A 144,179-nucleotide genomic window follows, 5' to 3' on the forward strand; every position below is an offset into this window, starting at 1 on the left:
CCATACCATTACCAACTTCCAACACCGGTGCTGTTGACCTACAGGGTGCTGGTGGAAATTGGGCTTCTGTTGGTGGAAGAAGGAGAGGAGGAAGGTGTATTCGTAGGAAGAGAGAGAAGAGGAAACAGGGACTTTGAATGTTCAGACCAAGACAGGGAAGGCTAGAGAGTTGGTTGACATGATTTAGAGAAGGTAGATATACTGTTTGTCTAGGAGTCCAGGTGGAAAGGTAGCAAGGCTAGAAGCTTTAGGAGCAGGGTTTAAGTTCTTTTACCATGGTGTGAAGGGGAAGAGAAATGGAATAGGAGTTATCCTGGAAGAGGAGTTTGTAAGAAATGTTCTGGAGATTAAAAGAGTATCAGATAGCAGGATGAGTCTGGAGCTAGAAATTCAATGTTGTTCAATGTTCAGTTTATTAGTGGTTATGCCCTGCAGGTAGGATGTGAGTAAGAAGAGAAGAAGTTGAGATACTATCCCAATTCCAAAAAAGTTGGGAAGCTGTGAAACTTAAATAAAAATGGAATATAATGATTTGCAATCTCATACAATATTTATTCACAATAGAACATAAACAACATATCAGATTTTGAAACTGAGAAATCTTACAGTTTCATGGAAAATATTAGCTCATTTTGAATTTGATGGCAGAGGTGAGAGAGTGGTTATTGGTGCAGATATATAAGAGCAGAGATAAAAGTACTTAGGTGGACTAAATCTTCTGTCGACATTGTAATCTGAAAGAACTCAGTGACTGAAAAGTTTTGGTAGGGGAAAGTTTAACCAGACAACACAGGACGATGGTGTGTAAAATGACTGGTGGTGAGGAAGATGAAGAGGACTAAGGCAGAGCAGAGGACAAAGTGATGGAAGTTGAAAAAGAAAGAATGTTGTTTAGATTTCAGGGAGGAATTGAGACAGGCTGGACAACTACAGCTAATGTAATCAGGGAGGCAGGTAGGAGGGTACTCTGTGTGTCATCAGGAAAGAGGAAAGTGGACATGGAGAATTCAGTAGTGCACACAGAGAAAGAGGTTAGCTAAAAATAAGAGGGGCAGAGGACTGAAGAGAGTAGACAGAAGTACAGTAGTGTAAGGTTCAGGTAAAGAGCATAATAACGACTTGCATGCTAGGTTGGACAGTAAGAAGGAAAAGTTGGATTTGTACAAGTTTTCAAGGCAGAGAGATAGAGATGAGGAGGATGTGCAACAGCTTAGGGTGATTAAAAACAGGGAAGGAAATGTATTGACAGGTGCCAGGGATGTGATGGGAAGGAGAACTTTGATGAGTTGATGAATGAGGGAAATGAAAGAGAACAAAGAGTAGAAGAGGTGACTGGTGTGGAGCAGAAAGTAGCAAAGATTAGTAAGAGTGAAGTGAGGAGGGTGTTGAAGAGAATGACGAGTGGAAAGGCAGTTGGTCCTGATGACATACCTGTGGAGGTATGGAAGTGTCTAGGGAAGGTGGCAGTAGAGTTTCTGACTAGTTTATTTAACAAGATCTTGGAGAGTGTGAGGATGCTGGAGGAATGGAGGAGAGTGTTAAATAGTCTGCACTTATATAGTGCTTTTCCACCTATTGGGACTCAAAGCACTTTACACTGCTTTTTATTCATCCATTCACACATACACTGATGGGGGAGCTGCTATACAGCTTGCCAGCACTCACCAGGAACAACTAAGATGGGGTTCAGTGTCTTGCACAAGGACACTTTGACATGTGACCAGAGGAGCCAGGGAGTGAACCAAGAACTGCAGGATTGGTGGACAACCGCTCTATCTTCCTGCACCACAGTCATCCCAAGAGAAGTATATTGGTGCCGATTTGCTTTGAAGATGCTGATGGAGAAGTACAGTGAAGGTCATAGGTCAAAATGCGATGGCCTAGTCTTTGTGCTGTTGCTGCCCATGCTCAATGTTTTTTTCCTTCTATCATATAAGTTTTGTGTTTTAGCACAGAAGCAAGTAAAGCAATGACTAAAATGTATTTAGTTTATTAATAGTGTATAAAATGTTATATTGTATAATATATTTAGTAAATATTTAGTAAATATAAGAATCTCCATAAACAAGCTCTATATGTATGTACTAGGCTAAAATTATTTTGGGTTTACTAAATATGCTGGTCAAATGAATTTTTTTAAAATGTAAAATATTATATGACATTCAAAATTAGGTCAAGTGATATCTGGAGTTTTTATATTATTATTATTATTATTATTATATTATAAAATTATAATATAATTTGAATATAATAAAGGACAGCTCTGAGATAGACTGGCAACCTCTCCAGTGTGTACACTGCCTCTTGCTGAATGACAGCTGAGATAGGTTCCAGCGCTCCACGACCCTGCATAAATAAGATAAGAATATGATAAGCTATTAAGATAATGGATAGATGCATGGAAAATCAAGGAGACAGGTTAAATACATTAAACGCCTACACTGAATCCCCAATCAGGTTGCTTTAATATCAACATAGTACATTGGAGATGTGGGCTCTTTTACACAAAGTACCTGGAGCTCAAAAGTAATCAGACAGATATGCAAAACATCCAACAAAATCATTATGCAGTTATTACCTGAAGATGGCCTAAATCTTCTGTGCTGATCCTCTCTAAGACCTTCACTAGTAGCTTTTACTTGCTGTGGGGTCTGTTTTTGGTCCCCCAAAGATAATCCACCTCTTCACAGTGAGAAACTCTTTGGATGCTAAAATATTTTTTTTATTTGGATGTGAGCACATGCTTCTGTCTTCTTTTTATGCATACTATTGTCTTTGTCAGCAGTTAAATCTTCAATGAATTCCACCATTACAGCCCCACTGGCAGATACACACATTCAAGTCAAGACAGAACCACACAATGTTAGAGATGAGGTGGTTGTTTGGCTCATGAGCCCTTTGTGTTTTCCAGTTTTCTCTAATGCCTGGCCTTTCTGTTTTGGAGACTTGCAGAGGACTTCACTTCTTCATATTTTATCTTGAATCTGCCAACTATTAATTTTGGCCAATCATCTTCTACACTTGTGTGATCACAAGGGACAGTTTTTTTTCCAACCAATTGCTGTCAATGTATGTCAAACTGTATGTTGTTTAGCACTGAATGTATAGGGAATAAAATTATCCAAATATCTCGCATAAACTGCAATAATTTCTCAGTGTAACACAGGTGTAATGCTCACATAAGCACACTTCCAAAATAAATAAAACTCAAAAAGTTGCTGTACTACTTTATTAAGCAGATGATATTCTTTTTACCATAACATTCTTACAGTGGATGGATCTACAAACCGCTACTTTTCAAGTACTCCCATACTCATTCTTAGATCTGTAACTTACAGCTAGCATAATCAAGTAAAGTATATACATTGCAGCCTATAGTTTGTATAGTCTGCTAATTTCTGTACATTTCAAGTTCCACTGGCTAACTGCCTGTTGGTCAGCACAATATACAGTAGGGACCAATGGTAAGACATTGGAGTGTTAGTTTTCTCTGTACAAAATATGGAACACAGTTACATGCATCCACAGAGTGACATAATTTTGTGAATGTAAGCATTAGACATCTCTGGCTGGAAGAAAAGTTGTGCAGAGGGACTGACTGTGACATTTGCTTGTTCATAGAGCAGTGGAGGTGGTGTTTATTGAACACATCCTCTGTTTTATGACATTACCCGAGCCTATTCAGATGGTAGCTATTACTGCTTAGAATGTGTAGGATGATAGTCAGCTGTGCTTTTAGCTGAGCTATGTCTGCAGTGAAATACTTTGTTGATCACCATAAGCAACTGTTGCTGATGTCATACCAGACGATGTGGTCAGAAGAATCTCTGTACCAAGCCTTAAAATGGTTCAAAATTAAGTAAATCCATATAAAATAAACAATACATTCCACAAAATATAAATGAAGCAATCATTTGTGAAATAATTTGACATTAAACCTGTGTCTGTCTGTATTACTAAATGCCATTTCATCATTCAATATTTATTTTTTCATTTCACGATAAAAAGGTTTCATATCAAAAACAAGCCTGCACAAGTTACCAACTGTACTTGGCTAATTTATTACTCAGCAGATACAAGTAGACATATGTGTACTGTTACTGCTTTGTGAACCAGTTGCCAACTGGCTAAACTACACACTTAGTGCACTTAGAGCAGTGACATCCATTTTATAACAACTACAGTTTTAATAGGTTTGCCAATTATTTTAAAAATATTTGGTTCATTTTAATCAATGTGCTTTGTAGAATACGTATATGACTACTTGCATCGTTTTCTTCTTTATCTTGGAGGATTTGACTTTGAAAACCACTTAAAAGTCACCTCTGACTCAAAAACAAACCAATAAGTTTTTGACAAAAACCACACATTACTCTAAAATAACATTATCCAGCAGATCACTAATATAGTCAATAATCCCTTTTGAAAAAAAAAATGAATGAAAGAAAAAGTAATAAATAAAATAAAAAACAAATTAAAGCAGAGAACCTTAAAGTGCATTCAGTGTCCCTCAGACCTCAGCTCTTCTTGTGTTCAGTACATTATGTAAGGGAGACTTGGCACATAAGGCACTCACGGAAAGCCCATTAGTCTGAAAGGGTCGCCTCTGCTGGGACGTTTGTTAAACTTGATAATGTTGGTGAAATCTTTTTTAAAGACTCAACAGCATATAGAAAAACTCAAGAACACAACTTTAACATAAAGTCCTTAAGCAAGCTGCTCCTGTAGCCAATACAATTACATTTTCCCTGATGGCTCATATAAATCTAGAGGGAAAACAACTGAAAGTCTAGGAATTAAGGAGGTGTATCCCAAGAAGCTGTCGTTAGCTTTTGAGCTAAATGTTTTGTTAATTGATTTTGCGGTTCTAAATTACATTGAAAGAACTTCCTTTCAGATATGTGATCCAACTACAGAGAAATTGCTAAGTATGTGCTGTTCCTAATGACTATGTCAATAAAGATGTATCAGTAATAACTTCTGCTTACAGCATCAAAGGTAGCTAGCTTCATTTAGCATTTCTTTTGTTGCTGCTGGCCTTCGTTTTATGGTTACTCACTTTAAAGCCACATGAAATGAAACAATTCTACTGGATGAATGTAACTGCCTGAATGTAACAGATCTTTTTAAAGTAACTGACCCAAGAGGAGATTTGGGAAACTAAAGAAAATTTAATGTTGCTGTGATCCTCATCTGTGGCCACAGAGGTTGTTTTGAGCCAAAATTTTATAATCTAGCTTAAAGCTAGTTAGAGTAAAAACACCACCACCAGAGCCATTCTGACTAATGCAAAACTCAACCAACAGGAAGACCATCACTGCTTCCCATATTTATATGGACCATTAAAGTGCACAATGTCTGACAACTACTTTTCCCACTAGCTGCATTGTTAATGACACTACACAATAGTGTTGTACATAAAAAACAAAACAAAAAACAAAAACAATGTAATAATGTGCTATTGTCATATCCCTCCCAAAGGTAAGCTAAGAGTAACAGTAAGGAGCATAGGGGTAAGAGTTGGATAAAATGACAGGACAATGTGAAGTTCACACACATTGCCTGAGAGGAGCATTTGAATGTCCCTAATAAACAATGAAATCTTGAAATTTTTTAGTTTTTGTTTTAATAATTTGTTAGCCTGGACAATTGGTGCACTAAAATTTAAGGGTCTCCAAATTCTTCTACATGCAAAATAATGGATAGGAAGATAAATGAAGGGACTAAACTTCTGAATTCACAGTAATGTAATGTGTAATGTGTCTTAGCAAAGTCCTTCATGATAGACACAGCACCATCAGTGCTTAAAACACACATTTTACTTGTAAAACAGTAAACACCTCAATTAACCAATTTTAAACTTGCAGCTTGCTCAAACAAGTGAAAAGGCACTAAGCATTTCTATATCTCTTAAGTAAGGTTTAAAACAACAGCAAACATTGCCATAATTGATTTATAGCATTCCTCTTTCCACAATATCTTTATCAAGCTCCTTAAAAGTAGAGATGGGTACTAAAATCCATGGGGATAAAACTAGTATCAAGAGTATCAGGAAGCCTTGATGTTGGTTCTGCAATTGATGCTGCAGAAATAAGGAACATAGTTTTCCTTATATTAGTATTGCTACCTAAACAGTTGTCCTGCACATTTTATCTCAACAACGTTTATTCTAATTAAGACGTGTATTTATTTTTACAAAAGATATCTCTTTCTGAGCCTGTGTTCGAGGGGAGTTCTCTTTTTTTTTCTTATATATTTTCTTATAATACTACAATGCAGAACACACAGAATGTGCTTTTAGTGACAATGAAAGAGAGAATTTAAGGTTTAAAAGTAATCAATAGTCAGGTTATTGTTATGAGTGAATTCATAAATTGACTCTGAAAACAGAACTGTGGCTGAGAAGATCAGTTTCAGAGCACCCAGAGCAGGGACAGAGGCAGTAAATTGTGATCTTTTGTGATTCAATGAAACAGTTCTGAAATCATTTTGTTTTTTAAAAATAAAACTGTATTATCAGCACAGTGTACTTACATTTCTTCAACACCTGTTAAAAGGTGGAGTTTTTAATTTCTATATAATGGATTGTTTAAGTAATAGTGCATTGTTTTTTTGTATATTGAGTAAAATCTGCGACATGGTACAGAGCGCTTTGATCTGGGCTCAGATGGCCAGATTGAATTTATAAATGCACCCAAATAAAATTTTGCACCATTTATTTTTTTGCACACAACTATTACTACTTCTCATTGTTTGCTACTCAACCATGATAATTTCAACATAGTACACACAAGAGAATGAAGCTTGTCAGTTATGTTCTTTAAATCTAAAAAAAAAAAAAAGACAGAAGTACCAATAAGTACTTTAAAAAGTACCGGATTAATAAGCAGAATCAGTAAGACCGATAGTGCTGGTAAAATCTTAATACCCATCTCTACTTACTAGTTTCCGTTACTCTTTATTCACATCATCTCACATTTCTCATTTGGCCTCTTGATTTCTTCTGTTTGTCTCACTCCTCACTTAGACTGGACACCAAGGGCAATCTTGAGGTACTCATACACCACGTAGCTGATGCTAACAGATGGAATGACCTTCATGAAGTTGGGTGCCAGGCCTCGGTAAAGTCCCGCTGCCCCCTCGGTCCTAATGATGTGTCTGAAAAGGCCTGTCATGTTCATCTGAGGGCCTTCTTCCAGTGTAGCTGAGGAGGCAGAAGCTTGTAGTAAAAATATATTACATAGTATAAAATATATAAGAGATGCAAACGTTTGCATCTCCTTTGACAAATTTATAAAAATTTTAATAATCATTCATCATTTTTCATTTCCGAAAGGGAACGTTTGTGCTAATTTTGCATTAAATATTATGTTGATTAAATTTTTTTGCCATGGTTGTTGGAGCCTATCCCAGCTGTTATTGAGCAAAAGGCGGGGTAAACCCTGGATAGGTCACCAGTCCATCTCAGGACCAACACAGATAGACTTACAAAGACATACAACCAAGCAATTTAGAGTCACCAATTAACCTAAATGCATTACTTTGGACTGTGAGGGGAAACCCATGCAAGCACAGGCAGAACAAACGTTTCATATAAAGGCCACAGCCAGCCAGAGGTTAGAACCAGGGGGCCTTTTAGGTGTGAGGTGGCAGCGCTTGTAGGCTACCCTATTAAAAAAGAACAAAAGAAGTCAAATTACTCAGTTTCTAATGACTGCCTTAAGCCTAGTCTTACATTTTGCAACATTTTAGTAAAGTTGCAGATGGGGTCTGGTGGCTCAGTGGTAGAGCATTGGGTTGGAATGCAGAAGGCCGCAGGTTTGAATCCCACCCCACCAGGGTGGCACCGCCCTGCCACCAAGGGCTACCTTGGTGCCTGTCCAAGGGACCCCTGAAGGGACAAGCCGAAAGTTGTTGATCTTTTAGTAAAGTTGCAGGTTAAATTGGCAACTATTACTACTGCTCTTGCAGTTTACTACATTGAGCATATTGCATATGTTAATTTATATATAGTACATAGGAGAAAATCAATGTCAATTCTGTTCTTTAAATCTTTTTATATAAATAACAAAAAGTACTAATAACAGTACATGTCCAGTACGTTAAAGTGCATGATTTATAAGCAGTCTGCATTTTTCTTACAAAACTCTGGCTATGATGAAATCTCATGAATGCAGAGGTTCATATTAACAAGTTTCTGGGAATTCTGAATTTGATTTGGAATTCTCCTTAAAGAAGTCTCACAGAAAAAAGTAAAATATTTTAGATAAGATGCATGATAATAAACAGACTGACTAATGGGTAAAAAATACATAGTGGTGTTTCTGAAGCTCAATCATCTCTTCACATCCTCATGTAGCAGCAGCGGTACAGTACAAGTACTGCAGTAACTGACCTTGGGCCTGCATTCGAGTCCGTACAAGGGCGAGTGGGTAGCTGGCAAGCTGGCCACATGTGCTGGAAGTGGTGCCACAAGCCAGGAGCACAAACACTCCTGGGTCAGCACTGTCTGTGGCAAAGCGTTGTAGCCATGAATTCTTCAGAGTCTGACAGAGTAGAGCCAAAAGTCAGACTGAGTCCCAAAAATAATTAAAAGACAGGTTGGACCTGGGCAACACATACCTCATAGACAGCAAGGTCGATACCAGCGTAGGGAATGATGCCAAGCATGTTGGGGATGTAGCCCTTGTAAAATGCAGCAACACCCTCTTTCTGGAAGATCTGTTTAGCACAATCCAAGATGCCTGAGTATTGACCTGTCTTCCTCAGTGCCAACCTTGTTTTTAGGACCTGAGACAGTGACATAGTGTAAGGCCTTCTGACAGATCACAGATCACTTCTAGTCAAAGAGTTGAACAAACACAGATTGTCTATATGCTTTAAATTATTTTACATACTAAAAAAAGTTGTGTTTTGTGAATCTCATTTATGGAATGACTGAATGAGACGTCACAGTAAAGTTTCACATGATGGGTTCAAGGCTAAATATTAAAATGAGCAGTTTATCACAAGACATAATAATCTACTTGGATATTAAGGCATTTAAACACAGTGAGTAACTAACTAGTAATATGACTACTTAGTGATTTTTGTAAGCAAGCTCAAGGTTTCATTCCGTTTGTGTTTATGTCTCCCACCTCCATGGGGTAGATGCTGCTCTGAGCGATTGCTCCAGCCAGAGAGCCAGCCACCAGTCTCTCTGTGATACCCAGTGTCTCCTGGTTACTTCCAATTAATCGTTTAATCTAGCAGACAGGATATACTTTTTGTTAAGCAGCAACACAAACGCTTATTTATATAGCAATATAGGTGCATACCTGTTCATAGGCCATGAACTTAATAGCAGACTCAGGGGCAATTTTGATGACATTGATGCCATTGCCTCGCCACAGTGATCTTAAGCCACCTTCTCTGATCATCTGGCCAAAGCCACCAGCAATATGCATGCTGTTGTTTTTAGAGGCATGAACCTGGGCGGCACAAACAGTTAGCTTAAATTAGTAGTTCACCTCCCCTATTACTGTCAAACAAGTCAGCTGATCCAGATTCCCCTCCACATTAATAAACTGTAGGTGTTTTACCTGCATCATTACTTTCAGTCTGTCCAGCGGTGCGGTGCAGGTTCGAGACACTGCCCCAGCGCCCCCCCCAGCCACTAGGTGACGCCACCACATTCCACTTTTCTTCTCTTCTGCTGTAAACTCATCAGGGACAATCATACTCTCCCCAACATCCAAGATCTGGGGGGGGGAAAACAAGAGACTTTGAGCCTGTGTTTGATTTGTTACTATAAAACTTCCACGGAGATAGTTTTATAGATACACATACATTTTTACTAATTTCTTGATGTTTTCAGAACCTTTAAATGCTTTGCAAAGTACATTAAGTGTATCTCTTAATGCCATACTAAATTAAAAAAAGAACTTGAGTGCGTTTTGATTAAATGATTGTGATTGTTTATTGTTAATGGCAGATCTACCTCTCAGTACTGCACATTTGCCCTCACATGTCCACCCTACTCTAGGCAATATCTTGGTTACTTACTCAGTTATAAGTATGTATGCTTATCATGAAAATCAGAAAATGCTGCGTGTCATAATGTGAAAAATGATTGCCGAAACCAGAAGAGTATCATTACGAGGTTTGTCATAACAAGATATGTTTTAGGTTAAAACTGAATTAAATAGTGTTTTTTTTTCCAGGGTGGCAGCAATAAAACCACCATTGGCATTAAAAAACTTATTAAAATTGGTACAATTTAAAGTTTAAAAGTAATTTAATGACTTGTATACCTTTACTGCTGGTCATAGAAGAAAAATCTGACTTAGTGTTGTAGTGGATGAAACAGGAAGAATGTGTACCGTGGAGTGTTTCCAGTGGAGGATGATCTCAGGAATGTTGTCTGCTGGATGAAGGAGGTGGTAATCCCGCCACTCATTCCAGTCAATTGTCATGGTACCATTTTTATCCATGCTATGAATGAGAAAACAACACAACTGATACAGACTGTTATAAATGTGACAGTTTTACTCAGTAGATAGATCAAGTTCTCTGCTTACATATACTATCACTTTTTTATAATTTTGTCTCATGGGATCATATCATGAGTGTACTGTGTTTCAGCTGCATGCTTTACTCAAGCACACGGCTACAATTCAATCATCATATAATATCACATCATGCTTTGTTTTGCCAATTCGACATTTGCTGCAGAAAGAAAAAGCCAACTGGATTAGAGTATGCAGTGATGATGGAGCACTGGCTAAGAGGCTGATTACAGATACTACTACTTACTAAAAGATAGGGGCCCAGATTTGACCCCTCCTTACTCTGAGATCAGCCAGAAGAAAGAACACAAGACACAGACAGACAGGTGGTTAGAGAAACCAGACAAGTATCAAACTGAGCCATAACAACTGGGGGGGGATGAGCAGAAGGGGTGGTTTTTGACCCAAAACTATGACAACAATTTAAATGACAATATGACAGTAACAACTTTCAGCAAAATCTTTAATGCCACAAACCATATAGCAACAGTCTATAGAACCAATCAAAAATAAACATTCATCAAAAACAATAAACCTGGGTGTCAAATACTAGGTGACTAATGTCATGTTTTAATATCTTGTGCCACAAGATATTAAAACATGACATTATAAAATACTGTGTTGTTCTCATGAACCCACTATAATATAATTTCTTGTCTTTTGAGCTAGGTGTGTCATCACTCCCCCATGAAATACTAAACAAAAAAAACCCAATACACACACGCCTCAGTCTTAGTAACCGATCCTATCTGATGGGGAGAATAAGCGAGCATAACATACAGCGAAAGGTCCCCTAGTAGCACTCAAACCCAAGATGCTGCGATTACAGCAGTGCTGATTTATTATTAACTACACTGGCAACTGGCAGTTCATGTCTTGCCCAAGGTCACATGATAAAATGAATAAATGAGTGTTTCATTAACAGATGTACTGTTCGTTTAGTACAAAAATTATCTACCTAACTAACAGAAATGACAAAAAACTGCTGCCTGTAGTTTGTTTGCAGGGTATGTTTTAACCCATCCAGTAGGTCTTCTGAATTACTTCACAGTCATATGAATGTGACAGGTTATGAATTGAAAAAAATGTGAGACATCACAACACAGGGGCATCATAAAAACAGGGACTGAACACATTAGTGAAACCATTAAGTGCATTAGAGACAACTGATCACAGCATGATGCTCACCTTTTGAGAACCTTCTCTGCCTGTTCCTCTGAGATGTTTACTCCCAGGTCACGCAAAGACTGCACGATTTCTTGTGAGTCGATCCGGCCTACACCACAGAAATCCATTATTAATTTTGTTACTTTACACATGAACATTATCAGTTAAAATGGTAAATGGTCTGCACTTATATACATAGCGCTTTTCTACCTATTGGCACTCAAAGCGGTTTACACTGTTCTTATTTACCCATTCAAACTCACAATCACACGAACACTCATACACCGATGGGGGAGCTGCTGCTGCAGCTGGCCAACATTCACCAGGAGCAACTAAGTTGGGGTTAAGTGTCTTGCTCAAGGAGACTTCGACATGTGACCGGAGGAGCCGGGGATTGAACCAACAACTGTGAGATTGGTGGACAAACCGCTCTACCTTCCTGCACCACAGTTGCCCACTTATCATAGTCGTTTACTTAAAACATTAGTTGTAGAATGTATCTTATGCCTCTGACAATTTTTTGCAAAGTACCAATTTAAACTATAAGCATGCCTGTAGGCAATTACTAGGCAGTGAGAATGGTAAATGTTCTGCACCTTCCTGCGCCACAGTCGCCCTAATCTAATGCAAAGTTCCTTACCATCATTCTTCTTGTCCAAACTCTTGAAGACCAGTCGTAGTTTCTTCTCATGGTCTCTGAGATAATGAACAAACTCCTTAAAGTCCAGCTGTCCATCTAGGTCTTTGTCTCCCGCTTTCACTATTTTCTGTAAGAAAGAAAGAGAGAAGAAACATTTAGGGGATTTGCTGCTTACTGCAAAACACAAACTTTATGCAACTTTGTAGGTTTTTTTTGTATCCAAATGATTTCAAGTTTCAAGTCACAACTGTATATAAGGTCAAAATTATCTGCAAAGGATTAAACTTGAGCCAATTCACCACAGTTATTAAGGACAGAGTAATGTGACAACACCAGCAGCTTCCACCGTCGCTAACCATCTGTGTACTGTTGACTCATCACACAGTTGCAACCACTTTACAACAATCACAAATATCTGGTTATTATTAACCTGTTGGCCAAACAAACTGGAACGATTTCAGTGTTAGCTGGAACATGACACCTATATACACACATGAAATAGTTAGCTTGGGGAAGAACAGCTGGGTGTCCAGGGAAGAGAGGAATGGAATCTACATGTTTGTCAGTACCTAATACTTTGCTAATGAGAAGGAAAAACTGACTGAGCATCATCCATGTGTACCAATGGACTAAAAGCATGGAGGTGCATTAAGAAAATGAACCACCCCAAGAAATAAATCAAAATGTTGGATGCGCTTCCATTTACATCTGTTTTTAAAGTGACCAAACTAAACATGTGTTTTTCCTCCACTGGTGTTTCTCTTGCATTATTCAGTGCATAGAATGATGTATGATCAGAGTTAGGAGGCTTTTTTAAATCAATCTTTCACAAGATCCATTTTAGTAATGTTTCTATGAGCAAGATTTGTTTAATCACAATCAGTTAGGAAGGAAATATTCCAGAGAGACAGCTTACAAAAAAAATTTACTTACAAAAAAAAGAAAGAAAAAAAAAAAAACACTAAAAAGTGCAACAAATTTACTTCTCAAAGTGCTAACTCCTGATAGATGATAGAAGTTTAACATGGAAGCATGTACTGCACCTACACTTATAAAACTGTGTATAAAATATTTTAAATTACAACAGTTTGACTAACATTCTCATACAGCAATTCTGTCGAGGTTATCATTTCTCAGTTTTTGAGTTGAAACTATCCAAAAGGTTGATAGTGGTGTCATCCTGGAGTGCATTAAATTAAGAGGTGGTTCAACCGTTTTGGCCCCCCTCATTCTTTTGAATAGGATTCCCAAAATACTACAAGCACCTCTTAATAAAATGGACTCCAGTATGACTCTACTCCCCCTTTGATCTCAATATTAAACATTAGAATTATTACCTTTCTGACAGTTTTAGCATAAAAACTGAGAAAGTATCCCCTTGTGAAATTACAATTACAAGCATCAGTATATTCCTGGAAAAGAGCTTAGGCTAAGTGACCCAGGACTAGGTAAATAAAGATTAAAAAATACGATTTAACAGAATATTTAAAACAACAGAAGAAAATGGCTCGGATATATTTGTTAAAAAGAAATATATTGATTTTCAAACTGTTTCCTGTAATCAGCATCACATCTTCAACCAGCTACAAAGCCTACTAAGAGCCACTGTACGGTGTGAATCTCTCTATCACACATAATAGAAATTAACCCAAAATAAACTTCATAAGTACTTCAATCCCACAACTTAACACGGGTCGGGGAGTAGTGCAAACAATCCAGCAGCAAATGAATGTGGATTCATCTGGTTTGATCACTTGTTGAGATTTTAGCTGTAAATATTTATCATGCTTAAAATAAGAATTCATTAAAAGGTTAAGAAGAACGACTTGGCTGCATAAAAAAAGTCTAAAAAAAGACCTGCAGTTTTTACAGACCTGGATGATAAGATGTAAGTGGAACAATAGAATACAGCCACAAACTTTATCCTACCTGTTCAAAATCTCTACGTGTCGGCACCATAATTAATACTGCAGTCTTCTTTGGCGTACTGCTGATTTCTTTACTGACAGAGGACTGTGCAGTCTTGACACCTGTTTGTTGCTCCCTGCAGTTCCGAGTAGCCCCGGTTTCATTCTCCTCGGATAAATTCGAATTCAATTCAAAAGGCTTACACTGTGTGCAGGATGTCCAAAGGGGGTTACCTGTATCTAGTTGACTGCTCTCTACGCTACTAAAACACAATGGCACATAGCTGTGTGTTGGCTGAAGACAAAAAGTTAAAAAAAATCTGAGGAAGAAAAAAAATGGTTAGCTTTAGACTGCAGAAAGGGTTTCTTCACTTATCCACTTTTTTCTGCCTTAAAGCTCCAGCTAAGTGTCTCTTCTTCTGAACATTTTCACATCTTTGTGACAGATGTCTAGGCTCAGCACCGCAGGCACCCAATGCAGCAGGATAAAAGCTAAATACTTCTAGCTGACTCTTGTCATTTAACCTCTGAGGCAATAGTTATCCATATTTTAATAGAAATTCGTAGAATTTCAAAACTAAGTACCTAAACCTAGACTAATAATGGCAACAACAGAAGGCAGATAGAATTTGCTATTAGCCATCTCAGGTATCGACAGCCAAAGAAATTGCAGCAAAGGGGACCTCCAGAAAGTTGCATCCTCATTGCAGCCAAGCCCAACCAATCACTGCAGCCTATACTGGCAGGTCAGACTGTCGAGCCATGGAAAGAGAGTTTCAGCCAATGGAGAACTTGATAGGAGGATGAACATTAATTGTCTATAAGAGTAGAAGGAGGGGGAGGGGGATGCGCAGAGTTTCTACTCTAACACCTTAGCTGAAAATATGCTGAGTTAAGCCTCTCTCCTCCTTCCTCACTATTCTCCTGCACTCCCGCTGAATCATTCTGACCACACTGTTAGCATCCACAACAGACTGTCCACCCAATGACTGAACCCTATTGGTGTTTTCAACCTCCTGGGAAAATTAGAGCATGTACCAAAGTCCTCACATCCTGCTGCTTTGTGCAGCCTCCTTTTACTGACTGAACTGCTTGCAAAGGGTATGGATTCCAGTGCAATAAATTTTGACAGAAACAGCTCCCACATATGCAGCATTTCCACCAAACAATCTGAAAATGTATCACTATTCAAAAATAATTAATTCCTATTGTCAACAAATCCTAACGTGACATACACACAATGGCCACTTTAATAGATACGCCTGTAGAATTTAATGTAATCTAGTACAGCCGCTCGGTCATGAAGTCTACGTTATAATTGACAATTTTTGTAAGTTGAAACTGTAAGAAAGAAAATATTCTACTATGTCTGCTGTAACGCTATAGTATTATTATATTAATTATTATTAAATTGTACAGGTGTACCTAATGAAGTGACCAGTGAGTAAACACACAAGAAAAATTTTTTGGTACCTTTCGGTTAAAGAAAAGCCCAAAATGGTCACTGAAATAACTTAAAACTGAAAAAAGTAATAATAAATACAATTTTAATTTTTAATTTTGAATTGTGGTTCAACAGAAGCATTTTTAAAAACAAACTAATAAAATTGGCCTGGACATTACAAAAGATGTGGAAGGCTGAAAACACAAATGGTACCCATGGTAATAGGAATATAGGGAGCTGTGATGCCCAAACTGGAAGAGTGGCTCCAGGAGATTCCAGGAACACCACTTAAGATCTCTGTCCAAAATTGTGCAGTCCTAGGAACAGCTAAGACATTCCACAGGACCCTGAAACTCCCAGGCCTCTGGTAGAGGACCCTGAGCTTGAATGAAAGAATTAAGACCGTCCCAAAGTAAGAGCGATATTGTGATAAATTTTTTACATAGGCTAACATTTAAATTGATTTTTTCCTTGTAAAACTATTTTTAAAAGGTATTTCATAACTTCAGACCCGGCAATATAAATGAGAAATGCTAAATACCCATTTAACAAATTTAAGGAAAGACATGTTTTAATAATGCTCTATAATAATTACAGCAACTATGGGGCATTTGTGAACAATTACAACACTCTCAACAACCTAAACATTGATGATTTCTTCAAATGTTCAAACTTTTGTCCATCTCTAAGAGTTGCCATTTAAAAGCACATGTAGAGAAACCACTGTCAGTGCTGGGACAGCCTAATTCTGTAATAACACAAACACATTAATGAGCTAAGGTTAAAAACCTCTGACTATTCAAATATGAAACAACTGTCTCTTCAGACTGTCCTTCACATACATATTCTAATATCTAAACAAAAAATTTGCATCTTGGGTTGCATCATTTTCTTGAGCATAAAACTGTGCGCTGAGATCACTGAATCACTATTTACCAAGTTCTTACACATTAACTCCTGAATGTTTTCATGACAACTGTTAGTTGAGTTAGTTGAAAGTTCACACAGCAGTCTGTGCAGTTACAGTGTGTCTCATTTACTGGGTTGTTTTAATATTAATTTACATACATTTCCTTTCGTGTTATTTGTCCAGCAGCCCATTTGCTGATTATTTTCAAGCTTATATAAAACTAAGTTTTTGTATGTATTATACTGTCTGGCCAATTTAAACTAAACTCAGTAAAAAGTAACGAAGTGTTAACAAGTAACCCTATTAGGATAATGTTACCTGAGTAAGTTTATTAACTAATAGAAATTAAAAAAAAAAATTTAAAAAAAAAGGATCAACTTAGCGAATTTATATTATCAAATAACTTCTTAAAAAGTAACTTGGGAAAATAATTACCAGTTGTACATCAAGCAGCATAATAATATCTGATGAAAAAGACAGGAACCCCCTTCGGGAAATGTTTACTTAATTTTTACATTTAATTTCAAATTTGGATCATGTCCCATTCACTAACATGCAGTAGGCAGAATTTAAAACTTGTTCTTCTACTAACGTAAATTCCACCAGCTTCACTTTTGAAGAGGTGTCACGTCCTCCATCCCAATATGCAAAATATTTTAGAATCTATCAATTTTATTTCAGTTCAGTTTGATTCAATTTGATGAAATACCAGTAATGAAATAACCACATCTAAAATTCTAGGAATTTCATTCCTTTTTCAAGTTTTTGTATGTATTATACCGTCTGGCCAATTTAAACTAAACTCAGTAAAAAGTAACGAAGTTTTAACAAGTAACCCTATTAGGATAATGTTACCTGAGTAAGTTTATTAACTAATAGAAATTTAAAAAAATAAAAAGGATCAACTTAGCGAAAACACTGTAAAGACTATGCAGAGCATCTGTAAGGACAGCTGACAAAAGCAGCAAGTCTGTTTACTACATTTGTAACTAATGAAGTAAAAAGTAATTTAATTAATTCTTATGTGAGCTCTCATTACTCGGCTCTGCTCACTCTGCTGTGTTGTTGAAGCTGCTTTGATTGACAAGCTACAAGCTACAAGCTACAAGCCATCAATCAAAGCTGTCAATTACACAAAAACAATCCCGTTTTGTATTATCAAACAACTTCTTAAAAAGTAACTTGGGAAAATAATTACCAGTTGTACATCAAGCAGCATAATAATATCTGATGAAAAAGACAGGAACCCCCTTCGGGAAATGTTAACTTAATTTTTACATTTAATTTCAAATTTGGCTCATGTCCCATTCACTAACATGCGGTAGGCAGAATTTAAAACTTGTTCTTCTACTAACGTAAATTCCACCAGCTTCACTTTTGAAGAGCTTCAAGTCCTCTATCCCAATATGCAAAGTATTTCAGAATCTATTAATTTTATTTCAGTTCAGTTTGATTCAATTTGATGAAATACCAGTAATGAAATTATCACATCTAAAATTCTAGGAATTTCACTCCTTTTTCATCAAGTGAGCAACACTGTTGTTTTCTTCTAGAACGGAATTAGTTCATATAACAGACTAAAATGATTTTCTAGTTAAAATCCTGGGGAAAAGGGATTTATTAAAGCTTATACGTAGTTATAGTTATGCTGCTATAGGCTTAGACTGCTGGTGGACCCACCCCCCAATGCACTGAGCTCCTTTCTTCCTCTAGTCCCGCTCTCCTGTCACCCCACACTTGTCACTACTGTATGACATTAATTATGTGTGCTTTCTCCCATAGTTGTCTTTCTCCTTTTCTGTCTCCCTCTCTCTGTCCCTCTCTGCAGGTGTCCCCGGTCTTTGAAGCTGTGTGTTTTCCAGTGTGCAGCTACTGGTCCTACCAACCTGCCTGATATTTTGTTGTTGCTTTTGTTGCTCTCTCTTTTCTCTCTTCACTTTCCACTCACCCCAAACGGTCAAGGCAGATGGCCACCCACCCCGAGCCTGGTTCAGCTGGAGGTTTCTTCCCTTATAGAGAGTTTTTCCTCTCCACTGTTGCCTAGGGCTTGCTCAAGGGGGAACTGTTGGGTTCTCTCTATACATCTGTATAGTCTTGACTTTATTCTGTAAAGTGCCTTGATATGACTTTGTTGTGAATTGGCGCTATATAAATAAAGTTTAATTGAATATTATTGAAGCAATACACAGAGTATAATTACTATCTTTCCGACAGTTTCATAATCAAAGCAGAGAAATTATAACATTAGTTAACTTGTTTTATCGTAAGCCAAAGGACATTTTGAGATCTTGTGGAGAACTTTTAAAAAGTCAACGCTCTTCTGATTGTTACAGTAAACTTTATTATACTGTACTTGTTTTAACAGCAATTGCATTTCAGTAAGTTGTGAAGCGTGCTCTCACTTATTTAAAACATAGCTATGACAGACATCTAATTTACATATAATAAGCTATAGCTTCATCTTATTTTTAAGGGTTACATAGACACTAATGCGTAGCGAATTTTAAATGCTTTTGAGCCTTTGGACCTTCATCTAGTATGACATTTCAGGAAATTAGTTTACACTCTCAATTAAAACACATAGAAATGACCTGAAATGCGAACACTTACCATGAGCTCATGTTCAGTGCGATGTACCCCTAATTTCTTTAGCCCGATTGTCAGGTCGTTTACACAAATGCCTCCATCACCGTTTACATCCAGGACCTGGAACAGCACCTTTAGTCTGTGCTCCTGTTCGGACCCTCCACATATATCAAATGCGTGCGCTGACATCCCGGGGTCTGAGTGCCAGTCGGCGGCCACAGTTTGACGGTTTAATAGTTTAGACGGGGAATCTGACGAGGGGTCTTCAGCATGTCCATCTCCGCTACCCAGGTCGAGCCCTGGTTGGGTTTCGGCCGACCGGCACTGGCAGAATACATCACTAAGCAAAGGGGGCATCAAGGAGCCTTGCTGGTGCATCATAAGTGCCGAGCACTGTCCAACTCCCGAATAGCGTTAGCTCGACACTCTACTAGCTAAAGTTATGGTGAGAGCAAAACCACTGAGGAGCTCAGTCTGGCGCCCAGGCCAGAAACACACCTCGAGCCCCAATTACCACGTCACGTGTCCCTCCATTTCAGCCCGAAGCGGCCAGCTGCCGGTTAGCTTGGAAACTCAACTTTCACTATGAAACATCAAATTTAGTTGAAATGAATAGAATAAACTTTCACTTTTAACACCACATCATTTTTAGCTGGGCTAGACGTTTTTCACATAATCCAACTTAATGACTGATGGGTAAGCCGGCGAAACGAGACTGTGTGATGGATCTAATGTTAGGAAAATTCTGAGTTGCCAGCGTCTGTGAAAATACCTTCACATATTTTACACTTATATCGCGTATAACTAAAAAAAAGGTTCCCTTTAAAGATCGCTGTGGAAAAAAAATACTATTTCCGATATTTAATTCACGTTAACTTGCCGACCGTCGAAAAGAAAACGATATATGGCTTCATGAACGGAAAGGGGTGCGCTAAAAGCCTTTTACTATACCGCGAGATTACAGAGTGGCCGCAAGTTTAAATGGTGCGTTCCATAAACCTCGGAAGTTTGAATTCGCTCCTTAAATGACGTCAAATTTAAAGAGTAGCCATGGCTCATACAGTAGGTTCGGTCTGCAAGACCAGGCTAGAAGCAAAAGACGTATTGCTGCCCTCTTCAGTTTGGATGTTGTTACTGATATAACCCTCAGTAGCCCAATCTTTGTCTCATTAACTTCAACTGTAATATTGTTGTAATAAATATTAAAACCTGTTCTTCTCACCCTTATCGCATGCTTCTGGCCACCTTAGTGATATCCTTAGCCGCATGGGCCCATGGCATTGCCAAGGAAGCTCTGTTAAATGCTAATTTGCTAATGCTCAATTAATAACCCAAATGCTGTTTTATAATGATCGTGATATAATGACAAGTGAGGGAGACTCCTGTGAAGGAGTAATAAGCTTCTGTGGCTGATATGGGATAGACTGTTAAGACAACAACTGCAGCCCAGGTTTATTAAAAGCGTAATTTCAGTCTCATCAGACCATACAGCCTTCTTCCACTTAACTTCAGTCTCCCACATGCCTTCTGAAAACTCTAATGGTCACTCTATTAGAGTTGTTATATATACAGTATATATGAAACGAATGTGGGGTAAGGCAGTAACCAGTTGGTAAGGCAGTTTTTGTGTGTGTGTGTGTGTGTGTGTGTTAATAGTGTTGTTTTTAATAAAAATAGTTTTCAACAATTGTACCTTTAGATACACGTATTTAGTACATCCACTTGTACAAACACAGGACATTTCTCTCATGAAATTGACAAAACTACTTAATGCTTCTTCTTCTTTTTATATCTGGAGCAATCTGATTGTTGGACAAGACATTATCAGTAAAACACTGAAACAAGTGTTTTCCCCCATTTCAAGAAGAAAAACAATACATTCTTCCTTTGTTTAATTCCTTTTATAATTTGAACAAAGATATATCGTTAATTTATGTAAATCCCTGGTAATATAGTGATACCATGTTTTTTATTCACCCCCCCACACACACACACACAAAAGACAGCTTAGAAAATGCATATATTTTACAGAATACTATTAATTCTATCTCTCTGTAAGAATCTTTTACAAGTTATATTATATTTTAAGTTCATTTCCCTTTTTCCAACACAGCCTATGTGATGTGAAAAGTCCCATTAAGTGGTAGTTTTTATGTCGCCTTTGAGTAGACTAACATAGTTTGTTTGCCTCGTTATTGACTGGCGTGTGATTAATCCAATGGTACCACAGAATATAGGAGGTCGCAAAATGCTCCGCTAATGAGGTGTTAGTGGGCGGGGCCCATGACCAGCTAACGCAAGCGTTGTCAGTAGGAAGAAGAAGCCGATTCTGGAAGCCATTACGTTGCGCATATCGGTTAAGTAAATCCTACTATTTTTGCGTACAATACGCACAATTATCCCTCTAAAAGTGTGATTTCTGTATTCATGGCTTCGGTCGCGAAAAAGAGAAAAATGAATTTCTCGGAGAGAGAGGTAGAAATTATTGTGGAAGAAATAGAGAAACAAAAGCACACACTGGTTAACCACTTCAATGCTGGAGTCACCCACATGGCAAAGAATAACGCGTGGGTGGATATTCTGAAAAAGGTGAACGCTGTCACCACCTGTCCCAGAGAGTTACCGGAGGTAAAAAAGAAGTGGTCCGACATGAAGACGGAGGTCCGGCGGAAAGTGGCCCAGGCGCGGGCTGCTATAGAGGGGACCTCCGCTGACTGCACTCCAGTTCCCGTCATCCTTACTGCTATGCAGCAGAGAATCTGTAACCTTCTGGGGGAGGCCACCATCATCAGCTTGCCTGCAGGAGACTCGGATGCTGAGATAACTTTACCTGTTACAGTGAACACCGCTACCACCGTCACACTAGCAGAGAGTAAGTTCTCAGACCGAGCATGCACAGTAGGCTTACAGTTAAATTTCTCAAGTACATGTGTTTCCTTCGTATATTACTATCCAGAGCAAAGAGAATGGTGCTGCCCATAAAGTGAACTCCAAATCCAACAGAACAGATGGTGTTAGTGTCAGAAAACATGCAGCCTAACCCAGTGAAGGGGGCGGAAAAGAGAAGACAAGCTCTGGAACTCTAATTTTGCAGAACAGCCATTGACAGATGTATGTATTTAAACTCAAGCCAAGTACTATGTCAGATTTTTAAAAAAAGCTGCTTCAAAGCTACAGAAGACATCATTTCACTTGTGGAGTGCCCCATGGCGCAGGAAGGTAGAAGGTTGTCCATCAATCTCGCAGTTTGTTGCCTCAATCCCCGACTCCTCCGCCCCACATGTCGAAGTGTCCTTGAGCAAGACACTGAACCCCAACTTAGTTGCTCCCAGTGAGCGAGCCCCCATCGGTATATAAGTGTGTGTGTGATTATGAGTGTGAATGGGTGAATAAGAAGCAGTGTAAAGAGCTTTGAGTGCCAATAGGTAGAAAAGCGCTATATAATTTCCCCATTACCTGCTTCTAGTCAGTCTAGACGAGAGGCAACAGATGTTTTATCATATAAAACCTGCTCACCTTTTTTCAGTATCTCAACCAATAAACTAAACAAACATATTTGACAAATTAAGTTAATCATTCCTTCCAGTCAATTTTCTAAACATATATTATTCAATTTAATGTTTTTAAAACTGTTCATTTACATTGTTTAAATGTACATTCCCTATTTTCTAGCAATGTTGGGAGGTTATGTAAAATGTAAATTAAAAAAATGCAATGATTGCATTTGTTTATGCAATGATTATTTGAAACTGAACCAAAGAAGATGTATCAAATGTTGAAACTGAGAAATTTGATGGTTTTGTGAAAAGTATTTGCTCATTTTGAATTTGATGCCAGCAACATGTCTCACGGGACAGGGCAGGGACTGGGCCAAAGAAAGACTAGAAAAGTTGTTTAATGCCTAAAAAAACAAACAAACACGAAACATCAGGCAACTAGGAGAACCAGGAACTAATGAGGTTAATTGGCAACAGGTCAGTATTATAAATGGATATTAAAACCGAATCACAGAAAAGCTCAGTCTTTAAGTAGTATGCATTGGGTCAGATTCACCACCATGTGAAAGGCTACAAGTTTGGATAAATACTACAACACCCTGAGAACAATGTTTTTCAACATAAAATTACAATTTAAGGATTTCATAATGTACAGTATGTAATATAATTAAAACATCCTGAGAAATCGATGAACCCAAAGGAAAAGGCTGATTCTATAATAGAAATTGCTACATGGGCCTAGGAACACCACTGGACACCGCTATTATTATTGAAACTCTACCAAAGAAAGAAACAACCTGCCAGCTTCTCCTAGTCCGAGATAAATTAAAATGAACTGGGTTGAAGTAAAAAAACTGTACTGTTATCTGTGGGTCCAAATCTGACATTCTTATTGAAAATAATACACAGTGTGCCCTACATGTTAAAGAAGAGAGAAACTGTCATACTTGTTTAAAGCATCTGTGATAGAGTAGGGGTGTGTTAATGCACAAAGCATGGGTAATTTACACCTCTTTTAAGGCTCCATTATTACTGAATTGTACAGGTTTTGGAGAAACATATGCTGGCATCCAAACAGCATCCTTTTCAGGAAGGGTCTAGATTATTTCAGTAACACAATGTCAAACCCCATTTTGCAGATATTACAACAACATAGTTCAGTAGTAATAAAGTCCAGCTGCTAAACTCCCTGGAGTCCAAACCTTTTGCCCACTGAAAACATTTGGAGCATTATGAAGTGAAAAATATGACAAAGGAGGTTCCAAACTGTTGAACTGAAATTCTGTAATAGAAAATAATAGGTAAAAAAAAAGCAACTGGTTACCTCTTTCATAAACAAAGTGAGGATAAAAAAAGAGATGCAACACAGTGATAAACATCAAATTCAAAATAAACATATTTTTTTAAAAGGTATCAAATTTCTCAGTTTCAACATTTGATATATTTTATATTATATTATATATTATATAACAATACATTTGTATTGTTTTCAATTAAAAAATAGGTTTCAAATCGTTTGCAAATCATTACATTCACTTTTCACCCAGTGTCCCACTTTTCTGGAAATTGGGTTTGTAATTAAATGACACATACTCCTACAGGTTTAACAGCTGGACTCAAAATGTCTCCCTCTTTTTTTAAAAGCCATTGTCAGTATTGGTTTTACATCACATCTATTACAGTGTTTACCTCTTAAAGTAGCTTTGATTTCCTGCTCTTTTGTCTCCATGTGAACTAAGAGAAAGACTTCAAGAAGTTTATTGTCACATGCATAGTAAAGACAGCTTACAAAGAAAAGCTTCGTTGGTCCATCTTTCTCAACACAAGAATTATAGATCAGACAAGATTTATGAGCGCAAGGTTGCATTTTTGTGTGGACACAGACTCCACACAACAGGACATTTGTCATTTTCATAAATAAAGACTTGTGTAAAAAATGTGTACTTGGCATTGACATTTGTGGACCGTATATGGATTACCTTTTTGTGATGGAGTAATGAGTCACTCACTTACCTGGGTGGTGATGGTGACAATTAGTAAGTGGACACGAGTAGAACAAAAGACAACCCTTTATTTGCCCAGTGATTAAATGTTTCACATTTTCTTGCTTTATCCTACTCTACCATGTTGTGTTCATAGTGTCATATTGTGTTTCTTTTTTAGCACTTCCAGCTGGCTCAGCTACAGTCTGTGATGAAGTTAAGCCACTGAATGGTAAGTTGTTTTCTTGTACAATAGCTTGTATACCTAAATGAATGTACATAACTGGCACATTCATAGCAGTCAGTGTTGTTCTTTAAAAACAACAAAAAAACCTCTCAAAGATTCACTGGCAGGGCCTTACCATTTGTGTTTTACCTCATAAATAAGTAGTTTGACAGTCACACCAACAACTGATGGTTTTTTGGATAATACAAACTTTAGGTTTATTGACATGTCATGTAGACAATATAAAAACACAGAACAAAACTAATCTTTTGAATAATGTTTAATAAAAAATGAACCCAAGGGTCCCTAGTCATACTTACTTACTGCAAGGCTTTTTTAAAGGGACTTTTCAAAATTGACATAAAAAAATTAAGTCTGTAATTTTATAATTCACTACAAATAAACAAATAAAATACAAATAAAATATTTTAGTGTTTTCACTGATGAACCTCATTGTGTTTTATAAAAAGAAGCAAATTTGATATTGAGTTTGATGCCTGCAACACACTCAAAAACACACTGTTCCATTACCTTTCCCTTTAATGACACTAATGGTTTGACAACTATAGATATTAATTATTAGTTTTGCAAATAGAATATTGGCACATTCTTTCTGTACACAGTACTTTAGCTTCTCAGTCCATAGCCGATTCTTCTCTTCATGATGGATCATACATTTTCACATTTTGGGTCTATTAGGCCATGCTGTTGTAGTCCAGGCAAAGTAAAGCTCCTGAAGTTTTGAACCATATGTCTGTTTTTTCTCAGATATAAGCTGAAACTTGGACTCATCTGATCTCAAAAAATATTTCAATGTGGTTTAAGTCCATCTTACATGAGCTCAGGACCAAAGAACTCTGTGCACATAACTGATGTAAGTCTTGATAGACTTTCAGGTTGCATTTCTGAATGCAGCAGTGGACTCTGTTAAGTAAGAACAAGGGATATTTTTCTAAAGTACTTCTAAGCCCATGTGGCTATATTTATTATTTTAGCATGTGGGTTTCTCTTGCAATGCTTTCTGAGAGTTTGACCAGATTTCCACAGAGATTGCTCCAGAGTCCCTGAACCTTTTCACAGTATTATTAATTTTATATGGTGAAAGGCCGAAATGCTTTTCAATTATGCATTGAGAAACCTTCTTTTTGGACTTATTTATAATTCTCTTGTTTTCAATGTATCTTAGTAGAGAAAGTGTATGACAAGGTCCCAAGAGAGGAGCTGTGGTTTTGTATGAGGACGTCTGGAGTGGCAGAGAAGTATGTTAGAGTGGTGCAGGACATGTATGAGAGCTGTAAGACTGTGGTGAGGTGAGCTGTAGGTGTGACAGAGTTGTTCAAGGTGGAGGTGGGTCTGCATCAAGGATCGGCTCTGAGCCCCTTCTTGTTTGCTCTGGTGATAGACAGGCTGACAGTTGAGGTTAGACTGGAATCTCCATGGACTATGATTTTTGCAGATGACATTGTGATTTGTAGTGAGAGCAGGGAGCAGGTGGAGGAAAATCTAGAGAGGTGGAGGTCTGCTCTGGAAAACAGCAATGAAGCTTAGCTGCAGTAAGACAGAATACATGTGTGTCAACCCATGTGGAACTGTGAGGTTACAGGGAGCATAGGTGAAGAAGGTGCAGGACTTTAAGTACTTAGGGTCAACGGTTCAGAGCAAAGGAGAGTGTGGAAAAGAGGTGAATAGGCGAATGCAAGCAGGTTGGAACAGGTGGAGAAACGTGTCAGGTGTGTTGTGTGATAAAAGCATTTGAGTATCAAAAAAGAATGAAAGGAAAGGTGTTCAAGACGGTGGTGAGACCAGCGATGTTGTACAGCTTAGAGATAGTTGCACTGAAGAAAAGACAGGAGGCAGAGCTGGATGTAGCAGAGCTTAAGATGTAGAGGTTCTCTTTGGAGTATTGAGGATGGACAGGATCAGGAATGAGGACATCAGAGGGACAGCTCATGTTAGATGTGTTGGAGATAAAGTTAGAGAGGCCAGATTGAGGTGGTTTGGACATGTTCAGAGGAGAGACTGAATATATCGGTAGAAGGATGCTGAGGTTGAAGCTGGCAGGCAGGAGGTCTACACCAAAGATTCAGACCAAAGAGGAGATTTATGGATGCAGTGAGAGAGGACATGAAGTTAGTTGGAGTGAGGATGCAGAGGACAGGGTTAGGCATATGAATTACTGTGGCAACCCCTGAAAGGGAACAGTCAAAAGGAAAAGAAGACTTTAAGATGATGGATAGATTTACAGAAAAAAAAAAAAAACGATTTGCAAACACAACAGTTTTTTTGTTCATTCTAGAGAAAGACCCAACTATTATGGAAATAGGACTTGTAATAGTTTCTCAGGTTTGCAGCATAAATTAATTTACAGAAGGCCTAACATTCCAGGACTTCAAAAACTAAAAAACTAAACTCAGACAATTGAGTGAAGGTGGAGAATGAGTACATGTGCAATATTCTGCATTATTTAAATAACTAGTTTTCATTACAGCTGCTTTATGTTCTTAACTCTATAAACAACCATACAATTAATAGGATTAGCTCTACAGTATAATCAGTATTGTGCAGCTGTTAAATTAAAATCAAAGTCAGTAGCACATTATTTGCTTCACCATATGATTAGGCTCTTTTTCTCTTGGCATTCTTGGCCAGAAGTGTTTATGTGTGACTTTATTTAACAGAATATTCACTCATACTGAATAGTCAGATGTTTTCTGTCCATTTATGATGGCCCTTTGGATCTCTAAAGATTGGCTGACATTGTAAGTACTAATTGGTGGGGGGAATAAACGTGTTTACATACAGATAATATTGTAATTTAGCCGTAGGCAGAAAGAAAGCCATTGTTTCCATAAATGAGTACAGTTGAAGTTAAATTGAATATAACATCTAATTCTAAGCATGCAGACCTGAAACTCCTCCCTCTGGGTTCTTGCTTAATGTAATTTCTGTGGATTAAGCACAGGAAAGCAGTGGAATGCTGGTTTGGGGATGTGAATAGGACTGCACTATAGGCACAATAGGACTCTTTAGCCAAAGTACCTCAGAACTGAAGAAACCTTTTCTGCCCTGTTTGCAGCTGAAACGGCTTATCACACCTTGGAGGATGGAGGTGTGGTGGAGTATTGTACCACCACTGTAAGTGATTCCACTTCTACTGTCGTCGCAGCGGTGGATACTTCAGTTGAGATGTTGGCCTCATCTTCAGCTTCCCCTCCTCCACCTCAAGGTCAGGCCAAACCTCAGGAGCTGAAGAGCCGTATCGCCCTCAACTCTTCCCGTCTGCTGCAGGAGCAAAGAGTCACCAACGTCCACATTCGACAGATTGCCCACCACTTGGAGGGCCAGAATGAGCTGCTTCAGATGATGCGGCGCTCCCAGGAGGCTCAGGCTTTTGCCCAGGAAAGACAGGCCCAGGCCCTGGAAGGAACACAGGCTGCCCTGCTTGCATTAGTTCAAATGCTCAGGCCTGCTCTCAAAGACCTACGCAAATTCCTGCAGAGCGGGACAGAGGGCACAAACCCCTGCAGCTCAGCAGCAGGAGTGGCTGATGGGGCAGGAACAGAGGAGCAAAGCAGGCCGATAACACCACCAGCTGCTCCACAACAAGCAAAGGAGACACAATAGACACAATGTGTGTGGTACTACCTCATGTCTCCACTTTACATAAAGGTATCCATGCACACAGAGTGAAGAGAACTATATAGCTTGTCAATGGTTGCCTTAGAGAAAGCATTCACAGATTTTACTTTTGTTTAATGATTTTGAACAGTGAAAAGGTGTTACAAATATTATTTTTGCTTTTAACATTACTGCCATGATTTATAATTGAATGTATGTTTTAAATAAGCAGAATTAACATTGTGTTGTTGTCTGAACATTTATTTGAGTTATTCTTCTATTTATGCTAATAAAAGAAAAATATGCCTTGTTTTTAATGCTCCAGTCAGGTGGGCTCTTCAGTTAGAGTGCATCATGTTCTCAGAGGTCAATAAAATTGTCACGAAAGCTTGTAGCCAGAAGAGGTCAGTGTTGTTAAACAATTTCATCACTGGGTGATCAGTAGGATTGATTAAAACTTCACTTTACACTGTGATTATATTTGGGTATTCTTAATGTCACTTTTAATTTGAAATTTTAATTATGTGTTATATACCCAACATTTTCACAGAACATCCACCTAAGGGAGTCTTGTTAATTCACAGTTTTCTAGTAGCATGTCCAGTCCTTGTTATCAGTTCTTTGTTTAAAAGTTATGGTTTGAGCTAGAGTGTAGAAAATGTTTTGGGTGTCAAACCAAAGTGGTGTTCTTAGATCATGGTGAAAGTTGTGGTGATGGTAACACTGTTACATCTGTCAACCCCCTTGCTAACAGTGCTACTTTCAAACCCTTGATCAAACTGCTCTGCCCATTTCCAGAAAAGTTGGACACACAAAGCTGATAACATGCAGTAATTTGCAAATAATTTAAAACCTCTCTTTGACCGTAAATAGTAGAGACAAAATATCAAATGTTAAAACTGAAAAATGTGTTTTGATAAATATGTTCATTTTTAATTTGATGCTACTAGAAGAAATTATTTTTTATTTTTGCTAAAATAAACAAGTCTCTGAGAAACACGTCATTTGGATGGCTGCTTATGTTGCTTCTAAACCTGTATATTTTATTCAGCATTAAAGAAGCTTTCACAGTAATTCAATGATGCCCTCGTATAACACAAAACACTTAACAATGTTGCTTCTCATCTCACAAACATTATTGCGTTTATAAAGGATGATAGCCTGACCCATTTGGAGGAACATGGGGTTCAGTGTCTTGTCCAAAGAAAAGATGAGCTAAGAATTGTTCTGCAGAACCAGTGATCAGAAAACTAATCCCCTTTTTTGCGTGGCATAGATTTAACTTGACAAACTGTTTAAGGACAAATTTTTTCAGAGGTGATCTTCAGTAGGGTTTGTTATCAAGAAGTGGTTCAGAATTTCCAAGAACTGTGGTTTCATAAAAAATTGTGATTTCAGTTTTCAGATTTCAGTCATTGCTTATTTCAGTAGTTTTGGTTTGTAATTGTGTTTATTGAGTGTCCTTACCAAATCGAAGAGTAATATAGATTCTTAATAAATAATTGAAAAAAGAAACCTTTTTGTCACGCTTAATAGCTTACTCAGTATAGCAAAATTTGTATTTGCTCTGATTTGATGTGAATGGGATTTGGTAGCCAGAACTGGAATTAGAATTGCACTCAATAAAAGTGAAGTGATTTCCCATCCTATTCCTAAGCTCCAGCAGTGATTTCCAATATGAAACCATGTCTGTTTATAATGCAGTGCTGGCTGAGGATCTGGAGATATTGAGCATGCAGTATTAATTTTGGCCTTGTTCTTGTGTACATGATATTAACTTCCATAGATAATGAAATACACAGAGGCTTTGCCTCTTAGGCATTTGAACCTGCTGTTTTTTAACAGAATAATTAATCCAAACACGCTTCTCTGGGACTTACACTGAGCTGTTGCCAATTAACTTCATAGTGTAAATTGTAAGATTTTTCACCATGTTTTTTAGGATTACACAGATTTTCCAGTCCTTTGTTCCCCTGGTGCATGACATTTTTGATATCCTGGCATGAAATTTGAAATAAGCTAATGTTTTAACAATCACATTTCAACATTTTATATGTTTAAAATTTGCTTCATAAATAGGTGATCTGTCAACTCTAAAAAGGAGCATAAGCCCCCAAATACAAACTACATTTAAATTTAGTCATTTAGCAGACCCTTTTATCCAAATCGACTTACAGAAGGTTAGCAAAAATCAAAGTCGGACATCGTTCGCTGGCTGTGCGCAGTGGAAGGGGCTGATTGTCTCTATAGGTATGGTTGTCTAATAAAACCAGCCATATTTCTGGATGAGAAAGCTTGTGAGAAGTAATTTATTTATTCTGCCCCAAATTTTGTTAAATACATTTAAATTACTAAAATTATGGAAGCCTGTTTCCGCCACTGGGGGGAAAAAAAATCATGATCCTATATCTCAAAATTATGAGTTACTAAGTCAAAATATAATGAGATACTATCTCATAATTATGACCTACTAAGTCAAAATAATGAGATAGTTTCTCTATATTATGAGTTGCTAAGTCAAAAATAGTGAGACAATAAGTCATAATATTGACATAATATTGAGAAACTATCTCATTAGTTTTGACTTAGCAACTCATAATCTGTATGGTCTTTAAGGAAGTTACTGGGGCACCTCGAAAGAAGGGAATTACAGTAGTCCAACCTAGAAGTAAGAAATGCATGAGCTAGCTTTTCGGCATCACTTTGAGACAGAATGCTCCAAATTTTGGCAATGTTCTGTAGGTGGAATAAGGGTGTTCTAGAGATTTGTTTTATATGTGACAAATCCAGGTCAAAAATAACTCCAAGGTTCCTTGCAGTAGTACTGGAGGACAGAGTCATGCCATCAACAGTTACAATATGGTTGGACAGTGTATTTCTGAGATTTTTAGGCCCAAATGCTATGACTTCAGTTTTGTCTGAGTTTAGAAGTAAAGAAATTCTGGGACATCCAGGCCTTTATGTCTTGTAGGCTTGAAGCTTTATTAACTGATTATTTTCATCTGGTTCCATAGATAAATATAGCTGAGTATCATCAGCCTTGCAATGGAACTTTATGGAGTATTTTCTAATAATGTTGCCTAAAGGACATATATAAAGTAAAAAGCATTAGACCTAACACAAACCCTCATGGGACTACATAACTAACCTTTGTGTGGATGGAGATCTGATAAAAAAGATTTAATTACAGTTTAATTACAACTAACCTATAGGCCTGTGGTACATAGCCTGTTTCTAAAGCTAGATTGATGTTATCCAATATGAACGTGTCTATTAAGGGTAAAGCTTCCTTGAGCAGTCTAGTAGGAATAGGATCAAGCAGACAGGTTGTTAGTTTAGATGAGGTAATAGTTTAAGTTATCTCATCGAGATCTATGGGTCAAAAGTAATCTAAGAGGGATCAGTGTCACAGCACCTGCTCTCCCATCCTCCTACCCCCTCCTTCTCTCTCTCCCTGTCTTTTTTGTGTGTTCGTGTGTTTGTGTTTCCCTCTAGTGTACCTGGACTCCAGCGGCAGCCCCACCTGCATGCAATCATTCGCCCTAATGACAGCAGCTCATATACCGGTCTCCTTCACACCACAAGTCGCCAGATCTCTCTCTTCTAAATCACTGTTAGTAAATGACTTGATAAATGATCATCAAATTGATTTATTTTGTCTCACTGAAACTTGGTTGCAGCAGGAAGAATATGTCAGTTTAAATGAGTCATATTAATGATCATGTTCCTAGAAGCACAGGCCGAGGTGGAGGAGTAGCAGCAATATTTCATTCTAGCTTATCAATAAACATTATTAGATTCAATTGGTTTTTCCCAAAATGTAAATAAACCCACTCACTGTTTTAGTCACACCTTGCACCTTGTCCTTACATATGGCATTGAAACTGATAATTTAATATTATTTCCTCATAATTCTCTTCTGTCTGAAAATTCTCATTTTAGAAAATTCTCATTTTCTAATAACATTTGAATTTAGAATAACGGACTATACAGCAGTTAGGAAAAAATTCCACTACAGCAGATGTTTATCTGAAAATGCTGTGAAGAAACTTTATGATTATTTCTTCATCTTTTCACCACCATGTGTCAATACTATGGTGAGTAGCCATCTTACTCCTATACAAATTGATTATTTAGTTGACGATTCTGCAGCCTCACTGCGTATGATACTAGATACAATTGCCCCTCTGAAAAAGAAGGCAGTGAATCAGAGGAGCCGACCTCCATGGTACAATTCACAAATGCACAGCTTAAAGCAGGCGTCCCGAAAGTTAAAGAGGAAGTGGCGTTCCACTAATGTAAAGTGCGTTGAGATGACTTTGTTGTAAATAGGCGCTATATAAATAAAGTTGAATTTAATTAAATTGAATTGAATCCTCTCAGTAAACTTCATGATACTCGAGTGCACTAGGCTTTTTAAATCCAACCAGTATTGGATTACTAACCTGCTCATTGTGTCTACTACTGCCCTGCTGTGTCCAGCAATCCCCTTCGACTCCCCGTCTCCACAACATCTTTCCATGGTAACCATTCGTCCTCGTCCTGCAACTTGCCGCTCTGTCGCTTCCCCCTGCACCGGGTCTCAAGCTCCTCGGATTAAGCTCTCCTTCCCCAGGACATCGCTCTCCAACAGCGCTCCCCTTTCCCCCGGCTAAACCCGTGCTACCTCCCCCAAATAAACCATTTTAACCTTCCTAATAACCTAGTTCCGTCTCTCTTTCTGGGTCCACAAATATTGACTGCACTTCTTAAGTGTGACAATCGGGGCCTTATTGATGAATCCAGCACTGTTTTACATGAAGATCTATCTGTAATTTTTGGGAGAGAGGATCTAGAGGATCTCTAATTTTTCTAATAGCTACAATTTTATTCATAAAGAAAGTCATAAAGTCTGTTCAGAGTTAAGGGAATACTAGACCCAACAGAACTACTGAAGTCAGACTTAGTCAGCCTGGCTAAAGTGCTGAAAAGAATCCGGGGGTTGTTCTTATTGTCCTCTATTAGTGATGAATAATATGCTGTTCTGGCATCACAGAGGACTTTTTGTACATTTCTAAACAGTTTTTCCAGGCTAAATTTCTTCTTCTAAATTTCTGGTTCGCCACTTCCTTTTTAACTTTCATGTTGCCTGCTTTAAGTTGCAAGTTTGTGAACAATACCACGGAGATTGCCTCTTCTGGTTTACTGCCTTCTTTTTCAGAGGGGCAACAGTATCGAGTATTGTATGTAGTGAGGCTGCAGAATTATCAACAAGATAATCAACTTGTTAACGAACAAAGTTAAGGTGAGTACTCTTTATTGTTTTGAAACATGGCGAAGCAAATGATGAAAGAATTGTTTCTTTAAATTTGTTCACAGCATTTCCACTTAAGCACCTGCTGTAGTGGAATTTTCTTCTAACTGCTGTATAGTCATATATTCTAAATTTAAATGTTGAAAATGGCCAGACAGTAGAGAATTATAAGCAAATACTGTTAAATTATCCATTTCAATGCCGTATGTAAGGTCTAGTGTGTGACTAAAACAGTGAGTTGGTTTATTTACATTTTGGGAAAAAACAATTGAATCTAATAATGAATTAAAGGCAGCTTTGAGGCAGTTACTGTTTCTCACTTACTGAAAAGTCAATCAAAAACTTCTTAATAAGGCACTGGAGGATGGTACACAATAACAAATAGATGTGGTTTTTGACTTTTCCAGTTTGGGTGTGAAAGGCTAAAGGTAAGGCTCTAAAATAAATTATAACTATGTTTAGGTCTAGTGTTCATTGGTAAGATTAAGTGAAAGAGTGCCGCTTCTACTCCACCTTGGCCTGTGCATCTATAGGAATGTGATATGACTTAGGGGGGTTAAATTGTTTAGACTGAAATATTCTTCCTGATTCAACCAAGTTTCAGTAAGACAAAAATTAATCGAATTTAATTGAAAAGTAATTTATAAACAGAGATTTAAAGGAGAGAGGTCTAATATTTAATAATCCACATTTAATTGTTTGGTGGTTTTGTTATGAAAGAGCATTTTGGGCGACTGTGGCGTAGGAAGGTAGAGCAGTTGTCCACCAATCTCACAGTTGTTGGTTCAATCCCCGGCTCCTCCGGTCACATGTCGAAGTGTCCTTGAGCAAGACACTGAACCCCAACGTAGTTGCTCCCGGTGAGTGTTGGCCAGCTGCATAGCAGCTCCCCCATCGGTGTATGAATGTGTGTGTGATTGTGAGTGTGAATGGGTGAATAAGAAGCAGTGCAAAGCGTTTTGAGTGCCAATGGGTAGAAAAGTGCTATATAAGTGCAGACCATTTACCATTGTCTTAACTTTTATTAGGTTATCATGATTAACTCCTCTTGGGTTAATTTTTGGTTAAAGTAATTTAGTTGATCAGGGAACAAACACAGTCTCTAAAGGTATTTGTCAAATGCTGGGGGGTAATGGCGGTAAGGATATTGCAGAGAGGTATGTAGCACTGGATCTCTGCATCCTAAGCTCTACTCAGGATTGTGATACTTTTGGTTGTCTAATTAAACGAGCCATACTTCTGGATAAGAGAGCTGCACCAGCTAAAGTGGAATGGATGCCACCTCTCCTAATCAGCTTAGGTTTTACCTAAAATGTTGTCAATTATATATGTTGCCGACATCATTTGCTGGACAGTAACTAGACAGCCAGTGGTTGAATAACAACATGTGGCTGTACATGTTGTCACTGGTCCAATTTGGCAGGGGTCCAGAGAATACTATGGAGTCCTACATTGTTTTGGCAATGTTACACACCTATTCAACATAAATTTTAGAGACCTCTGATTTGTTTAATCATTTGTTTAATAATGTGTCAATAATAAGCTTATTCTATTTACGTTTACCTTTAGCCAGAATCAAATATCAACTATGATTCAAAGTCAACCACTCTGGCCCCAGGAATCCATTTCACTATGGCCGCTGGAGTCTCAAACTTCACGTTTCTGACTATAGAGCTGCCAATTACCTCTCGGGAAAGTGAGCCTCTGCTTGAGTTTTCTAAAGGTTGCCTCTGCACTGGAAGTCCACCGGAAGGGTATATTTGTAGGGGGGGTTAAGTGAGAGCCGAGGCCACAGAACAGTATCCTCCGATGAAGCATCTCGTAAAGTTAGCAAAACCCAGAAATCATTGGAGTATCTTATGTGTCTTAGGAATGGTCCATTCCCCCACTGCCTTCACTTTTTTGCACGATCGTCTGGACGTTGCCTTCTGAAACTATAAAACTAATAACTCACCTTTTTTTTGGCTTACATACAGTATGTTTTTAGGAAGTCTTTGTAGGACTAAAAATCATCAAGGTGTGGAGCACATGTGAGAAATTCAGTTCACAACATAACAAAATAAAGCATGGGCAGGAAATAATGAACTGAGGATACTAACTGTTGCAGTTTTGCAAGTGGAATATTTGCCATTCGTTGTGGATATAAGACAATCAGTGGTTGCTGTTGTCTGAGTCTCTTATGCATGATGTATCTTATATTATAAGTAGGAGACAGATGTGGACAGCAGACATGCCAATCAAGCACACATACTCTATTTCTACTGTCATGGCGGTGACTCTGATCTGTGTTGCTCTGGTGACCACCTGTCTTTCCACTCTGTTTTCGTGCTTTCTCCCTGCCTGCTGTTCTTCCTAATCAGTCACAACTCACCTCACCTGTTGCCTCCTCTATATATGCCCCACTCACCTGCTCTTCTCTGACAGAATGTCTTTTTGTGTTCTGAGAGTATTACTTGCTGTTTTTGTTTTCTTCCATGTTGCCTCTGAGGAATTGTGTCTTGGAGTCCAAACTTCCCATGTAGCCTTTTTTCTCTGGGGTTCTACAGCAGTGAGTTCTAAATCACCTAATGAACCTGAGGCACTTTGTTTTCTTCTACCACAACAAATCAGTTGTGATAGTGTCTGCTGTAAATAATGTATATTAAACATCTTGAACACCTGCAGGGATTTTTTTAAAGAATTTGGATACTATTAGGGCTTGGTAAATCCTGATTGGGTGTGGATTGCATGAAGTTATAACTCTAGTTGTAATTAGGCCTTTTCATTTGTTAGCAAAAGAAACTGTAAGCAGACTTTAATATGCTGATCAGCTTTATGAAATAGATCCTTTTATGTCCTGAAGTGTGTTCCTTTGTTTCAGCTTTGATTCAGTTGGTTTTTGTCTTGCCCATCAACAGAAGGAAAAATCTGTGTGGAGAGGCAGACCACCTGTCTTGATGTAGATGACATTGTATAGAAGATTGTCCAGAGCCAGAACCTTTATGACAGCAGCAACAATGACTGTTTGAAAGAGGAAATATGTTGGGGATTTAGTTTTAGCAGAAGGTTTGTGTATCATAATGCTATTCCTCTTATTCTCTCCTGTATTGCTTTTTTTGTTCAGACAGCAACTTGAAACTGTTGGCAAAGATGGGACCATTGCCCTCTGTACAGCTGGACAGCAGGAACACTGTATGTATCTAACCTACTGCATAATTTTTACCAGTCTACTTTCCCTCAAGAATGTGTTTTTATGGGGTTTTTTTTGTTTGTTTGTTGTTTTTTTTCCCCAGTAGGAACACCTGGTATTTGTGAGCCATTGGTTATTAAGACTCACTGACCGATATCACTGACTTACATCAACACATTTCCAGGCTCATGAACCGGTCAATGATTAAGACTCTTCTCACTGTAACTGCATAAATGCCAGTATGTGCATGCTTGTCTTCAGGACAAATGGCTTGATATAAGAATGCTATCATATAAATACTAAATAGTTCATAAGGTAGTTGGAGATGTCTTTGTAATATGTTTACTGATTGCAGATGTAAGCTTCTAGTTATGGGAGAAATGCAGTAATTGATCAAAGTATAAACCAAGTGTGCCAAAGTAGAATTTATTTACTATGAGTGAATGAGTCTAGTCTAAAAATAGAAATAAAGTAAAATTGCAATAAAAAGACCTGTTAAACTGATACAATTCTATTTCTAAGTGTCTGAATGATAAAATCTGTCATTTTCCAAAATATTCATTTTTTAACATATGAATGTAAATGGTCTGCACTTATATAATGCTATTCTACATATTGGTGCTCAAAGTGCTTTACATTGTTTTGCACTCACACACCAATGGTGGAGCAACTAAGCTGGGGTTCAGTGCTGCTTGAAGACACTTGAACATGTGATCGGAGGGGCCGGGGATTGAACCAACAATTGTGGGACTGGTGGACAACCACTCTACCTCCTGTTCAACTATCGCCTCTAATGCCTATACAAATGTGAGCTTATTAAATTGGCAGATTGACAGACATCAGACATCTTTTTTTCTGTATAGGGATTGTTTACAGTATTTTAATTTATAAAAGTTGTGCTTTAAATTTATGCATTTAGAAATCTTTAGAAATGAATATCTCTGCTCTGCTGGCAGTGCTGTTTGATAGGCCTGGACCACAGAAGCCCTATTTCAATAGGTTGTGGAAAATAATTCTAATAATTCTTGTGGAAAAATTTCATCCTTTTTAGACAAATGTTGCCAACTGTGGCTTTAAGTTACTGCATTTAAGATGACATTGTAATTGGTAGCACCCACAGTGGTGTCAAATCATTCTTTACATTCGAGTTGTGTGGTTATTATATTTATTTCATTTGTTCACTTCCCCTCACAACTGCCATTCTAGTGGCAGTGAGTAAATTTGCCCCCTGTCTACACTAACTGGGAACAGGTTTAGACTGTGAAAGTAGGAAAAGCACAAGTGTAAATAACAGTGATGGATAAGTTCCATTTAAGAACATCCTTTTATGTCATTGAGGACATGACCTCAGTTTAGAAGAGTTCAGAAATAGGAAATTGTGGGAAATCGAGGCTTTTGTGTCTTGTTTTCAGTTATGTTGTATATGATTTTAACAGACATGCTACTGATGTGACATAATATTATTTTGCTTTTTATATTTTACTGTTCTGTTAACCCTTTGCATATTTATTGATATACTGGTCAGGAATTCAGTACATATTCATCATTCACAGTTACTTGCCTGAACTCAATTATTCACTCTGGTCAGCCTCAAATGCTTGTCATTAGTTTATATGCATATTTATTACACAATAGATATGTTCTAAATAAGTGAGACATGCCTTAAAGCTACATAATTGTATGCAATTTTATGTGTTTTTTTTTATTGTTTCTGACTTTCAGATGAATTTGAGTCAAATATTTGATTTCCTTTTACCTTTTGTTTTAAGTCTCTACAACTCTAGCTGCTAAATGTGTTATGTACACTAGCTTTCTGATGGTGATTACATGGAAATTACATTGATGATATTAGTCTGTGGACTTTGAAACAAAAACAATAAGCTAAAAAGTCCCAGTCAGCTACAGTAAAGTGACATACAGAGTGTACCTATTATTCTCATGGGATTAGTTATTACAGGGCACCAGTTTAAGATTACACATACATTCGAGTTATGGTTATTATTATTATTATTATGGTTCTTATTGTTTGGTTATTGTTACTATTTATTCAATAATAAGTGCAGCTATAATATATATGTTTATAATATATATTTATGTCCACTATTTTTTTGGACAGTTGGCAGAAAGATCTATTCTTTTAAATGATTGTGAACTAGATACCTTCAAGATATTTAAGTCAGGCAATGATTTTCATCCGGCCAATTATAAAGGCTCAGGTTAATTAGTGTGACAAGAAGAACACTAACCTCCCTGCTTGTGCTGCTCTCCTGATGTGCTTCACACTAACTAAACGCTATTTACCAAAAAGACTTGATTCAGCCAGAACTCAACACTTTAGAGTTTTAGGTTTCTGTTGGGATAGTGTTGTAGTGCACTGCAGGACTGTAGAAGATTCAGATTAAATTCCCATGTTTTGTGTCTTAGGTGAAAGGCTAAAGGAAATTCTCTCCCTGTCACTAGATAAAGCTAATGATATTGCAGGCTCAGTGTTGACCAAAGTGGATCAGTCCCACAGCAACAGCAGTAGCTGCAGCACAAAGCTCTAGTTGTATCAGGAGTGACAATATACAATAGATCCTCAATCCCATGGGACTGACTTTTTTAATGCTCTACTGTGTGTGTGTGTAAATGAACCACTATTCTCTATGTATGCAGTCCATGCAATAATTAAATTTGTTTTCATTGCCATCCTAGGAAACTAGGAATGTAGTACAATACAGAGCCTGCAAAAAGTTTCTACCCTGCCAACCCCCAGTTTTATTTAATTGCCTTTATTCTCTCTTTCAATAGCAGCCCATTTTTCTTTTTTTTAACGTTTTTATAAGTATATGTATATTGTTTCTGTATATACAGTGTCTGTTTGCATTGAATCAGTCCCTGTACACATGGAATGTATTGGATTTCATGCAAAAATACTATATATTTGTAGCCTGTAGCTCCTATCTATTTTTCTTTCATGTTCAGACCAGTAGGTCGGTCTACAGATTGTTCAGAGAATTGTGTAAGTGAGAATTGTATAGTGAGATTGGAGAGTGTGGTTATTATTTAAATACAGCAAAGGGAACCGTTTTGTTGCTGAGAAAAACATCTACTACTGTGATTTAAAAAAAAAAATGTTAACCTGTAACAATATTCTATTATACAACTATATATTCTTTATGCATTTTTACCTGATCATTTAAAATTAAACAGAATTGTTGTATAATTACAATGGGCTATATTGGCTTTGGCTTTTTTATTGCCGAGAAAGGAGGATATAGTAAAGTTCATATGAAAAGATTTTAACTTTTGTCCATAGTTGAATGAGTCGAAACACAAGAAATTTATACACATTGAAGGTAAAGGTAAAGTGGTAAAGTGACCTAACATAACAATAAATAAACATGTGATTTGCATAAAATACACTTGTAAATGCGGAAATCATCATCATTCTATATTTGGTTTGTATTTTATTGCCTTAGACACATGGAACTGCTAACTACATTAAAATGCTATCACTAATAATAATTCTTCTTCTTTTCCTTTCGTCTGTTCCCTTTCAGGAGTCGCCACAGCGAATCATGTGCCTCCATCTAACTCTGTCCTCTGTATCCTCTTCTCTCACACCAACTAACTTCATGTCCTCCCTCACTACATCCATAAATCTCCTCTTTGCTCTTCCTCTAGACCTCCTGCCTGGCAGCTCCAACTTCAGCATCCTTCTACTGATATATTCACAGTTTCTCCTCTGAACATGTCCAAACCACCTCAATCTGGCCTCTCTAACTTTATCTCCAACACATCTAACATGAGCTGTCCCTCTGATGTCCTCATTCCTGATCCTGTCCATCCTCGTCACTCCCAAAGAGAACCTCAACATCTTAAGCTCTGCCTCCTGTCTTTTCTTCAGTGCCACTGTCTCTAAGCCGAACAACATCGCTGGTCTCACCACCGTCTTGAACACCTTTCCTTTCATTCTCGCTGATACTCTTCTATCACACAACACACCTGACACTTTTCTCCACCCGTTCCAACCTGCCTGCACTCGCCTCTTCACCTCTTTTCCACACTCTCCGTTGCTCTGAACCGTTGACCCTAAGTACTTAAAGTCCTGCACCTTCTTCACCTCTGCTCCCTGTAACCTCACTGTCCCACCTGGGTCCCTCTCATTCACACACATGTATTCTGTCTTACTGCAGCTAAGCTTCATTGCTGTTTTCCAGAGCAGACCTCCACCTCTCTAGATTTTCCTCCACCTGCTCCCTGCTCTCACTACAAATCACAATGTCATCTGCAAAAATCATAGTCCATGGAGATTCCAGTCTAACCTCAACTGTCAGCCTGTCCATCACCAGAGCAAACAAGAAGGGGCTCAGAGCTGATCCTTGATGCAGACCAACCTCCACCTTGAACTCCTCTGTCACACCTACAGCTCACCTCACCACAGTCTTACATCTCTCATACATGTCCTGCACCACTCTAACATACTTCTCTGCCACTCCAGATGTCCTCAAACAATACCACAGCTCCTCTCTTGGCACCCTGTCATACGCTTTCTCTAAATCTACGAAGACACAATGCAACTCCCTATGACCCTCTCTGTACTTCTCCATCAGCATCCTCAAAGCAAATACTGCATCTGTTGGACTCTTTCTAGGCATGAAACCATATTGCTGCTCACAAATACTCACCTCTGCCCTTAGCCGAGCTTCCACTACTCTTTCCCACAACTTCAATGTTTGACTCATCAGCTTTATTCCTCTGTAGTTAATATCACTAAAATTCGGTAACAATAATTGATTTTATGCAATCTTCATTTTGAAAATGTAATATTTGTATTTTAAATAAATGTATTACTAGAACCCTAAAGTGGCGTATTGCTGTTGATGAGTAAGTGTAAATCTACACTATTACTGCGCTGTGTAAACGAAGTTGCAGTAGCAATGTAGCTAACGGTTAGCGGGTCTCACCAATGGAGGGCAGCAGAGACTCTGATAGCTCTCATGATACACATTTATTACCAAGAAGAAGAAAGGAACAGGAAACGTCTGCAAATAACAGAAGTCAGAAATGGTAAGAAAGATTAGTTTGTTAAACTTAAATAGATAAGGTAAATACATATATACAGCTATTAAGCTTATACATTGGCAGACTAAGAACATCAGACAATTTCAGTCCATATTGAAGTTTTCGAAGGTTAAGGCATAGCTAACGTGACTGTAGCTAATCTTCATCGTTAACATTAGGAGTTTCTCCTAATATGCGGTAAACGTTAGGTTAGCGTCTGGTTAGTTTAATAATCGGGCTTAAAATCTACAATAAACAGCTAACCAGAGTTTTGTGTTTTATTACCTGTTTTGATAGAGCTTAGCAAATGCATACAACCACGAACAACGTTAATGTGAGTAATACACAAAATGTAACATTAGAAATTTATAAACTGAATGTATCTGATTCTCTGCAACATCGGTTTATTTGCAAATAAGTTAATCTGATACTAACGTGAATATGTGTGAATGGAGTTTGGCTTGGTAATATTTTTCTTACCCTCCTGTTACTGTAGTTAGGTCGCCCACTAGTATTTCAGTGGAATATTAAACAAGGTAGCTTATTTAGCTTAAATTAATATTATTTCTTTTTATTAGGTAATGTTATAATTTTAAATATTCAGATGAGGTAAAAGTAGACAAACACAACACTCAACAGTACAAGACAGGAAATGTTAGCTAATTTTAAATGTAATGGCAGCAACACATCTCAATAAAGTTGGAACAGGGCCCTTTTCTTTTAACAACTGTCTGTAAACATCTGGCAAGTGAGGTGACCAGTTGTTGGAGTTTTGGAGAGGAATGTTGTCCCATTCTTGTCTGATGCAGTAGGCTAGCTGCTCAACAGTCCTGGGCCTTTGTTGGTGGATTTTTTGTTTTATAATGGACCAAAGGTTTTTTATTGGTAAAAGGTCTGGACTGCAGTATGTAGTTTAGCATTGTCTTGCTGAAATATGCAAGGCCTTTCCAGAAAGAGACATTGTCTAAATGGGAGCATATATTGCTCTAAAACCTCTATGTACTTCTCAGCTGTGATGGTGCTATTCCAGATGTGTAAGCTGCCCAGGCCATAGGCACTAATGCAAACCCATACCATCAGAGATGTAGGGTTTTGAACTGTTCGCTGGTAACAAGTTGGATGGTCACAGTCCTCTTTTCTTCCAGCTGGCCTACACTCACTGGAAATTGGGGTTCAGTGTCTTGCTCAAGGACAGTTTGACATGTGACCAAAGGAGCCGGGATTGAACAGGGTTGGTGGATGGCTGCTCTACATCCCACGCCACAGTCATTAAATATTCAACTGTTAACTATCCATATAATGTTTGATGTCTCCTGTGCCCATTGAAGAGCTTGTTTAAGTATGATAAATAGCCTTCTGTAGATGATTATTATAGGCCCAGTAATTTATACTAACAATGAATTAGCCTTTTAAGAGACTTAAGAAAAACTGCACAATTTAGACAAATTTATGGAATAAATTCTTGTAGGGATGTCTCGATTTGTAAGTAAATATAAGTAAAAGTACTTGCATTTGAATACTCACCAATAACAAATACTGATACAAGTGCTAAACAGTTCTGCTTCTAGTATGAGTTGCTGGGCAGTAAAAAGCTCATGGAGCAGCTTTTACTTGAACAAAAAGAAAAGTAAAAATGATAAACAACGCACACATTTTGAATGAGATCATGAATAGAGAAGCGCGGGCAAAATGGACTGTAGAGTCTAAAGATTCTAAAATAGGAATAATTCTAAAAGATAAAAAAAGAAGAAACATGAGTATGACTGTATCTAGATGTTAAGACTTTAGCACAGCAGAGTTTTTTTTTTTTTTTTTTTTAATTATCATCGGTTACTTTAAAAGACCTGTAAATCACAGTCATTTTTCCACCTCTGCCTCCCTGTGGAACCTAAGTGGCACAGTGTTGGAGAAGTTTTACAAGTATACAGATACTGGCATCGGCATTGTTTCATCCTAGAATTTCTACTTGGCAACTAATAAAACTCGTAATAACTCTAAAAGTTCAAAATCTAAACATAATAAAAGATAATTTATTGAGTGGGGGACTGTGGCACAGGAAGTAGAGCAGTTGTCCATTAATCCCACAGTTGTTGGTTCGATACCTGGGTCCTCTGGTCACAGAGGTGTCCTTAAGCAAGACACTGTACCTGGACTTACTAACTCCCATTGAGTGTAGACCAGCTGCATAGATGCTCCCACATTGTGTGTTTGTGATTGTGAGTTCGAATGGGTGAATGAGAAGAAGTGTAAACTGCATTGAGTACTTATAAGTAGATAAATGCTCTGCTATATAAGTGCAGACCATTTATCATTTACATACATTTTACAGTGAAACCCGTCCGGTTGGGGGGGAGCAGTGGGCAGCCACAGGCAGCACGCAGGGAGCTAGCGCAGAGTGTCTTGCTCAAGGATACACTTCGTGTGTGGGCTGAGATTTGAACAGGGAGACTTCTGCATCAGAGACTAATGTCCTATCCTTGACCACCCTGTGCCACAATGATGAAATGACCATACACAATCACAAAAAAATATTTTTTATCCAAATTCATAGAAATACTCACCTGACAAAAAGAATAAGAATTTAACAATAACCAGCTACAATACAATCTGCCAAGACTATAACCTCTGTAAAATGTGCAACCAGATTACATTGTCTGAAATTAAAAAGTCCTTAAGGCAATATCATACAAAGGATTTTTCTGCAGTCAGAAGGAAAATAGCTATCTATCTATCTAATGTATCTAAATGAAGAAAGAGAGAAGTTTAATACCATGTCCAGACCTACTTCTCCGAAAATTGTCTGGGGCTCTTCTTTCTCTACCAAATGGTTAACAGGTGTATAACACTGCAGCCATTGGTGGAGTATTTGTTTCAACCAACTTAAAAGAAAACATGTATAGTGTATCTTGCTGGATGTTTGCTCTCTGAACTCCTACTGTGTCTTTGTTTTTAGGCTACAGGAGTGGATCAAGCAGTTGGCATGAGTCTTGTTGTCTTCAGCCTTATGTTGTTCATGTACTACTCAATCTGGGTCATCGTCCTGGTATGTTCAGTTATGTCCCTGAAATCCTAGGCTTGTTTCAGCTGAAAAATTGTGTGGCCCTACTGTCAGTCTTCTGCTTAATCTACAGGTCATAAGGCTACCCAAAGGAGTACACATGATTTAGGGAGAGAATTTGATTCATTCATTAGTTTATAAAACTTTTGAGTTTATATCTGTTGATCTCAAATAAACTCTTTGTATCGCAACATATTCTCTGTGGGATGTTTCATCAAAATTCATAACGAAACATACAGTAACCATAACCAACCTTGTATACCACAAGCCCTTTTACATACAGCATATAGCAGTGGTGTGAACTGTTTAATGTCATGCAGGTGTTAACATATAGTTTAAGTAAAACAGAATGCAATGATTTCAGAATCTCATTAACACATATTTTATTCACAATAGAATATAAAAAACATATCAGATGCTGAAATTGAGAAGTTAACATTTCATGGAAAATAATAGCTCATTTTGAATTTAATGGCAGCAACACATCTAAAAAAAGTTGGAAGAGGGTGATTTTTACCATTGTGTAGCATCCCCTCTTCTTTTAACAACTGTTTGTTAATGTCTGAGAAGTGAGGAGACCAGTTGCTGGAGTTTTAGAAGAGGAATGTTGTGCCATTCAAGTCTGATGGAGGATTCTAGCTGCTCAACAGTCCTGGGCATTTGTTGCTGGATTTTTTGTTTTATGATTCAATTCAATTCAATTCAACTTTATTTATATAGCACCAATTCACAACAAAGTCATCTCAAGGCACTTTACAGAATAAAGTCAAGAATATTAAGATATAGTATAGAGAGAACCCAACAATTCCCCCTTGAGCAAGCCCTAGGCAACAATGGAGAGGAAAAGCACCCTTTAATGGAAGAAACCTCCAGCAGAACCAGGCTCAGGGTGGGCGGTCATCTGCTTTGACCGGTTGGCGTGAGTGGAAAGTGAAGAGAGAAAAGAAAAGAGCAACAAAAGCAACAACAAAACATCGGGCAGGTCGGTAGGACCAGTAGCTGCACGCTGGAAAACACACAGCTCCAAAGCCAGAGACACCTGCAGTAAGTGACAGAGAGAGGGAGACAGAGAAGGTGGCAACTAAGGAGAAAACACACAAAGTCAATGTCATACAGTGGTGACAATTGTGGGGTCAGAGGAGAGGAGAGAGGGTTAAGAGGAGGAAAGTAGCTCAGTGCATTGGGGGGTGGGGCCCCCAGCAGTCTAAGCCTTATGATGTGCCAAATGTTTTCTGTTGGTGAAAGGTCTGGACTGCAGTCAGGCCAGTTCAACACCCGGGCTCTTCCCCTGCAAAGCCATGGTGTTGTGGTAGATGCAGCATGTGATTTAGCATTGTCTTGCTGAAATATTCAAGGCCTTCCCTAAAAGAGTTGTCTGGATGGGAGTATATGTTGCTCTAAAGCCTCTATGTATTTTTCAGCATAATAGAAACGGCATAGATGGTTTCCAAAAAGAATTTCAAATTTTGATTCATCACCACAGAACTGTTTGAGATTTTAGCCCAGAGACCACGGTGGAGTTTCTGGATCGTGTTTACATATGGATTCTTCTTTGCATGATACAGCTTTAACTAAAATTTGTGGATTGCAAGGCAAACACAGACAGTGATTTCTGGGAGTGTTCATGAGCCAATGCAGAGATGTCCAGCAGAGAATCAGGCCTGTTTTTAATGCATTGCCACCTGGGGCAAAGATCAAATGCATCGAGTTTTTACATTTGGCTTAGTCCTTTTACTCAGAGATTCCGCCTGATTCTCTGAATCTTTTGGCGATATTATATACTATAGGTGGTGGGATCATCAAAGTCTTTACAATTTTACGTTGAGGAACATTTTTCTGAAATTGTTCCACAATTTTTAGACGCGGATTGTTACAGGTGAACCTCTGCCCATCTTTATATTTGAGAGGCTCTGCCTGTCTGAAATGCTCCTCCCAGTCATGTTACTGACCTGTTGCCAGTTAACCTAATTAATTGTCAAATGCTCCTCCATTTGTTTTTGATTTGTGGCAATTATTTTACTAGCCTTTTGTTGCCCCCTCTTCCAAATTCAAACTGAGCTAATATTTTCCATGAAATGGAAAAATATCTCATATCTGATATGTTGCTTATATTCTATTGTGAATAAAATAAGGGTTGATGAGATTTGCAAATCATTGCATTCTTTTTTTATTTACATTTTCACATCTTCCCAACTTTTTTGGAGTTGTGGTTGTACATTAGGGAGTTAAATCCTGCATTAATAAAGTGCTTTAGAGGAGATTTTACATTATCCAGACATATGTCATGTATGAATATGGACTATTTAGAGGCCGAATCACCCAGCTTTATATATGATAGGGAAAATTACCTAAAGTAAACAGAAATTTTCTTGCTAGAGATGCATTGCTTTGATAATATGAATGTGACAGTGCCTGTGCAGTTATTTTTTATTTTGAAAAGGCCACCACCTGTATGCTAATGTTACATTGCTAAAACATATTGTTGGTACTGATATGGTAGCATTTTTAAAACCACTTTTTAAATGTAATATGTCATATGGTATTTTTTATATTCCCAGCCTTTTGTGGACAGTGATCATATACTGCACAAGTATTTTCTTCCTCGGGAGTACTCAGTCATTCTACCTGGCATTGCAGCAGTAATACTGCTTCTCTGTATAGGTGAGTGTACTACCTGCATCTTGAAACAAGTCTTTCCAGAATGTTCTGGCCACAGAAATTGGTGTAAATTTTACCTAATCCCTTCTACAACCTTAGTATTTCAGAACTATTAGATGAGATAAAAATTGAGCGCTCTGCTACAAAAGGTGCTATCTTCTATGTTGTTTAACAAATCAAGGTATAAATACCATCAAATGAAAAATGAAATTCAGAACTTAGTTAGATTTTTGTGTTTTGACGTTAAACCCAAATGTTTTCAGTGTACAGGAAAAACACATAGCCTAGCTATTCATATACTTTTAAAGGGGAATGTACTGTATATACAGCAGACAACCCCTCTAGATGACACAATGAAATACAATGTCAAACTTAATACTGTACTTATCTTCTTCACAGGGGCCATAACAGCTGTTGTTATATGGAAAAATCAAAAGCCAAAAAAAGTGGACTAACCTCGACTGGATTTTCGAGTGACACTGGTGAGAGTCTCCGGTCGCCCTGCAAAAAAAATCTGAAATTTACAGACCTTCACTTTTCCGAAGTTAGATTTGTTTCTTTCTTTTGGATTCTTTTTATAGTTTGTTCAGTTTACTCTTTAGATAATAGAAATCATTAACATTTTAAGAGATTATTTGTTCAGTTGTACAGCTTTCTAATTAAGGTACCCACTTAATCAAAAAATGCTGTGCTGAAACCAAATCTTAGACCAATTTTTTTCCAAGACTGGCTAAATTCTCCAAACTAAAATGAATTTCATTAGAATAACAAATAGCTTTAATTTGTTGGCCAACCATTGCCACAGTAAGTGTTAATATCAGTTAATGTCAGTTTGTTCTCTTAGGCAGTATGTAGTGTTAACAGGAGTTAATTTAGGGGAACACGTTATGGCTACTTTGGGCCCATCTACTCCTGGATTTCTCATAGTTTGGCTCCCCATGATGTCTTTTTGACAGCAGTAATGTTTGACTGTTTGATAGGTAAAACGGTTTATAATATAATACATTTTTATTTAATACATATTTTCAGTAAAGATGTGGGAAGATATTTTGCTCTCATTTTGATTTGTAGGCAATTAATTTCTTCTGAGGCTGTAAATAAAGTGTTATATAAGCACTGGACAGTTCTTCAGCCTTATTAACCATAAACTGGGTAAAATATCTAGGACAGCACATCACTTGAATGTAATATGGTGAGATGGAGGTGGGTGATACCGTGATCAGGGATAACATTATGACCACATTTGCAATTTATTGCATTCCAATAAAGTGGCTGTGCCACAAATTCTTTTACAAGGTTGTAATTTCTCAGTTTTTAGGTTGAAACAGTCAGAAATGGGAAAGTTTTACTTTGTGTTTATTGTTTAGGTCCAGGTGGGTATTGGAATCGTACTGGAATGAATTAAATGTACAGTTTTGTCAATTAATAATAATTAACAATAAGCACACAGTAGAATTATCACCTTTCTGAGAAATTATAACCTCGTAGAAGTAAATTCCTGGCAGAGGCACTGTATTGGATTGCATTAAATTGGATATATTGTCATAATGTTATGCCTGATAGGTGTATGTGTCTCACTGTTTGAGAAAATTTCATGATTGAATTACTTTATGTAGAGCAGTATTTAGACTGTTAAATACTATGGCAAAGTGAATGGGAGTCCTTCTATAGAGTGAAGAGTGGAGATGTTTGTAATTGTGCATTGATTTGGATATAAACAACATTTTGTGTGTAGTCTGACACACAAACCTGCACTATGGAGATAGAGCCTGTGGCCCTTTTTCTCTGTTCAATAAAACTTTATTGCTGGAAAACCTTTTAATAGTGATGTCTTGCTTATTTTTGTATTTGCAGCTCTGCAGTACAGTAGATGCAGTAGGTCTAACAGGTATAGTAATGGTAATGGTGACACCTATACAAAAATGTCAGTAATGTTAGTTACTATTAAATCTCTAAACTAGGTTTAGTAATGAAAACAGTGACTGTGTTCACATGCACTTAAGTAACCTGGTTAGCGGAAATCCACGTATACATCCAGCAGAAGAGTAACCTGAGGTCTATAATTACGGAAAACTGCTTTTTGAGTTTGCTCTTTCTCTCTGTTTGTGTGTTCGTGTTGCAGTGACAGCACAGGGAGAGAAAGGAAAGACATATGCAGCTACACATCCACAACAGTTTGAAATATAAAAATCCATGGGAGAAAGTGACTTATTTAGACTTTTACAAGATTTGTGTAAATAAAATTTTCGGTTGGAGCTAACGCAGACTTTGTTTTAAAAAATAAGGCGCCATTGCCCCGTTAACTTAAGAATTTCTACTTTCATTCATTCTTTCACTCAGCTGCAGGCAGCTTACTGTCTGCAGCCTTTGGCTGAAAGCCAATTAGAAGCCTGGTTACGCATGTACATGGCAGAGTAATCTGCATTCTCTGAGAGAAATCTACCTGGGGAAACCAGGCTACCCTAATCCCCTACCCTGATTTTGGAAAACAGCTTTCCCGTATACATGACACTTAAGAAATCAGCTTTTCAAGAAAGCCGACCGTAAATTGGTTTCTGATCACTGCTGCCCACTATGCTTAAATAAGCTGATGAAAGACTCTAGATAAGCTACAGCTCTGAGGTTTAAACTATGTTTTACGTTTACACAAGAACAGGATTCCTTGATGATGACGACAATCTCCTTCAGTAAGTCTGACGTTTCCTCAAAGGTCATTCAAATTGTAATTAAAAAAAAAAACGTTGCCTATAAAAAGTTTTTGAATTACTTCTAATTTCGGCATTTCAATAATCTTAATTGCAAAGCATTATTTTCAGCTTCACATTTTTTATTAATTTACATTACTTTAAAATAAGTTGTTTTCATCTGACATAAAATAATCTTATTTTTTTGTAAATATCTTAAATAAATAAATAAATTACCATGATTCCATGAGATTGGATCAAAACAGCAAAGTTGTGAACTCTAAATCTGATTTAGATCTGAGTTGGATGAAGTTATTAAATTCTCTACAAGGAGTTCATATTCACATTACAGACGTGTTTTGCCCATTAACTAATAAAGTATAGCCTTTATAGAGATGACGTTACTGCATGAATGTGGAATATTTGTCTGGAGAAAGAATTTTCAGTGAAATCCTTGTGTAAAATTTAAACCTATTAAGCTATAGTATCTAACTTTCTGGTGCTTATAACTACAAGTATTTCAACTAAATATAATTATTGTTTTGCAAAACTGGCAACTTTCCAAATACAGTCTCATTTTTCAACCTGGTCTTAATAGAAACTTTACTGTTTTTTATGAATATAAAACAGGCTGTTGGTTGTTAAAGCTTTTGCTACTTTGCATGCTATCCGCATATGTTTCCACGTAAAATAGACTGAACAACAACAGGCCAAGCTACAACTTATGTATTCTTGTGCCATAGAAGTTAAGGGACTTTTGGGGAGGGAAAAAAATTCAATTTGTCCTATGGGCTGCTGACATTTGAACTTTAAAGGGCATTTTGTCCAAGGAGCAAGGCTGTATAGCATGACCCTCATTTCTTCCAGTGTAGACATGCTGGGGGGGGAAACATTCATGGACATTGCGAAAGCAGTAAAAGTTTTAATGAGAATGTTCTATTAAGACCCATGTTGAGACCATCCTATATAATTGTTTAGTAAAGGTCATTATTTTGTATCAGAATCTGCAGAATCTAGGAGAGGAGATCAAATTCTTTGTGCACCACTTTATGTTCTTAGTGAGAAGTTGAGTTCTTTACTGATATTATTGATACCACTCAGACAAATTGTGGAGGAATATTTGGTCACATTGAACAGTAATCAGATAACACAGTTGCCCTGTGTCTGTCATCATCCTAACAAACCGAAGACTAAGTGTAGGCTATGTTTGTGACATCTTTATTGTTTTTCCGTCTAATTTGTTTATAAGTTAATTAATATTTAAATTTGTATTAATTTGCATTCGCCCGATTTCCAGCCGAGAGCTGTAGAGTTAACGATGTGTTGGGCGCAGTGCCTGGAAGCGTGTTTTAGAGTGTTTTAGGCCACAGGGTGAGACAGGATCCGCTCGCTGTCTTTCCGTGGGTGTGTGTCATATGTCAGCATTCTGCAGATTCACCGCGCTGCCGGCTCCACACAGACCTTCTCTGCCTTGCGTCCATGAACTACACCGAGGCAAGTTAAATGCTTTAATCGCTGTGATACGCAACAGTACATGTGATGAGTATTCGATGCTTTTTATACCGCCTTCGCTATGTGTTATTTCTAATACTGTACTACTCTAATACTAATACAAAATGGATCGTTGAGAGCTGTGTCGCAAATCAGCTTCTTTGGCTCAGATCATTTTTAACTTTATGAAGCATAAATAGAATAAATAAGCTTAATGACAAAGCATTTTGATCGTACTAGTCAGATAGAAGGGAGTTCACCAGGCTCCCATTTAATGCTGAAAATACCTTTTAAAACCATCTTGTCTTTTAAACAATGCAGCTAATGTCAGTGAGTCATGGGACACAGTGAAAGAGCTGAGCACTGACTTTCTTGTGATGAATACCCGATCCCTAATAAAAGGGATAAAAGCAATAGTACAATTATGGTTAAAATGGCGTTAGGGGCTTGACACTACAGACACCCCTGATACAGGACATGAAAAGACCTCTGTGTTTGTTGTTGACAATCAGCATACTCAGCATTACTCGTTTCACAGTGCGACCCATGTGGTTTGTGCTGACAGAACAGGCAGGAAAAAGATACAAATATAACATTTTGTCTAATTTTCTGTCTAAAGCATTACGTTTTATTTGTTAATGCTTTAGATTGCATGGTAATTTTTTATAGTAGTAGTATTTAGTAGTAGTTATATATAGTAGTGTACACATAAACACATTGTGTAGTTATGTGCTAACAAGATAAAAAGTGTGGGGAATAAGTGGGTGACAACCTGGGAACTTGACAATTAATTCTAATTTATTTAGTTCATATTTTAGGGGTATCTATTTTAAAGTTACATTATACATACTTATGATAATTAACAATCCTGCCTTTGCAGGAAACAATTTACAGTAAACCATAGGGTCTTTTTTACTATAGGGTATTTATTGAGTAGTTACAGGGTCCTGGAATAATATATCAACAATAAACAAACAAAAAAGAAACATAATTGGGAAAATTCTATTCAAATTTTTTTTCAAAACCCTATAAGATACCAGATTAAAGTGTAAAGTCATTCTCCTGGCAGACTCATCTGCAAATCTTTTTCCAAATAAATTACAATGGTGGTTGATTGTTTTATGACAGTGTGGAGCTCTTAACATGGCCCCATACCCATTGTCCAAGGTCCACTGCACTGGAAAACAAGCTTACCTTTTTAGCTTGACCAACGCTTTCCTAGGAAATAATATAACATAATTGATAAACAGCAAGTTGAAAAATTTTGGTATTTGATTTATTAAGGCAGGTAAGATTAAGCTAAATGCTAAAAAACACACTTTTCTCTGTAATTAGTGTATGTATGCATCCTTGTTCAACACTTACACTGTATCTATAGGTTCTGCGGGCTGTAAATTAAAGTGGTCACTGTTATTCTTTTGTACCAAGTATTTGCAGTATAAGTACAATAAATAATACATTTTTCAATTAAATTCAACTTTATTAATATGGAGCCAATTCACAACAAAGTCACCTCAAGGCATTTTACAAAATAAAGTCAAGACTATAACGATGTATAGAGAAGACCCAACAAATCCTGCTTGAGCAAGCCCTAGGCAACAGTGGAGAGGAAAAACTCCCTTTAATGGAAAAAACAGCCATCTGCCATCTGCCTTGACCAGTTGGGGTGAGTGGAAAGTGGAGAGATGAAGGAAAATAGTAACAAAAAGCAACAACAAAGCATTGGGCAGGTTTGTAGGAACACTAGCTGTATACAGCTGCAGAAAGGGACTGAGAAGGAGAAAGAAAACTCTGAGAGAAAAAAAAAAGACACAAAGTTAATGTCATAAAGTGGGGAAAAATAAATGTGGGGTAAGAGGAGAGAGGGACGAGAGGCTGTAAGCAACATAACTATAACTAACTGTAAGCTGTATCAAAGAGGAAGGTTATAAGCCTAGATCTAAAGGAAGAGAGAGCGTCTATTTTTGAATTACATCTGGGAGCTGGTTCCAAAGGAGAGGAGCTTGATAGCTAAAGGCTCTTGGTTAATTGGGGTTCAGTGTCTTGATCAAGTACACTGCAACATGTGACCGGAGAAGCTGGGGATTGAATCAGTAACTGGGGGATTGTTGGACGACTGCTTTCGCCTCAGCTCAAGTTGCTGCAAAAAGTCCAACTGATGTCTTAGCCTGACCTAGACATTGGAGAGATAATCCTAATCATAACTTGTATATAATATACAAAGCAATTCTGTTATTCATATAACATTAGCTAATACATCACATGAATTTAATATCAACGGTGGTGCAATGTCTTATGAACAGCGTGTACTTATTGGGAAGACGTCGTAGATGTAGCTTGGCTTTAGGATCTACTCTACTAAAACTACTAGCTTACTATTATGATTGTGTAGGACTTTAAAACGGTTTGGATAAAAAGTGCATTGAGGGAAAAAAGTTAGTATACACTTTAGTATTTATTTCTGCATAATGGAAATGTGGCCATCTCACTATTAGAAATCACTGGGACCACTCTGGGCTGAGTAGGATTTTTAAAACTTGGGAAACACCTAGCTAGGTTAACCCTGTACTGTATGTCATTTTTATTTTAATGTTGCATTGATTAATCTAATTCTTTTTCCTCTGGTAAAAGATTGAAGGCAGTTGGGTGGGTGGGTTTTATCCCACCTAAATGTCGATAATAGACAATGTATAACTTTTACAGGTCACAATTCTATCACAGGCCAGAGACAGAAATAAGCACTCATACTCACTAATTAGCAATACAGAGTTTCCAATCCATCTGGCCTCTATAAATATGCATCTCCTGATATTTAACCATGACTGTAATAACACAGAATATCAATGCACTGGTAAGTTCTATATTTCAGTAAAACTTTCCATTGTGATACCTCTGTCCGGTGTATAAAGGTTTTAAAAAACATATATAAACTACAGAAATGCTAAAATAAATAAAACAATGAAACTAAATGTTTACTATTATTTTTTGTTCAGTTTTGTGGCAACAAAGTTTATTTACATTTTACCTGTTTATCAGATCCTGTGACACAACATCTTCAGCTGTAGTAGAGGACATCAGTTTGTATTCTTGTCAGCCACCCTGTCCAATGCACAGATTAAACACACAGTAGGTAAAATGTACATAGTATCCACTTTAACTGGCATTAAAAGTGTGCAAGAATTCAATGAAACTTAGAAGGTCGTTGCCATTTTGCACATGTAGAAAAATAATGCATAGAGCAATAACAATGTCAGAAACATATCAATATACAGTAAGTGAAAAGGAAACTATTATATCTGTATACAGAATCTAGTAGTATAACCTTTCATATAAATAGTCTAACAAATGCCCATTAACATAAGTGGTGTGGTGATACAGAGATCACTATAAAACAATAAAACAGTAACCAGTAGATGAGCACTCAACACATTACAAAATACAAACTACAAAATATTTTAATACACTATATCTCCTTTTTTATGCTATGTTCATACAAGCGGAATGTTTGATTCAGGATGATCAAAGACAAAATTATAATGCTACTTTTTTCTGACTACTGTGGGCTGAATACAATTTGAAAATTTCAGGATAAAGGTGTGCTTTATATTATCGGTATAGCCACTAATCATTTTAAAGTGAGATTCACACATCACATGCTTCTCAAAACACTTGCTGGCCAATATCAATGGCACATATTTTATACTCCCCTTCAAAATATAGAACAGTTGCTACACTAAAAGTAGAATCACATTTTTTTAAACATTATAGGCAGATGTAGATTTTGGTAAAAATGTTTCAATGACTGGAAAAAATTATAGCAAAAAATCTATACACTCATACACCTGGTGTCACAAAAGCCGGTCGAATGTAGAAAATAAATGTTTTCTAGATGTTTTATATATATATATATATATATATATATATATATATATATATATATATATATATATATATATATAAATTGTCATATGGGTTATATATAATGTAATGTTAGCTTAAACGAAAACTTACTCCCATGTCACAATCTTAATAGTGACACTGCAGCTGACGTTATGTACATACGTATACAAAATAAATCAATTAACTTATCACACACAAATTCCTCATACCTCATTCCTTCATACAAACATGACAGTATAACTCAGGGTAAACCAAGGTCAAAAAATAAACAAAATAAGCTATTTCCCAAAGAAAGTGCTAGCTAGCCTCTAGAAAGAAAGAAAAAAAAGACAGTAACTAACTGTAACTCCCTAATGTGAAAACAAGAGAAAACAGCAGAAAGAAAATGGCAGTTCACCCCTACAGATTCAATACTATTTACAAATATATACAAAGTGGCAATGGTGAGGAGTAACACTATTTACAGAATATACAATAACTATACTATTTACTATCTATTCTGTAAAGTGCCCTGAGATGACTTTGTTGTGAATTGGCGCTATATAAATAAAGTTGAATTGAATTGAACTATACAACACCATGGCACAAAGCCTGACAATTCAAAAATGCTAAAAAAAAAAGGTTTGGAGGCCAAGGAGGTGCTGGTGCTGCTGCCAGAGAAGCCAGTCTGGCTGTTGGGAACTGTACTTTTTAAGCTCCAGGAAGTGTAGGATGGACCATTCAGCTTCCGGTACTGCCCCCCAATCCAGCCAATCAGGCAGGGCACCTGTAACTCAAAGACACAGATCCACACAACAAGAAAAAAAGTCTCATTCTCTCATTCAAAAACATTCACACAAAATGTCACATACACTCAGGGCAGTTACACCCCCCTCCCTTAAAAAAAATAGACACCCCAATTAAAATATCTGACAATTAGGAACGGGTAGACACACGTGACAAAGCATCAGCAACAACATTTTCTGTTCCTTTTTTGTGATGGATTTCGAGATTAAGATCTTGCACGAGCAAGGACCACCTCATTGATCTCTCGTTAGAGTTTTGCATTCGTCCTAAGAACATAAGAGGGTTGTGATCAGTAAATAGAGCAACTGGTAATGAGCTGGAGCCAACATAAACCTCAAAGTGTTGGAAGGCCAAAAGTAATGAGAAGGCTTCCTTTACAATTGTGCTGTATTTTAACTGGTGTTGGTTGAATTTCTTGGAGAAGTAACAGATGGGATGGTCAACCCCCTGCCCATCCTCTTGCAGCAGTACTGCACTGGCACCACTGGCACTGGCATCTACCTCCAGTTTAAAGGGGCAGTCAAAATAAGTTGCTGCTAAAACAGGTGTGCTGCACAGGAGAGCCTTGACCGAATGAAAGGCATTTTCACACGAAGAATACCAGACAAAAGGTCTGGTAACACTAATGAGACTGGTGAGGGGAGCGACAATATCAACAAAGTGTCTGCAGAATCCTCTGTAGTACCCAGCCATGCCCAGAAACCAGCGGAGTTCATGTCTGGTTTTAGGTATAGGGTAATCCAAGATAGTTTGGATCTTTGCAGTGAGCGCACACACCCGTCCTTGGCCCACTTCTTTTACTAAGTATGTCACTGTGGCCAGATTCAAGGTAAGGGAAGCTTCCATTAGTCGTGCAAATATTGTTTTTAATGTTTCCATGTGCTCAGGCCATGTACTTAAATATGCCATAATATCATCTAGGTCATCTAAGGACAAGGCGCTGAAACATAGCAGGTGAATTTCTAAGACCAAATGGCATGACTGTATACTGTAAGAAACTATCGGGGGTGACGAAAGCAGAAATTTCAGAAGCACGTGGAGTTAAAGGAATTTGCCAGTATCTTTTCAACAGGTCCAGCTTTATAACAAACTTAGCGGAACCAACACGGTCCACACAATCTTCTATTCGGGGCAGAGGATACGAGTCTGGTTTGGTTATTGCATTTACCTTCCGAAAATCCGTACATAAACGTGGGGTTTCGTCAGGTTTAGGCACAAGCAGACATGGGGAACTTCATGCACTAGAACTAAGGACAGCTAACCATTCTCCAACACGTAGATAACTTCCTGCTGGAGCAGAGCACGCTTTGTCGGGTTTACACGGTAGGCATGCTGCTTGATTGGCGAATGGTCAGCGACATCAATGTCATGAGAGAAAACGCTTGTGCGGGATGGCATATCTGAAAAAAGAATAGAATTATTTTTAATCAGCTGCATAACATCGCTCCTAGCAGACTCGTCTAAGTGGTGCAAATGGGTTTCTAAATCCTCAAGAATCTCTGAATTTGGGAGACGGGAGCAGGGTTCATTGCCACTGAGGCAGAGGCCGTCACTCTCAGGACAATACTAGGAGGAAGAAACAACTACAGTGGTGCACAAAACATAGTCGGTGTCACTTATTTTACTTTCCACAACATAAGGGCCACAAAATTTGGCCTGCAAGGCAGAACCACGTATTGGCAGTAGTGCTAAGACCTGCTCTCCATGTTGGAAATTTCTGCGAGTCTGCGATGCAGATAGAGACATGCGTGCAAAATCACAGGCTTTGTGCAGACGCTCTTGAAATGAGCTCACATAATCTAGCACATTTGTAGTAGGGGTTGTAACTTCTGACAAAAAACGTTCTTTCAATACTCTCAGAGGGCCACGCACAGTGTGACCAAACACAAAATCTGCAGGGCTAAAACCAGTGGACTCCTGCATACTTTCACGTGTGGCAAGGAGAAGGAATGGTAATCCCTCATCCCACTGTTTTCCTGACTCCAAACAATATTTCTTTAACATGGAAACGCTCAAGCGCACCTTGGGACTGTGGATGGTAAGCACTGGATTTATGATGTTTTACAGAGAATTCAGACATGACTTGAGCAAAAAGTTTTGACATGAAATTTGAACCTTGATCAGTTTGAACGGACTTTGATAGGCAGAAAGTGGAGAAGAAATTTATGAGGGATTTCACAACAGCTTTGATCTTGAGTGTGCGTAATGGAATGGCCCCGGGATAACGGGTTGCTGCGCACATCAAGGTCAGAAGGTACTGATGACCGGATTTTGTTTTTGGTAGTAGGCCAACACAATCGAGGATTATGTGTTCAAATGGTTCTATTACTGGAATAGGATGCAGTCAAGCGGGAGGAATAACCTGATTCGGTTTTCCACAAAGCTGACAGACATGGCAGATGCGGCAGAACCTGGCAACGTCGGCTTTTTAGCTTGGCCAAAAGAAATAACGCAGAATTCATTGATAAGTTTTGCTTATCTGTAAATGACCCGAAACGCTATCATGGGCAAAGCTGAGTACCTGAGAACGAAATTTTGCTGGCACAAAAATCTGCTGAACTGAAATGTAACCGAAATCACCAGTAAGATGATACCAGAAGCGTATTAACACACCATTTTCAAAGTTATACGCACAGGGATCTGTTTTGTGAGAGCTGGTGACAGAGGATAGACAGGTAGCCAGAGATGGGTTGGTCTGTTGCTCGTGGATAAGCTCGGTTTTGTTAACAGCAAAAGACAGATCAGCAGCAGTGGGCAGTAAGTTGGCAGTTACAGGCTTTTCACAGCTATCTAAGCGTGGATCTATTTTTTTAGGACCCTCAGAAAACAAGGCTGCATCAAACAAATCTATCACATCATCAAACCTACGCATCTGTGAGCATCTAACAGCACAAGCAGGAAACACGGGGTGAGCTGACAGCAGCGGGAGCAGAAAAAGACGAGTCTGCGACGAGGTTTTCAATTACCTACCTTATTGAAGTAGCTCTCATCAGCTTTATGTTTTCTCGGGGAGTGAATAAACAGGTGTAGTAGCAGGAGCAGATCGTATGAAACCAACAGGTTTGGGGTTTCTTCGTATACAAGAGGCAATGAGATGACCGGCTTTGTGACAATAGTAGCATTCCCGGCCCTCAGAGAAAGTAGGATTGGGGTATTGTGGCTTTTTTGAAGATAACTTTTTTTTTGTCTGGGCTACCAGTCAGCTTATTTTCACTGCGCACATAGGAAAACACAACACGATGAGTTAGGACAAATTCATCTGCCAGCACCGCAGCTTTGGACAGAAAGTCCACTTTCTGTTCATTCAAATAAACCATAATTCTCTCCGGAAGACATGTCTTAAATTTATCCAGCAACATCAATTCACAGAGTTGTTCAAATTCCATCACTTTACTGGCTGTGCACCACTTATCAAATAAAACAGATTTTCTCCCTTGCAAACTCAACATATGTTTGGTTGGCAGATTTTTCACTAAACCTTTGCCGATATGCCTCAGGAACAAACTCATAGGCACTCAAAACTGTAGTCTTAACAACATCATAGATCACGCTGTCTTCAACAGACAAACTTGCACACACTTCCTGGGCTTTCCCCACCAATTTGCACTGTAATAGCAAACTCCAGAAATCTTTTGGCCACTTTAAAGTTGCCACAATGCGCTCAAAAACATTGAAGTAACAATCTACTTCTGTCTCTCTAAAGGGAGGAACTAAGGCAATATGTCTACTAACATCAAACTGGTCAGAAGATGTGGTAGAGGGGGAATGTACTCTACTGGGAGTAGAGGCCTCAGTGGCCTTCTGTAGCTCGCAAGCCCTTATTCTGAGGTGCATGTGCTCCACCTCACAGGTTTTGGTCTCCAAGTCCACCTCTTTAAGGCGCAGGCAAGCTTTAGCTCCTCTTTATCTACCCCAACCTGCAGCAAGCTAAAGGGGTCTACACACACAGCAGGAGGACGTGTGGGAGCCTTTGCTTCCATACCCACTTACAACCCTTTAAGGTGTCATGAACTTCTGTTTAGGCTTGGGCATAGTGACCAACCCCTCCTCCACTACCTTCTATGACAAAATAGCCCTAACCTCTGCCTTCCTGGCATTTAAAGGTACAGAGACATAAAAAAAACTGGCAATTAAAAACAAATCTACCTTGGTGCATCGCTGCAACTTCTCAATGGTTGGGTTTATTGTAAACTTATCCATGTTGAACTCCATACTATAACCCCACATATACAAAAAAAATGCCAACCAAACGTAAAGACAAAATATCTTATCAAACGCAACGCTGAGCGACGATGAGATGAATAAGGAAAGATCCTGGACGAGCCCCTTCTGTATGTTATGCCCCTGTCTAGGGGGTCGGGGTGCAACATAAAAAGATAAATTAGGCTGTTCCCTCTACGGTCCCCAAACCAAAATCCAGGATCCAAATGTTCCAACAGTACGACATTTGTTACAGTACGTAATGTGCATATGACATAAATGAAGTGCAATGCCAGCTCTTAGTCTTACTGCCCTGAAAACCCTGGCACTTCCACCTCAAGACACACAAGCTACACTCTCTCCCCCACCTCCCCTTCCAGACACCAGGACTTCATACACACTCCTTCAGCCCCCTACAGATGCCCTCATGTTAAAACATGAGTAGTGTAGATCATATACATTAAAAAGCTTCAATCGTCTATGACTATTACTATTAAGTGTTACTGTTCGCTTACTGATCATGTAACCCCTAACACCCCTTATTATTTGTATTTTTGTGTCTGTGTAGATGTCAGCGGCTACAGGTAGCCTGGGGATGTCTAGCCATCGCCAGCACTCCAGGGCAGGGAAAAGGAGGCAGTGGGGAGGTTTGAGGCAACAGTGGAAGCTTCTGGGCTTGTTTCAGATCGATCAGCAACATGAGTTCTACAGCCTGACCTGCATGATGAAAGAGGGATTAGCAACAGCCATCCAAAACACAACAGGCTGTACACCTACAGTGAGTACAGATTGACATAGGCAGTATTTAAATCACCTACAATATACGTACTACCCATCCATTCAAATTAAAATGTTTATGACAATTAATATTACAGGCTGGGCTGCAGTTTTACCATAAAAGTGTATTCATATACAAAAAGGGGTGAGTGCGGCATAAGAAGGTAGAGCGGTCATCTACCAATCAAACCATTCTTGAAGCCAAACCGGCTGACATCAAGGAGGTGATTCTCCACAATGATCAACAGTGGTCAAGAGAATGTTACAGGGCACCAGATCAGTTATATTTGACTAAGGTAGAGCGGTTGTCCATCAATCCCACAGTTGTTGGTTTGAGCCCTGGATCCTCCAGCCACATGTTGAAGTGTTCTTGAGCAAGACACTGAACACCAACTTAGTTGCTCCCAGTGAGTGTTGGCCAGCTGCATAGCAGCTCCCCCACCAGTGTATGAGTGTGTGTGTGATTGTGAGTGAGAATGGGTGAATAAGAAGCGGTGTAAAGCGCTTTGAGTGCCAATAGGTGGAAAAGTGCTTTATAAGTACAGCGCATTTACCATTTTAAAACAATATGAAATTATGTAAAATAAACATGGTCTGACTGAATGCATTTACATTTAGTTATTTTTCAAATGCTTTTATCCAAAGTGACTTACAAGTGTGGTACAAAGCAAGCAAAACTAATTCTAAGTCAAGGAAAAAACTTCAAAGAAAAGTGCAATGACTTTCATGAGATACAAATGCAAGCACAAATGCTTTGATTGAGATGTTTTGCCATGGGAAACTGATCCCCGGCTCCTCCAGACACATGTCAAAGTGTCCTTGAGCAAGACACTGAACCCCAACTTAGGTAACTCCCAGTGAGTGTAGGCCAGCTGTGTGTGATTGTGAGTGTGAATGGGTGAATAAGAAGCAGTGTAAAAAATGCTTTGAGTACCAATAGTTAGAAAAGCGCAATATAATTGCAGACCATTTATAAGAGAAGACCATTGTGAATTTCTATCGGCTTTTAACCAGACTTGGGTCAAACATCATAAAATCAGTTCAAAAACATATCATTTAGGTTTCATGGTCTCATGACATTAGTTCATACAGATTCTTCTTTCCCTTTTGTCTGTTCCCTTTCAGGAGTCGCCACAGCGAATCATGTGCCTCCATCTAACTCTGTCCTCTGTATCCTCTTCTCTCACACCAACTAACTTCATGTCCTCCCTCACTACATCCATAAATCTCCTCTTTGCTCTTCCTCTAGACCTCCTGCCTGGCAGCTCCAACTTCAGCATCCTTCTACCGATATATTCACAGTTTCTCCTCTGAACATGTCCAAACCACCTCAATCTGGCCTCTCTGAGCTTTATCTTCAAAATATCTAACATGAACTGTCCCTCTGATGTCCTCATTCCTGATCCTGTCCATCCTCGTCACTCCCAAAGAGAACCTCAACATCTTAGGCTCTGCTACCTGTCTTTTCTTAAGTGCCACTGTCTCTAAGCCGAACAACATTGCTGGTCTCACCACCATCTTGAACACCTTTCCTTTCATTCTTGCTGATACTCTTTTATCACACAACACACCTGACACTTTTCTCCACCCGTTCCAACCTGCCTGCACTCGTCTCTTCACCTCTTTTCCACACTCTCCGTTGCTCTGAGTACTTAAAGTCCTGCACCTTCTTCACCTCTGCTCCCTGTAACTCACCGTTCCACCTGGGTCCCTCTCATTCAAACACATGTATTCTGTCTTACTGCGGCTAAGCTTCATTCCTCTGTTTTCCAGAGCAGACCTCCGCAAACATCATAGTCCATGGAGATTCTTGTCTAACCTCATCTGTCAGTCTGTCCATCACCAGAGCAAACAAGAAGGGGCTCAAAGCCGATCCTTGATGCAGACCCACCTCCACCTTGAACTCCTCTGTCACACCTACAGCACACCTCACCACTGTCTTACATCTCTCATACATGTCCTGCACCACTCTACTCTACTTCTCTACATACTTCTCTGCCACTCCAGACGTCCTCATACAATACCACAGCTCCTCTCTCGGCACCCTGTCATACGCTTTCTCTAAATCTACGTAGAAACAAAGCAACTCCCTCTGACCTTCTCTGTACTTCTCCATTAGCATCCTCAAAGCAAATACAGTATCTGTTGTACTCTTTCTAGGCATGAAACCATATTGCTGCTCACAAATGTTCACCTCTGCCCTTAGCCGAGCTTCCACTACTCTTTCCCACAACTTCATTGTGTGACTCACCAGCTTTATTCTTCTGTAGTTGCCACAGCTCTGCACATCTCCCTTGTTCTTAAAAATTGGCACCAGTACATTTGTCCTCCAGTCCTCAGCATCCTCTCACTCTCCAAGATCTTGTTAAACAAACTAGTCAGAAACTCTACTGCCACCTCTCCTAGACACTTCCATACCTCCACAGGTATGTCATCAGGACCAACTGCCTTTCCACTCTTCATCCTCTTCAACGTCCTCCTCACTTCACTCTTATTAATCTTTGCTACTTCCTGCTCCACACCAGTCACCTCTTCTACTCTTCGTTCCCTTTCATTTTCCTCATTCATCAACTCTTCAAAGTTCTCCTTCCATCTTCCCATCACACTCCTGGCACCTGTCAATACATTTCCATCCTTATCTTTAATCACACTAACCTGCTGCACATCCTTCCCATATTCATCTCTTTGTCCGGCCAACCTGTACAAATCCACCTCTCCCTCTTTAGTGTCCAACCTAGCATACAAGTCCTCATATGCTCTTTGTTTGGCCTTTGCCACCTCTACCTTCACCTTACGCTGTATCTCCCTGTACTCCTGTCTACTCTCTTTAGTCCTCTCAGTGTCCCACTTCTTCTTAGCTAACCTCTTTCTCGGTATACACTCCTGAACTTCCTAGTTCCACCACCAAATCTCCTTGTCCACTTTCCTCTTTCCAGATGACACACCAAGTACCCTCCTACCTGTCTCCCTGATCAAATTAGCTGTAGTGGTCCAGTCATCTGGAAGCACCTCCAAACCACCCAAAGTCTGACTCAGCTCCTCCCTGAAAACTATACAACATTCTTCCTTTTTAAACTTCCACAACTTCGCCCTCTGCTCTGCCTTAGTCCTCTTCATCTTCCTCAGCACCAGTATCATTTTACACACCACCATCCTGTGTTGTCTGGCTACACTCTCCCCTACCAATGCTTTACAGTCACAGATCTCTTTCAGATTACAACGTCTACACAAGATGTAGTCTACCTGAGTGCTTCTCCCTCCGCTCTTATATGTCACCCTATGTTCCTGCCTCTTCTGGAAGAAAGTGTTCACTACAGCCATTTCCATCCTCTTTGCAAAGTCAACCACCATCTGACCTTCTGCATTCCTGTCCTGAAGACCAAACCTGCCCATAACAGTCTCATCACCTCTGTTCCCTTCACCTACATGTTCATTGAAATCTGCACCAATCACCACTCTCTCACCTCTGGGGATGCTCTGCATCACTTCATCTAACTCACTCCAGAATTTCTCCTTCTCTTCTAACTCACATCCTACCTGTGGGGCAAAACCACTCACAACATTGAACATCACCCCTTCAATTTCCAGCTTCATACTCGTCAACCTGTCTGATACTCTATTCCCCTCTAGAACATTCCTCACCAACTCCTCTTTCAGGATAACACCTACTCCATTTCTCTTCCTATCTGACCCATGGCAGAACAACTTGAACCCTGGTCCTAAGCTTCTAGCCTTGCGACCTTTCCACCTGGTCTCCTGGACACACAGTATGTCCACTTTCCTTCTCTGCATCATGTTGATCAACTCTCTAGCCTTCCTTGTCATAGTCCCAACATTCAAAGTCCCTACTGTCAGTACTACATTCTTAGCTTTCCTCTTCTCTCTCTGTCTCTGAACACACCTTCCTCCTCTTCTTCTTCGTCTTCGACCAACAGTAGTCCAATTTCCACCGGTACCCTGTAGGTCAAAAGCACTGGTGGCGGATGTTGTTAACCCGGGCCCCGACCGATCCGGTATGGAAGTCATTGTCACGTTTCGCATGTTTGATTTGGCATGTGTTTTACGTCGGATGCCCTTCCTGCCACAACCCTCTGCATTTATCCAGACTTGGGACTGGCACAAGAAGACACTGGCTTGTGCCCCCTTGCAGTTGCATTACATTAGTTCATACAGATATTGGACAGATATTGTACCAAATTAAAGTTGATCTCTTTCCCTGGTAAAGGTTTACAGTTTTATGACAGTGTCTGCTTCTCATCAAGGTAGGGGAGTCATCCATCTTAGGACCTTCTGGGTTCAACCTGAATGGGATCAGGGGTCAGGAAAGGGGTCACATTGTGGTCAACTTTTAGGGGAGTATTGATAATTTACGCTTAAAAAGTCAGGGGTTCCGTGTCCGTGCGCTTATACATGTCACGGGAGAACAGTCTTTGTTCATCTAGGAAAGTTGATTTAAGTTTTCCAAGACATGATCTGAGAAAGGAGGGGGTCCACTCTCCTTCCTATGGACATGTTAAAGGTCAGTTTGTTGCAGGAGTCTGTCTCTGCAGCCTTGTGTGTGCGCTTCATACCTAAGGATAAGTTTAACTGAAACTCATTAATGCTCGGTGCTAATAAAACGAATCTCCAAAGGGACTGGGGAGACTTCCGGTCAGTTAGGTCAGCTCTCCAGCTGTTTAATCTCGATACACACAGTAACTTTTACTGTACGGTTCAGATAATATAAATCAATGGGAATCCATGGACAAACAACTGTTGAAACATCAGTAGCACCTCCTGTAAATCTAAAGGTAAGTTAACCAGTTAGTGGGTACCATTGTGTTTAGTTAAGTTTAATGTGAGGAGTGCAATGTTACCAAACATTTGTCAGAACTCGATGAGAATGAATTTAGCTTATTTTACAGTGTGTTTCAGTTATTCACATTTTTTAGCTTTGCTCATTTATCTCTGCAGTTATTCTATGCTTGTGAGGATTCTGTTCAGTTTGCTATAAGGCCATTGTGTAGCAGTACTGTTATTCCTCATTTTTTAATTTGTTAAATGCTTTTGCTATATTAAATTTAAACTGTTTTATGCAGTAGAGACTTAAGTAACATCGTTCCCACTCAGCACCATTATGTCTAGATATCTTTCACCTATTAAGGTGCTGATATTATAAAAGTGAGGGTTTAAAATGAGGGAAATTATTATACTATTTACATTTAAATGTAAATAGTCTCTAACGTCTAACTACTTTTAGAAGTTTTCTATATTGATTATGATTTTGTCCAGTTTTTCCCTTTTGTTTTTAGTCATTATGTATATGCTGCTTTTGGGACGCTAACACCTAGGCAAATTTGTATGTTTCGATACTTGACTAATAAAACAAATTTTGATTTGAGGGACAATGTCTTCCATGAAAGAGAGGGGATGCTACACAATGGAAAACATCACCCTCTTCCAACTTTTTTGAGATGTATTGCTGCCATCAAATTCAAAATGAAATGAATAAGTATTTTAATTAAATGGTAAAGTGTCTCAGTTTCAATATCTAATATGTTGTTTATATTCTATTGTGAATAACATACAGGTTGATGAAATTTGCAAATCATTGCATTTGGTTTTTATTTACATTTTAGACATTTTCCCAACTTTTTTGGAATTTGGGGTTGTAATAAAAATGTGACATATGTATATGTCATAAATATATGAACACATTATTAATAATAATTTATATAACAATTTGTTTCATCTGTTATTTTTTATCAATGTATTATTGACAACAACAGGTCACATTAACAGTTTCTAACATCTTCCCACCAGTGCAAAGAAACTGATGATGCTTTATAATGCTAAGGAGGGACAGAGATCTAAATACAATTACAAAACACATTACAAGAAAGAGGTTGTCAGTGATGTGTTCTTCCTAACATTTGGGAATAAAGACATATTATGTTTTACATAAAGTAAAACATATGAGTCACAACATTGCCCAATGTGATTGTTATTCATTTGTACACGTCTGCTGATAGGATGCTCTTCAATTGAGACCTCAATACATATAACCTAAGGGTAATATTTACCCTTTAAATTTAAATAAATTAGTCTCTAACTTCTAACTAGTTTTAAATTCTGGCTCAGAAAAGCTTAAAGAGTAAAATGAAAGTCATGTAGTGGCCTAGTCCAAATTTATGCCTGAATTAACTATTAAATTAAAAGTTAGGACTACTTCTCTTACAGAACAAAACCCCAAAACAATTAAATGTGGATTATTAAATATCTAAATCTCGTCTAAAACTCTGTTAGTATTACCTAATGACCTAATAAACGATCCTCATTTCAATCCATTTTGTCTTGGTTGCAGCAGGAAGAATATTTCAGTCTAAATGAGTCAAACCACCCAAGTCATATTAATTATCACGTTCCTAGAAGCACAGACCGAGTTGGAGGAGTAGCGATAATTTTCCACTGAAGCTTACTGATAAATACTAGACCTAAAAATAGTTATAACTCATTTGAGAGCCTTACTATTAGCATTTCACACCCAAACTGGAAAACTCAAAAACCCCTTCTACCACTTCTTCTTATGGTATACCATCCTCCAGTCCCTTATTCCAGAGTTTTTGACTGAATTTTTAAAATTTTCTACCTAATTTAGTGCTTAGTACAGATAAAGTCATTATGGTAGGTGGCTTTAATATTCATAGATGCTGACAGTAACTGCTTCATCACTCCATGTAACTTGTTTTTTAGATTCAATTGTTTTTTCCAAAAATGTAAATAAACCCACTCACTGTTTTAGTCACATCCTAGACCTTGTCATTACATATGGCATTGAAACTGATACTTTGACATTATTTCCTCATAATTCTCTTTTTACCATTTTCTTACCATTGTCTAATAATATTTGAATTTACAATAATGTAAATATAATATACAGCAGTTAGAAAAAACAATCCACTATAGTAGGTGCTTAAATGAAAATGCTGTTAACAAATTATTTTTATCATTTGCTTTACCATGTGTCAATATAATGGAGAGTAACTTAACTTACCTTTACTCAACTTTACTTGACGCTGTTGATTATCTTGTTGATAATTCTGCAGCCCAACTACGTACAATACTTGATACTGTACAAAAAAGTCCTCCCTAATGCCAGAACAGCATATTATTTATCACTAATAGAGGACAATAAGAAAATTTTCTTCTGGAGAAGAAAATTGGGAGAAAAGTGTGCAGGTCACTTCCCTTGTATCTCACTCATATCTTAGAATTTTAGAAGAAATATATCAGTAAAACATCAGACCAAACAGAAATTATTATGAGCACAAGCTCCAGATGAACAGTAAATCCAAATATTAAATTCACAAAGTTAATTAATGTGTAATCAAACAATAAGTCTTGTTTGCGTGTAATGTAGGTATTTCCTGGTTGGAAAGCATCTAAGTGCAAGATATGTGTCCCTGTGTCAGATTTCTACTTTGCATCAATGTCATAAACACTAAGGAGTAGTTTACATTCTGGATGGTGCCTTTGAGTAGAGCTGGTCAAATGGTCCAAGAAGCATCTCCCCTTCAGATTCTCTCTCTCAGAGATACATGGGCAAACCTAATAAATGTGTATGAATGAAATACATTGTAGAATAAACTAAATTTATTCTTATTAAGTGCTGACAAAGTTTGGAAAGATTTGGCTCCTGACATTAACCTTAAATATAAAGGATGCTAACAGCTAACTGGCTAACTTTCCTTTAGCATTACAATAGGTTCTAGTGATGTTTCAGCACTATACACAGTGCACAAGATTATATCAAGATTATATCAAGATTACTCAGCAGGTAATATCGACAGTAACCAGGTGTATTTAGCACAGAGCCTTAATGAAACATCAAATGTTCTTAGAGGTTTTAACGTGAAAGTCAGGTGCCTAGGTCTGCCTGCTGGTTTCCTTCTTTCTTATTTCATTGTCTGAGAAAGGAGATGGAGATTGAAGAAAGTGTCAGGTCACAAGGGTTTGACTTACTGCAAGTAAACACAGCATGAAGTGAGGTTGCCAAATTAAGGCTGCCCCTATTGATTGTCTGGTATCGATACTTTGATACTGACTAGTCGATATTTTGGAGTCAATACTTTTTTAAACATCTCCATACCACTGTGGTTACACAAAACATGCAATTTGTTTTCACTTCTTAAAGTTTTAGGCATTAAATTTATGTGTGAAACCCAGCCTGGGCATATTTAAGATAGTCTTTTATTTAAGATAATCTTCCACAGAAGACAGAAGACTTTCACACATAAATTTAATGCCTAAAACTCTCAGAAGTGAAAACAAATTGCATGTTTGTGTAACCACAGTGGTATGGCTATGTTTAAAAAAGTATTGACTCCAAAATATCGACTAGTCAGTATCACAGTATCGATACCAGACAATCAATAGGGTCAGCCATAATTTGGCAATCTCATTTCATGCTGTGTTTATTTGCAGTGTGTCAAACACTCGTGACCTGACACTTTCTTCAGTCTTTGGCTGCCATAATCATGTGACACATCACATGATTATGGCAGACGTCAGAGCCAAAGGCTCACCGGGCAGCCTCAGTCAAGCACTGCCTCAATCCTCACTGCTCAGGAGGATAAATTGAAACTAGACCATGTGAAATGATCAAACAGAAACTGGTACTGGTCAGTTGCCATATCCTCCCTAGCTCAGTGAGCGAGACAGAGAGAGAAAGAGTGGTTGTATGGTAGAGAGATTGAAGGAAGAGAGGCAGTGGTAACAATAGCAAAGCAGTACATGTGAGAAATAAAATGTTATTTTCTGATGCTTTCACTGCACTTATGTTCTAAAGCACCAATAAACATGAACACACCTCTGCCTCTCTGCTCTGCTGGTGTGTAGCCCTCAGCCAGTTATTTAGCGTGATTCATGCAGCGTTAATGTTTACAATGCAGATCACTGACAGAAAAAGAAAGTTATAATGTACAGTTTTTTATATTTTACATTCTGCAGTATTCTAACTAATCTCTGCTCCACCTGGCAGATCATTACAGCATTGTAATAGGTTTCTGAGGATGATGTTTAGAGGCGGTAACAAGGTGGGTCTTTCATTAGATCACTGGGGGTAATTCAGCTGAATTCCGATGCAGATTCCATCCAGATTCTCAGCTGTGAATCTGCATAAATAATTGAACTTTCTTTTTCTCTTTGACTCACTGACATCTATTTTCTGTCGTAGAATGAAGTGTCCAATAATGATTTCAGATCAGAGGTCACTCAAGTTCATAAGGTAGATGCATGCTCTTTGTGTCTCAATAATAAAATGATACTTATGCTCCCACCGACATATTCAGCTGCTTGTGTGTATGTGTGTGCAGGATTTTACAATGGTGACCTTTGCAGGCCCAGTGTTTGCCAGGCTGCGTGGCTCTTTGGGAATGACAGAGCAGGAGTACCAGCAGTCACTCTGCTCAGAACAATGTTACCTCCAATTCATCAGCAACTCTAAGAGCAAGGCTGACTTCTTTCTGACGTGAGTTGCCACACACTGTCAACCCATTCATACTGAATGGTTAAATGGTTGAACTCGTTCATACTGAATGGTTGACAGTGACTGAATGGTTTTTATTAGAAGAAATGAATATTTACTTTTGATTTCATTCCCACTTGTCTAAAATCTTTATTCCTAAAAGTGCAGCAAGTCCTACAATAGTGGAAACAAGAAAAAGCCAAGTATTTCCTTAACTATTAGCAGCAATGACTTTATGACTTTCTTTACAACAAAAATTGTAGCTATAAGGGAAAGAATTCACCAAGTCCTCCCCCCAAATATTAAAGATCGATCTTCATGTACAACAGCAGTTGAATCATCAATAAGGCCCCAATCCCTCTTAGACTGGTTTATACCCATAGACCTTGCTAAGTTAATTTCAACTATTACTTCAGCAAAATTACTGCTAGACCCAATCCCGACTAGACTGCTCAAGGACACTTTACTGTTATTGGACACATTTATTTTAGATTTCGCTATGTACCAAAGGCCTATAAGGTAGCTGTAATCAAAGTGCTAAAAAATCTTGTCTTGATCCATGTGTTTTAGCCAATTAAAGATTAATATTCTACATCCCCTTGAAAAAGTAGCTGCAAAGCAATTATACGACCACCTGTACAGGAAGAATTTGTATGAAGACTTTCAGTCAGGATTTAGAGTAAATCCCAGTACAGAAACATCACTGGTAAAAGTCACCATTGATCTTCTCTTGGCTTCAGATAATGAACTTATCTCTGTACTCACTTTGTAATATCTTAGTGCTGCATACGACACCATTGATCACAACATTTTATTAATTCAATTCAACTTTATTTATATAGCACCAATTCACAACAAAGTCATCTCATCTTTACATAATAAAGTCAAGACCCCATTGAGCAAGCCTATAGGCAACAGTGAAGAGGAAAAACTGAAGCCAGTTCAGATTGAGGAAGCAGACACCCTCTCTATTTTAAGACTAGGCTTGAAACCTTATAGTTAGTTATAGTCATGCTGCTATAGGTATAGACTGCTGGGACCCACCCGCCAATGCACTGAGCTCCTTTCCTCCTCTCTTCCCTCTTTCCTCTCCTCTAACCATGCATTTATATGCCACCACTGCATGACATTAACTTTGTGTCTCTCTCTCTCCTGTAGTGGTGCATTCTTCCTCTCTGTCTCCCTCTGGCCTCACTTTGATACAGGATGGTCCTAATTTTGGCAATGTTCTGTAGTCTAAATGGGATAGGGTCTAGCAGACATGTTATTAGTTTTAATGAGGTCATAGTTGACGTTAGCTCAGTGAGATCTATGGGAACAACACCAAGGGCTACCTTGGTGCCAGTCCTGAGCCCGGATAACATGGGAGGGTTGTGGAAGGAAGGGCATCCAGTGTAAAAATTCATGCCAAATGATTGTGTGGAACACGTTCCTGTGGCGTTCCGTGAAGGGACAAACCAAAAGCCATTGATCTGTAGAGGGGGCCTGGTGGTAGAGGGGGACTGGTGGCTCAGTGGTAGAGCATTGGGTAGGGATGCAGAAGGCCATTCATCTTTTAGGTGAAGTTAGCCCAGGTAAAAAACTGTCTCAGAGGCGGTTACTGTCAACATCCACATAAATGTTAAAATCACCCACTATAATGACTTTACCTTTATTAAGAACATTTTCTGATCAGAAAATGTAATTTAAAAACTCTGAAACAGGGACTGGAGGACAATACACATGAACAAATAGTGTTTTTTTAATGTTCCAATTTGGGTGTGAGAGGCTAAGAGTAAGGCTCTAGGGTCAAACGCAGCACTAAGATCTAACAGGTAAGTAAGGTAAGTTTGAATGGAGATTGCAGCTCCTCCACCTCAGCCTGTGTTTCTAGAAAAATTATAATTAATACAGTTGGGGAGATGACTCATTTAGACTGACATATTCTTCCTGCTGCAGCCAAGTTACACTAAGACAAAATAAATCGAATTGATGATCATATATCGAGTCATTTACTAACAAAGATTTAGATGAGAGAGATCTGATATGTAATAATCCACATTTAATTGTTTTGGTTTTTTGTTCTGCAAGAGGAGGAGTCTTAACTTTTAGTAGGTTTTTCTAATTAACTTCTCGTGTTCTTTTTTGGTTTAAGTAATTTAGCTGGTCAGGTAACAGACACAGTCTGTATATTTCTGTACTTTTGGAGCTTTTCAGGGTTGATGGACAAAGACGTGAGTAGGACTGGAGTTCTGCATCAATCAATCCTAGGCTCAATCCAGAATTGAGCCTAGGATTGATTGGATGGATGCCATCTCTCCTAATTAGCCCAGGCTTTTCACAAAAAGGTTTTCAATTGTCTGTGTACTCCATATTGTTTGCTGGACACCTCCTAGACAGTGGATAAGTGACCACATGTGGTTGTACGTGTTGGCACTGGTCAGATGCTTGGCTCCGCCTTGTTGGTTCAGGCTTCTCAGTGTCTCATTCATGCCCAGTTCCGCTGATACCCCCTGATAGAGAGGTGTAAACTGGTCCAATGTTTGATCTCATGTGCCAAACCCTACATCAGCAATCCAGATGGGTTTGATTGATGCCAGGTTATTGGCTCACAGGACTTTTATCTTCAATTATTTTTTAAAGGAAGGAGGGCAGAAGAACTGGCATCCATCTTCAAAAACAGTTTTAAATATCGCCAGCTCCCAGCATATGTGTAAGCTCCAGCTAATTGTGGCAGAGTTTAGCTATCTGCTGTTGTGTTCAGTAGTTTATTGTCTACAAGGATCAACAAGGACTTCATTCAGGAGTTTTCAGTCCTTTCTGGTTTTATTTTGCCAATAAACTTTAATAAACTTTTAATCATTGTGGATTTTAATATTCACATCTGAATTTTTATCTTACACCCACTGAATCAGTGCATGCCCCAACACATGAGCATGAACAGACATTGGATTATGTGATATCCTATGGGCTGCCTGTTTTTATTACTCAAATATTTGAATCTCGGTTTTTATGATCTAGTGATGATTTAGTGACCTGTTTTGTTTAATATCACTTCACTCAGAAATCTCTATGCACTTTTTTTATGATCTAGTGATGATTTAGTGACCTGTTTTGTTTAATATCACTTCACTCAGAAATCTCTATGCACTTTTAAAAGACTTCTCTGTATAGAGTGGATCATGCCTTTTACTACATGAATCCCAAGGAGCTTTTGTGAGGATACTTTGGAATTTATTGCGCTGCATCGATGTAACATAGCCAGGTTGCAATCAGAGCCTTAGGTATTGACCAAGCTGGTAGAGAGGAAGGAATACAAGCAGTTTCTCCCCTCTGTTATCATTGGCAATGTGAGATCACTGGGGAACAAGATGGATGAGCATTTGCATTAGATGGACAAGTGTGTTAACCGAGAGTCATGGCTATACACGGCTATCCTTGACCACAGGGTATCCATTGAGGGATATCAGACTGATGGGGCTGACAGAGACTGGTGAGAGCAAAGGAGGGCGATTTGCTGTTTTTGTTATCAGATGGTGCAACTCGGGTCACATTACAATCAATGACGGTATCTGTAGCTCGGACATTGAACTGTTAGCTGTTGGGTCCCAGACCTTATTATTTACCACGTGAATTCTCACATGCCCTTGTAGTCACTGTTTACATTCCCCTGGCTGCTAACTCGACATCGGCATTTGACATCATCAACACTACAATAGCTAGTCCACAGACTACACCCGGATGCCTTCACACTAATATAATCTTGGGTGACTTTAATCTGGTCTCCATTGACAAAACACTACAGAAATTCACTCAGTATGTGACCTGTAACACCAGAGAGGTGAGGGCCCTGGACTCACTGTATGCTAATGTAGAGTATGCATACAGTTCTAACCCTCTTCCCTATGGGAATATCTGAATATCTGGTTTTCCTTACCCTCTGCTATGTGCCTGTGGTTAAAAGGCTACCTGTGACCATGAGGTCAGTGAGGAGATGGTCAGAGAACAGGTATGTGACACTGCAGGGTTGTTTTGAGACAACAAAGGCTAGTGAGGCTAGTGTGCCTAGAGCCAGAGCCATACTGTGACCCCTGCCTCTGATGACTTACCCGAAACCTGTCTGCAACCCCACCACTCCCCCTTCTCCCTCCTGATACTGCCTCCACCAATGGTACTGTCCCTCCACCCCACAGGTTCTAAAAGCCTGTTCTGTGGAGTGTTTTACCATCATCCTGAGTCTCAAAAGGGTTCTGGAGCTTTAGAAGACGTGCCAGTGCCGAAGACGCTGCGACCCAGGGGTGTCTCGGACTACCGACCGGTGGTGCTTACATCACACATTATAAAGACCCTTGAGAGACTCATCCTGGAGCAGTTCTGGCCCATACTTAGGTCCCACCTGGACCCTCTGCACTTTGCCTTACAACCCCAGCTAGGAGTTGAGGATGCCATCTACCTGCTGAATGGCACATTTGCCCATTTGGACAAGCCCATGAGCACTGTGAGGGTCATGTTTTTTGACTTCTCCAGTGCTTTCACCACCATCAGACCAGCTCTTCTGGGTTGGAAACTGACAGTGATGTGACTGATTGTTGACTATCTGACTGGCAGACCACAGTATGTATGTCTGAAGCACAATGTGTCAGATAGAGTGGTGAGTTACAGTGGGGCCACACAACGGACACTCCTCTCTCCATAACTCTTCACCCTTTAAACCACTGACTTCAACTGCCTTGCTTTGTAGTTTTGTCTTTCTGTGCTCATAAAGTCCAAATTCTTTAACTTTTTAAAAACACAAATGTCTCAGTTTTTTGTAGTAGGATATAGTCATGACTTCTACAGAATGTGTACAGGTGCAACTTTGTCTGTTTAATCTGTAGAATGATCTAGCAACTTGCCCATTGTTTTGTGTGTAGTCTTGTTTCACTGAATCTATACAATAAAAGTAGTAAATGCATAAATTAGTATGATGAAGGTGAGAGTTTGGGTTATAAAAAGGGTAGAGCTACACTTACTCTGTTCTTTTGACCTTATAGACATGATAAACGCTTCTTTTTGAAGACCCAGAACAAAAGGGAAATCAAATTCCTTCTGGCCAACCTGAAGATCTACATGGAACATCTGGGGAAACACCCCCACTCACTGCTGGTCAAGTTCCTAGGTAAACACACACAGAAAGGACAAATCTAGATAAGGCAAGGAGTAAGCACACTCGGTCTGACTGTTTTCCTTATATTCACTCACTGTCCACTTCATTAGGAACACTTTGTCTGTGATGGTTCTCAGTCATCCAGGTTTGGTTATCTGAAGGTTGAGTCATGTCAACTGGACTTCTTTCTTATATGTTGGAAACATTAAACTACTTATCCAAGCAGCTTCTTCATTCTAAGGGAAATTTGGCTTGGGCGCTCCAGAGTAGGCTTTGTTTCTCACCTGACCTGGATTGGCTTTTTAGGTAGATAATTGGACAGGTGAAAACACGGCGGAGTCATAGGGATGTAATGTTTACAACTCTAATCACCTAGGATGGGAATGTTAGATGTCTGAAGTGGGAATTCCTACTCCTAATCTTCCTGGGAATGGATGAAAGGGAAGCATGGAAAATGGGAATCAGATTGTACCTGAGCCCTCTGCTGATGGTTAGGACTCCTCTCATACCATTTGTCACGTCTGCCCCATTAGGTGTAGGAGGTACACCGCAGAGCTCTAAACACTGTATCTTTTCTTTGTACCTTTGTCAGATAATTTAAGACTCAAGTGAATTAACAAAACACAGATTTTAGTTTTTATTGTATTTCTCAGTTTCTAAATTCTTTTTCCTTCTTTATATTGAAAAAAAATAAAGGTGTTCACAGACTCAACATTCCACCAAAACTGAAGGTACCAACTACTTTCTTTATTCAGTGGGTTATTATAATTACAGGATGTTACATAGCAATAAAGAATGTTTTCTTTTTCCTCTTGTTCGTTGCAGAAATATTTTATTGTTATGCAAAGTGTATTTTATCCAGATGATCGAATCAGTGCCAGGTGAGTTTGGTTTGCTTGGTCCAAAACAATATACAGCATGTGTATTTAATATGACAGTGATGCCTTCTTACATAGGTTAATGTGTGCCTGTCACCAGGTATGACATTAAGGGCTGTGAGGTGAGTCGTTGGACAGAGCCTGCACCAGAGGGAAGCCAAATAATTGTGGTTTTCAAAGACCTCAACTTTGAAGGCCAGTATATTACTCTGGGTAAGAATAAGAAGTGTGATGTAAAATCTCACTGGGTAGTAAGGATAGCATTATTACAGTCCCTTCAGGCCAGGCAGTAAAGAGTTTCCAAAAATTTGTTCAGAAATTGTATTCGCTTAGAACAAGCAAATTATTTTTATTATAACGTAAAAACAAAAATCAAAAATAAATGAACATTTTATGTGTGATTTTTCTGCAATAATACATTGAACATATTTTCTTTGTTGAGTTGTAATGTTACATGTTGTGTATGCACGTGTGCAGAACGGCAGCGACCATGGCTCCTGCGGCAGATGGAGATTGACACATCCTTCCTCCAAAGGCTTAATGTGTTGGACTACAGTCTCCTCCTGGCCCATCAGCCCTTACAAAAGGATGAGCGTCACCAGAGCCCTTCCTTTGCCACTCTCATCATGAGAACCAAGAAGTCAGTGTCTTTACTATGTTTTCCAGCTGACTCATGTTTCACTATATCATTGAATAGTGAGTTGAGCACATACTACCTATTGGCAAGAGATGTTATGAGAGAGATGTGGAAAATTTATATCCAACAGCCACAGTAAATATAATAGATGCCAGAGTTAGTTTTTTTTCACCCTAACCAAAACTGTATTTAAGATCTAAGATTGCATGATTATGATAGGTCAATAGGTCATTTTCATGTTAACATATGGAGCATGCTAGTGCTAGTACCTACTGAACAAGGCCTGGGTCTATGATGGTCCTAGGATGCACAGTGCCGCACTTACCCAAATAAAACCAAAAGTTGTCTCTGTACAAAAATACTAAACCATTATTACCAATAACAGAAAAGGGAAGTAAATTAATAACAAGCGGAACACAAATACGATGAAATAAAGAAGAAATATTGTGACAGTGTCTAATAGGTTGATGGCTAATGTTGGCAAGACTTAACTACAAAGAACATGACCAGAGTTCCTGGGGCACATGGGCTACTGTGAATTGTTCTGGTTAGTCCATCTGTTGTAGCCAATGGACTAGTTGTTGTGGAAAATCCTGAGATTTTTAAAGCTGCTATTTAATGATAGGAAATCAGGGATCGGGTTAAAATAGGACCAGTAGCATACTTTTTGCTTAAGTGTGATTTATAGCCAACCAAGCAGGTGTAAACTCAAATTCAGTTGTAAACTTTTGAGTTAGTCCAAATACATTTTTTATTGTAGTTACCAATGTAAGACAGGGCAATTTTAATAGTTAATAGTAGTTTAAATTAGTAAAAAGTAAACAAATTACTGTTTTATGTTTACAGAGAAAGAAAGGGAAGTTAAGTTATATACAAACACACACCAGATTGTAAACTATGATTTAACATAACGTCTAATTTATCTAGCACCAATTCACAACAAAATAATTAAGCCACTTTATATATACACACACACACCGTATATTTATCTTGACTTTATTATGTAGAGAAAACCCAATGAAATCCCTCTTGAACAAGCCCTAGGTAACAGATTACACTTGGGATCTTTTGCTCTGTAGTGTAGGGAAAACCAGACAATTTGTTGGCACAGCGAGCAGGACGGATGCCTGGATGACAGGGTTCAGGTAGAAGAGTACTGTTGAGTTGACCTCTCAGCGCAGAGATCTGAACATTGGTGTAGCATAATGAAATGTACTGCTACATTTTGAATCACCTGAACGGGTTTGACGGAGGTTGATGGTGGTAGCCCGGTCTAAATACTGCACAGATCTACGGTGTTCACTGTAAAGTGAAATAGTAATCCTTGTATTTGTTTTAACTTTACTCAGTTATCAATAATATGCACTTATTACTAGTTTTCATGAAGTTAGAGGTAAGACATGTTTAAAAAAAAAAAAAAAAAACCCCCCCAACCAAAACAAATAAACTTTAGCTTCAGTCAAAAACAATGAGTACTTTAAAACCCATCAAGTACAGTAGCAACAAATGAGGCAAAGAGACTACTTAACCAGTGGGAGGCAGTAATACACAAAAAGATGCTTAGTCTGCTGGTTAAAGTTTTAGGCAGGTATTACTGGGGTCATGAAGACAAATATTAATGAGTCAAAGCATACTGGTGCAATTGACCACTGATGTTTTTCTGCACCTAGCAAATGTCAAAGGATTTTCCAAGGACAGAGGAAGGATTATGTTTTTAAAAAGGGTAAAAAAGAGAAAAAAAAAAGAGTTCTTAAAAGGAACGGCTGGGAGGGTGTGCTTCTATCTATCTTAGTAGTATAGTACGTAATAGGATAATATTGTGGTATAGTGTAGTACTGTTGCAATAGTAATCCACAGTGATTATTTTGGGGGGGAAACAATGTGACCGAAGTAGAAAGTTGTGTTACAGATGTTTCGAACACTAAAGTTACACTAGAAGCCAGTATTTGAGGGTAATGGGTTTGCATAGTTATAGCAAGTAAATCAGACTCCTGTAAAAGTGACTGGAGCTTTGCTTTCCTGAGAAAGCTGACTAAACTGGTTATCATGTTTACACACTGACTCACATTCTGCTCGCAGTTCCTTTGTTTTGGTTTCAAGAAATAACACATTTCTTGAAACCTTGAATACCCTAATTTTTTAAAACAAGTTTTAAATGCATTGCCTGGGTGGTGGTTAATGCAAAACTCTAAGTACTTTGTGTTTTCTGTGCAGCAACAGAGCAGCACTGCTTTCATATCAACATGGGCTTGCACTAAAAATATCTTGCATAGTCGTCAACAATGGTTAAATGAATAAAAGGTTCAAGCAAATTGACAAACCATGCATTTTAGTATTTCAAACTTTGTCCCAAATTCAATCACAGAGGGGGAGTGTAAGAGACAAAGTAAACTTTATTATAGACACCAAGAAGGGGAAGAAAACTAACAGTCACTTCTAGGAACAGAAACAGTACAGACAAGCCAACACCAGACTAGAAACCTAAGACACTGAAACTGGGCACTACTGCACATACGGAAATAAGGGATATAATAAAGGCAGAGCTGACAAAGATTTAAAATAAATTCAATGACTAGTGGAGTAAGTCACCCAGGGTTATAAAAAGGTAACTGGACTGTGAGCTGACTGGGCCAGTGACCTAAAATATCCACCCACACACAATTCTTGATAAACTAAATAAAAAGAAAGCTCACACAGGGAAAAAAAGGTGCAGGAGCCGAGAGTAGAGGAAAACTAAATAATCTGAATGTGAATATCACCTTTAAGATGGGAAACTAAATCTGGGCCAGGATTGGCAAAACAAAATGATCTGAATAGCAATATAAACCCATGAATACTAAAACAAGAGGATAAAAACTACTGGGGTAGTAAACCAAAAGAAGCGACAGGCACTAACCAGAAACAAAATACAAAGCCAAGACACAATGGGAAAACCGAGAAACTAAACATGAAGGTCTCAGAGGGAAAGCCAGGACAAGAGGGCACACATACAAACCAAAAACCAGAAGCAGGAGTAAACAATTATTCTAACTGTGCGTAGTACAGAGCAAAATCAGGAAACACAAACCATACCTCAGACCCTGGAAATCAGGGAACAGAGTCCTTGACATAGAATCAGGCAGAATCCAGGACTGGGCATACAGCAAGAAGAGACAACCAACCCTCAAACCAAAAGGTAACAGACAACAGAGTCCAAATAGCAAGAGTCAAGATTCCAACTAACACAGGTGAGGCAACACAGAAAGCAGGGCATTCCATCCATTAGTAAATACAAGAATCCAGCAGGGTATAAATAGACCAAGGAACAGGTGAAAACAATCGGTTGATGATGACTTGTGAAGCTGGCAGAATGAACTATGGAACAGGAAGTGGGGGAAAGGGGCCATAAAAACAAGTCAGAAATAGGAAATTAAGCTGGTGAAGGCAAAATGAAAACCAGGGTAAATTTGTGCATTAATTGTAAATAGATGTGGAAAAAGGATAACAACTTAATCAATTACTAAAATACAATTAAAATTCAATGGAATACAAGGAAAATATACTAACATTATTAGAGAACATTTACTTTAAATAAACAGCATGAGAATAATTACTGATTTCTAAAAAGTAAAATATCACAGGTTCTAAACAGATTGAGAATAATAACAGATTAGAAACAAAAATTTAGAAATATAAGTTAGAAATAAGTTAGAAATATGAATTACCAATAGGCAGATAATTATTTTTTAATCCAGTTTCAAAGTAAGTATTTAAGAACAGAAGCTTTCTTATAAAAAAAGGAAAGGGAGAAACCACAAAATTACTTAAAATTATTTAGATTTAAAGTAAACCTCTCAAACATTTTGAAATATTGCTCACTAGAAAATGGATTCCATATATAAGACCCCTTGGTAGTCTTTGAAAATCCTTGCCATTTTTGCATGAATTGGTGACCGATAATGCATACAGCAGAAATTCTGATAATGATCTGGCATAGAGTGAATGGACACTGCGCATAAATACTATAACTTGATGGCACAGATAAACTGTGCATAGGGAAGAGAGTAGGAGTGGATTAGCCAGGTGAGTTAGAGGTTAGCATGAACCTATCAGATAAGAAAAACAAGAACAGAGCCTGATCAATGAGCCATGACCAAGGTCAAAACCATATCAAGTTTTATAATAATGAATAGTGCCAGATTTACTACAACAATCATTTAAAACAGATGGTTAAATATAATTAAAATACCAATTAACTGAACAAACAAAAATGTAAAATAAACTGAACAACCCGAAATATACAAAACATTAAAATAAAGCAGCTCTTTTAAACAGGGACTATTATCTCTGTATACAAAATAAGATCAGAAGAAACATTTTCGATATGTTGATCAATCTTTTGCCGTTCTGTGTGGTGAGTACTCACCCATGATATCTTGCAGTTCTTTTATAAGCGTAAATAATAAAATATTTTAACATAACACAGTGCTGGGCAGCATGATGGTGGAGGGACAAGTGCTGCTGCCCCACAATTAGTGTTAGTGTTAAATAAGGTCCCTGACTTCTTGGGCTGGCAAGGACCTTTTTGTGTGGAGTTTCAAAGTTTTCCCTGTGCTTTTAATGGTTTTCTCTCACAAACCAAAGGCATGCATGTTTGGTGACCCTTAGAATTGCCACGTAAGTGGGACTGGTTATCTGTCTAGGCAGAACTCACAGTCAATACATGTAACATGACCATACAGATGTTTGCACTTTTCTTTTCTACTTGCAAAGCGGAAGTCAATTTGATTAAAAATTAGGAAACAATCAGGAAACTGAAACGAAACGTGCTTGTTCTTTATTTAAACAATTCACAACACTCAGCGTCTTGTAGGTAAATGTGGGGCAACTGCGACTCAGGAGGTAGAGCCACAGGAGGAACAACCCCAGGGTTGTTGGTTTGATCCCTGGCTCCTCCCGTCACATGTCAAAGTGTCCTTGAGCAAGACAACGTACTTGCTCGTGGTGAGTGTAGGCCACCTGCATAGCTGCTCCTCCATAGGTATGTGATTGTGAGTGCAAACGGGTGAATAAGAACCAGTGTAAAGCGCTTTGAGTAGCAAAAAGGTAATAATATATATAAGTACAGACCCTTTACCATTTCAATGATAAATTGGACCTGACCTTTTTCCAGACTTCTGCACGAATGTTTTTTTGTTAGAATGCTCTGCTGAGGTGTAGTCTTCTGAACTAAATTTCACAGAAGTAGAGAACAAAAAATTACAATGACAAGAGAATATGAAACCTCTGGAGTTACCTTGCTTTCTGCATTCTGCATTTCTGCACTCAGATTAGAATGTGATATATTTGCTAGATCTACAGTGCACGTACTTTGTTGTTATTGAAATAACCTTTTGTTTTGTCTGGGGTGACTGTGGTTCAGGAGGTAGAATAGTCATCCACCAATCCCAGGGTTATCAGTTCCATCCCTGCCTTCTCCTGTCACATGTTGACGTGTCCTTGAGCAAGACACTGAACCCCAATTTAGTTGCTCATGGTGAGTGTAACCCAGCTGCATAGCAGCTTCTCCATCGGTGTATGTGCGATTGCGATTAGGTGAATGCGAAGTGTAAAGGTCTCTGAGTACCAACAAGATAGAAACGTGCATTTAAATATTTTCAGAGATAGCAGGAGATGCCACAATGGTGTCAAGACCAAATAGTAAATTGTCAGTTTTTACTAACCAAATAGTTTGTGTCCCACTATACTTAGTATACTATCACACCAAGCCGTTTCAAATTGGAAACAAAAAGTCATAAATTAAAACACACATCTCAAAACACTCAAGAGGGAGCCTGCTGCATTTTAATAAAAGCCTTTTAGTGTGACATATTCTATTTCAACTCCAAATACAGTGAAAACAATATGAGAACAAAATGAATACACTGAATAGTGCAGCAATACAACAACACAATATATAAAATCAGTGTGAACATCTAGACCTGTATAAACGCTTACATTTCATTTCATGACTGCTTTTTATCCATAGATCCCTCGGAGCTAACTTCAATTATTACCTCATCTAAACCAACAACCTGTCTGCTAGACCCTATTCCAACTAAGCTGCTCAAGGAAGCTTTACCCTTAATAGATACATTCATATTAGATATCATAAATCTATCTTTAGAAACAGGCTATGTACCACAGGCCTATAAGGTAGCTGTAATTAAACCATTACTTAAAAAACCCTGTCTTGACCCAGGTGTTTTAGCCAATTACAGACCAATATCTAATCTCCCCTTTATTTCTAAAATAATTGAAAAAGTAGTTGCAAAACAATTATGTGATCACCTTCATAGGAATAATTTGTATGAAGACTTTCAGTCAGGATTTAGAGTTCATCATAGTACAGAAACAGCACTGGTAAAAGTCACCAACGATCTTCTCATGGCCTCAGATACAGGACTCATCTCTATACTTGTTCTGTTAGATCTTAGTGCTGCATTTGATACCATTGATCATAACATTTTATTACAGAGACTGGAACATGAAATTGGAATTACAGGAACTGCACTAGGTTGGTTTAAATCCTATCTGTCTGATAGATTTCAATTTGTTTATGTTAATGATGAATCCTCCATGCACACAAAGGTTAGCTATGGAGTTCCACAAGGCTCTGTGTTAGGACCAATACTTTTTACTTTATATATGTCTCCTTTAGGCAACATTATTAGAAAACACTCCATAAATTTCCACTGTTATGCTGATGATACCCAGCTATATTTATCTATGGAACCAGATGAAAATAATCAGTTAAAGCTTCAAGCATGCCTACAAGACATAAAGGCCTGGATGTCCCACAATTTTTTACTTTTAAACTCAGACAAAACTGAAGTCATAGCATTTGGGCCCAAAAATCTCAGAGATATGATGTCCAACCATATTGTTACACTAGATGGCATAAGTCTGGCCTCCAGTACTACTGCAAGGAACCTTGGAGTTATTTTTGATCAGGATCTGTCCTTTAACTTACATATAAAACAAATCTCTAGAACAGCCTTCTTCCACCTACGGAACATTGCCAAAATTAGGAGCATCCTGTCTCAAAGTGATGCCGAAAAACCGGTCCATGCATTTGTTACCTCTAGGTTGGACTACTGTAATTCCCTACTTTCAGGATGCCCCAGTAACTCCCTAAAGAGCCTGCAATTAATCCAAAATGCTGCAGCAAGAGTGCTGACTGGAACTAGCAAGAGAGATCATATTTCACCTTCACTAGCTTCTCTCCATTGGCTTCCCATTAAATGTAGAATAGAATTTAAAATCCTGCTTCTTACATATAAAGCTCTGAATGGTCAGGCTCCATCATATTTAGAAGACCTCATAGCACCATATCATCCCAGTAGACCACTTCGATCTCAGAATGCAGGCCTACTTGTGGTTCCCAGAATTTCCAAAAGTAGAATGGGAGGTAGAGCCTTTAGCTATCAAGCTCCTCTCTTGTGGAACCAGCTCCCAGTTCAGATTCGGGAAGCAGACACCCTCTCTACTTTTAAGTCTAGGCTTAAAACCTTCCTTTTTAATAAAGCATATAGTTAGTTATAGTTATGCTGCCATAGGCTTAGACTGCTGGGGGACCCACCCCCCAATGCACTGAGCTCCTTTCCTCCTCTTGACCATCTCTCCTCTCCTCTCACCCCACAATTGTCACCACTGTATGTCATTAACTCTGTGTGTTCTCTCCCGTAGTTGTCTTTGTCCTCCTCTGTCCCCCTCTCTCTGTCCCTTTCTGCAGGTGTCCCCCGGCTTTGAAGCTGTGTGTCTTCCAGTGTGCAGCTACTGGTCCTACCAATCTGCCCGATGTTTTGTTGTTGCTTTTTGTTGCTCTGTTCTTTTCTCTCTCCCCTTTCCACTCACCCCAACCGGTCGAGGCAGATGGCCGTCCACCCTGAGCGTGGTTCTGCTGGAGGTTTCTTCCGTTAAAGGGAGTTGTTCCTCTCCACTGTTACCTATGGCTTGCTCCAGGGGGAATTGTTGGGTTCTCTTTATATATCTTTATAATCTTGACTTTATTCTGTAAAGTGCCCTGAGATGACTTTGTTGTGAATTGGCGCTATATAAATAAAGTTGAATTGAATTGAAAATTTCTTCCTCTACTTTTCCATTGTTGTTGAGATTCTCCTTGTCCAGGGTGTACCCTGTCATTTGGCCAAGGACAGCATGGATTGCCTCCCTCAGCACTCTCACAACCCCTAACTGGATAAGCAGTTAATATAATGGATGGATGTAATGCTATGTATCTTGTTCTTTCAATAATAACTGTCCTTAGGTATTTGGGTGAAGCCATGTGATGTCCACTACAAATGATCTGTAGTCACTCTAAGAATTGGTGTTAATGTAACTATTTCCAGAAGCATATGAACTATATTATCCATTGTCCAGTTTTAAAACGCTTTTAGGAAGATGTTGAAAAGTTCAAAAGTTAGAAATCTTTGCTTTTAAAAATTATGATTAGACAGAAGTAATACAGATAGATACTTATTGGTATAAATATTCCATGTAGCACTCATGAAGTAAGTGACATGCTTTCAACAATAGAGTACATTCTAGTCATAAATCCATTAACTATTAGGTCAGGTCTCCATTGTTGTTTTGCCTGTTTTTTTTTGTGTTGTCGACCTCGTCATCATCTGTGTGTATAGAAAAATTGCAACATTTCAAAACCTAGGAGCAAGGCAACATAATTACTACCTTACCTCACCCATTCTCTGTGTAATGACTCTTATCATTGTAGATCTGTGAAACCAGGTTCCAGCCCTGTTGATGTGGGCATTGCTGCTGTGTCTTGGACAGTCCCAGAAGATGCACCTACTGCAATTTTATCTGAAACAGAATGCATCTGTTTGAACAGACCACAAACAGGAGACGCATCAAATAGTAGCCTTCTTCAAATGTGCTCAAAGCACACTGGGATAGGCAGTAATGCAGATGACCTTCAAGATTTCAGCGTCCAAAATCGACGTTTACTACCCAACTTAAAGAATCCCCTGCATGTCATTGATGGGCCTGAGCAACGCTACTTCATCGGTATCATTGATATTTTCACAGTTTACAGTTTTAAGAAGAAACTGGAACATCTGTGGAAGAGACTAAGGCATCCAGGTCGGTCTTTCTCTACCGTCAGTCCACAGACCTACAGTGTCAGGCTTTGTCAGTGGGTAAAAGACCATACCAATTAGACCCTAAATGAGTGGTGGGGACTTCACAACATCTTAAACCACTGTAGTCCACACAAGACATTATCTACAGCTGTTACATAGATAGAATTGTGTCCCTCTTCCATATGCTTAAAATACAAGCCTGTCGTTTATGGTGTTATGTCTCATTTCTGAGTCCACAGTATACTTTCTGAGCATGCAATAATTTATGTGGTAGAAAACAAACCGTTGTTCACACTACATTTACACTACAGTAGAAATGTACTACATAGTCTGTAAAACAGCTAAATAAATATGATGAACTAAATGTGTTTAACCCCACATCCAGCCTTAAGTTACCACTCTCTAAGTGGTACAGTACAAGTATTAGTGATAGAAGCTAAGGAAAAATGGCCAAAAAACAGCATACAGTGTAGAAACAACACTGTGGAATTTGAAAGCAGGCTATTGAGCAAGACTCAACCTGATCAGAATTGGATGATGCACACTGGACACTCAACATAAGGTCCAGATTGTTTTTGACTTATTGCTGTAAATCACAGGCCTGAAAGGATTAAAGAGCATTTGTCCTGCATGTGTATCATTGTGTGGATGTGCCTAAAGCCTAATGTTGTTTGAATATGTCTTTTATAAAACTGACTGACCCATAAGCATCATTCTTTTCCAAGGTGTTTGCTGAGTCAGTCAGCCTTAGCGATTTTCAGGACAGGACGTCTGTATGTCTTCTGTATGTGCATTACTAATTAAGCAAAACAAATACCCCTGGGAAGAAAAATAACTCTCATATCATCTGTTGCATGCATGGCATTACAGCATTACATAAGATTTTATTGTCATCATTATTCATATTGTCTTGTATTCATATTGTCTGCATTATTCAACTATATATACATTTACATATACATGTTACAATAAAACGTGTCCTATGCATTTAACCCATCCCCCTATGGAAAGCAGTGGCAATGGCCAGTGTGCTACAGAATGCACCTGGTGTGTAATACTGGGATTTTAACCAGGAGTCTTCTGCATATCATACTGATGTCCTACCCATTATGCCAGGTTCCATTATTGGGGAACCTGCCTATATCCCTATTTTGAATACCATTTAAAAAACTGAACAAGATTAGGTTTTGTAGCCTTTTGCAGGTTTCAATATAGGTTTCAAAGAGATGTAAATCCTGTTCTATGTCGCGTTTTTCATATCGTCTCAGAGACACCACTAAAATTCAGAATATGACTATTAAATTATTATTGTTCTAAAACAAGCATGAAAACAACTTTTAAAATGATTTTTATTTTATTTTTTTTGCTTTACTGAACTTTTACTTGCTGGGCTTGTGTTGGAATGTAAAGAATGAAATGGTTCTGATATTCTGAAGGTTTGTATAATCTGGCTATGAATTAAGGTGAGGTAAAGTGCCATACTTTCATTCTTGTTGTAAATGTTGTGTCGCTAAATCCAAAAAGGTATGTAGGAGGATGCAAACTTAACCCTAAACCTAGTATAATAATCATGTACATCCAGCTTACACAAAGCTGGATGTACATTAAAAAGTAACAAAAATGGTCAATTGGTGCATATAGAAAAAGTTATAATAAAATAATGAAAACTAAAAGTGCAAAAGATTGCATCCCCTAAAAATGTAATAAAATTGACTTTCATTTATGTTGAAATTTGTAATAGCTAATTATACATAAGTTATTATGTCTTTGCCATTTCAAAATAAAGGGTACTAACTTTTGCATGACTGTACCTGCCGGCTGTGGCCTTTCTGTGTCGAGTTCGTATCTGCTCCCTCTGCTTGCATAGGTTTTGCTTCAGGTACTCTGTTCTCCTCAAAAAAACCAAACAAAAACTAAATTCTATTAAATTTCCCAGTTAGCGACATTATTATCATCAGCTCCAAAACACTAAAATCCCACACACTTTAGCACACACTGTACACATTAATTGCTGCTCACTACTGTAATAGAACAGGATAACCATTAAACATTATCTTATGTATTAGTTTCACAGAGCAATTATAGGCTTTACAGATGTTCTTAGTCCACCAGAACATGTTGAAGTAGCAGCTTGAATTTGGTGAGAAGGAGCACCACTTGGAAGCTGAAGAAAAAGAATCAGTGTTGTTAAAATTTTGACAACCAAAAAGATTTAATGTAATCTAATGTAATGTAACCTTTATTTAAATAATGCTTGACAACAATCAGAGACTGATCTAAAGACTTAAAAAAAAAACAAACAAAAAAAACGTTAAAAATATTAAAAATATAGTATAGTATAGATCAATTATTAAGCATCAAATGCTTTCTTTTAACAAATGATTTTGGAAGTTTGGATTTAAAAGTATAGAGCTCAGACATAACACAAATATTGGGAGGCAAAGAGTTAAAATAAACTATTTAAGTCAAAAAATGTTTTCTACTTGCAGACATGTCAAATTTGTTATCTTGGTAAAAATGTTGCAAAAGAATATCGGTATTGTATTTTGTACAAGGATTTATTTAAATTTTAGTTGCTTTGATAAATTATAAAAATCTGTTGTTATTAGGAGTTCCTGTTAATTTTGTTTTGTTACACAATGTTCCTTTAGGGAACATACCACAACTGGATCTCTTTATGACAAGTTGTTGAATATCTGCTGGGGAATATTCCGTATTGTTTTTGCACATGTGAAATATTTTATTTATTCTGTATTTATTTTTTATTCATGTATTCAGTTTTTATATACTTTTTTAGCATCTATTTAGTTAGCACAATGTTGCCTTTATGCATTTTGTTTTTGAAAAACAAAAATAAATGCATGCACAATGTTGCTTTAAAATTTTTGTTTTGATCTTTGGGCTTTTAACTGGAACACTGTCATAAAACAGTTAAATGTACCAACAGATCACAGATGCCTCCTCACATATAAAGACTAATTTCATGATAGCATAGCTGCTTTATTCTGCTTTTTAGATTTACAACATTAGCTTGTAAATCTAATCTAAATCCTCCCCTTTCCTCCAAGGATAGTAGATAATGGATAGCTATCCATTATCCACCCGTATGTCATAATTTAATACAAAAATTTAATTAGAAATGATTCAACATAAAAAGCAAGCAACACTGCTACAATGTAAATAAAGTATTTAATCAGTTCTACCTGAAAGCACTTTACACTTGCCTTGAGATTGGCACTATATAAATAAAATTGAATTGAAAAGTTGAATTGAATAGTGTGGGTGTAGGCCCAAATATACCCCCAACTTTACAGGCTGCAATCCAATAAAGCAACAAATTACAATTTGATTTTGTTATGGAAGGGATAATAAGGTCCATATGAATGGAATGGTTGCAAATAGGCACTGCTTGAAATAATATGGTGCAGAGAAAGGAAATGTGTACATTACATGCATTCAGGTGGATAATTTAGACAACATTCCAAGCAGGCCTTGAGCAGAGAGATGACACAGTTCTGTTGGTGCCTCACTCAAAAGATGTAGCCGATGGGGATAGAAATTAGGTTTAAACAAGGAAATTTCAAAATTTCACAGTAAATGTTCTTCACTTATATAGCGCTTTTCTACCTATTGGCACTCAAAGCACTTTACACTGCTTCTTATTCACCCATTCACTCACAAACACACACCGGTGGGGGAGCTGCTATGCAGCTGGCCAACGCTCACTGGGAAGCAACTAAGTTCGGGTTCAGTGTCTTGCTCAAGACACCTCGACGTGGCCAGAGTAGCCGGGGATTGAACCAACAACTGTTTCTGCCAATTGCAGCAAAATACTAAAGGGAAAGTGGGTTTGCCTTCATAATTGACCCAAAACAACTCAATTCAGCATGGAAATATCATTGCAACAGCTTTTATTTAGCCAGAAATCAAGAGTGTAAGCAAAGCATTTTCAGGCCGAATGAGCTGTTATGCTTGTTTCTGCCAATTGCAGCAAAATATTGATGGGAAAGTGGCTTTCCCATTATATTTGACACAGAACAACTCAGTTCAGCATGGAAATTTCTTCCTGCGCCACAGTCACACCAGTACAACTTATCGGACTAGAATGTTGTACTGGGCTTGCAGGTTATTTTTATGTTAGTCATGATAAAACAGACACTTTGACAGACAGACTTTCCACTTATCACATTTACTACCTTTGTTTAAGAGCAGGACTGACCTGTGACATATGGACGCAGTCACCGATGATTCAACATGAGAGTGGGTCTATTTTGTTTTCTAAGGATTTGGTTTGGACGTAGTAAACTCATTGAGTGGACATCATCTATTGTCATTTTTCCTGTAAGTATGCATAAATAAGTGCATATTATCAATATCAATATGTGTTCCCTCCTTTTTTAAATCCACTGCTATGGAAACCGTTTAATTGTAATTTCAAAATATCTGTTTTCTTTTTAGTTATAGTGATATTACTTAGCCATCCAATGCACTTTTTTCCACCTAAGACAGACATTGGCTAATTCCCTTTCCAATGGGACAGTGCATCCTGCTGTAGCAGGGGTGCTACCAGACCTCCGACCCAGAAACATTTCTTCAATACCACCTCCAAAAATTACTTACCAGTTAACCCTCGGCAGGACATACATAAGCAAGAGTAATACTCTGTAATCCACCAGTTACTAGTCAAACTCCAAGAGACCATAGCAACCTCCAGAAATCCTGAGGGTTGCAGTTCTGCAGCACACCAGCTGGAGGAAATAATTAGCTCAAGATCCTGGCTTTTGAACCTGCCTGGGGTGCCCACATTATTAGCAAGGTTGAGCGCTTTCTGGAGAAAAGTGAGTCATGTGCAATTCTTGATTTTTCTAACACGCTGTCTAGAAAGTTAAATATTGCTTGTCTCGTGAACAATCAGTGCGAAACAAAACCTTTAGGCTTTCAGAAATAATATGGACCCTTCCTGCCAGTTAGCCTGTTAAAGCTAATATTATACTGTAAACTGGATGCCCACAGTTTGCTACGTGATAGGCAAATCCACCAGCTGCCTACACACCAGTCAACCTGTGAAGTAAGATAGACTATAAGTTGTTATTTTTAGTTTAGCCTACAATATACTTGAATTTGTACTTTTTAACCCGTACACCTAATGCACATTCTTGCAATAACTACAGTGTAATTAATAATAGCAGTGTATGTCAATGCAGTCAGTCCTGTAGTCTTGCAGTACTATCGGCCTTTTGATGGTTATTTTAATTTCGGATGAAACTGTGATAATCCATTTGACTCTACATGTGCTTTTACGTGTCGTTGGCCGCATTCTTTTTCATTCACCATGTACAAGGTGCTGCATTATGTAGAAATATGTTTCAGCTGTTGTGTTTCTCTCTTGTAGTTCAGTATACAAAATATTAATTGTCTGTTATTTTAAATTACATCTTGCCACTTTCTTCAGCATTTCATCACCTGCACTATCCAGATCCCAGCTCTGCCAGCTGTGAAGAAGAGTGACGGAAAAAAAAAAAAAAATATAAGCAGCCAAACAGTGAGAAAAACATTTATTCTGGAAGCTCATTCATTAACAGTGTTTGCAAACACTTAATTTTGGCCACAATGTGGCACTGGATATTTCCCACGCAGTCTTTTTCTTACAAGCTTTCAAAAAGATCTACAAGATTTATGACTTGAAAGTATACTTGCATTATTAAATGTTTCATTCACAAATGGGGGAAAAAAAAAAGAACTGTGGATTTGGACAGCATTCAACAACGCAGTGATGACACACAAAGACGGATAAAGCCAATTCAAACCCTGCAGTGGCTCTCATGGCATAAGTCATGACTTTTAAACTCCTCATATGTTTTGTGTACTGAGGGCAGGTACAGGCTATTGGAGCAAGTGTTTGCTTTGGGATACTTTGATAATTCTCCATTGTCCTTAGCTTCACTCAGAAAACTGAGACATAGGGCTTGAACCCTAGAGGTGGTAGGGCTGAAAAGCAGCATTTCCTCCAAGGGGATCTCAGAGTCATCATCTACAAGATAATAAAGATGCTGGTGTGACACTGAGTGCAAAAAAATTTAACTTTTAGTTCAAGTTGAACTTTTAGTTCAATTTTTTAGAACTGGCCAGTTTAGGTTCACGTCCAGCATAGGCATGCTAGTAGCTAGCATAGAAATGCTAGTGGCCAGAATAGGCATGCCAGCAGCTAGCATGTTAGAAATCATAGAAATGCTAGTAGCTAGCATAAGAATCCCCGTGACTAGTCTATCCAGTTACATATTCAATGGGTTGCAGAGTTAGGGATGTGAGTTGCCAGGCTCGGCAATTTTAGAGCCTTGCTCGGGTTGGGTAGCTAGACTCAGAGAGTGATTGGCAAAGATACTGACACTCTCAGTTACCACCGGCAGCCTCTCAGCGATTAAATTAATTGCGGGCCTCGACTCCTCAGTAGTAGTTTTTTTGGCACACCCACTGCACTATAGTTTTTAGTTTCACCTTCTAGTTGTTGTTAGTTACAGTACAGTATCTTTTTAGTATAGAAGTCAGTTTTTCTAGACAGTTTTTCTTGAATTGTCTAATTCTGTGAAGCCACATATTACTTACAGATCAAGTTTTTGAATACTCACTGTGGATTTGACCCCATGATTACTGGTTTTGGCAGTGATGCAGTGAACTGAAAACAACAGTATACACCTATCGCATTACTCTTCCTGTGAAAATCAAAACTTATTCTGCTCTCAGGGCAGATATATTTACATTTAGCATTTGCTTTGAGCCAAAGCGGCTTACAAGGCAAGCGAAAATCTAAGTCAAGTAGAAAACATCAAAGCCATCAAAGTCCTATCAGAAGTGTTTATGTTTTTAATGCAATGCAAGTGCAAGAAAGAGCAGAAAAGTCTTTTTTTTAATAGATTAAAGTGCATAGGAAGGTGCAGAAGAATTCTGTTTTCAGCAGCATTGGAAGTGAGTTTGCTGAGCGTGCAGAGCTTGGTAGCTTCAGTACACCATCATGATGTGAGGGCAGTGAATTCAAACAGGTTAGAGCCCCAACACATATATTGTTATTTAACCCCATTTTATCTTAGTTCATATTCTACACTGTTCTTTTGGCACATAAGTTTACCTTATTTTGAGACATCTGCACTTCAGTCTGCTGCACACAGACAACATTGAGCTTTTATAAGTGTTGTTACCGATATTCGCCACAAGAGGGAGACGCCCTTTAGCGAACGTTTCTGTCGGGAGTGTACAGGCAGCGCCGACACACTGTGCGCTGAGACGAGACACGAGACAGAACGATGTTAACAACAGTGTACTGTTTGTCTGTAATTTTGCAGGTAAGCTGACGAGATATTGAATAGAGGATTAAAGTTTCAAATAAAGCAGAGGGTTATGAGTAAAGTGGGAAAGTTGGCCGTTTGCTCCCACTCAGTGTGTGTTGGCACGAGTTAGATGTTAGCAATGACAAGGTAGCAGTTAAGCTAACTCGGCCATTGGGATTAGGACCCTGTACGGTACATTTGAATGAGAAACATCTAAATTGCATTACATGTAATTGTAAAGATGTCAGGTATAAGGACTGAAGTTGTAGTAGTACTGTTTCATTATTGGTGCCAAACATTTATTATAATTGTTACGAGTTACGAGTTAAATATGCTCAGGTCGGGTGTGTACAGGCAGCGCCGACACACTGTGCGCTGAGACGAGACACGAGACAGAACGATGTTAACAACACTGAACTGTTTGTCTGTAATTTTGCAGTAAAGACAGAGAAACCACAAGATCCTGTCTGCGTGTTTTGTCAAGTGTGCTACAATGAGATCACTGAGCTGAAGAGTGTTGTGTCAAAATTTGAAAATTACTGGTGACAGACACCTCGAGTGTAATCACTAAAGAAGCTTCCACATCTAGAATTTCTTTAAGGGTGATTCTCCATCACAATTCCCCCCTTTTGATTACAATTCAAACACAAGACATACAAGTAATTGAACAGTTGTTCAAATGTTCAATCACTTCAACATTTTTCAAGTGATTGAAAAATCACATTAGCAACTGGCTCCCTGGCTCCCTCAAGCTCCTGCCCTCCGGTGAGCATCGTGCACACTCGGGGAGAGGTCACCCACAGGCTCTGGCCCCTTCTTACAGTGGGTGGCTTGTATACGTCTTTCACTACTGTGTGGTTTGTGTGCACCACTTGGAAGGGTCCGTTCCACCTCTTAGACATAAGTTTTCAGCTTGAATAGGAAAAATGTCCTTCTCCTGCTAATGTATTTGAAACAAAGCAGAAGACAACGTCTCGCTATACTCCAACCTGTCATTTCCACAGTAGTGCATGTCAGGAATTTGCTGAATGTCCCATTAAGGAAAGAGTGGAGAGAGTGGATATGGACAGACGCTTACACACCAATGAGGGAGCCCCCAAATACCCAGCATTCAATAAGTTGGCGTTCAGTGTCTTACTTAAGGACACTTTCATGCGCGACTGGAGGAGCCTGCAATAAAAGCAACAACCATTGCGATCAGTGGAAGACTGCTCTACCTTCTGAGCCACAGCCGTCCAAAAGTGTTTTCTTTGTTTTCTTGCTATAAATATTTGGTAGATAGGTTATGACTAGTCATGATTTAGCATTAGACAGATGAGCAGGATATTTCTGACTGTAAATAATGCATAGACGGAAACAGTAAAATGGTGACAGGAACAAAAGCCGCCGTGTTGGAAAACCTGAAAGCTAAAGATTTATTGACAACAGGTTTGTATCAGGACTGGATATAAAAAGAGCATCACAAAGAAGCAAGAGTCGAAGATTTGGGTGAGGCTTATAGAGGTCAATCTGTGAAAATAAAAAAGCTCAACAGTTTGACAATAAATTCTGTCAACATTAAATTGCAAAGAATTTGGGGATTTAATCATCTACAATTCAATATATTCAAAAATTTATAAAATATCTCAGAGGGAAAGGTTCAAAAACTGAATCCTTTTGACCTTTAGCCCTTGTTCAAATCAGCTTTATTTATATAGCGTCATCTCAAGGCACTTTACAGAATAAAGTCAAGACTATAAAGATGTATAGAGAGAACCCAACAATTCCCCCTTGAGCAAGCCCTAGGCAACAGTGGAGAGGAAAAACTCTCGGCTTACAGCTTTTTCACTTAAGCATCTGCTATAGTCTATTATTGTGTTATTAGATTAGGCATTAGCCATATGTAACAACAAGGTCTAAAGTGTGACTAAAACAGTGGGAGGGTTTATTTACATTTTGGGAAAAACCAATTGAATCTAATAATGAATTAAACGCAGTGCTCAGACAGTTACTGTCAGCATCTACATGAATGTTAAAGTCACAAACTATAATGACTTTATCTGTACTAAGCACTAAATCAGATAGAAAATCAGAAAATTCAATCAAAAACTCTGAATAAGGGACTGGAGGACGGTACACGATAACAAATAATAGTGGTTTTTGAGTTTTCCAGTTTGGGTGTGAAAGGCTAAGAGTAAGACTCTCAAATGAGTTATAACTATCTTTAGGTCTAAGGTTTACTGGTCAGCTAGAGTGGAAGATTGCAGCTACTCTACCTTGACCTATTGACCTATGCTTCTATAAACATGATAATTAATATGACTTGGGGGGTTGACTCATTTAGACTGACATATTCTTCTAGCTGCAACCAAGTTTCAGTGAGACAAAATAAATCAAATTGATGATCGCTTATTAAGTCATTTACTAAGAGAGATTTAGAAGAGAGAGATCTGATATTTAATAATCCACATTTAATAGTTTTTGGGGTGTTGTTCTGTAAGAGCAGTAGTATTAACTTTTATTAGGTTATCATGATTAGCTCCTCTTGTGGTCCTTTTTGGTTTATGTGATTTAGTTGTTTAGGAAACAGACAGAGTCTGTGTTTAGGTGTTTGGGAGTGTAGGGGTGTGACGGTTGTAAGGACACTGCAGAGAGGCGTGTAGGACTGGGGCTCAACTCTGGATTGTCATACTTTTGGTTGTCTAATAAAACCAGCCATATTTCTGGATAAGAAAGCTGCACCATCTAAAGTAGGATGGATGCCATCTCTCCTAATCAGCCTAGGTTTTCCCCAAAAACGTTTCCAATTATCTATGTAGCCCACATCGTTTGCTATGTAAACTTCTGACCTTGAAGAAAGTAATAAATAATTCTCTAAAAATTCTCTCGCTCATTATTCTGGCATTTAGCAAATTTAGACATAATTTTAAAAATTCTAAATGACCTAAAACCTCAAAATATTAGTCTGATTTAATGTCGTGCAAAAAAAAGGTTATGTGTCTTTTTAAAACGATGTATGTAAACATCTGGGTTCAAGTAATATGTAAGTAATGGGAGCCCAGAAACACAAGGTTAATAATGTTAAAACCAAACATTAACAATACCAAGACCTACTGTAATTGATAATATTACACGTGTCTTTTTAAGTTGTTGCCACCTTTGCTGATGCAAAATATTAACCCACCATTCTTATAGGGCACCTCCTGCAGTAGGAGGGGATCCCACTGGTGAGCATTTAATGGCCTTGACGACTGTGGGGCGACTTGTGGCTCAGGAAGGTAGAGCGGTTGTCCACCAATCTCGCAGTTGTTGGTTCAGTCCCCGGCTCCTCTGGTCACATGTCAAAGTGTCCTTGAGCAAGACACTGAATCCCAACTTAGTTGCTGTGAGTATTGGCCAGCTGCATAGCAGCTCCCCCATCAGTGTGTGATTGTGAGTGCAAATGGATGAATGAGAAGCAGTGTAAGGCGCTAGAGTTATGTAATAGAATCAATTTAAGACACATGTCTGTGGGGTCTGAAATAGCATGCCTTCTTTACTCCTAACTGTCTGGCTTCCTTAATTGTGGACATTTTTACCTCCTCCTCAAATTTACACCAATGTGCCATAGACCATTACCAGGTCAAGGCAGGTCCTTGAGGAGAGTTTGGGATTACAATGAGGAAGTATTTTTATTCCTACTTGTGAACCCCTTTCCCTGCAGAAAGGGTTATAGGACTGCAGAGCTTCATAAAATGTGCCTTTTTTGTCGCCTACATTTTGTTACCTCTTATTTTAAAAAGGCTTACCACTGGGCTAATTTAAATAACATTTGTTTTACTTTGGTGTTACAGGCTGGGGTTTTAAGGATGATCCACATATCTTCTATATGGTCAGTGTCAAAGTCATACCCAAAGTGTGACTTTGGGTAATTTTTTCATCAGTCAAGCAGTACCATCTAAACCAATTTACTCTTGGTTGAGTACGACAGTTTGGATCTTCCTTCAGTCCTTGAAAAGTGACCAAACCTCTTGGTAACTGTTATTTATGTACAATTGTTTAAAGTGATGATGAATCTGTAGTTGTTTGAAAATGGCTTCAAGAGACATTCCTGACTTGTGTCAATATACAATTCTCTTGGAGATTCCTATTGTACTATGTTTCAGCTGAAGTACTGTCAAACATCCTTTTTAAGAAACAAAAGCCCAACAGAAGTGGGTATACCACAACAAAAATTTCGATGTCTCATTAACTTGACATGTGTCCTTGTGCATCAATTACACCTTGATAATTACATCTCATGATGTTCACAAGTCGACTTATTTTCTGCTGAGACATGCCATTCCACTCATTTTGAAGGGCTGCCCTCAGGGCATTGAGGTCCTGGGGGGCAGGGTTTCCACCCACTACATGACGACTTAACTGATGCCTTTAGTTTTCTATGGTATTTAGGTCTAGAGAAAAGTGCAGGCCACTCCATTTGAGATGCCCCAGCTTCCAGCAGACATTCCCTGACAATGGGACCTCAATGAGCTGGGGCATTGTCATCCCTAAAGATTAGTGCATTTTCAGTTCATTTCTGAAATTTCACCTGAAAGTCGAATATCCCTGACTTTTGTGAGTAGTATAATCTTCCGTGGCAACTGGACTTGCTTGTAGTTCTTGAACACGTTTCACCTTATCAGTTCTGGATAACTGGCTCAGAGAGGCAGGCATAAAAGTTCTGGGGAGTCATTAGGTCATTGACACTTGATGGTCATCTCGGGGTTGTTGTCCCATGGAATCACATGTTAAAGTGTGAATGACTGTGGAACCACTGTGGATGACAAGATTGCTTTGCTTATGTCTGGGTGTTTTGTTTTTGGAGTGGACCAATTTCTGCTTAAGTGTGTTACTAAATTTGAAGTGTATAAGGATGTGTTGTTTATTTGATATTCTCTTGAGTTTATCAGATACTATGGATTGGATGTATGGATTCGCTGTTTATTGTCCTAGTTTTAAACCCTGTCTGTGTTGGGAATGCTCCTACTGGATCCTTTCTTGGACTTGACAAAGGCCCAGATTGGGTAGATATAGGTTTTGAGTGCTTTCTCAATGTGATTATGTTCCTTCTCCCTTCCCTCCGCCCTTGTCTGCACGCTCTCAGCCTTGTGGTGCTGGGTTTTCCTTATTCTGTTTTTTGCACCAGATGTTGGTTTATGTCAAAGAGTAAGTATTGATGTGTATGTGGGTTTTCTATATACTGCAAAATTTCAGTTACCTGTTACATCCTCCAATTTGAACTTGATGCCTTTGTGCATCCCATGGCTGTGTTTTATGAAAGAGGCCCTCTTCTATGTTTTAATTTTGACCCAGGTATTATCCACATACCTAAACCAGCAGGTCTTATTTCTTCAAAGGAGCTCAGGGCACTGTTCTCCACTTCCTTCATGTAGAGGTTGGCCAGAATTGGCTAGCTAATATGGTATCTATTTTGCAATATTGTAACTGAATTGATGATGATTGATTGATTTTAGAGTCTGAATATGCATGGGGCATCTTTCACTGCCTTGTTAAATGACAGGTCAATGAGTTGGCTCACTTTGTGGCTTTGATTAGGTCTTCCACTGGCAGGCGTTCTCGTGTTACTGTGAAGTTCAGTCTTCTGGGTAAAACTAACTCTCTTCTGGTGTCTTTAGTAAGTAAAGTTGGCCTTTAATAACTTCTAGTTTAAAAAAAAGAAAAAGAAAAAAAGACCATAAAACCCAGTCCTTGTACCACTCCATCTTTATTGCTTATTTATATCTTCACACTAATGGCCTTGTTCTATTAAGATCAGGAAAAAAAAACGTAATTCTATAATGTGTGGATTAATTGTCATTGGCTTTCAGATTAGATTAAGATTTCAGAAACATGAAATTAGCAGATAAAACAGAAGTTCTCCCAAAACATTATTATTATAAATTTTTAAAAACTGTTTTAGCACATACTTATAACTAATCAGCCAACAACCAACTGTTGCTACCTTCTGTCACTGACACGGGTTTGTTTAGCTATAGATAATTATTTCTTTATGAATGCATAAATTGAAACATCCAATGACTTTAGAGAAATGAAATAGTGTAGATTGTATTAAAGATATCCAACAGAGCATCAATTTTCTCCACAGGAAAGTGTAGACCTCTACTTCCAGATTTGCTAATCCAAATGTATAATTCTTAAGAAATAAAAACAACACGTTAAATCATTTTCATATCCACACATTTGAATTGCAGAGAGAAACATTTATTGAGTCTCCATTAAAGCTTTTCATCTCACACCACTTCCTATCTGAATATTAATTTCCACCAGGACTGAAATAGCAATAGAAACAGACCTGTACCAATCGGATTCTCATAATTCACACAAAGAAAAACTGTACATAACAACCAGGAAATCAAGTTGGTGACTAAAACCCAACACTAGTGATATGAAACAGCTTAAAAAACATTGGTTAGGCATCACTTTAACATAATGCTTAACTTCATTTATGTAGGAGACAAAGAATGATGCACTGTATAAAGGCAGGTACAAGGAACCAGCTCAAGCTACACTGTAGAGGCAGTGTGCTACATAATTGAAACCTGTGCATTGTGTAGTATGTCTGAGCAGTTTCACCCACACCAACAAGTCTTACAGCTGGAGGACAAAACTTTGAATTGTATAATGTACATTCCTTGGATGGTATGAATTTTATGGTCTGTGGTATGCCTGAAATTAGAGTACAGTAAATGAATGCCTAATGCTCCGAACCACTATGCAAAACCCATTATCAAAACTGTAGATGAAGTGGGTCTTTAAAACCTGCCCAAACTGATCATTCAAGCCAATTTAGGTCAGTTTCCAAATAGTTAAACTAAGGTAGAAATATAACACACTGCTAAACAAATAAGATAAAATAAACAGTGTTTAGTATTGTTTCCTTTCTATGTTTAACAGAACTGTAAACTGGGTATCTTTCGGATCAATGCCCCTTTGTGTTGCAAATATAGAACAGGCACTTCCCACAACTTTCTAAACAAGCAGGATAAACTGAACTGAATTGAATCATTATAATAATAATAATAATATATAATACTGAATCAATATTTTTTCTTTCAACTCATTGTAGTGTCTCTCAATTTGGAACCTGATTTAAGTCATTACTTACTGCCACAGCGCACTGCTGTCTGAAAAAACAAACAACAAAAACACATCAGTGCATCACTTGAAGAGACCCATACACAGAAAAATCAGCAGCTTTATTTGTTTTGTTTTTTTTTGACTCTTTGTCAAATATTTTAGGAATAAAACTTTCCTGCTAATGCAGCAGCACAGTCTTCTATTACATTTTTAGGGATGTTGATTAAGCTAATGGTCAAATGACATTAATTGTACCTGATAGACAATGGTATTCACCAACATGAAATGAGTGCTTTACAAGTTGGTGCTTAGAAGTGTAGCAACATTATGAACACTGCATGTAAACAATGTGTTACAAGAAAGCTCCACAGGCTTCCTAAATGTTACAACATCAAGTGGATAAAGTCTGACCTTGATCTGGGTTAAAGAAAAGCTTTACTCAAGATATCCCTAATAAAGCTAAGAAAAAGCGAAGGTGAAAGGTGTGACAATCTCACTAGAAATTTAAACTGGAGGTAAGTTTTCTTCAACACTCACAGTCTAGCAACCTAAAGCCATCCATAACTTTGTCCATTTGAGGATGACAGCTTACTCTGGCATTAATGGTTCATCCCAGTTTCAGTTTTAAACATACATACAGTACTCCGCAGGTATGTATTGGAATTGCAAGGCTAGCCTATTTTGTTTTGTTGTACAGTAAAGACATTTGGATGTAAGATCAAAAGCTGGATCTGAGATGAAAGCTCAAAATTTTAGCTTTTATTTGATTGAATATACATCTCTTTATGGTAAACAACATTGATACATATATATTAATAACCTAAATTGTATGTGAGCAAAAAATACCCTGGGGTATTCTATTATATGAATGATTATTCAACAATAAAAACAACAATATAATTATAATAACAATAAAAACTTCTAAACAACTACTCTTGGATTAATCTTGGATTTTACCTGTGAAGACTGTATTTGTTTTAAAAGAGACTAACATCATGAAGATTGGAGCTATCTATGGGAGAAAAGCTATTTTGAAAAGTTATTTTGAATTGGAAAAAAAATCATGACAGTAGCAGCAGAATTAATTCTGCAAATGTACAAAAAAGAAAACAAATACCCGTTTCAATACTTTTGCTTACTTAAATTATTGGTGGTTGGTTGCAAAAGTGTTGTGTTCTATGTTTTTTAACATATCAATGCTACCAGTAAATAAAATTTTTAACACTGAACTTTCATCTGATATTCATCATCCGACCTTAAATGCAGAACAGCTTAAGCTTTGCTATTCCAATACTTTCAGAGGAGCATGTACATAATTAAACGCATCATTATCCCCCCATCAATGTTTCTAGAAAAGTTAAACAGCACTTTGACCAAACATTAAAACTGATGGGCCCTCAGGTGTTGTTGAAAGGATAACCTTTTCCTTCAGCCTTGTCACTTATTGTATACTGTATTTTCTGGCATTGTACTTGACTAGTAAAAACACTGTTAAGCCTGGGGGCAGAAAACTAGATATGGCTTTAAGATTTAATTTGCTGCCTGCATTGTTACACAGTAAAACATAAATGTATGTATTAGTCACAACAAAATAGTGTTTCAGTAGTGTAAAGTCCTACCTCATATCTTTTGCCAGCACACCAGAAAGAGACAGTAAAATTGCTACTGTGATGACAACTCAACAACTGCAATTCACTGTTCCCACTGAGCGGTGTAGGACCAATTAACTACTACAACAAATATCTCAAGGATGTACTGAAGAGAAACTAGCCAACTGACACTATAGTGACTAAAGTATAATATTACTGTTTAAGGAGTGCTATCCTAAATCTGTCTAAATCAATGAACATTACAAACCATCAGTTAAATTAAGTCATTTCTGAACCATGGCCATTTAATGTTGCTTTAGCAGTCTCTCCTCAGTAGTTTCAGCAGAAAATGGCTGCAAAGTTTAGCCCCCATTCTGAAACTAGAGCATTAGTGTGGTCCAACACTGATGTTGGGTGGTCTGGCTCTCTCTCAGCATTCCAGTTCATTTCAAATGTACTGTATGGGGTTGACGTCTAGGCTCTCTGTAGGTCAATAAGGTTCTTCTTTGTATCGATTTCTTAATGTACAGCTGTACAGTGGCTGTATAGTGTCTCCCTATGTTTGGCCAAGTAGCATCTTAGTCCCCATTCTTAGGTAATGTGGAGTATTGATTCCAATAAGACAAATCAACAGAATTACGGTAAAATGCCAGATAATTAAAACCAAAGGGGAGGTTGAACTACATATAAATGATCAAAGAACTAAAGCTCTTCAGGATATCTAGACTACATGTGAATAATTTGGTTTTTTTATATACTTTTTGAGAAATGACCATATCAGTTCTAAATTAAATACAGAGTAAAGTCATGAGTGTTTACAGTTATACATTATAAAACACACACACAGTAAAATGAAGAGAAAACAGAGAATATTTACATATAGAACAAAGTCCATTATTGTGCCACATGGTCTGGGAAGACTTCTTGCCCATTAACATTGTGATGATTCTCTGCAGCCTGCACACATAATGGCTAATAATCATTGCATATCTAGCCACAGCTCAGTGGCCTCCACAAGCATTACCAAATGTGAGAACTGGAATCTCTGATAATAGGTGGTGCAGTACACCACACAACCTTTAGCCTTTCAAAGTTACAGTAACAGTAGTGAGATGAGGAGGGCTTTACCTTTACTGGGCAACACTCCAACCAATTTGTTATGTTGTTTAATCTGTGTGTCTCTCTCTCTCTCTCTTTCTCTCTCTCTCACACACACACACACACACACACACACACACACTCTAAGGGATATAGTCACCCACCTCCACAGACCTCACCCAACAGAAAATATGCTTGAGTGCAGCATAGGTAAGCACACTCACAAAACACCATGCACCACTACATCTTAAATTCTGTGTAAAATATCAAAGTTTTGTCAAACTGCTTAGAATATGGTCTATGACAGTTCTGCTCCACAAAATAAGAAAAATGATAAAAAGAAAATTAATGCACACAATTGACCCTTGTGGTGAAGACTGAGGGAGAGGCCTTCGGTTTGTTTGACTGAGGTTTGCTGGGAATCATGGCTCCTGCAGTTTCAACCTCTTTGTCCAAAGTTTACCTCCTGTGCATGATTTGTTTCCATGGGGTCTTCTTTGAAGTTTTCACACTGCTCCATTACTTTCCTAAGTACATAACACATTTCAGTATATTAATAGTTAGGTACTCTCCCAAAGAAAATACAAAAATAAAAATAATTTCACTGTTAAGTAATACTGACTGAGAAAGTCAAGTAGCTGCAACTAGCTGGGGCCTTACCCCAAACTTTTTTTTTAAGTGGCTTGTAGTTCAAGATCTTTTTTTTTTTTTTTTTTTTACAGTAACACAAATGAGATGCATACAAAGCTGTTCCTCAGTTTTTGCAGAATCAGTTGAGCATTACCACAGACCTTAGAGAGTTGCTGTTTTAACACAATTTGAGACCCTGTCACTTGAATTTCTTGAAGCTATTGATAGATATTAAACCTACTGTGTGCCTCCTGAGAGTGGATGAAGAACATTTTAGAAACTGCAGTGCTGCTAACCATAGTGAAAATTGTCTCAGCAGAAGCGAACCCCATTGTTGCTAAGCAAGAGACAGTAATGGTGTTAAAGAGAAACAGTAAACTCACATTGGTTTCTTGGATATATTTTGGATTTAAAAGAGATACGCATCAGTTGTGTTAAAGAGATCTCGGAAGGTAATGCCACAATTGTCCTCCAGTATTTAAAAAAGTTAATTATTATTAACATGTCTACTAATGCAAACACTACTTTGGCAAGTATGGCCAGGTATCAGATGACATGCATTACACACCTAGGTGATTGAGAGGAGGATTTCAAACAAAGTTTGATCAAAACACTGAGATAACTAAATGTAGTATGTTTTCAACGTTCATTGTCTGCGTTCTGAATAACATTACCATCGGTGAGAGAGGGCTTACGCTAGTCAGCTGGAACATTGACGACATGTTTGCATTTAGTTAGCAAGCCCAGTGACCAAGCCCAGTACTTCTGTCTGTTCCCCGTAGAAAGAAATGAAGAGTTTGTAGAAAAAAAATGTAAAAGGAGACTAAGTTAAGACCAAAATATGGATGGTCAACATGAAACAGCTTTATAAGCCAATTCATGATTTCTGTGTGTATTTTTACAAAAGTCTATGTAGTGTAAAATGACCACAGATCTGGTCTGTCCATGTCCTGCGTACGCAATAATCTAAGCAAAAACTAGAAAACGGCTTTTACATCTCTGAAAGGACACAGTGTGTTTAACATAATAACAATAGGCAATTTTGTTTCTGGTGTGAAATATGGAGTATCCCAAAGCTATTGCTGGCTTTCTGCATCTACATTTAACCTCTTGGCCAAATAACCAAGCAGCACCATAAACATCACTACACTCATCAAAACATTGTTTGTACTGAAACAAAAAAAAAGTCAGCATAAAATATTTCTGTTAATCCTACTTCTTACTGCCCAGTGCCCTGCTTCTGACAACTAATGTTCTGGGGCACTTCAGTTAATATTGTGAGATTTTGAAGTAAGGAAGCAAATAATGAGAGATCTGTATAAGGAAAGCACTCTATAACTGTATCTACATGTTTTTGCTCACTGTATTTACAAACTCAATTCAAATAAAGTTGGTACGATGTGTACAACGTAAATAAAAACAGAATGTAATAATTAGCAAATCTCATCAACCTGCATTTTAATCACAATAGAACATTAACAACATATCATATGTTGAAGCTCAGACATTTTACCACATCAGCAACAGCAACACAAAAGTTGGAACAGAAGGAACAAAAGGCTGGAAAAGTTTATTTATTTTTTTGTCCTTTCGGCTTATCCCGTGAGATCATTGTCTGCAAGTTGATTTGGCACAGTTTTTAGGCCGGACGCCCTTCCTAACGCAACCCCCCCCAATTTCTATCGGGCTTGGACTGGCACTGCACAGCTGGGGATACGAATGGGCTGTCAGGGGTTCACTGTCTTGCCCAGAGACACTTTAATATATATGAGGCTGGAAAAGTACTTGCTATAAATAAACAAAACAAATGGAGGAGCATTTGACAACTAATTAGGATAACTGTCAGCAGGTCAGTAACATGACTGGGTATAAAAAGGAGCTTGTCAGAGAGGCAGAGCCTCTCGAATGCAAAGGTGGATAGAGGTTCACCAATCTGCCACAAATTGTGTAACCATTTCAGAAAAATGTTACTCAATGTAACATTGACGAAGACTTTGTAGATCCCACCATCTACTGTACAGTATAGAATATCATCAAAAGATTCAGAAAATCAGGAGGAATCTCTGTGTGCAAGGGACAAGGCCAAAGGTCAAACTGGATGTGCCTGATCTTTGGTCCCTCACACAGCACTGGATAAAAAACAGGCATGATACTTTACAACACTGGATGGGCTCAGGGACACTTCCATTTGTGTAATCCACAAATGTGAGTTAAAGCTGTATCACCCAAAGAAGAAGCCATATGTGAACACAATCAAGAAATACCGCCGTGTTCTATGGGTCAAAGCTTATTTAAAATGTTCTGAGGCAAAATGGAAAACTGTCCTGTGGTCTGATGAATCAAAATTTGAAATTGTTTTTGGAAAACATGGATGCTGTGCTGCTAAAGATGAGAAGAAAAATCCAGCTTGTTGACAGCTAACACTTCAAAAGCCTGCATCTCTGATGGTATGGGGGTGCATTAGTGCAAACGGCGTGGGCAGCTTACACATCTGGAAAGGCACCATCAATGTACATCAAAGTACATAGAGGCTTAAAAGCTCCCATCCAGACAAACATCATGGAAGGCCTTGCATATTTCACCAAGACAGAATAAACCACATATTGCATCAATCACAAAAGAATAGCTTAACAGGAGAAGAGTTCAGGTGCTCAACTGGCCTGCCTGCAGTCCAGCCCTTTCACCAATAGAAAATATTTGCTGAATTATAAAACTAAAAATCCGGCAACAAAGGTCCAAGACTGTGGAGCAGCTAGAATCCTGCATCAGACGAGAACATTCCTCTCCTTAAACTCCAGCAACTGCTCTCCTCACTTCCCAGACATTTACAGACAGTTGTTAAAAGAAGAGGGGATGCTCCAACCTCTGTTCCAACTTTTTGAGATGTGTTGCTGCTATCAAACTCAAAAGAAGGGAATATTTTTCATGAAATTGTAAAATATCTATGTTTAAGATCTGATATGTTGTTTATGTTCTACTGTGAATAAAATATGGGTTGATGAGATTTGCACATAATTGCATTCTGATTTTTTTTTTATATTTTACACATTGTTCCAACCTTTTTTGAATTGGAGTTAATATGCGGCAGAATGTTAACCTCAATGGTAACCTCACCATGACATTACAAGTTTACATTAAACTGTCACCTGTAAAATGTATCTTGCCACACAATACACTGAAGCAAAGCTTATAAGTTGTCAGTTTTACCTGGCCATGTCCTTGGTCTCTGGCTGAGAGCTCTCCAATTCCAGAACTCTTTCCAGAAGATTTATTCCTCCTTCTTTTATCAGCAGGGGACAATACTTGGCTGCTACAGGAGAAAAATGAAGGGAAAAAGAAAAACGAAAAATTATGACTGTGTACTGATGTATACAGCTTTATTCTCGTCGTTAGCAGGTACAATACATTTTTGAAATCATTAAACCTTGTTTCAGAACATTTGTGGCTCATTACTTTTTTGTTCTCTCCGATTCTTCTGCTGATGAGGTGTTTGCAGATTTTTCCTTCTGAACTCACAATGCTTGTTTTCAGCTGTTGAACACACACGTTCTGTGTTCGTTGCTCTGTAAATTCTGAACTTTCATGTGATATCCAACTTTGGATCCTAAACTAAATAAATGTATGTAAGCTTCTGGTGATAACTGCATGTACCAGTGTGTTATTCTACTATTGTACGAGCAGGTTAAAGAAACTACAGAGGTTGCCAGAAACATAAAAACTCATCATATCAGACAAATGTCTTTTGCCGTTGGTATTTCGTGAAGTAAAGCAGGGAGATGCTAGCATCAACGTTATACTTAAAATAAAATCATACCTATTCTACAATACCTTTGAGCTTGTGAACACTAAGGGAAGCTTAAAATTAGGTTTTTTTAAGACCACTTTCCCTTTTGGCAGCTACTTGTGCATTAAGGAAACAGAAAATGTACACCTAATAAAAAAATAAATAAAACAAATGGGGATTTTGACAATTTTATTAAAATACAAAACATAAAATCAAGATTTAAAAATAATTTATAATCCATAGTTTTCAAATTTATTTTTTAAAAATAAGTTGGAGAAATCCAAGCAGCTTCAGTCTCAAAACTGTTTCGCAACTCCAGACAATGTCAGGAGAAATCAGCCTCACAAGTCACACGCAGTGGGAGATCGTCTAAGTCAGAAGCATCCTTACTACTGTGCAGTGTATCCACCTTCCATCATGTCAACCAACTCTCTAGCCTTCCCTGTCATCTTGGGACTACTACTGTGCAGTTGCGGATGGGGCTGGGTTTTTGGGGGTTCAGTTTCTGGCCTGGGGACTCTTCGATATGGTCGGGAAGAGCAGGGACCTCGGTAGGCGGCCACTCTACCAACTGAGTCACTGCCGCCTATAAGATTTATGACTCTAAACTCCCTTAATCCCTTAGGATGGGATCTTTAGCTGTATCCTCCTTGGTGGATGTGTTAAGTGGTCTTAATATTTCAGGGGATGGATAAAAGGGTAGCGTAGAAAATGGAAGAATCCTCCCCTGTTGAGTCATGTACACCACATACAAATATGTATTTCTGATGGATCTGGATGCCACATTGTTGAAGGTCCATTTAGGATAACCTCAGGCGTTGAGGTCTATCCTCAGAGGTCTGTCTTCCTTCTTTTTGGCTTCCATGGAGGTAGGGACATTTTCTGCCCTGTAGCGTAATGTCAACTGCATTTATGTGGTCTGTGATAGCCTGTATTTCCTAAATCCAAGATCCAGGAAAACAGCTGTGACATGGCTTCCCCAGTGTCACCTATTGTTGCCAGCCTATACATGGAGGAAGTGGAGAAGAAAGCACACAACTCCCTCCCAAGGACAGCACCAACCCACTGGTTCAGATATGTAGATAACAGGAAACATCCCTAGCTCAATGGAAGCCTAAAATAACTCGTTTAATACTGATTAATGTTAACTGCAGCACAGCTGTGGTAATTAATTATATAACATATATTGAAAAGTTCTGACAACTTTTTTTTACTGCTGCAAAGTTTAAACTGTCAGAGGGAAGAGGTTTTAAAATCTGTGTCTCTGTGTTTGTCAAAGCTTTCAGCAATACTGTTTTAACCAGAAACAGCATTGATCATCGGTAAACGATGAGCAAAATGTGAATCTGCTATATAAACATTTTCTTCACTTTGTTAATGACACAGATGGTTTTCCACATTCAAACAGGGTGAATACTTCATCTGTACTGTGGATCCATGTTATTGATGCCCTATTAAGTTATGGTGACGTTAGTAAAAAGGTGTATGATAGGCTCAAATGAAAAATAATATTTAGTCATGTTCACCTGAAATCAGAGATTGTGAACACATTATGAACACTACAAGCAGCTCTACAATAAAATAAGATTTTATCTAATTTCAGTAGTACGACAAACATAAATCACAGTTTACTTCCCTGGGGAAAGCTGGCAAGTGTTAATGTTAAGCCCTAAATATATATTTTGTTTGTGTTCAAACTATTAATAGGAGCAGATACTCACGGTATACTGACACCAGGTTGTAGAGAGCCCATGTGGCCCAGTGCTGACTGACAGGGGAGATGCTCTGGGGCAGCAGTCGCAGTATGGGCTCAAATGACCTGAGGAACAACAATTAATTTAAAACTTTTCAGAAGAAAACCCACAATACACATATCCACATTAGCAGTAACAGGTGGATAGTGAGAGACATGGTCAACATCTAAATAAATAACTGCATTAATTAAATACATTTTAATATTCTGACAGTCAAAAGTGATTCAGTAAAAGCCAAGAGACCAGGGAATGGCAGTTCAAATACACTCCTACAATCTAATGGAACTTGAGAGGATCTGTAAGGAAAAATAGAAACCCCCCCAAATTGAGGTGTTCGAAGCTGTTTGAGACTTAAACGAAAATCAAAAGTTGTTATTACTGCCAAATGGGCATTTTCCAAATTACTGAATTTAAAATTAGTACATGCAAGCGTGAGACTTTATTAAAATATAAAACATTTTTCACTTTTTCAGTATGGGTTATTGAGTGTATAAGGATAAGAAAAAAAGAGATCTTGATAAAGTCAAAAAGAGGAGCATGCCGTTAACTGAATGGCAACATTGCATACCACACATTCATAGCGTCCCGAATATGAGTCCAGCATTTTCTATCCAGGTTTTCACTTCCTTTTCTCCCTTTTAAAGTTCAATACTTAATTGGCCTCAAATTTTTTTTTAATTTTTATTTGTGTCCTATATACACACACACACACACACACACACACACACACACATATATTTTTTTTGTCCTTTCGGCTTATCCCGTAAGTTCAGGTTCGCCACAGCGGATCATTGTCTGCATGTTAATTTGGCACAGTTTTTACGCCGGATGCCCTTCCTGACACAACCCTTCCCAATTTCTGCCGGGCTTGGGCCGACACTGCACAGCTGGGGAGGGAAATAGGCTGTTAGGGGTTCAGTGTCTTGCCCAGAGACACTTAATTGGCTTCATTGTCTGTCTATCAAAAGGTGTTTGGTATAAATAGTAATAGTGAAATGAGATATTTTGTTTGCATTGCCACAATGGAAACCGCACACCCTGAATGTTCAGAGGAGTGATGCATCTTGCCCATAAAATATTTATTTTTACACACAGCATTGCCATTCTTAGAGCCTTACATGCTCTCTTAAAGAGTATCTAAGTCAAACATCTTTCTAATTTGACCTGTTAAATCATGCCATTGAATAAATGTTAGTTAACAACAGCAGATCTGTCCAAAGATTAGCACCAGATACAACGGGAAGCTGCTAACCTTACATGAACAAGTGTTAAACCATGGCAGGGATGAACTATAGTCATAAAAGAGAGTGTGTGTATATGAGAGAAAGACCATTTGTAGTCTCTATACTTCTTTAATGTGATGCTATAGATGACCATGTTGGTTGTTTAATTTACTAATGTAGTTCACCAGTGCTAACTTCATTCATTTTTTTTAGAAGATTAATCCTACAGTTTTCTAATGCAACCACAACGGGACACAATCCAGTGTTCTTCTTGTGCCAGTCCCAAGGCTGGATAGAGGCATAGGGTTATGTTAGGAAGGGGATCTGACATAAAACATATGCCAAATCCAACATTCAAATCAATAACATCACTTCCAAATTGGATTGGTTGTGGCCTGGGTTAACAATGACCACCACCTGAGCTGTTGACCTACAGGGCACCGGTGGAAACTGGGCAACATAGTCCCAACATGACAGGGAAGGCTAGAGAGTTGGTTGACATGATGGAAGGTGGAAACACTGTGTTTACAGGAGTCTAGGTGGAAAGGTAGGAAGGCTAGATGTTTAGAGCAGGGTTCAGGGTTGAGGATGCTGATGGATAAGTACAAAGAAGGTCATAGGGAGTTACATTGGTAGATTTAGAGAAAGTGTATGACTATATTGTATCAGGAAGTCTGGAGTGGCAGAGGAGCTGAAGGTGAAGGTGGGTCTGCATAAAGGATCGACATATGACAGTGTGATATGTAGCGAGAGCAGGAAGCAGTTGGAGGAAATTCTAGAGACAGTGGTTGTATGATCTGGAAAGCAGAGAAATGAAGGTTAGGAATGAAGAGGAATGCAGGTTGGCTGCCGTAAGACAGAATGTGTGAATGAAAGTAACCCAAGTGCTAGATGAGGTTACAGAGAGCAGAGGTGAAGAAGTTGCAGGACTTTAATTAAGTACTTAGAGTCAACAGTTCAGAGCAACAGAGAGTGTGTAAAAAAGAGATGAAGAGCCTTGTGCAAGCAGGTTGGAACAGGTGAAGTGTCAGATGTGAAAGAGTATCAGTCTTTCGTCACACAACAAGCCTGACACAAAAGAGTGATACTCTTATAACACAACATGCCTGACACTTCTCCACCTGTTCCAAACTTCTTGCACATGCCTCTTCACTGCGGATGGTGAGAATGAAAGGAAAGGTGTTTAAGACGGTGGTGAGACCAGCGATGTTGTGCCGCTTAGAAATAGTGGCACTGAAGAAAAGACAGGAGGAAGAGCTGGAGGCAGCAGAGGTTAAATTTTGAGGTTCTATTTGGGAATGACGAGGATGGAGGCCAGATTGAGGTGGATTAGACAGGTTCAGAAGAGAGATTGTGAATATAGGTATAAGGATGCTGATGTTGGAGCTGCCAAGCAGGAGGTCTAGAGGAGATTTATGGATGTGATAGCATGGATAGCAATGAAATTTGATACAGAAATGAAATGTATACAATATTTCAGTTCATCACTAAATACCAGCAAAACTATAGACATTCACGTCAACCCTTAGCTGCACGCTTTAAAAAAAAAAGATAGTATGCTAAATTAAGAACATCATATTTGGTATTAAGGACTAAAAATGTTGGTATTACAAGTTTTATAATATTCATAGTTCAACTAAAAACCATTTTAAAAGCACTAAAAAAAAGCACAAAAGAACAATTTTTTTAGTGTGATTTGGTACTATATGAATAAAGTTGAATTAAACTGAATTAAATTAAAATATGGTAGATTGCATTTTGATATGGACACTCAATAATAGCACAAAATCTATGCTGGACAGAAACATATTCAACAAAACAAAATTTGTATGTTATTAACAAAGAAAAGCTAATCTGAACCTGTAGTTAATATTGCGCCGTGAGTTGACATCCCAGCTTTGGATGGCTTCCCACATCTTCTCCATAACAGCTTCTCTGTGTGGATCTTCCATGGACCAAGCCTCCGGCCCATCAAACATTATGTGTGAAAGCACGCCACATGCATTGTATGACACCTCAATCCCATCGGCCTTACTGTCCAGCAGGTTACTGTCAAAGGATCACACAGTTAAAAAAATTAAACTATTCAAAGAAGTTAAAAAAACTTCAAAAACACAATAGGGTTACAATAATTTGTCTATCATTCCCTTGTTTATTCCATGTAGTAAAACATTATTGTGTAGGTGTGTGGTTGCTCCAATAATGTGACAAAGGTACTGTTCTCCCCACCTCTTATTGGTCTGATATCAATGTATATCCTCTTATCAAGTTCCACAATAAATCACAGCACTTGTTTAAAAGCCCTGGCTCTGGGTGCCTGCGATGTTGAGAGAGCAGCCGGCCTCTGTGTTGGTTTGGTCCGTTGAATATTGTGATTTGAAACTTGTATTGTATAGAATGGTATGGCCCTTGATACATCTTTTGGAGCCTTGTTTTGCAATACTCAGATTTATTTGTTAGAGTTTATTTGTTTATTTGTTAAAGATTTGTCTTGTTTCAAGGAGGCTGGACTAGGCGACCGACTTTCTTACATACACCCATACAATCCCTTTGAGTCCATATACATATTTTTAGATGTAGATACCGTAATGCACCAACACTGAGGCCAAGTATTTTGGGTAGAACACATAAGTTTAACGGATGCTATTTCTGTTGTACATATGTTTGGGTAGACAGAATAGGCCATGGTTTTATTTGATGCGTTTTCTTTCTTAACTTGGCTTAAACAGACAAGTCAGACAATCCTTGCTTATTTTTTTGACAGAAACGTCTTTTGTTTTATTTTTGTTTTTAATTACTTCCACCTCTATTGTTTTGTCTTAAAATAAAATAAAAACTAAATGTTTTACATACCTTTAGGATCTTGTTTCCTATTATTATGTTTTTAACTGTACCGTTATAACCCTGGTTTATTGCTGTTCAATGAAGACATTTGGTTTTAAGATCAAAAGACTTTTATGAGACGAAGGTGAATATTCCCTTGTTTTTCATTTTGCTGACCATTTTAAATTTGGGTAAACTGACAAGACAAGGTAATCTGAAAGGTTCGACCACAACGAGACTCAACAGTTCTCTTACCTGAATACAGTGATGAACTGTGGGGTGAGCAGCTGTGGCCTCAAAGCCTTGACCTCTGCCACATTTCCTAAAAGCCCCAGCATATTGCGGTGAAGCTCCTGCTTGTCTGGAAACTCCTAGATTGAGATCATACAAGAAGAAATGTTTTTTTTTATTAGTGAAATCAGAAAGAAAAATTACATTTATAAAGCTAATGAAGTGTCACTCAATGCATCAATATCTGGGTCAAAAAAAGCTCCTGTGACACATTCCTCTGTCACCAGCAATAGTCTAACCTTCATCAACACTCGACAAGCGTAAGGCTAATAGTAAAACACAGGTACCAGTTTGTAGAATATTCTTGTAAATTCCTTCCATCTATTCCCAGGTTGGCTGTGTGCTTATACTTGCTCTGAGTATATGCACATATTGTACTAATAAATTACCATCAGATCAAAAGATACTCTATGATTACAGTAAGGATTCACATTTACTGTGTCAGCAATGTTTGTCTTTAAATCTTTCATTCTGTTTGGAGTGAAAAATGTGCCCTGAACATCATCAAATACTAAACAAAATAAGACCCTTGATAATTTGTCATTTACTAGAATTTCAAATGGTCAACAGTTTAAACTTGTATCATGTTTTTAGGTCATAAAGGTCATTGTTCTCTTTGTAGGCTCACGTCCAATGCCGATGTTATGGCAGGTTTACAGCAACATCATTGCACAGCTATATTGTCAACGATTAACCTGTTATCATGAGAAAGACTTATCTATAATCTATCTAGCAAAAAATGAGGTGGCACAGCACGTGTTACACAGTTGGGACTGTGGGCTCACCTGCAGACACTCCAGGAAGAGACTCATGCCCTGACAGTTAAGAAACATCTGACAATTGTCAGGTGTCTCATCAGTGATGTTCCACAAAGCACTCCAGGAAAACTCCATCACCTGGTCACACTGAGAAGAAAAAAAACAAAAAAAAAAACACCAATCCTTTGTTACTGGAAAATTATTATTTCTCATTTAAATATTGATTTATTACTGTCAGTAAATGCTGAGTTGTGTCATCATACTTCTTTTGTGTTCCTCAGCACTTATGCAACACATTTTTAGACAGAAAACAACTCAGACTCACCATTCTATCCTGTAGCTTCTTCTGAATTAAATTCAACATTGTCTGAGAATGAGAAATAATAAGAACATAAAAATGTGACAGTTATCCGAGGGTGAATTCCGAACCATAAGAGCACAATTGCTACAATTTAAGATAAAATGAATTGATGATGAGTCTAGATTAAAGGCTTATGCAACACCAAGATGCATACATTTCGAAACTGAGCTATACAAAACACACACACACAAAACACAGTACTACTGTCACAGTCTCATGGGTCTGTGTGTCTCCATTGTATAGTTCAGAAACTCTGTACTTCCACAGGTTCCACTAATTTAGATAGAAGAATCTCATATATATATACATATATATACACATATACACACACACACACACACACACACACACACACACATATAAGAAAGAGAGAGCGAGAGTAAATGGTGTGCACTTACAGGGTTGTTCAAAATAATAGCAGTACAATGTGACTAACCAGAATAATCCAGGTTTTTAGTGTATTTTTTACTGCTACGTGGCCAGTTACCAGTAGGTGCAGTAGATTCTCAGAAAACAAAGACCCAGCATTCATGATATGCAACTGGGCAATTTGTTTGGGAAAAAAAAACATTATACACACACACACACACAAAAATTAGGAGCTTCCTAGTGATTTCAACAAACCACTTTATTCTCAGAATGCAGGCCTACTAATTTCCAAAGGTGGATGGGAGGCAGAGACTTTAGGTATTAAGCTTTAAGATCCAGACAACCTAAAGCTTATAGTTAGTTGTTGTCCAGCTGCTTTGGAGATTTTCCCGAGCAAAGCTTCTGGTCCTACCAACCTGCCCAGTGTTTTTTTTGTTTGTTTTTTCTTTTCTCTCTCTCTCTTTTCTTTTCTCTCTCAACTTTCCGCTCACCCCAACCAGTCCAGGCACATGGCCGCCCACTCTGAGCCTGGTTCTGGTGGAGGTTTCTTCCGTTAAAGGGAGTTTATGGCACTGACTAAATTGCTTCTCTCCGCTGTTGTCTAGGGCTTGTTCAAGTGGGATTTGTTGGGTTTTCTCTACATATCTGTATAGTCTTGACTTTATGTAAAGTGCCCTGAGATAACTTTGTTGTGAATTTGCATTATATAAATAAAGTTAAATTAAATTAATGATCGACACAAGACACTGCACAGCTGCAAAACCGCATCTAGAAGCATTTGCAGATTTATTATGCAACTGATGTTCTTTTAGTCCTAAGACAGGGATAGTTATCGTAATGAAATGCTGAGGAAACAGCCTTTGTTTACCTGAAATATGTCTAACGATGTTAAAATGTATAAATTACTTTTTACCAATATTTCGTAATAAAAACCTAAGCAGTTAGACAGGGGAGTAGGTTACCATGCAGTTATTCTTAAACAGCAAGTATTCCTAATCCACCATTTTTCTCTTACAACATACACCATGTGTGATCGATCTAGGTGAAACCCCTTACCATCAGTGAGTCTTAAAAAATAAATAGATAAATAAAATCACTGACATGTCTATATGCATGACAATAATTCTTGGTTTTTGGCCATAATAAATGAGGAACAAAAAGAAGAGCACCCGTTCTGTTTAAAAACACACTCCAAAGTTTGGCTGAGGGTCACATGAAGCAGTCCCATTAAGTTATACCAAGTCAGTATCTATCAAACATAAACTCTGTTTAAGATAAATATTCTTCATTATGTTGTCCTGGGTAGTAGTTCCTTGCCCAGTTGTAAGGAAGGGATACCTTGAAGATGATATGTGTAGGTCTGCTGTTGTCAACAGGCTTGTAGGGAACTTGGAAGGGAAATTATACCATGCAGTTCTGAGAGCTGGAACGTCTTTGCAAACTGTAGTTTTGTAGCACCAGATGTGTTAAAATACGCTCTGACTTTTTTATTGAATATATTTATGCAGATGTGACATCACAGAGTCACTCTAGCCTTTTCTCATGTTCCGTTTCAAACCCTCTTGATTTGCATCTTAAAAGATATAAAACATGGCTTGTGTCTTTGTTTATTTGAGGTGTTGAGACAAAGAAGAGAACAGAGAAAATACTTTCACTGATTTCCCCTGAGATAAGCTGAAAGGACTGAAGGATTGAGTGGTGAATGGTCAAAATTGACATAAAAATATTTTGTTAAGCTGAAGACGCTACATGGTTGTCTTGCTGTTCTGATTTAGTTTTTCTTCACTCTATACTCTGCCATGCCCTACAGGTAATAGTTGTTATAAAGTCACAATAAACAAGAATGCAAAAAACTTAATGAAACAAAAACAGCGGCTCTTCTCTGATTGAGATTCTTTGTAATAAAACAGATCCAGCAACAAAATAACACACTTAATAGAATTTATCCCTTTGTCACACATTTGCAAGAAAATTAAATGAAACAAAAACTGAACTTAAGTAATTTTGAGCATAAGGCGACTGAGGCTGAAATTGGAGGGCTGAACAGCCACTGACCAATACGTCCCTAATAAAAAGAAGATTTATCACTAAATTAAAACATTCATTCATTATTAACTGGATTGTGAACTAAAGTTTCAAACTACACCCTTTTTCAGTTTGATTCATCATTTTCTTTGATGTTGTTGATGTATCTTCTAATCTTCCCAAAATGAAATAACCCAACTAACAAGAGTGGATCAACAGCCTCTTCACTGTGGATGTACACACATGCTCCTAAATGGTTAGATTAGGTCAAATGCCAAGGAATATGAATTTGTTTTTAGAGAATAAAAACAAAGTAACTAAATTACATAAAACGTAGCTGACTTAAAAGTAGCAGGTAATTGCTTACAGGGTAGAGCATCACGCTGAGATGCGGTAGGTTCCTCAGCGCCTGTGGCTGCCCAGTTCTCCCCCCCAGGTTAAATGCAGAAGATGAATTTCATTGTATCATTTATGTATTCAATGGTGACAATATGAACGGGTTGTATTAAAAATTAAAAGCACTAATATCTTAATATTAAAGATAATATGGTAAAAAACATTCTGCCAACCACCCCAGCACTTGCTGTTTGTTTTATTGACATTTGTTAAAACAGTAAAATGTTACCTTGACAAATCCCATCTTCCCCACAGCTTCTTTGTGATGGTTGTCCACCTGACAGACCAAAGCATTGCAGAGGTGAACAGCAATTCTCTGAATGGACTCATCCTGCCGGGCTGGCTCCAAGATTTTCAGCAGCAGCTGGTTGACACGACTGTACTGGAATTCCAGTTCTTCTGGGATACTGAAGTTACACAGGGTCAAGCAACAGTTCCTCTGGACCTAGTTTGCAGCACAGAAGGTACACGAGGTAGACAGTCAAAGGTTAACAATTCAAACCAAAAACTCTAAAAGTCTGGAGAGCAAAACCACATGGAAACCACATGAATTGAAGAGGTCCAAAATCTAATTGGACATCAAGTAGCTGTATTTAGCAGTAGATGTAAACTTAACAACTATGTAATAAGTCTGTGTTCTTTTTGCTTGAATATTAAAAACTATACTGCTATTGATGTATTGGGGCCTGGTGCCTTAATGGGTAGAGCATCGGGTTGGGATGCAGAAGGCTGCAGGATCGAATCCCAGTCCACCAGGTGTGGCCCCACCCAGTCATCAAGGGCTACATTTTTGCCGGTCCCAAGCCCAGATAAAATGGTAGGGATGCGGGCAGGAAAGGCATTCGGCATTAAAAAAACAAAACAAAAACAAAAATACCCATACCATATCAACATGCAGAAAAAGCTGATAGCTGTATACTACTGTTGATGTATACAGTGAACGTTTTCCAACACACATACACTGTTTGGAGTTTTAGGGCCATGACTAGGGCAGTGTACCAAACTTTAATATTTTTATGGCACTGACCAAATTGCTTCAATACTATTAAATATTGAATAATGCCTTGTTATCCATCAGCATTGGTGACCCAATAAGCATGCAGCATTCAACATTGACCTGCAACTGCCCATTCTGCATTGAAATTATTTGTATTCCTCACATTATGTTCCTTTTTAGATATGGTTCAGAAGGTACAACAGCTATCTGGTTGTACCTTTAACCCGGCTTTCTTTGTTAAGTTTGCAGATAACTTTAGATTGTGGTTAATAGGCTTTTAATGTTGTAAAGTTGCTTTTAGTTTAAAAGTGTAAAGGTGGTGAAAAATAAATTAACAACATTTGTTGCATGAGGAGCATATTGGTGAAGTGGTTAGTGGTGGTGTTGGAGGTTTGTGTGTGGTGTTTGCATGTTCTCCCCAAGCTTGCATGAGTTTCCTCTGGGTACCTCATTTTCCTCACACAGTCTAAAGACATGCTTGTTAGGTTAGTTGGTGATTCCAAATTGCCAGTAGGTATGAATGTGTGTATGAATGGTGGTCTGTCTGTGTTGGCCCTGAGCTATATATTGGCGACCTGTTTGGGTGTACCCCTGCTCTAGCCCTATGACAGCTGGGATAGTCTCCAGTTTGGAGAGCTGCTCACACTGAGATGATGCCTCCGTTTCAGTTAACAAGTTAGGTCATAGGTGATTTACAATAAGTTTATTGTTATCTACATTTTTTTTTATTATGATCGTGAGAAAACTTGCTTACTACTCATTAACATTAACCGCAGCACTGCTGTACTGCTCTGGTAGTTTAATATAAAATAACGTACTGAGGGAAAAAGTTCCGACCTGAACTGATGCAGCAGTTTCTCTTCATCTCCACTAGTCATTCGACATTTGGTGTAACGGCCCTTACATGGTTTTTGTAAACAGTCCTGAACCACAGTGGATGCTTATCTTCAGGGAAAATTTATTTTTACTGTTAAGTAAAAACAAATTCACAAATAATTGGCCTGAATTTTTCCCCAAAACCAAAACCAATAAAATATGGGGTTGCTGCAAGTATTGGCTTTGGCCTGGACACTGGAAAACTGATTTGGTCTCAGAGCACGCTAAACTATACAGTGGACTGACTGTATAAATATAATCTCATTTATATGTCACTCAAACAACAAAAAACATCTGAAAAGACTCAGTAAAATGTAAATGTGATTGTGCTGCCACTCATATGTAGAGAATGGGTTGCGTGTTTTGTCTTATCTGGCTTAGCGTAGTTGACTGTGAACCCGGAAGTTCAAAAGATCATCGGGCATCGGGCTAATTTCGTTAACGTTACCCGCTTAGTGCACTTCTGTTATACGTTCTGATTTGTAATCAGCTTAATTCATATCTTTAATGACTTTGCATGTATGTAAAAATGAAACTATTTGTAACACGTATTTATTTTGTATTGCAGTTTCACAGTGCTTTCTTCAGTAAAGTTCAAAACTCAAAAACTACCTGCTGAGTGTTTACTGAAGGGACCTGTTAGCTATCTGTCAAGCTAGACGCAACTCTCCACACTAGAGAGGACAGAATAGTGAAAAGACATCCGTCTACGGGCAGCCTAAGAAGAGTTAACACAGAAAAACAACATTCTACAAGTATAGCAGCAAGTATAGCAGCATCCAGTAACTATTTACCAATATGGATGACACGGAAGAAATGCTGGAAACACGATCACAGTGCTCAAGCACCTCACGTTCCAGTCAACGTTCCTCAGCTAGTTTAATAGCAGCACAGGCACGTGCTAAAGCAGAATCTGCACGAACACAAGCATCATTTGCTCAAAAAGAAGCTGACTTAATTAAAACCCAAGCTTATATAGAAGAAGAAAAACAAAAGGCTACAGCAGAAGCTGCCAGGAAGACAGCAGAACTTAATGCCAACTTACACGCACTGCGGCTAGAAAGAGCAGCAGCAGCAGCTATCGCAGAAGCTGAAGTACTGGAAGCAGCTGCTAAATACGACTTCGAAGACGTGGATTATCAAAACATAAAAAAGGACAATGCTAGGGACGCAACCACTGGCTCAATGGCTGATGTTCACCAAGCTACTAAGTTAGCACATCCCTTAATATACCCTTCGCATCAGATTCAGATGGACAATGGTGAAAGCACAATGTACGATGTGAGGAAGGATAACACACAGTCAAAGGAGATCAGAGAATACAACTCTGGTGAGTTACCAGTGTTGCATGCATCCAACCACAACGTTCCTAACTCTCCTAATATTCCACAAGCACAAAGCTTATCGAGGAACACCAACCTGCATCAATATCACAGAAGTCCATCTACTTGTGAGTACAAACCACTACCATACAATACAGACTTTCACCCCAGACAGTCACCTACACAACCAACACCCAGAACTAATGAGACCAATTCATCTGCTACAATCGACTTAGCCAAGTATTTAATACGTCGAGAGTTGGTAAGTTCTGGACTACTAACATTTGATGATAAGCCAGAGAATTACTGGGCCTGGAAGACATCTTTTCTCAGTTCCACTGAAGATTTGAATTTGACACCAAGGGAAGAGCTTGATCTTCTCTGTAAATGGCTGGGACCCAAATCTTCTGAGCAAGCCAAGAGGATAAGGGCGGTGTGTATTCACAACGCATCATCAGGGGTCAGCATGGTGTGGCAAAGACTACAGGAATGCTATGGGTCACCAGAAGCAATAGAAAATGCCCTTCTAAATAAGGTAGATGAATTTCCAAAGATCACAACCAGAGAAAATCACAGACTTAGGGACCTAGGAGACATCTTAATGGAACTCGATGCAGCTCGTACAGATGGATTCTTACCTGATCTTAATTACCTGGACACATCTCGGGGCATCAATCCTATAGTTCAGAAACTCCCACATCACCTACATGAGAGATGGATCTCTTTTGCAGCACGCTACAAAGATGAACACCATTCTGCTTACCCACCATTCTCTGTTTTTGTGAAATTTGTGTGTAACCAAGCTAAGACTCTCAATGATCCAAGCTTCACACCATTACTCACTGGTGGTATGAATCCACCCAGAATGGAAAAACCCTATAAGTCTAATTTTAGAGCTTCATTGTCTGTCAGAAAAACAGAAGTCTCAACGAGTTCTGATGCAAACTACAACAACTCAGACAAAAGTGTGATGGATCCTGACAAACAATGTCCACTGCACAACAAACCACATCCCTTAAGGAAATGTCGTGGCTTCAGAAGCAAATCGTTAGATGAGAGGAAAACCTTTCTCAAAGAAAAGAACATCTGCTATAAATGCTGTTCCTCTACTAACCACATGGCCAAAAATTGCAATGAGAATGTACAGTGCAGAGAGTGCAACAGCCGTCAGCATCTAACAGCTTTACATCCAGGGCCAGCACCATGGAAATCAGAGATCTCCGCAGCCCTAGAGATTCAGGGCGGGGAGCATGCAGAAAACCTCTCTCCAGCAGTGATATCAAAATGCACTGATGTTTGCGGAAGTGTAAAAAGTTCAAGATCCTGTGCCAAGATCTGTCTGGTCAAAATATACCCATCTGGGCAGAAAGAAAAGGCTGTCAAAACCTATGTGGTTTTTGATGAGCAGAGTAATAAGTCCCTGGCAAAGACTGAATTCTTTGAGCTTTTCGGCATCAAGACAGATGCAGCTGTGTATACGCTGAAAACCTGTTCAGGAGTTGTGAAGACCGCAGGGAGGCGAGCTAACAATTTTATTGTGGAGTCATTAGATGGCAAAGTCAGTATTCCTCTACCCACATTGATTGAGTGCGATATGCTACCAGATGATAGGTCAGAAATCCCAACACCCGAAGTTGCTGGACACTTTGCTCATCTCAAACAGGTAGCAGACAAGATACCAGCTATTGATGAAAATGCAGCTATCCTTATCTTGCTCGGCAGAGACATATTAAGAATCCACAAAGTCAGAGAACACTGTAACGAGCCGCACAACGCCCCATATGCCCAGCGCCTTGATCTTGGCTGGGTAATAATAGGAGAAGTCTGTCTAGGAGGAGCTCATGTGCCAGCTAACGTCAACATGTACAAGACCTGTGTGTTGAAAAATGGCCGTACATCTCTCTTTGAACCCTGTAATAACGGTCTACACGTTGAATAAGAGGTAAATACACCAGCATCGTACACTCTTACTCTTAACATTACCGACATTATTAAATCTAATGAAACTGATAGCCTTGGCGAGGAATTGTTCAGGAGAACACCGCATGATGATATACCTACCATCTATGTGGACGAGAAAGTCTTTCTGGATATTCTGGACAAGGAGATGTTTGTGAATGAGGCAAACAGCTGGACAGCCCCTTTACCCTTCAGGTCACCAAGACACCGACTCCCAAACAATCGAGACCAAGCAGTGAAGCGTTTCACAACACGTGCCGTATGCTCAACAAAAGACCAGAAATGAACCAACATTTCTTCGCATTCATGAAGAAAATCTTTGATTTAGGTCATGCAGAACCAGCTCCACCACTCAACAAGGAAAAAGAGTGTTGGTATTTACCAATCTTTGGTGTTTATCATCCTCGCAAACCAGGTCAGATACGTGTAGTATTTGACTCAAGTGCTACCCATGAGGGCATCTCCCTGAACAGTGTTCTACTGAGTGGCCCAGATTTGAACAATACGCTTCTGGGGGTCCTCATTCGTTTTCGCAAGGAACCAGTCGCTGTAACAGCAGACATACAACAGATGTTCTATTGTTTCACTGTTCGTGAGGATCACCGGGACTTTTTGCGTTTCTTATGGTTTGAAGATAATGATCCTGAAAAACCCATCAGAGAGTACCGCATGACAGTTCATGTGTTCGGCAACAGCCCTTCTCCTGCCATTGCTATATACGGCCTAAAAAGAGCTGCTCTGGAAAGACAAGATGAATATAGTAAGGAGGCAAAACAGTTTGTCCTAAGAAACTTTTACGTTGATGATGGATTAACCTCATTCTCCAGTGATGCTGAAGCCATTTGTGTTCTGAACGAAACAAGACAGATGTTAGCAGACTCAAACATTTGTCTCCACAAAATAGCTTCCAACAGTCCCGAGGTAATGAAGGCATTCCCCTCACAGGAATGGGCTAAGGAGCTAAAAGACCTTGACCTTGGTGCAGACCCTTTACCTCTGCAGCGGAGTTTAGGGCTCAACTGGAATTTGCAAAAGGACAGCTTCACCTTCCTTGTCTCCCGAGAAGAAAAGCCATTCACAAGAAGGGGCGTTCTTTCAACTGTCAACAGCTTATATGATCCTTTGGGATTTGCAGCACCTATCACTATGCAAGGCAAGGCTCTAATCAGAGAACTGTGTTCTGAAAACTGTGATTGGGATGCACCATTACCAGCTGACAAAGAAACAGTGGAGAGCATGGCAAACCTCATTAGTAGACCTTGAGAAGCTCCAGATTCCAAGGCAGTACATTCACACGTCTCTGCATACTACACTACGGAGAGAGCTGTGTGTCTTTGCAGATGCTTCTACACTAGCAGTATCTGCTGTGGCCTACCTCAGGGCTTTTGATGAGGAGGGACAAGTTCATGTAGGATTCTGCATGGGGAAGTCCAAATTAGCTCCACGTCAGCCTCATACTGTCCCACGTCTAGAGCTATGCACTGCCGTGCTTGCAGTTGAGTTGGCTGACACACTGCTGGAAGAACTTGATATTGAAATCCATGAAGTAAAATACTACACTGACAGCAAAGTTGTTTTAGGTTACATAAACAACACTAGTCGAAGGTTCTATGTGTATGTTGCCAACAGAGTAGCACGCATCAGGAAGTCAAGTAATCCAACACAGTGGTACTTTGTTAACACACAACACAACCCTGCAGATCATGGTACACGACCGGTGCCAGTCTCTCTTCTTTGCAGTACCAGCTGGTTGACGGGGCCAGACTTTTTAAAGAAAGTCAGTGAAGATGCACCCCTCAGCCAGACTCATTTGAGCTTGTTGAACCAGCCTCAGATGTTGAGCTACGTCCACTGATTACAACACAGCTTGGATCACACAGGTTTAAACGCTTCTCCAGATGGAGGCTTCTTATCCACGGAGTAGCCAAACTCATCCAGAAAATCAGATCCTCATTGAAAGCTCCCGAAAAAGATATGAAAAAATTAGACGAGTTAAAACAGGCAAAAAACATAATCATTCGGAGTGTGCAGGAGGAGGAGTTTAAGGAAGAACTTAAAAGTCTATCCAAAGGAGAGCTTGTACCTGAGCACAGTCCTCTTAGGAGCCTCAGCGTCATCCCAGATTCAGAGGGTTTGATAAGGATAGGTGGAAGATTGTTTTCTGCAGAAATCCCTTGGGAACAAAGACATCCTATAGTCATTCCAAAAAATTACCATGTAGCCCTTTTACTGGTTCAGTTCTACCATGAACAGGTCGCTCATCAAGGTAGACATATCACAGAAGGAGCAATTAGGTCTGCAGGGCTGTGGATTCTTGGAGGAAAAAAACTAGTGTCAAGTGTCATACACAAGTGCGTGACTTGCCGGAGACTAAGAGGAAAGATGGAGCAACAGAGAATGTCTGACATGCCCGCTGATCGTCTTACCCAAGCCCCTCCTTTCACACATGTAGGATTAGATGTGTTTGGACCATGGAATATCTGTGTTCGTCGTACAAGGAGTGGTGCGTTGGAGAACAAACGCTGGGCTGTTATGTTCACTTGTTTGGTCACAAGAGCAGTTCATATTGAAGTGATAGAGTCCCTCTCAATGTCAAGCTTCATTAATGCTCTGAGAAGGTTTGTGGCAATTAGAGGACCGGTAAAGCTTTTCCAGTCAGATCGTGGAACAAACTTTGTTGGTGCCTGCAAGGAGTTACAGTTTGCTGCAGATGATCCAGAACTTCAGTCTTACTTCAAGGACGAAGGATGTACTTTGAAGTTCCTCCCCACTCGTCTCATATGGGGGGAGTATGGGAAAGAATGATAGGAGTTGCTCGACGCATCTTAGATGCTATGCTACTTAAGGTGCACACACCCAGCATATCACATGAAGTTCTTACTACGCTTATGGCAGAAGTCTCTGCTATAATGAATGGTCGCCCATTAGTTCCAATTTCAACAGATCCAGAGCAACCAGATTTGCTAACTCCTAGTTCAATTTTCACACAGAAAACTGAGCTGGTATCTGCACCTCCTGGAGTATTTGATCCCAACGAGCTCCATAGAAAACAATGGAAGCAAGTACAATGCCTTGCTAATTCATTTTGGAAACGATGGCGTCAGGAATACCTTGCTACACTTCAGCCAAGGAGGAAATGGCAGGCAGTCGGACCTAACCTGGAGATAGGGGATGTTGTACTTCTGAAAGACAGCCAGGCTAAAAGAAATGAATGGCCCGTTGGACTAATTGTGAATGCTTTTCCTGGACAAGACAATAGAGTCCGGAAGGTGGAAGTAAGGGTGGTCAAGGGAGGTACACCAAGGGTGTACATAAGACCCATCTCAGAAAGTGTGTTATTGATTAAAGGTACATAGTGGTATAAAATTATACCAGACGGGGAGTGTGCTGCCACTCATATGTAGAGAATGGGTTGCGTGTTTTGTCTTATCGGGCTTACCGTAGTTGACTGTGAACCCGGAAGTTCAAAAGATTAGTTCAGCAGTGAGCAGACAATTTTTCTTTCTAACTTTTCCATCAGTCCCTAAAGAACATATGTCTGTAAGTACCGAGTATGTTAAAGTTAACACTCGTATCATATGTATGTCTTAAGATGGTTTAGTTTGTAATTTATTTGTTAGTTCGATAAAACGTCACGATGCTAATTGCGTAGCATGTCTATGGGCTTTTCCATGTATGTTAGCATCGGGCTAATTTCGTTAACGTTACCCGCTTAGTGCACTTCTGTTATACGTTCTGATTTGTAATCAGCTTAATTCATATCTTTAATGACTTTGCATGTATGTAAAAATGAAACTATTTGTAACACGTATTTATTTTGTATTGCAGTTTCACAGTGCTTTCTTCAGTAAAGTTCAAAACTCAAAAACTACCTGCTGAGTGTTTACTGAAGGGACCTGTTAGCTATCTGTCAAGCTAGACGCAACTCTCCACACTAGTGAGGACAGAATAGTGATCATTCAAAATATTGGATATTACACTGCTCCATGTTATCATTTCAGTAAAATTATATTGTGAAAAAGATTTTGGTTTTAAAAATCAATTGAAAATTGAGCCTAATTTCTGTGAGATGGTAATGAGGCTTACCGTGACCTCCTGGTACTGTTCCATTCCATTTAGTACTACTTGAATGACTTCTCTTCGCAACCGCACACTCTGGTCACTGCGGTACTCTGTGTTGGTTAGGTAGAATAGAGCAGCACTGCCCGTCACCTGAATACTCTTATCATATTTATGGCACTTCAATGCTGCTATGACAAGCTATAACAAAGAGATGAGAAAGTGTTACATGCACAATCATGGTACAAAGGTTTTATAGCCACACTGGTGTCACCTCGTTAAAACTCATCATACTTGCAAAGCGCGAAGGAGCTGGCTGCAGTGTTGTATTCTGGCGATGTCGAACAGCTGATTGATGGCTCTGTGGGCCAACTCAGGGCGAAAATCTGTGTAAGCCTCAATGGCATTCAGGACCTGATCTTCATTCTTTGATCCAGTTACCTTAAAAACATAAGTAAAACAAATTTACCTAGTGTTCTTCTCAAAGCTCAGTAAAAAAAAAGACATTCTCATGTGTGAACAGGGCTTGTTTCTTTTTTCCTCCTTTGGATCAGCCCGTAAGTTTAAGGTTCCCACATTGATTCGGCACATATTTTTAAGATGCAGGCCTCAACCTGGGGGGTTAAGTATCTTGCCCAAGGACACTTTAATATGTGGCCGGTGGCAGTTGCAGTGCAAACTGCTAAACCTACGGTCAATAGACGGCCACTCTACCAAGCTACCAAGAGCTTATGCGCTCTGCAGAGGATGGAAAGAAAGTCTTGGATAGCCAAATGATTAACTTCTCCTACCTTTATACAAACCAAAGTAGATTGTAAACCTCAATAACTGCAAGTTTATTAAAAGTTTCATAAAACCTGATTAACTTCCCATCTGATAAATTTGGTAAATGTGCAAGGTCACTGTGCAAATTGTAGTCATTTTGGTAAACACTGGAACATTTTTTTTTGCATTTAGCCTGTGCACACTAAATTTGAAAGAAACATGAGATGTGAGCAAAGTCACAACAGCCTTAATTCAATGTTTGACAAAGGTCTGGCATTAAGCATTCAGGAGCTATAGTCAATTTTATACACCCCCCATTTTCTGGTGGCTTATAAATAATGAAACAAACTTCGGACAACCAGTTGCATTCCCAGGTGTGACCTGTTTCCCTGTTACTTCCTGACTAATCAAGTAGATAAAAAGGCTAGGTGTGATACTGAAGCCTGTTTCACATATGAACTCTGAACAATGTTAGGATAATTCAGCCTCGTACATTGCCCATAGTGCTGTTTCACACATGTAATACACGGCCAGAGATTGCCCGAGTAAGATCCGTCCTCACATGTGAAAACCATTTATTTACGTGCATGATCAATTTGCTCAGGAGCCACAACATGGTAAAGAACTTCAGCTGTGGGAAACTGTGTTTTGTTTACAGCACATTGGAGCAGTGCATCAGAAGTAACAGTTCTATCACATGACTACAACAGCAGATGAGTGATAGTCTTTAACATACCCAATCCCTCGCTTTTAATTCTCCACACAATTCATCATTCCCCATCCTGGCAAAGTCAGGATAATGTCAGAATTCCAGCACATGTGTAAAAGGGGCTTGAGTGTTACATTACATTTGGTATCATTTCAATGGAAATCTCAACATGAGGTGCAAAGAGGTGTCAAAGAGGTGTCTATGCGAGTGAAAAAAGTCATCCTTACACTTTAAAAAGGCTTGGAAGCTTCCAAAACAGTTTGGCACATTCTTTATAAGAAACAATTTACTTGCAAACTTAGCAGCAGCAAAAGGCCAGGGTGACAAAAAATTTGCTTGATTAAGTTAACAGATCTTGCAAAAATATAAAACTCAGTGACGTGATATGAAACAGATACTTATATCTGTTACTTAAAGAAAAAGGTTAAGCTTGGGTTGTATAAAACATAGAAGTTTAAGAACAAGTAAACCAAGTATGTGTAAGGTCATGTGTTATAAAATATTATATTAATAATACTCGCTGGTTTGCAAACGTCTGCTGGTACAGCATTTTAAGATCTGAGAGTAGTTCAGTGTAGAACTGGTGTATTCCGATCTTGTGTTTTATTCTTTTGTAGTTACATTTCATTTTTATTCAAACTTAAATTTTTGTAAGAAAAGAAAGAAAGAACATTTATGTCAATATCATGGCCTATACTGGTAATAGGAATGTTCGAAAATAACAGAAGCAGGTGGAAGCATCACATCATATCAATGAGTCCCATCTGAGCAATTAGTCCAAGTGAGAATGGACTTAATTTTTTTTAGTTGTGATGCCCAATCTAAATATTATCTGCAATATGTGTCTGGGCTTTTAGATAACCAGTACCTTATAGGCAGGGATGTGCGTCACATTACAAAGGGTAGTGTCATACAAGCCCAAAAACTGCAGTGGTCTCTTCAGATCCTGGAAAGGATAGATACTGCTCTTGCATGGCTCAATGCTGAAAAAGAGAAGAATGTATTATATGGAGCATTCACCCCCTTTACAATTGTGTTTTGTTGCCGCCTGATACTATAGTCATTATATTCATTAATTCTCATTAATCTACACCAATAATAAAAAAGTGAAAACAGAATTTTAGAATTTTTTAAAATTTATTAAAAAGGAAAAACTTGAATATCACACGTACATATATAGTAAGAACCTTTGCAACAGCACTTGAAATGTAGCTCAGGTGCCTTCTATTTCTCTTGATCATTGCAGAGAGGTTTCTAAGCCTTAACTATCCACCTGTGATAAATTTGATTTGATTGATTCTACATGATTAGGAAAGGCACAAACCTCTCTATAGAATGCCTGGATTATTGCAAGGCACAGATCGGAGGAAGGCTACAAAAAATATATGGTGCAATGGAGGTTCCCAAGGGAACAGTGGCTTCCATAATTCTCAGATTAAAGACATTTGGCATAACCAAGACCTTTCCAAGTGCTGGTCTCCTGGACAAACTGAGCAATCAGGGGAGAGGAGCATTAGTATGAGATGTGACCTTAAAACCTAATGGTCACTCTAACTGAGCTCTAGAGATTCAGTGTGGATCACTGTAGCTCTCCACTAATCTGGGCTTTGGCAGAGTGGCTAGACAGAAACTTCTCATGTGCAAAACACATAAAAAAGCCTGCTTGGAGTATGCAAAAAAAGGCACTTGAAGGGCTCTCAGACTGTGAGGAGCAAGGTTGTTTGCTTTGATAAACAAAAATTGACAAAAGATTTAAATTGTGATTTAAGCCAAATTCTTATGTTATGTCTGAAAGAAACCAGGCACCGCTTATCACCTGCCCAATAACATTCCTACAGTGAAGCATGGTGGTGGGCCAAAGGCTCACCTTCATACATGACATCAATTCTAGCACACAGCAACACAGGAATGGCTTAGGGATAACTCCCAGCCAAAGCCCTGACTTGAACCCTATTGAATATATCTGGAGAGACCTGAAAATGAAAATTGAAATGAAGAGGAATGACAGAAACTCCTCAAATCCAGGTGTGCAAAGCTTGTTGCTTCATACCCAAAAAGCCTCAAGGCTGTAATTCCTGCCAACATACTTCAACAAAGCACCTAAATATTTAAGTACATGTTGTATTTTCTTTTTTCTTTTTAATAAATGTACAGAGCTTTCTAAAATTCTGTTTTTACTTTGACATTATGGGGTACTGAATATAGCTTAATGAGAAAACAAAATTAAATTAAAAAGCTGTCGAAAAAGTGAAGGGGGTCTGAATACTATCTGGATGCACTTTATTAATAAGTTAAAGTTAATCAAACCAGTTGTTTAAATCCAGTGTATGCTCTACAGTTGGTTACCCACCTCGGCCGCCCCATTGCTTCTTCAAAGTGTGGAACTGTGCAGTTGTCCAGCATAATGTGACCTGAGATATCAAAAGACACCAGATTGACCAGACGTTGTACGATGGCTGTCAGGATTTTCTTGGTCATCTTAAACTTCGAGGTCCGCCTGCTCTCTCGTGAGATATCAAGATGCCTGAAGAATGCACAATGTTTTATCAAAGGAAGTAACATAATTCTTTTGTAATTACTTGTGGCCATTTACACATTTGAAAACATACATTAACTTCAAAACAAGTGTGTTTTGTCGGCTATGAAAAAAAAGAAAAAGGAAACAGAGTGCGTAAACACTGCACCTACAGAAGTAACTCACTTCTGATTGAGTTTATTACTCTTTTTAGTCATCTTATTTTGTTTGTTGTAATCAGCCATCTTGATTGTGTACAGATAATATCGGTAATTGCAGCTTTTGTTCTTGTGGAGAAGGTGGTTTCCTAGTTTACATGGTGCCATGTCCCTCTGCTTAGCAGAGCATTAACTGATACAGAAGCTCATTTTGACTAAAGTCCTGAGTTTACCTGGAGAGGAGAAGCTGAATTGTTCAATTTGTATTACAATTGCAATTTTTCAGTGTTTTTGCATTGCTGAGCATCTTGCCTTTCTTAACTCTAAGCCCCTAACATTAATTCCAAGAGCATGGTGAACGAGTCAAAGTGAAAAAACTTCAACTCACAGTGGAAACAAGCCCAACTGATGGATGGACAATTGATAACAAACTGTCCCGATTCATCCTAAAGTAAGCCATGAGGTAACCATTATCCAGGAAAAGCCTGGACAGGCTGCTGGTACACCTCTAGATCTCTTCTAAGCAGTCAGGCTAAGGGTAGTAATTTGATGGTTGGCTAGTACCAATGTTTTAAACTCCAGCCAACTGCAAAAAGGCAATTTTACAATCTGAAAAAGCATTGTGAGATCAAAAAACATCTGACTAAAAGTAATGTTAAGATCACATCCACAGCACTGAATGCTTAACTTTTCATAAATGTCAGCATGCTGCAATGTTTTTGTTTGTTTGTTTTTTTAGCATCTTGTATGATTCTTTGTGGATTTATTTAGTTCATACACCGGTTTCTTTCAAAAAGTGGTAATGTTAACTCAGAGAGAGAGAGAGAGAGAGAGAATATTACTAAATGTAACACTTTCAAGTTGTCTGCATAGTTTCTGCTCCCTGGCTCATTAGTACAGCAACTAAGACCAGGAAGTTGTTCTCTACTTTCGAATCATTCCTGTAGCCCGCTCTGCCCCTCAGTTTGTGGCCCTCTTTCTTTCCCCAGCATCGCTGAGTTCGATAATCCACTCACACGGCTTCCTAACATTGTTTTTCCAGCTACACAAAACACTTCCTGTCCTTTCAAATGGATGACTCCACTGTCTTAGCATGCATTTCTGCCTGTCTCTCTGACAGATGTGACCATCAACACAACACAGCAAAAGCATGAACTTCGTTTCTTCAGTGATTGCCCCCATTAAGTCTCACGAAATCTGGGGGACTTCATTCAGATTCAAAATCAGAATCAGATTTATTGGCCAAGGATGCCAACACATACAAGGAATTTGCTTTGGTGATTGGTTGCTCTCAAGGACATGTTCAAGGACTAACAACACAGACACTACGAAAATTACAAATGACATACAATGAAAAAACAAAGCAAAAAACAAATACGAACAATGTAAGAATGGCCTAAAGAAGTCAGGCCCAGATGCAGTGTGTGGCAGTCCCAACACTATGACTTGTGTACTTGAAGTGGAGTGTCTGTGTTAGTGTTTGCACATGTAGTGACCAAGTGTTAGTGTGTCCAGTGTATACAGTAGCAGGGATAGCAGCAATGTATCAAAAAGTATGGTCAGCTGTTAATGATTGTGATTGTCTGAGGTAAGAAACTCTTCTGGTGTCTTGTGGTTTTGACAGAAAGAGCTCTGTAGCGCCTGCCAGAGGGGAGAAGCTGGAAGAAGTTGTGTGCGTGCTGTGAGGGGTCATTGATATTTTCTTTATCCTGCTTACTGGCTCTCAATGTGTACAAGTCATGGAGAGTGGACAGGGGAGCACCAATGATCTTTCTGCAGTTCTTAGTATTCTTGTCCTGTTTGATGGGTGCCCCAAAGCAGATCGCGTGCACAGGACAGGATCAATAACAGCCCTATAAAACTGAATCAGCAGCTCCTCTGGCAGGTCAAACTCCCTTAGCTGTACTAGGAAATATATCTGCTTCTGAGCCTTTCTGAAGATAGCGTCAATGGTGTTCTCCCACCACAAGTCATACATAGAAGAAGAGAGAGGACACATACCTGAGGAGCTCCAGTATTGGTTTTCCATATGCTGGATGACCAATTGAGCATTACTGACCACATCTCCTCTGTCTCCTAGCATGCAGATGCAGCGCACTAAAACATCAAAAAGATCAGACACCACCTTTCTTGATTTGCTACAAAGTTCATTGTGGATCCACCGGTTACATCTTGCCTCAACTACTGCAGTGTCCTGCTGATGGGGCTACCATCATGCACAATCAAATCCCTCCAGACGATCCAAAATGCAGCAATAAGTCTCATTTTTGAACAGTATGTCTCATTTAAACAACACTCGTATCATGTCATTCTTCAGATCTCTGCACTGGCTTCCAGAGCTGCCTGTATCCAGTTCGAAGCTTTCTCGTCTACAGCGTGGTTAGAAAACAGCCCCTTCCTACCAAAACCCGCTCATCAAAGTCTACAACCCCTCCCGCCCAGTGCTCTCTGCCAATCAAATAGTGTCTGTTTGTGCTTTCATCACACAGCAGAAGATCCCAATAAAAGCTCTTGACCTTATTGGTTCAATGGTAAAACGAACTGCCAGATCTGAAAGCTCAGCAGCCTCTCACAGAATGTTCAAAAAATGAAGACAGAATATAATAAGACAGAACTAAAATGCCAGAACCAGAAATATCATGGGTAATGAAAAAACTATTTTACTATTTAGAGCTACAGTGTATGATTCCACTGATGCTTGAGGTTATTGAATAGGACATAATTTAGTTTTTCTCTGGATAATAAATCTAGAATTTGTATAATTTAACAAAAAAGCATTACTTTGGCCACAGTAATTGATAAAATAAAATATAATAATCACCAAAATATGATGGGGAATGTTTTAGCAGCTCTGATGATGGTGAGACATTAACTTAAGTGGCTGTAAATGGTAAGTGGGCTGCACTTATATAGCGATTTTCTAACTATTGCCACTCAAAGTGCTTTACACTGCTTCACATTCACCGATTTACACTTACAATCACACACTCACACCGATGGGGTAGCTGCTATGCAGCTGGCCAACAATCACCAGGAGCAACTAAGTTGGCGTTCAGTGTCTTGCGCCAGGACACTGGAGGATTGGTGGACGACCGCTCTATCTTTCTGCTCCACAGAGGCCCAGTCGATTTTGTGTACGACAAGCTGTACAACGAAATTGTGTCAGGTGACCAGATGGAGCATTAGTCCTGACCTGCTGCAAATGAGCATGCTACCACTATGGGCCAACCTGACCTGGTCCCTAACAGAAGCTTTTAGTGGTAGAGAAAACCGGAGCACCAGGAGGAAACATACACAAGACAGGCAGAATATGCAAACTACACAGAAGGGTCCCGTCCGTCCTTTCCGGGAATTGAACCCAGGAACTTCTTGCTAACCACTCTGCCACAGTTAGCAATACAATCACTTTACTCTAGTGAATACCTACCAATATACAGAAGTAATAAAGTCTCCTTGATTAGTGAATGTTTGACTCTACAACTTCATTTGAATGGATTTCACTTGACATAAATTAATTAGGCTGTAAAGAACTTGCAACTAGCTTGAATCTAGTGTTTTTTTTCTTTTACCAGGCCAATTTAGGAGTATTATGACAATTTAAACATAAAACTGTCAATTGTGTCACCTTACCTGAGATTAACAAGCTGCACCAATGTACTAACCAACTCTTCTGACAGGTCCACATTGTAGAGAACAAGAGAGGCCAGTCTGTCTTTCCACTGAGTAAGGAAAGCTGTTCCCAGCAACTGTACATTGGATAGATCTAGTGAGGTGAGGGACTTCAGGGGTTTTAAAAGTGTCTCAGTGTCCACTTCATCAGGTAGGCCTCCCAGGTTAAGCAATCTTAGGCGGTTGAATCCCTGGAACGTAAAGTCTGTCTCTAATGCTTGCCTAGAAGCAGGGCTCTCTTCATCCTCATCTTCGCTGTCTTCATTGCAGGCGAGGGGGGCACCACCCTTTCTGTAGAAGATGTGGCTGCAGCCAAAAAGACAAAGAGACACCAAGGTCTCACGAAAGCAGGCTAGTGTTTTCAAACTGCGTGATGACAGGCTGTTGCAGTAGGTGAGGTGGAGCTCAATGAGGTCCTGATAAAACAAACAAAGGAAATCTTATCTGATTTGACTGTTGAACTACAGAGGGAGTTGCTGTTGTACATGGATTGGTACAACAGCAACAAAAATTTACATAACACAAAGTGTCAGCAACAATAATGTACCTAACACAAAGTAAAGTAAATAAGTCACTTTCTTCAGCTGATTTTTAAAATTCAGACAGTTGTGGATAAGCTGTGTGCGTCTCTACTTTGTGGTTTATTCAAGTTTAGGTCTAGATCTAGTCATTTAGTGTCATAGTTTTTTTTAGTGTGGTGTGTCCACATTACACAGGGTCTCACTCATTTAATTATTCAAAGATGTAATACATATTAATTACACAGAAAAGTGAGTTATTAAAATATTGGCTGATGGTGGTGTGTTACAATTAATATTACAACTTCTTTGTAAAGACTAAACTTAAAATCTGATATATCATATATGCTGATAATGTCCTGGACTGTCTCCATCTTTTCTGGAGTTCCATTACAATACTATGCAGCAAGAAAGAAAAACCTTTCAAAGCCATAATTAATGACGGGTCAGTATATCTTTAAAATATACTTTATTACATATATGAGATTTGTTTTTCGTCCTCTGCAACCTCTCTCATCTTGACACCGTCAGTAGCAACCTTTCTATATAATGAAAATGATCAACATAACAAATGTGTTATTCAGTTATTTTCGCTATAGCCTATTAATAGATTCCACTTAAAGTGTCTTTCCCTTCTGCTGAAATTCCTGTCACCTCTAAAACAGAAGGTCTGACCTGAACGTGCAATATGTTTTAGTTTATCGGCTTATCCAAATTAATTCTATAAATTTGCCAAACTTTTCAGCCCTTTTCAGCCCTGTGAGATCCAAACTACCAGTGGTGATCTTAACAGTCTACTGCCCCACTAAAGTGCAGGGGGAAGTCTGCGTTGAATGCCTGATCCACCTGTGTACATGAGGAATTATTTTATTATGTAGAATTTTTATATCAGCTATTTAAAAAAAAAAAAAACAAACAACCTGCTTATTGTAATCTAAGTGAAGAGACTGGCAGGATGAAAAAAAATGTCATCACTTCAAAGAGATGCTTCTTTGTTTTTAAACTGAAGTCCAATCATTTCTGAATAAAACTAACACTTTTGTTTTGTTTTAATTATGTGTTTATAACTACCCACACATAAGAGAGGTGGGGGAGTCCCCACACATCAATGCCCAGAGCATTTGTCAATTGAAATGGACGTGAATAAGTAAGTTTGAATTTTTTATATATATATATATATATATATATATATATATATATATATATATATATATATATATATATATATATATAGAGGATGCCCTTCCTGAAGCAACCCTTCAAATGGGCTGTTAGGGGTTCGGTGTCTTGCCCAGAGACACGCGACATATAGCCAGGGCCAGGGATCGAACCACTGACCCTGTGGTCCGTGGTTTATTCTATTCTTTCACACTCATATACTGTCATTGCAAATGTCCCATAACAAACTTCTCAACAAAAGGTAGGTAACCATAGAGATGCCCTCACAACTATGAACCACACCTTCATTTAAATATGAATGAAAACCCCCATTCTCTGCAGGCTGGTTCTTCTGTTGTAAGACTTTTTTAGTGTGACAAAATTCACCTTGTTGGTCCACTGCAATCACAAACTAACAACTACAAAACAGAGTTTTGGATGCATGCAAATACATTTAAAATTTGGTCAAAAAGCAGCTTTACTGAATTTTCCCCAGCAAGAGAGTGTTGGGTAAACTGAATAAATCAACCACCATGTCTACAAGAAGGTGCAGTAGACTGTATTTTCTGATAGGGTTGGTATCCTTGAACATCTTCAGGAAAATGCTGCAGATGTTTTATCAATCTGTGGTTGCCAGTGCTCCGTATGGGGTGCGACGGGACACACAGGGAGGGGAGGGGAAACACAGAGGAACACACAGAGGCTGGACAAATTAATTAATAAGGCCACCTGTGTGAATGGTGCAAGGATTCTGTGATGTCCGTGGTAGAGAGGAGAACACTTAACAAACTGTTCTGTGTGATGGACAACAGCAGCCATCCACTGCATGATGTGGTGAAGGGACAGTTGAGCTCCTTCAGTGAGAGGCTGCTCTCTTTGAACTGCTCCATTGAAAACTCAGGTGGATATATAGTTTAAACTGAACATACTTAAATCAATTTGATCACATAAGCAGTGATACAGTCACAGCCTTTCAGCCTCATTTTCCCACAGAAAAGTGCACAGAAAATACAAATAGATGCTGAAACTTTGACACTGTGAAGCCAGAGCTGTTGATTACACAGAGCAAATCTAGGCACAGGCCCTTTCAGACATACACTGGAATTATGACATTATCCTGACTTTGTCAGGAGGCAGTGTCCAAGTGAGACACTGCCGACATTATCCAGACTATATCCTTCAAGCCCCCTAGAGCAAAGTCCGTATAATGCACGTGAACCCATGTGTACAGCATGCTGCTCTGTCCCAAATTGTCGACAATTTTGTAAACAAAACACTATTTCCAGTTGTTTACTTTTTCTATAATGTTGTGCTTCCCCTCCGTGCTGATTGCACATGGAAATCAAGCAGACTTACATGTGAGAATGATTCTTACTCGGTTGATCTCCCACTGTGCGTTACATGTCTGAAACGCATTCATATGTGAAACAGACTTAAGTCTGAAGGTAACTTCAGGCTGGCGTCAAACTTCTCTCCCATATAAAAGAGCTTCACACTGAAAGCATGCCATCATGATTGTATAGTAATTGTTTGTGTAATTGTCTTTCAATGATCACTTTGTGTCTGAAGTAAATATCTACAGAGAGTTTGAATGTTTTATAACTGAGGTGGTACAGAGGTGAACATGAAAATCAAAATGTTACTAAATACTAAAGTTGTCATGAGCATGTTCTCATAAAAGGCTAGCTTGTGGCATCCCACCTGTTTTTTAATGGCCTCCAAATCTTTGTCACGTACAAAGTCTTCTCTCAGTTGTACCCTGGTGAGTCTTGTGCTTCGAGGGTCTGAGAATAGTTGTAGGAAGCTCTCCTCTGGTTCAAAGTTACTGTCTGTGTGGACCAAATCCATATACCTGTATAAACAAACACACAAACCACGTGGATAACATTTACCCTTTCAGATAGGAAATCTTCAAAATTGTAACAGACCCAAGCTATTTATAAAAGAGATTTCATCAAAGTGATGCATATGTACATGTTGACCAATTTGTCGCAGATTTCACTGGGAAGGAAGATGTCCGAGCGGATGGAGAGCTTGTTTCTGAATCCCTGGTAGCACATAGTCTTTCTGAGGTTCCTAAGGCAGAAGACTGTTGCCAGAGTCATGAGACTGTCAGGATTGTCTCCTGCTTTGGCTGCCATGTCTTTTCTCTGGCTCAGATTTTAGACGGGGCAGTGCAGGGGACCTTAAAGACAAACATTAAACATAATGAGAACACAAAGAATTCCCTTGGATATTTTGATTTGAAAGATTCTTATTTTATACATATACATTGTGACTGACTGGAACTAATGACTAACAGAAAAAACTGACAGTGAATACAACTAAAAACAATGATTTGTATTAACTGGACATTCAGACATTAACTGGAAATTCCAGTTCATTAATTTCTATGATGTAACTTGTTTCTTATGTCTGGTAAACAATCAATGACCTCCTGTCAAACCACCTTATTGACAACATAACATCCATAAGTTAAATTAGAGTTTTGATCACTTATTTGGAGGCACTGGAGACCCTCGCACACTTCACTAAGTTAGCTATCATGCCCAGGCTGCTTAACGTAAGATTAGGTTAAGTGAAGGTGTTTCAATGTTAATAATAACATTATTTTAATATTAATATTAACTTTATGTTGAATGAAACCAGCTCATAAGTCGAATCAGTCAAATCTGTTTTGCTTGGCACTGTCAGTAATCACACATAGCAATGAATCCTGACAAGGAGAGAGTGTTAATAAGTTAGCAACTTAGCAAGCTACAGTACAGCTTTAGAACATTTCCTTTAACAACACTAACGCTTGATAGCCACTAACAGGCAGACAGCAACTGGTAGTCTGGACCTTACTCACTCACAGCATCACAAAACAGAAAACTGCACTTGTGATTGTAACGTTAAATATTGCCGTCTTCTGGCGATACAGTGTAAGCAGTATACTTTAACGTCCAACTTAGCTTGCGGCTAACGCTAACGATGACTTTCCCCGTTATGGTTTTAGCTAACTTATGTAGTACCGCTAACGCTAGCTAATAATTAGCTCTTATGTGTCAACACAAGCAACAAACGGTGGTCAGCGATGTTGGAGTGCATGGCTGATCAGCAGTTACTATACCTTAGCTTCCGCCAAGGCTGTTTGTCTTAGAGACGGCGAGAAGTGAAGGTATTATTGCCAGTATTCCCTCATCTGATTTTCGTTTTCATCCGATGTCAACAAACAGACTCCTCCTCTTCCTCCTCGCACTAGGGTTACTCCTCTTTTACCTTCCGTCTTCCTTCTCTTCAACTCACGTCGCTGCTGCTGCGGCTGCTTGCCATCCCCGCTTCTTCTTATTGTTTAATAGCGGGTGTCATTCAACGTAGAGGTGCATATTACTGCCACCTGCAGTGTCGACCAGAGTAACTATCCCCTTAGTAATTAAATGTAATTAAATAATTGATAATTAATTAATTAATTATTCATTATTATTCCTGCTTTTCTCAAGGCCGATTCTAACTTTTTTTATGAATTTAACTATCTATCTATCTTTCTATCTAGCTATCTATCTTTAATTTCCAGAGTCAAGAGAACACTTCTTAAGCAGTGGGGTAATCTGGGCCTGCTTGAATGAGGTGTGTTGATGATTTGTGTAATGGCTGGTATTAGTGTATGTGCAACTGCTTGAAGGAGAGTAGAAAGGATTGGATCCAGAGAGCAGGTGGTCAGATGGTAAGAGAGGAGGAGGGTGGAAGAGAGTGCTACAAGTGAATAGCCATTCAGGCATTTAACTACATTGTTTACGCAAAGGGATGATTGTGGATAAACAGTTGCTTGTTGTAAGGAGAGGTTAAATATGTCAGTCAGCACCTCAGCTAGTTGATCTGCACATGTCATCAACACACTCCCTAGTACTCCAACAGGGCGAACAGCCTTGTAGATATTGATGCCGTTTTAGACAATCCTCGACGATGTTTTTGAAAGAACAGTGTGTGCTCCTGGCTGGCTGGTTTCATGATTCGAGCAACCTCTCCTTTTTGTGTCAAAGCTTGATTGTAATAAATAAATAATTTATTAAAATTTGTATTTAACCAAATTATTACTTTTTTACTTTGTAACCCATTCTAGGTACATGCAAGTCAAAAAATTAGGATAATGGTTTGTGCTATTTCAACTTGGAAATATTTTGCTTTGTTGTATTTGTGACATTGTGGAACAAAGGATCACATTTCATGACTTATTTATGCAACAATAGTGATCTGCAGTGATCTGTAAAAACTTCACTTATTTGCCACTGTGTTCAAAATTACACTATAATGGGTACTGCATGTTCTCTGCTCTCCTTATTGTTCAATACTATGTGCTAATAAAATATGCTATGAACATACTTTGATGGTGTGTTTATACTTTGTTTTTTTAGCATGTGTAAAGGATCCCAATCCCCTGTCTATTTAAATAAGTGCTTGATAGTCCCAGATACCTAACAGTCCTTCAAGCCAGAGACTCACCTTGTGTGAATTAGTTTATTAATAGTTAGCTACAAATGTTACAAATTTGCACTATGCGATTGGACCTATAACATCAGCAACTGCAATACAAATATATATCAGACAGTCATATCACACATAGTGATCATTTTGCAATATGTTTTACTTTACTTGTGTATGATGTTATTTTATCAAGAACAGGTACACTCTTAAATCTGAGTAGACATGTGTCTGCAAGATGATTTTGGGACATCACAATTACCTTGGAGCTAAATATAATTCCACATCCTACTGACAGAAGAAAAACCTGAAACTTTTACTACACAAACAATATGAACAGGCTTTCAATTAAAGTAGAAGGCCTCTTGTGTTGATCTGTTTAAAGTGTACATAGCAATATTTTCATAAATTGTGGGTTAGTCGATGAGAAGGTCCAGATGAACTTTTATGGCAAAATGGAACTTTTCAGAATAGAAATCTTAATCACCTTTAGAGGGAACCTTTAATGCACAATTACATTAATAAATCAGTATCACAGCCTCAAAAGAAGGTAACTCAATCATACTATATATTCGATTTTTATTCACTGTGCATGTTGATTTGTCTGCAGAATATACATATATACATTATTAAGAAACTTTATGTATTTGGTCTCTACAGACAACTCAGGTAAAGAAGCAGGCAAGACTAATATTAATACTTTACTGTAAGAGTAAGTTGCTTAGGTGATGTGGCATTTTATCCACAATAACACACCTATAACTCCCCGTTTATCTAAAAAGTGCACAAATTGTGAAAAAGTAAGCTTTTTTATAAATTCAAATCAAAAAGTGAAACTCATATATTTTATATTTGTTGCATGTAGAATAAAATGTTATAATATTTTTTTGTTATATTCATGATAAAATTCATCATAATATTCATGATTACAGCCCACAGCTCAAACTAACTTGTGAAAAGTATGTTCATCTATGCATTCAACACATATATGGGGTTCCTTTGGGCGACTGTAATAAATACCCTAAATAGGTTATATGGCAAAGGCCTTTTATGAATACACATATTAATTGAAACATTCTCAAAATGTAGAAAATTGTTTAAGACCTAAAGTAAAATCTCACATGAACACAAGGGGTCGTGGTGACTGGCCACTGTGCTCTGAAGACGGAAGTGACAGGACTTCCTGTGGCCAATTGTTTAATCCTTTTTGTAAACAGTTGAGGTAATACATCGCCGCTTGTACAGACATGTCTACAGCGTACAAAAACCGGTAAGACATAGCGAAATATGTATTTTTGCATATAGTCCAAAAGTTGCGCTTCATAATTCATAGTTGCAGCTAAACTGGTATTTTAGCGGCTAGGATGTGATAGCTAACATCAACAACAGCTCAGCTAACGTTAACCAAACATATGCCAAGTTAGGGTTTTAGGTAGGCGTTGGCACACGCTAACATGTATTTGCTCAGTCTAAAACGTCACATTTAACGTCAATGTCAAAATCAGCGAGCCCCTAGAGCGCTCTATATAATAACAATTTCGTTATTTTACGGAGATACGTTAACGTTAGCTTCCTGTTAGCACTTCAGTTGACACATCATAGGGTTAGCTACTTCTTGAAGCCTAAGTGGCACTTAGACAACTTAACGTATTTGCTGACAGCGCGTTACTGCCCATGCAAGTGTAAAAAAATACATATGTGAACAGCTAAGGGGTCTTCCTGACGTTACATAACCTAACCTTAAGTTAATGACAAATTAGCTAGATTACTGTGCCTGCTTGGAAAACGTTGTCAGCATATAAAGTTACCGTTATAATCAGTTTTTCCGTGTAATTTACTTTTTCCTATTGTATTTAGTTTAATCTCCAGTGTAAACCTCAATTAAGTAAGGAAAACCAAATATACATATTATTCAATTTCCTTATGTTAGCTACTGCTAAGGCTTAGATGCTTCATCAGCATGTTATTATTAAGGGCATTGTTTCAAATGTACCCGAGATCACGTTAGCTGGTGATGCATTGTTATCAGTAGTCTGACCCCTGTTGGCGGCTTTTTGCCCGATTCTATGTGTTGAATCGACGTCTACCGGGTTCAGTAAAATCAGAGTCCACTCTGATTGGCTGAGTGCTTAGCAAATTAGTCCTGGAGAAGAAAGGATGTTAATGGTGCCTTATAGCTTGGAATGATGTCACACCCGAGTTGACAGCATTCCAATATATCAGCTAATTTACCATAAAATACCAGTTTTGGCCCAGCCCTGCAGTGCCAGTGGTCTTGCTTGCCTTGTACCTTACTTGTAAGTCGCTTTGGAAAAAAGTCTGCTAAATGACTAAATGTAAATGTAAATGCCAGTAGAAATTGGGGAGGGTTGTGTCAGGAAGGGCATCCAACTTAAATCAGTGCCAAATCAACAGGGGGACAAATGGTCCACTGTGGTGATCCTGAACTCACGGGATAAGCCAAAAGGACAAAAAAACCCCCCAACAGTTCTGGCCAGGTTATGAACCTCAGTATATAACAACCGGTTACAATTTATTTTGTGCATAAAAATGCCGTGGCATTTAAAGTTAAGGTTGCTCAATTCCATCTGATTTTCCGAGTTTGAAGTTTGACTTAACAGGTCTTTTGTTTGAATTTTTGT

The 144,179-nt window shown here is 38.5% G+C and overlaps 6 protein-coding genes across 21 annotated transcripts in view; 4 read left to right on the forward strand and 2 right to left on the reverse strand.

The window, feature by feature from the left end:
• Positions 1-3,214: 3,214 nt before the first annotated feature.
• Positions 3,215-20,165, reverse strand: slc25a25b (solute carrier family 25 member 25b). Of its 8 annotated transcripts, XM_067484667.1 has the most exons (12): positions 19,226-20,163; positions 12,355-12,481; positions 11,736-11,823; positions 10,795-10,830; positions 10,362-10,473; positions 9,582-9,740; positions 9,318-9,470; positions 9,138-9,245; positions 8,623-8,790; positions 8,396-8,546; positions 7,736-7,891; positions 7,093-7,204 (listed from the first exon to the last, which is right to left on the reverse strand). In XM_067484667.1, the coding sequence occupies exons 1-11, from the start codon at positions 19,580-19,582 to the stop codon at positions 7,779-7,781; spliced, it is 1,572 nt and encodes a 523-aa protein (XP_067340768.1). In that variant the 5' UTR covers positions 19,583-20,163; the 3' UTR covers positions 7,093-7,204; positions 7,736-7,778. The 8 variants fall into 8 exon arrangements, with proteins under 8 accessions (XP_067340764.1, XP_067340765.1, XP_067340771.1 ...); XM_067484663.1 differs by lacking the exon at positions 7,736-7,891 and having other exon boundaries at positions 3,215-7,219; XM_067484664.1 differs by lacking the exon at positions 7,736-7,891 and having other exon boundaries at positions 3,215-7,204; positions 19,226-20,158.
• Positions 20,166-21,388: 1,223 nt separating this feature from the next.
• naif1 (nuclear apoptosis inducing factor 1) lies at positions 21,389-30,011 on the forward strand. Its single transcript, XM_067485071.1, has 3 exons — positions 21,389-22,073; positions 24,862-24,912; positions 27,983-30,011. Exons 1-3 carry the CDS (start codon positions 21,629-21,631, stop codon positions 28,528-28,530), a joined length of 1,044 nt encoding a protein of 347 aa, XP_067341172.1. The 5' UTR covers positions 21,389-21,628; the 3' UTR covers positions 28,531-30,011.
• An 11,904-nt stretch (positions 30,012-41,915) lies between these two features.
• Positions 41,916-49,570, forward strand: dpm2 (dolichyl-phosphate mannosyltransferase subunit 2, regulatory). Of its 3 annotated transcripts, none has more exons than XM_067484161.1 (4): positions 41,916-42,038; positions 44,986-45,075; positions 47,649-47,751; positions 48,148-49,570. In XM_067484161.1, exons 1-4 carry the CDS (start codon positions 42,036-42,038, stop codon positions 48,201-48,203), a joined length of 252 nt encoding a protein of 83 aa, XP_067340262.1. In that variant the 5' UTR covers positions 41,916-42,035; the 3' UTR covers positions 48,204-49,570. The 3 variants fall into 3 exon arrangements, with proteins under 3 accessions (XP_067340262.1, XP_067340261.1, XP_067340263.1); XM_067484160.1 differs by lacking the exon at positions 41,916-42,038 and adding an exon at positions 42,158-42,366; XM_067484162.1 differs by lacking the exon at positions 41,916-42,038 and adding an exon at positions 43,178-43,263.
• Positions 49,571-51,714: 2,144 nt separating this feature from the next.
• On the forward strand, positions 51,715-88,325 carry pip5kl1 (phosphatidylinositol-4-phosphate 5-kinase-like 1). 4 transcript variants are annotated; one of them, XM_067484163.1, is made up of 10 exons: positions 51,715-51,926; positions 61,378-61,587; positions 70,801-70,851; positions 70,940-71,094; positions 76,104-76,228; positions 76,913-76,947; positions 77,042-77,097; positions 77,195-77,307; positions 77,572-77,734; positions 86,484-88,325. In XM_067484163.1, exons 1-10 carry the CDS (start codon positions 51,912-51,914, stop codon positions 86,926-86,928), a joined length of 1,368 nt encoding a protein of 455 aa, XP_067340264.1. In that variant the 5' UTR covers positions 51,715-51,911; the 3' UTR covers positions 86,929-88,325. The 4 variants fall into 4 exon arrangements, with proteins under 4 accessions (XP_067340264.1, XP_067340267.1, XP_067340265.1 ...); XM_067484164.1 differs by lacking the exon at positions 51,715-51,926 and having other exon boundaries at positions 61,505-61,587; positions 70,965-71,094; XM_067484166.1 differs by lacking the exons at positions 51,715-51,926; positions 70,801-70,851; positions 70,940-71,094 and having other exon boundaries at positions 61,449-61,587.
• Positions 88,326-100,795: 12,470 nt separating this feature from the next.
• On the reverse strand, positions 100,796-140,341 carry zer1 (zyg-11 related, cell cycle regulator). 3 transcript variants are annotated; one of them, XM_067483883.1, is made up of 16 exons: positions 140,189-140,341; positions 139,051-139,261; positions 138,778-138,928; positions 135,362-135,816; positions 131,409-131,582; positions 129,927-130,041; positions 127,879-128,025; positions 127,612-127,785; positions 118,601-118,816; positions 115,546-115,587; positions 115,248-115,367; positions 114,427-114,542; positions 113,209-113,397; positions 110,093-110,190; positions 107,795-107,894; positions 100,796-104,484 (listed from the first exon to the last, which is right to left on the reverse strand). In XM_067483883.1, the coding sequence occupies exons 2-16, from the start codon at positions 139,215-139,217 to the stop codon at positions 104,397-104,399; spliced, it is 2,352 nt and encodes a 783-aa protein (XP_067339984.1). In that variant the 5' UTR covers positions 139,218-139,261; positions 140,189-140,341; the 3' UTR covers positions 100,796-104,396. The 3 variants fall into 3 exon arrangements, with proteins under 3 accessions (XP_067339984.1, XP_067339983.1, XP_067339985.1); XM_067483882.1 differs by having other exon boundaries at positions 107,795-107,897; XM_067483884.1 differs by lacking the exon at positions 140,189-140,341 and having other exon boundaries at positions 107,795-107,897; positions 139,059-139,195.
• Positions 140,342-142,686: 2,345 nt separating this feature from the next.
• tbc1d13 (TBC1 domain family, member 13) overlaps positions 142,687-144,179 on the forward strand; it is a 29,259-nt gene continuing 27,766 nt past the window's right edge. For both annotated transcript variants that reach the window (XM_067484072.1, XM_067484073.1), the window contains exon 1: positions 142,687-142,807. In XM_067484072.1, coding sequence (XP_067340173.1) covers positions 142,785-142,807 — 23 coding nt within the window. In that variant the 5' untranslated portion in view covers positions 142,687-142,784. The remainder of the gene's footprint in view (positions 142,808-144,179) is intronic.

The sequence above is a fragment of the Channa argus genome, chromosome 18, assembly GCF_033026475.1.
Source record: "Channa argus isolate prfri chromosome 18, Channa argus male v1.0, whole genome shotgun sequence".
Lineage (NCBI taxonomy): Eukaryota > Metazoa > Chordata > Actinopteri > Anabantiformes > Channidae > Channa > Channa argus.

Excerpts from the sequence above, each read along its gene's own strand:
- slc25a25b (XM_067484663.1), bottom strand. The coding sequence starts at position 19,582 with ATGATGCACCAGCAAGGCTCCTTGATGCCCCCTTTGCTTAGTGATGTA. Across the intron at positions 9,471-9,581 it reads GACTGAAAGTAATGATGCAG|GTTCATGCCTCTAAAAACAA; the intron begins GTAAAACACCTA and ends TGTGCCGCCCAG. Across the intron at positions 8,791-9,137 it reads GCAGCATCTACCCCATGGAG|GTCCTAAAAACAAGGTTGGC; the intron begins GTGGGAGACATA and ends TCACTGTCTCAG.
- naif1 (XM_067485071.1), top strand. The coding sequence starts at position 21,629 with ATGGCTTCGGTCGCGAAAAAGAGAAAAATGAATTTCTCGGAGAGAGAG. Across the intron at positions 22,074-24,861 it reads CACCGTCACACTAGCAGAGA|CACTTCCAGCTGGCTCAGCT; the intron begins GTAAGTTCTCAG and ends TTTCTTTTTTAG. Across the intron at positions 24,913-27,982 it reads TGAAGTTAAGCCACTGAATG|CTGAAACGGCTTATCACACC; the intron begins GTAAGTTGTTTT and ends CCCTGTTTGCAG.
- dpm2 (XM_067484160.1), top strand. The coding sequence starts at position 42,340 with ATGCATACAACCACGAACAACGTTAAT. Across the intron at positions 45,076-47,648 it reads CAATCTGGGTCATCGTCCTG|CCTTTTGTGGACAGTGATCA; the intron begins GTATGTTCAGTT and ends TTATATTCCCAG. Across the intron at positions 47,752-48,147 it reads AATACTGCTTCTCTGTATAG|GGGCCATAACAGCTGTTGTT; the intron begins GTGAGTGTACTA and ends TCTTCTTCACAG.
- pip5kl1 (XM_067484163.1), top strand. Across the intron at positions 71,095-76,103 it reads AAGGCTGACTTCTTTCTGAC|ACATGATAAACGCTTCTTTT; the intron begins GTGAGTTGCCAC and ends TTGACCTTATAG. Across the intron at positions 77,098-77,194 it reads GATGATCGAATCAGTGCCAG|GTATGACATTAAGGGCTGTG; the intron begins GTGAGTTTGGTT and ends GCCTGTCACCAG.
- zer1 (XM_067483882.1), bottom strand. The coding sequence starts at position 139,217 with ATGGCAGCCAAAGCAGGAGACAATCCTGACAGTCTCATGACTCTGGCA. Across the intron at positions 138,929-139,050 it reads TGCGACAAATTGGTCAACAT|GTATATGGATTTGGTCCACA; the intron begins GTACATATGCAT and ends TTGTTTATACAG. Across the intron at positions 110,191-113,208 it reads CGGCGCAATATTAACTACAG|GTCATTTGAGCCCATACTGC; the intron begins GTTCAGATTAGC and ends GTTGTTCCTCAG.